A 130370-nucleotide genomic window follows, 5' to 3' on the forward strand; every position below is an offset into this window, starting at 1 on the left:
GCCTGGCACAAAGTAGAGAATCTGTAGGGCTCTAGCAGTTTTGTGAAATAGTGGTAATGCTGGTGTAAACAATGTGCTGGCAGATGATGCTGTTTTAGCCATCTCATGCTCACCTGCTCTGAGCAAGGCTAGGTAACAGGGTGTCTAAAAACATCAGCAAGTGGTGAGAGCCTTGCCTGCATTAGTATCCCAACTGTTGCTGCTCCTGTGGACGTGGACTGATGGCAGCAATGGTGGGAATGTTGGGGGTGTAGGGGGAGGTGAGCATAGACAAAGCTGAAAGACCATTCTATGGGTCTTGGACAGGTCTGAGCTCTGAGATGACAGTTTCCTTTTGCGTAATAACTTCAAACTCTGAGTGTGAAAGAGATTGTGATTCAAACCCCCCTCCCCTTTTTTTTTAGCTAGAACTTTTAACTCCCTTTCCTTTGTTCCTTAATCCTAATCTCCTTTCTGCAGGACTCAGCATTCAAAAAGAACGTTGTCTCTAAATTTTGCCTGTTAAAAGCAAACAATCATCTCCAACTTCTTCTATTTAAATACTTTCTAAATGTAGGAGCTATTTTCTGCCCTTCAGGGCTTGCACACTGCTCCTATTGACTTCAGTAGAAGCCATGTTTTGCATCTGAGGCCAATATTTGGCCCAGTGCCTAATTCTTTCATCCCAGGGTGTACTTATGGTATGTGCTGGAGTGAGGACAAGTCTGCGGGAGAGGGGGAGCACAGAGAGGAGGGGTAGATGGGGTAAGGTGTTTGTGTGTGGGGGTGGGTGGCTGCCTATGCAGAGCTGAAGAGATGGTGTATGCACTGCCCCCCCACACCCTCACCCCTCATAGACGCAGGCAGATAAATTGCAGCTGGTGGGCCTACTGGATAATTACTGCTTAATGTCACATCTTTTGAAGGTTATGTTTAACAATGTGGGCTCTCTTGAAAATGTGGGCCTCAAAGTGGGCATATGATTAATACTCAGAAATGTCTAGTGCCTAGGCTTTACTGGGACTATTTTGTCCCTTTACTATAAATTAAGATCCTGTTGTGGGAGTGGGGAAAGTACTGGATGGAATGAGTCAAGAGGATTTTTCAAGCTCCCATCAGAATTCTGTGAATGTATTTTTGGACATTTCCTGACCACCTTAATTCCCCTCAACTCCATGTTTCCTAAACCAGGAAGTCTGTTCTCCATTCTGAATTAAAGAGAGACTGCTCAGATTTTTTTTTTTTTTTCCTTATGAGATGAAAGAAAATTCATAAGAATGTGAGTACCTAAGCAAACAACCTCCTTCCTGTAGCTCCACTTCTTTAAATAAATTAAAAAAGAGCCTCACCATAAAACAAAATAAAGGCTATTGATCATGAAACTTACCTTTCTACCATCACCAAAATTTAAAAAAAAATTGGTATAGGATTTGTCAAACTGCAACAGACCATTGGCTCATCAAGATCAGAGTCCTATCTCTAGCAGTGGTCACTCTCTGATGGTTCATAGGAGAAAACTAATCTGAGCTGCTCAGAAAGCAGATGACCCAATGCAAAATATTAACTATGGGAAAGGAGGAGATGGTGTTGGTTATAAAGAATTCCACAGGCGATCATCCTTCCCTTGAAGCATGACATTTGATTACTCTCGTTCTGTGCAACTTTAGCAGTAGACCGAGGCACAAAGTAGGATCTAGTTCTAAGTTGAGAATTTGGGTGTCATCTCTACTTATGCGCAGCTACAAAGATTTATGATCAACTTACATTTTCAGTCCTTAAACTCCTACTTTAGTGTTTTGGAGAGATTGACACAGTCCTTCACTGTGCTTTAAAAGCCTGAGTTCTGAATTTCTTTGTAGTGAGGTTGGCCCACCACACTAAGAAAGTGGCGTCTACTACATGCCAATTGGAAGCTTCCAAGGGAGGTTGTAGGAGCCATATCATTGGACGGATCTGTTTTTTTTAAATTATTTATTTAGGAGGTTTTAATAAGTTTACAAATCCTTGCCATGTAGATGTCAGAAACAAAACAATCATTACAGTCATCCACTTTTTCTATTTAACAGGGTGTTGCAGAGTGACCATCATTACAACACCTATGTCTTTTCTAGTGATTTTATTAAATAGATTGAAATCTCTATGTACCCATTTAACAGACCAGGTATGTCTATCAAATGTTGATGTCCAAAAATTTGGACAGGTGTGTTAGCTTTTTTGCAGGTGAATGTACTTGGATTAGCGAATAAAAGGTAACCAAATATCTATCTGTCCTCTGTTTTGCTGGGTACATAATTGATGTGCTAACTTTTCCATACCCGCAACCTCCCATATTTTTTGCACCATTCCTCAATGGTTGGACTATTTTTCTTTTTCAATGAGAGGCTCCCAATAGCTACTAGCAGATTAAGAGATCAAATCTTCATTTCTTTTTGAGTGACCACTTCCACTAGGTATCCCCAAGAGGATTACCAAAGGATCATTTGGTAATAAATATCCAACCATTTGTGATATTTGGTTATGGAGTGCATCCCAATACTCTCTGACTAGACATGGTCACCGTATATGCATAAAATCTCCTGTTTCACCACAATTACTCAACATTTATTTATTTATATATATATATATATATTATATACACACACACACACACACACGCATATATACAGAGAGAGTTTGAAGCTGACCTGTGTTAGGTACCACTGAAGCAGTATCTTAAAGAAATTTTCTTTTATGGTGCTATACACTGAGGTTGCTGGTCCTCTTTTCCAGCTCAAACTCACTCCTCTGGGTTAATTTGTATATCCACATACATTTTCCAGCATGTAATTTTTTTGTTAGGAAAGTTGTCTGCAAAAATTGATATAAATTATATTTTTTTTTCCTGAATGACCAGACACCATTGTTTCTCTTAAAGTTAGCTTTCTGTATAAAACAGGTCTTCTAGAAAGTTGAGTAGCATAATGCCTAACTTGAAAGCACTAGTATCAGGGGAGAGTGGGCCTGTTAGTTTTGATCTCAAAATAAATAGAAATGTTTCTTTACTAAATAGCTGACCAATTGTGTGTATTCCATGGCTCTCCCAATCTTGGAAGCTCTCTGGTCTGCAATTTGGGTTAAGCTCTGGCTTATTTGCAATGAATGTCACTGATGAGGTAAAAGAACTGATCTTATCTCTAGATCTTTCTCAAACCCATAGAGCAGCCTTTGCTAAAGAATATGTGTAAATTTCTGGAGGACATGATTTTGTTTTTGTTTTTTTTTTTTTTTAAATTCATGGTTGCCTAGCAATGTTTACACTGTCAGTTTTCTTATCCAATTAAGACCCAGTGGTTGCCTGGGTTAGACCCACCAAACCACTATTGCTTTGGAGCTAGCTGGCTTGATAGTACCATAGAATATTTAGAACAGCTAGCTCATCCACTTTGTTTAATGGGTCTGTACAAAGTATCTGCTCTCATTCTTGGTCCTCCTCACTCCCACCCTCCCCATATAAATTCTAACAACATCTTCTGTATTCCTGCTAGGGATTATCTGGGATGATCACAGACAAATTTGAAACCAGAAAGATACCCCTGGCAGAATATTCATTTTGACTTTGTCTATTCTTCCCTTTTTGGTGGTTTTTAAGAACAGGTTGGAAAACATTGGTCAGGGACGGTCTAGGTTTATTTGGTCCTGTGTCAGCACTGGGAGCTGGACAAATTATCCTCTCCATGTTCCTTTCAGCGCTACATTTCTATAGTTCTGTGTCCATGTCAGGCTGTCAGTTTTAGGGAGTGAGTATGGGGGAAAAATATTATACACAATTCAGATCTTAAACTGGGTTTCAAATACAGTTCAGAGTGTTGAAGCCAGCATTTTGGCTTGGGCCATTTTGAAAACTTTGGATTTTTGGATGCTGATGGCTTTTTTGAGAGAGAGAGAGAGAGAGAGAGAGAGAGAGAGGTTTCCCCCTTGCACAAATTTGCATCTATTTAGAACTGCTATTTTTTTTAACTTCATTTAGATAAAAGCCAGTTTCATGTACAAATGTGAAGAAGGAAAAAAGCAAAAAGAAAAGAATGGTAGAGGCTCCTTTCATAAAACACAATAAGAGAGAGGTAAATGGAGGATTTCACGCACCTTCATAGATTAATTTTGCCTCCCATTGTCTCATTCTGTCAGCCCCCTACTCCACAGTCAATTTAGACAGAAGAATTTATCTTATGTGATGTCTTATCAAATAATGAGTACTTTGTGGAGTTTCTTTCATCACAACTTGGAATGTTTTTCTCTTTGTCTTCTGCTGCCTTCTCCTAAAAAAAATAATAAACAAACATCTGTCACCAGGTGGGTGGTAAAATTGCATTAGCTATCTGTTATTGTTTGCAGAAGACATGCATTAGCAATTTTCTTCTGAGCAACTTTTACTAGCTAATTCTGCACAATACCCTCTAGCTTTGCTTTCATTTATATTGTTCTCAGTCATCCCTGAAGAAGTTATGTTGGGGCATTTTTGTTTCTCATTTAGTGGGCTGCTTAGAACTGGTGAGTATAAGGAAAGATCAGATGTCTTATGAGAATGGTAACAGCCCTTGGATACTTTTTCCCTTTAGCAATTTGATCCTACTCATATGCTCTTTGTATGTATATGGCCTTAATCATAATAATGCTTGAGAGCATCACAATTGTTCATGGATTATATTTTCTTCACAGCACTTCTGTGAGATAGGGAAGTGTTATCCCCATTTTACAGATGGGGAAACTGAGGCACTGATTAGATTAAGTGCCATCCCCAAAAGAGAACAGGAAGTCTGTGGCTGAGCTGGTAACTGAATACAGATCACGTGAGTCTCAATCCCTCTACTACACGAGGGGTGGGCAAACTTTTTGGCACAAAGGCCACATCTGGGTGGGGAAATTGTATGCAGGGCCATGAATGTGGGGCAGGAGGTTGAGATGCACAGGGGTGCAGAGTGCGGGAGGGGGCTCAGGGCAGGGGGTTGGGGTGCAAGGAGGGGGCTCAGGGCAGGGGAGTGGGGTGCAGGGAGGGGTACAGGGTGTGGCAGGGGACTCAGGGAAGAGGGTTGGGTGCAGGGTGCAGCAGGGGCTCCGGGCAGGGGGTTGGGGTGCAGGAGGGCTTCGGGGTATGTGCTCCAGCGCTGCACTGCTTACCTTGAGCGGCTCCGGGGTGGCAGCAGTGCACAGTGGGGCTAAGGCTGGCTCCCTGCCTGCCCTGGCCCCGCGCTGCTCCTGGAAGGAGCCAGCACCATGTCGCCTGCAGGTACTTCCCCCGAAGCTTTCATTGGCCGCAGTGCCCCATTCCCGCCAATGAGTGCTGCAGGGGGCGGTGCCTGCGGGTGAGGGGAGCACACGGTGCCATCTGCCCTCCCCCTCACCCAGGGACATGGTGCCGGCCGCTTCTGGGAGCAGCACGGGGCCAGGGCAGGCAGGGAGCTTGCCTTAGCCCAGCTGCGCCGCAGAGCTGGCAATCCCGTGGGCTCCTTCCTTCAGAATGAGGGTCTATCTTAAATCCAGGCCAAGTCAGTATGGAACTGATGCATAATTTTTAATGAGGAATGGGTGAATTAACAATAGATTGTGAGATGTTTGCGAAGCCCTTCACATTTGGGGGGTGGGGAGGAATGGGCATTTACTGGAGTTTGAGAACCTTAGGTGCATACATTAATTATATTGTAATTACTACTTATCACAATAGGATTTTGTCCTAAGTACTTTACATTAACTACAGTTACAGTAACTAATTAGATTGCTGTTACAATGTCTCTGAAAAATAACTTCACTCTGTTTATACATGCAGTGTACAAAACAGGTACTTATATCACACAATTCTATTACTGGGATGTTACCAATGTTACATACTTACTTAGGTCAGTCACATGCATTCTTTAGAAGCTACACTGCATTCACAATCAGAATCCTAGAAATATAGGGGCTGGAAGGGATCTCGAGAGGTCGAGTCCAGCCCCTGCACTGAGGTAGGACCAAGTAAACCTAGACCATCCCTACAGGTGTTTGTCCAACCTGTTCTTGAAAACGTCCAATGAGGGGGATTCCACAAACTCTCTTTGAAGCCTCCCATCGTATGCAGTAGACGCCACTTTCCTAGTGCAGTGGGCCAACTCCCTTTCAAAGAAATTCAGAACACTGTGCTTTAAAGGCCCGAAGGACTGTGTTGATTCCAAAAAAGGACTAAGGCAGGGGTTTGAGGACTGCAAATGTAAGATGATCATTAATCTTTGTAGCTGTGCATAAGTAGAGGTGATGCCCAAGCTCAAACTTTAAGAACTAGATCCAGTTTGTGCCTCTGTCTACTGCTAAGTTGCATAGAACAAGAGTGTGTCACACTTCGGAGGGAAGATGATTGCCTGTGGAATTTTTTATAACCCATACCATCACTTCCTTTCCCATGTTTTGCAGTGAGTCAGCTGCTCTAGGAAAAGCTGAGATTAGTTTTCTCCTGTGAACAATCAGAAAGTGACCACTGCTCAAGTCTTTTTGTCTTTTTTTCTCTTTGTATTAATCATTTTTACCATGTGAAGTTTCATTTATGACCTCTAGAGGTCCCCTCCATGCGAATGATTCTATGGACTTTGCTCCCATTTATTCAAGCGGAAGGAAATAATTTTAACGACATTCCTGTGGGCCAGTTTGTGCCCTTGTTCCTCACTAGTGTGCTAGAAAGTGGTGAAGTGCTGCAGAGCCCGAGAGGATGAGCTCCCATATCCTGGGACCAAGACGGCTACAACAGTGCAAGGAAAATACAGGCAAAGCTCCCAAGGAAATGCTGGAGACAACTTGCTGCAGTTTATTATTTGTATTAACGTAGCACCTAGGAGCCCTAGTCACAGAGCAGGAGCCCATTGTACTAAGAGCTGTACAAACACAGAAAAAAAGGACAGTTTCTGCCCCCAAAGAGCTCACAATTTAAATAGAAGACAAAAGTCAATAGATAGATACAGAAAGACAGAGGGAGAAGGACAAGAGACAGAACTGTACAAAGGGGACCAGAATCTGGACCAGAATCTGGCTCCCTAAAGTATGCTCAGCCCCAGATGTAGGCAATGGAAGATTCTGTTTTTAATGAGGATTTTCAGTGGCAATGTAAACTAGGAGAACATAGCTTGATTTCTCTGCACATGTGTCCAGAACCTTGAGATAAACAAACAAAATCCTTATTTTGCAAAAGCACAATAAGGCTGGACAATGAGAAACCATCTGCAGGCTTTGTAAAATACCATCCTGCTGTACCTTGGTTACTCATCCATCACCCGCTGTTTGTTCTGAGCCCACATTTAGTATTAAATCAACTGTCCTTTTAATAGTCAAGGGATGTGAGTGGGACTGAGATGTAATGAAGTAGTGCTTGTAATAAATGTTAAAACAGCAGAGCACAATAGTTTTAGCTGTAGAGTTACGCAAAATATTTACACCCACACAAAACATGCTAGAGCCTTACATAGATGGCATATGCTTATGTTACAGTCCATATGACAAAAATCATCATCACAGCTGGCACCAAATGGTACCACTGTTGATAATATCAACAGAGAGATTAAGGTCTGATACGCAAGTGGGGAATAAACTACCCCCTCATTCCTGGAGTCAGTGTTGAGTCATGTTGGTGGAGCAGTCTGGGAAGCTGGGACAATAACTGCCAATGGCTTATCTCTTCAGTAGCTAAGGAGAGGACCTTCACTAGCATTAAATCCATGTATACTTTTTAAAATGATGAAAGAAAAACAGTGTTCAACAGTTTTTGATGCCTTCATTATTTTCCTTTCATTAACTCTTGAAAACCAGTATGAACAAGCAGGCATTGTTTCAACAGATTAGTGAAACAATGTATAACCAATCAAACTTACAGTTCATTAGTCAATTAAGTTGCCTGCTAGAAATCTTTTTGTCTCTTTAATGCAGCCGTCTAGTAAGGTATCATTACACAGCATTGTTGCATCAAGCCTTTGGCCGAGACAGATTGGCAGATGGCCGTTCTACCACAGTTCCTCAAGGTGAAATTTGTGGGTCACGTGGATTGATGTGCCACACAACCTCAGCAAGCTTGGCAGCATCTGACCCTAACAGTTGCGCTAATCAGCCTTAGCAGTTAACACTGTTTACCAATGGTAGGAATATCACTTGGCTGGTGTAACTTTTATTGATGCATTGCATGAATATAGCAACAATATAGTTACCACCATTTTTATTGCTTTACCACCTATTTCTAAATGTGTGATTTGCTTTTGAAATGTGCTCTCTTTTTCTTCCTGGGACCCTATTTTGGCTTTCTGTTTAAGATGCTGATATATGTTGGACTATGAAACCTAGGGAGGGTTTTTTACTTGTTTTATTATTTTAATGTCCCCTGAAGTGTTTTAATCAGTTGAAAACAACCTGGATAGGCCACAGTAAATAATCTAAAAATACTTAGCAGCTCTTCACGTTTTGAGAAAAGATGGTCTGTGCATGGTCTCAGTGCCTTTATCCACATCCAAATTGTAAATGTCTGGAAATATTTTTTCATAGAATCATTATGCCTGTTCCCAGTTGTAGCTGAGGGATGGTCAGGAAGGTATATAGTAGCTTGAAGGGAAATCACTAATGGAAAAAATCGGACTTGGCCATAGTAGGCCATCACCCACTGCCAATAGCGGATTGTTCCCTCAAATGTATTACTTTGTCTAATCCAGCTTTGAATTACAAATGTAATGAGGCTTCCATCACATCCTTTCTTTGTTAAAGTGTATTCAGTTAGTAAAAAACTGTAGCATCCCTTGTGATGGAGAAAAGACAGGATTCAGATGTAGAAAACATATAGGTAACTTCTTTATTCAAAAACATTGACCACACACAGGAACGTATTGCTCCCTGGATCTCAAGCCTTCAGGGTCAGGAACACCACTACACTGGGGCAGAAATCCTGGCCCTATTGAAGTCAATGAAAAATTTCCATTGACTTCAGTGGGGATAGAATTTCACCTAGGATCTGTCTAAATCCATATTAAGCAATCATTGAATGGGTTACTGACTATACTACACAAGTTCCTCATTTAGATGTCAGAACTGTGTTAGTTGCCGTTCTGTTCAAGTGGATGAGATTCCTGCTAATAATTAACTTAAGACGATATTCCAATACTAAACAAGCCGTGATGTACCCAATGTCTCATATGAGCAATTTGCATGGAGAGATAAGTAACGATGCTCAATCTGTCTTGGGAAAGGGGCATACAAAATAAACATATTGCATAAATATTTTCTTCCTTATGCTCCTAAAAACTCTTCTGACATTTTGCAGGACTATTTACATTTAGCTTCCGAGGTCATGATGTCAGCTGAATTATTCTGAGAATGAAAGTGGATCACCACCAGCAGTGATTTTTGAAAGGTAATATTGAATTGGCTCTAATTCTTTTCTTTCACTTATTCTGTAACTCATGATCTGTTCAGTGTTTATGTAATAGTGACAGGTACTACATGAGAAGATAAAGCAAATAGATAGATTTTTATGGTCACAATTTTCAAAGCTGTGTGTTTAAAGTTAGGCTTCTAAATCCCATATTTAGGCATCTAAACAAATGTGGCCTGTTTTTCAAAGCTGTTGATCATTCTGTGATAGATATAACAATATCCTGTAATATCCTGGACAAACATTATGGAATTAAATTAAACCTACTGAATTATGTTTAAGTATTCTGGGAGTGCATTGTATTGAAAATGTAAGATTTTCAACCAGGAATAGTTGGTGGCTGCACGCTTGAGGCCACCAAAAATTTTGTTGTGTGAACCCCTGGAAGGGGACTGTCTGTAACTCCATGGTAAGACTGGTATAGTGATCCAGGAGTTCACATTTGTTACTGGCTTGATGAAATCTAATTATAGAACATCACCAGCTTGGGGTGTCTGCCCTCCTTCTGACATCTGACCTGTGGCAGGCACTCACCCTTGTGAGCCACTCCAGCCAGCATGGAACTCAGCACTTCCTATTGGCTTCACTAGGAGTTGTTTACTCAGCATTTCTGACAATCAGGCCCTCTCCATTTCAGAGCCTAAATATGTATCTCCAGTGCTAACTTTGGGCCTGCAGGATTGAAAAATTAGGATAGAAGTTATGTTGAATATCTTTTAATTTTGTTTGTTCCATGGCAAATTTTCTCCTTCTTAATTAATCTATTTCAAAATAAACATATTGAAAGTGACTGTCTACTGTTGAAGATGACAGTTATCCTTTAATAATGGCCAAATTATTTTTGGGGAAAGGAGATTAAATACTCAAAAAGGTTTCAAATATGATAAAATTCATAAAGAAAATAAACAGAGACCTCAGAACTTGATCCAAAGGCCTTTGAATGACTTCTGTTGATTTCAGATAATCATTTAGATCATCCTTTAGTTTAGAGGTTACATTTCAGCAGTCCATCCCTATTCAGCAAAGCAGGTAAGTACAGGATTAACTTAAAGCACATTCTTATGTTCCTTTGACTGTCATATAAAGTCATGTTTAAGCTAGGGTTACCATATTTTGAGTGTCCAAAAAGAGGACACTCCACGGAGACCTGTCCCCGTCCCCAGCCCCACCCATGCCCCGCCCCAACTCCACCCCTTCCCCAAAGTCCCCGCCCCAACTCCGCCCCCTCCTCTGCTTCCTGCGAACATTTGATTCGCGGGAAGCCTGAAGCAGGCAGCAGGTAAGCTGGGGGTGCGGGGGAGGAGGCGCGGCCCAGTCTGGCCCCCCCAACCGAGCGGCTCCCTCCGGCGGCTGGCCCCGGCCCCAGCGTCTCCAGCCTGGCTCGGCTCCTGGGGTGCCAGCCCCCGGCCAAGCACCCCCGGCCAAGCGCCCCTGGCCCAGCACCGCTGGCCCCCGGCCCACCCCCAGCCCCGCACCCCTGGGCCAGCCTCCCCGGCCAGCACCCCCGGCCCAGCACTGCCAGCCCCGGCCTGGTCCCCGGCCCAGCACCCAGCGGCGCCGGCCCCTCCCTATTTTCCCGGACATGTTGGGTTTTTTGGGATTTCCCCCTGGACGGGGATTTGAGGCCCAAAAAGCCAGACATGTCCGGGAAAATCCGGATGTATGGTAACCCTAGTTTAAGCACGTGTTTAAGTGCTTTGCTAAATAGGGATGGCTGTCAGCATGTGCTTAAATGTTTTGCTGAACTGGGACCTTACTACCAATCTCATGATATTTTATTTTACTTTAAAATTAGTACCAGGAGGCAGGCTTAGTGAGTGGAAATACCTCTTTCCTCACAAGACATTTGGGTTTGCAGAATATTCTCTCAAGGCATGCAGGCCAGGGCAAACCTTTTATTGCAGACAAAGAAATAAAATGGTGCACTCCCACAGGAAGAGATGAAGATCAGCTTGTGATGCTCACAGGGCTGTCCACCTCAGTAACTGTTCCTGTCTAGGCTTGGCCAGATAAAAAAGGCACAGAAAGCACTTGCAGCTCATTAAAAGTTTCCTGCCAGCAGTCAGATAGAAGATAGAAAGCCCCCTTTGTTCAAATAGAAGTGAAGAAGGGCCAGCAGCCCCTGAGGAGATAATTGGAAAAAAGGCAAACTCACACAGTATTAGGGCAGTAGCATTTCAGTCACTTTATTGTGATCACCATTTGTAGATAAGGAATGATGTAACATTTGAAGTCACAACGCTGAAAAATCCTCAGTGGTATATAAACAAAATACAAACATTTTGCTGACCAAAATAAATAAATAAATAGTAAGGAATGTCTTGCAGGTGGCTGTGACATAGTACAATAGGGAAGACAGGCACAACAGTATTGCATTGGAGTTGCAACTGCCTTTTTCTCACTAACATCAGACATCAACTGGAAAATCATGTTTTAAAAGAAAAATTATGTATATATACCTATATAGGCCTATGTTTTCTAAAGTGATGAGTGATTTTCTATGTCTCAATTTCAGTGTGCACAACTTGAGACACCTTATAGGGGCCTGAATTTCAGAAAGTACAGAGCACCCGTCCTCTGAAAAGTGGGTCTCTTTCGATATCTCAAGTTTGGTGATGCACAATTCAAGGCACCCAAAAATCACTACTCACTTTTGAAAATGCTGGGCACCATTCTTAGAACAGATTTTGTGCTCTTAACAATCCTGCTCCCCAAAGTCTCCACACCAGGGCACCATTTGGTTTAGTTTGAACTTTAATAGGGATGGTAATTTTTTGACACTGCTCAAAGTGATTGGATCCCTTTTGCTGGCCAAGCTGACTTGTTGCCTTTTCCCAAACCGAAGTCCAAAAGGGTTAAAATTAAACTTGCTCCTGGTGAATCGCAGTCTGCAGGAGATCTGACTCTCAATCTCGCTCTGCTGGATGAAGTAGCAGAGGCTGGATTGCTCTGCAGAATTGGGGCTATCGGCATCTTGGCTCGCCTGATAGGAGTTCCTCTTGGCTTGTATGTCACTGACTGGATATTCAGCATCTAGGGCAAAACACACACCACCATCACCACTGAGGAAATCCAAAATACCTTGAAAGAGTGTGCAAAACTCAAGGTCTTCCACATGCACACACCTTGCAAGCACCTCCCTTAGGAATCTCATGCAGTAGGTTTAGCCTGCTGGAAACTCCAATAGACTGTCAGAATTCTTCAGCTGATTTCTTCTGATCTCTCTTGATTTCTACTGGTCACTATTGGTTTCTACTGGAGGACTATTAACCCCAATAATAACAGATACTGACTTTCTATTGTGTCGGGGGGTGCTCGACCCCCAGCTCTGCCCTAGGTCCCACCCCCACTCCACCCCTTCCCGAAAACCTCACCCCACCTCTTCCCACCCCCACTTGACCCCCTCCCCTGAGCACGCCATGTCCTCGCTCCTTCCCCCCACCCTCCCAAAGCCTCCTGCATGCCGGGAAACAGCTGATCACGACAGGTAGGAGGCATGGGGAGGGAGAGAGAGGAGCTGATCGGTGGGGCCTGCCAGCAGGCAGAAGGCACTGGGGGGAAGGGGAGGTGTTAATAGTGGGGCTGCCGGAGGGTGCTCAGCACCCACCATTTTTTCCCCATGGGTGCTCCAGCCCCAGAGCATCCATGGAGCCGGCGCCTATGCCAATAATCCGGTAGAACTGTTTCTCTGTTCCAAAACCCAGTTGCCACTGGAACAAATAGGAACTAATTTTTAAAAAAATCACCTGGAATTTCCAGAATCATTGATTAAAATATTGGGTAAAATCCTGGTTCTATTGAAGTCAGAGGCAAAATTCCCATTGACTTCGGGGGGAGGAGGGGGAGGCAAAATTTTACTCATTGTGACTAGTTATTAGTTATTAATTCATGTAAAATTTTCCAGGAAGGGTTAAGACTTGGCAACAACAAATTAGGAATCAGATCCTGATGAAAAGTTGTTAATATTCTGCTACGACGTACAACAGAGAGCAGTAATTATTGATCTTTTACAAAATAGTTCCAAGGGAATTTTATTATAACAAAACAAAGAATGGAAATTGTTTTGCTATTATATGAATGTATAATCATAAAGAATATGAAAGGTACGATTGTTTACTTTTTCTAATTTATTAAAAGAAAAGAGTAGCCAAAGGACTGTGTTTTATCTTTCTGCTTAAATGTATTATTAACATAGTGATATCAGCACAGTCATTCATAAACTGAGATTTAAAATGTACATAACACAACAAAAATATCACACACTACCCACAAAAATACAGGGCCTTTGTTTAGTGCTCCTGTGTAGTCATGTGTACCTGTGCAAAGTGTGTGTGTGTACGACACCGGCATTCGTATTTGTTGAGTATTTTATAGCAACTTTATACAGCCACACATGATTCCACAAGATTCATTGCAGTGGAGAATCAGGCCAATGGGATTAACATTCTGCCCAAAACACAGTTAAATTCAAAACACAATAGCAAATACCAGGAGAAAGTAGGTATAAAGAATCGTGCAAACTAATCCTTTGTGTCTTTACTTCCTACGGTGTTATCAGGCAAGATCACATTCATAAACTTTCTTTTACACATCAGTTTATTAAAAGGTATAGGTTAAATATATGGGTCGTTGCATGGGGTAATTCTCCATTCCCATTAATCTTCCGGCATAATTTGCTCCTGTGCAAAGTGGATGTAAAATGCTAGCCTATTGTAATGGTAATATTTTACACCCATTTTACACTTATTGGGCCTAATCGTTGGGTTTGGCTGTGCTGTGATTGGTACAGAACCCAAGAGGAAGGCAAATGTGGCTGTACACCACCTATACACACATCCCGTGATCTTGGGACCAATGAAAAGTAGGTCTGTCCCCACTGCATCTTAGAACAGCTCCCTGGGCTTCCCTAACTTGCACCCAAATGCAATGAGACCAAGTAGGGTGACCAAATGTCCTGATTTTATAGGGACAGTCCCGATATTTGGGGCTTTTTCTTATATAGGCGCCTATTACCCCCCACCTCTTGTCCCAATTTTTCACACTTTCTATCTGGTCACTCTAGACCAGGGGTCGGTAACCTTTCAGAAGGGGTGTGCCGAGTCTTCATTTATTCACTCTAATTTAAGGTTTCGCGTGCCAGTAATACATTTTAATGTTTTTAGAAGGTCTCTTTCTAGAAGTCTATAATATATAACTAAACTATTGTTGTATGTAAAGTAAATAAGGTTTTTAAAATGTTTAAGAAGCTTCATTTAAAATTAAATTAAAATGCAGAGCCCCCCCGGACCGGTGGCCAGGACCCGGGCAGTGTGAGTGCCACTGAAAATCAGCTCGTGTGCCACCTTCGGCACGTGTGCCATAGGTTGCCTACCCCTGCTCTAGACCAAAGGGACAATCTAGCAGTCAGGAGTTGCTGAAATGCCCTCTCCTTCATGTCCCCTGACATGGTCCTTACACCGGTTCTTGCCACTGGATGTTTCCCCTATGTAAGGGGATTCCTCCACTGGTCACTTAGCTAGCCGAGCTTTTAGTCTGCTTTGCACAGCTGGAGTAGCAGAAAAAGCAGATTTAAGAGATCATTATAGGCTACCCTGCACAGGTAAATGAAGACCATAAGGTGAAAGCTAGTGGGAATCGGACTCTATGGCTTGACTAGGACATTAAGGAATGGGATCCGTTGCAAAACACACGGGTCATCAACGTTCCTATGAGTTGATGTGATTTCTTTTGATGCATGGATTCCCTTTAATTTTTACAGCCTGTATTGGGAAGACTGTTCTTCAGCCAATTTTTTTTCACACTTTTCCCCCCAGAAATAATCATTATTTTGAGCAAGGCTCTTTGTTATTTATTCGTTCTTTGGGTTCAGCCTAAAATGTAATGATGATTTCAATGTTTAAAATTAGTGTTTTATATATAGTGCCAGTACTTGGTATACATTAGAGCAGCCCTTAGCTTACATCCACCTGTCAATGGCCTCAGGGACCTGTTCCAGCTGCCAGAAATGGTCAGAAGATACCCTCCCATCCAAAGTCCCTTCTTCCTGGACACATCTGGGGGTGTCTCTAAACCATTAGGGATTCACCTCTTCCTGGAGGAATCCTCCACTAGCCAGTTTAAGCCAGTAATGTGCCAGCCTTGCACCATACTCTCTGTGTCAGTAGATATAGTGGGGTCATGGTTCTAGCCCACAGTATCTCCAATAAATATGAGGATGGTCTTTGCAATATGTGATACTTTACCTACAGAAGCAGCAGGGATGATAGCTAGCTGAATAAATGAAACAGAAAAAACATACCTGAAAAATCAACCAGCTGAGTGGATGCTAGGTCCCCATAAACAGGTTTTCCAAAAGTCCTATTTTGGTAAATGATCACCATGACTAATGAAAAGAGGAAAAGCCTAGTCATATCACAGCTAGGGAGAGAGAGAGAGAGAAATGGATAGTAAGTACAAAACTCTGTGTTCCCGATTTCCTCAGAACCATCCTTGCCCTTACCAACCACTAGAAGCTTGATCCAAAGCTCACTGATATCAATGGGAGCCATTCCATCAACTTCAGTGGACTATGGGATCAGGTCCTATATTGGGAATCCATTCAAAACAGCCAGTGCCTAGTTCTCCCTGAACAGAAGGGCTCTGTGTGTATTTCTTTAAGTCTTATTGGGGAAAACTCATCTATCATAATTCAAATGTCTTGCAATCGTGTCTCAAAAACACATAACACTTTGGCAGAAAGTCAGTGGGACTTAGGCTCCTAATAAGCACATACGTCACCTTTATAAAATAGGTTTTAGGCTCCTAAATCACATATGCATGTTTGAAAGTTTTATTTTAATGTTAACCATTTTTGGATTAAACAACAACACCAACAACAAAACTATTGGCTCAAAAGTTTGAAAATAGATTCTAAGATAGAGAAAAATTATTTTATCTCCTTCTCTCTGTCTCTAATACAAGCAATTTTGCAACAGCTTTCCTCTGAAAGGATTAATAATATCACAACTGACATCTCATTTCATTTGCATGGCTGAAAAATAAAATGCCTGAAACAAACAACTCCACAGCAGGACTGTTAATTTTAAACCTGGAAACTTGCTTTTCATTTAAAAAAAATTAATCTTGCCTTTGTTCATTTTCTCGCCACAATTATTTAATGTTTCTAGAGCATTACAGTAGATGTGTACCTAAAAATGTGCAGGGATAATAGTAAAGCAGCAGAAACTCTTTGGCGGAAAAAAACCCACATGCAGATTAAAGAAACACTTTTAAAAGTTAAAAGGCTGCCGAGGGGGGAAACAGAAGTTAGGAGAGAGGAAAAGAAGAGGAAAAAAAAGAAAAGGGAATAAAAATAAATAAATGGATGTCTACAGTCTGCAGCACTCTGTGCAATTATAGCATTATAATCCTACCTTTTAATAGTTAGAAACTATAATCACCACCACCAATATTTCAGCAGTAACTCACATCCACAATTTAAGTAACGAGTCCTTTTACATGAATTGGGCAAATGTACTATATACATACAAATAAAATTCAAGAATTACTCTTGTCTCTGAGGTTCCTTCAGTTGCTTCTTAAGGATAGTTCTAGTTTTGGCACTCCACACACCACAAGTACTAACAGCTCACCTTAGTTAAAGATCCTGCCTTTGCTGCTTGTTTTCTCTCTTCCTCCCTGTGTTTCTCCGTGTGAAGAAGATGCTACTCCCCTATATGAAGAGCACCTAATTAACTAATTCTGTTGTGATTCTGTTTTTGTGCCCTTCATGAAGTTTTCATGAATCATGGTTTAATAACAGGAATAAAGCATCCTTTGGCGGCAACAAAACAATACAACATCTGGAGAACGTATGTTAATGTCAATAGTGCCGCCTACTGCTCTAATTTTCACAGTGCAATGCTCTCTCTGTGTGTATATCTATAATTGCTACAAAACATCATAATTCCCTGCTACAAAGTTTGACTCAGAATATGTATGAGCATTTTAAACACCCCTGTTTATTTTGTTTTCCAAGGGCTTACATGTGATAGTGAAATTGTTTACCTTTACAGCAAACTAACAAAACCCATGCATTATTGCTAGTTACACACCCCATACTTCTATAAAGTTTTTCTTCCCTAACACACATTTACCCACCTTCAATGGTGAAGTGGATTTCTCTGGGATCAATTTTGCCCAACAAAAATAGGACTCAAAGCAGTACTACAGTTTCCCCATCTGTGAAATGAGAATAATGACTATGACCCACTCTTGGAATGGTGAGAGCCTGAATTCATTAATGTCCATAAGAAACATTGAGCTATTCAGATGGAGGACAGAAGGTCTTCAAGGAAGGCCTAGTATAAAGACACAGGCAGGCAAAATTCCCACTGACTTAAATGAGAGTTTTGCTGAGCAGACAGTGCAAAATATTGTCCATATTTTGAAAACTCTGAAGACAAACCAAAAGAGTAACCTAAAGATATGTTCACACAGCAACTTGACACCTGCCATGCCAGCCAACTCAGGTTCACAGGGCTCGGGCTGGAGCCAGGTCTCTAAGACCCTGCAAGATGGGAAGTCTACACAGCAGTGAAACAGCCCTACAGCCTGAGCTCCACAAGCCTAAGTTGGCTGGCACAGACCAGCTGCAGGTTTTGTGTAGACATTGCATTTTAGAGCACACAGACATCTTCAGTGCACATGGGATATGATTCCTCTTCAAAGACCTTGTAAGCATGAACAAATTATCATTCACCATCCAGGTAAGTCGTGTTATTCCCATGTTGCAGGTGGGAAACTGAGGCAACAAGGTTCAGTTCACAAAAGAAGCTCAGAGGCTGGACTATAGCTCTGCATATGTCTACCCTGCATTGTGAGCCCGTGCTTGAGACCGGGCTCAAAGTTAACCCCTCTGCGTCTACAATGCAATTGTGCTAACCCAGGGTCCTGCAGGACTAGAGGGTCCAATCTCGAGTCAAGCTGGGACCTAGAGTCTGAGCCTTATTGCTTTGCAGTGTAGCTGCAGTCCTGCTTGATTCAGGTCCCAGGAGTCATCTGGAAGTATCCCACAATTCCATGGGACAACTTCCTTACGCCTCTCTGTGCCAACTATCTGCAATCCACTCTATTGCTCTATTGAAAACAGAAGGCCTCTTCCCCCCACCTTTGCAAACAGCAGCAGTTCAGGTCAGCATGAACCCATTCTGTTCTGCTCACCAATCTGCAAGCAGGGGCGCCGGAATGTGGGGGTCAGGAGGCGGAGAGAAGCGAGTGCGGGGCGGGATCTTGGGTGAAGGGGCGGCATGGGGGCAGGTCATGGTTTGCGCGCTGGTAGCCCCCCCACTTTTAGGGAGCTTCTGCGGCTCCTGTCTGCAAGCATGCTATCAGAGAAGCCCCTTGAGTTTGCAATGGAGAGCGAACCAATCAAGCCTTTTGCTAAGGAGCTGCTTCCCAGTAATGCACAAGGCTAGCAGTAAAGTTTCCCCATGGTGCACCACGTTCCTAGGGCTAGAGCAGCCACATTTCAGGGAGAGGGGCATTCGGGACTCGGAGATATGGTTATTTTGACTTGGGTATGTGCACTGCACTGTGAAAGCCAGAGCCTAGGTTCAAGCATGGGTCAAAAAATGCTTAAACAAGGTTTAAAACACAATCTAGACACTCAAACCCATGGTTTCCTATCACAGGTCAGCTGACTCGAGTAGGCTTACATTGTGGTGTAGGCATATGCTCTGTGGCTTTTAGTTCTGTGCTCATATACCTAGTAAATATTTCCTTCTGAAGTATAATTTATAAACTATGATCCTTTTTGTTGTTATTTGGATTGGTTTATTAATTGATAATTTTGATATTTTTATTATTTATTTGTAATGCCTATTTTTTAAACATGGGTTTTTTTGCTCAATTTCTTTTAGTTATGTTGGGCCTAGTTTAGTGCAAGGATAGAGCTGTGTATATTGGGCATCACGCCAACTGCACTATGGAGATCAGACACTATGCAGAACACTTAGTCCTAGCTTTCGACAAATGTATGGAATGAAGCCCCCTACCACTGGTAATGATGAACTTTCCAACTAGAGAAAGTTTATTTAATAATTGGTTGCTAGACTTGTATTTTCTCAAGAAGTCTTATAACTTGTAGTAATAACAATATTCCTAGAACAGAGAAAAAATAGTTGGGGATGAAAAATTCGGGGAGGGTATCAATTTTCAGTGCATTGTGTATTGCAGTTTGGAACATGGCTATAAATAATGTTATCAGTTTAATTTAAATCAATCAGCCTGATTTTCCTCTGACTTACACCCATTTTACACTTGTATAACTCTGCTGGGCCAGCTAAAATCAATGGAACTGTGTCAATTTATACCAGTTGAGAATCAGGCCTATTGACTTCACTTAAGTCACTCCTTATGTATGGATGAATTCTATGTGAGATTATGAACTCTCTGCAAGTATCTTTACCAACCTGCATATTGAAGATACGGCCTTGTAGCTTCTTTATTTTCCTTTTACCACCATGTTGGACTGAAATTCCAAGTTGCAATGATACAGAGCTGATAAAAATGCCTGGTCATTAAACGGGGATGGTCTTCTATTCAAACACAGTCCTCCTAGACAATAGACCGGCTCCTACACGGTAGAACTGGTTGTCAGAATCTGGCAACAAAGTCACCTGGCAGGGGTCTGGGATCATCTGAGGAGGCTGATCCCAGACCGAGAGACTGGAAGATTATAAAAAGGGCAGGAGATCATTTGTTTGGAGTCTTTGGCCTTTTTCACCAGCTCAAGCAGAGGGAAGCTGCTACAGGAGCCTGACAAGGCAGGGAGAACCCTGCCTACCTGAACTCAGACAATCCACGGAGGACTCCCAAGGGAAAGGTGAACTCAAATGAGGGGGGAATTTTGTTCAGGATCTTTGTTTTCTCTATATGATATATATACCCTGTATGTATTTCTCATGCTTCAGTAAAAACCAATGGTATTTTATAATTCTGTGCAATGTAATTCTGTGTGTGATATGTGCTATACCTACCCTGTGCACTTTGAAGTGTTACGCTGTGAACCCAGAATACCCATATGTCTGCAGTTCTGGGAGAGGGTGTGTTTGAGCTAAAATGGAGGCTGAGGGGGATCAGCACTGATATCATGGACTAGGCAGCAGGAATGAAAGGTTTCAGCTCTCAGGAGAAGGTATTAGATAGAGGATACGCACCTCAAGAGTGTGTCTTTAGTCCCCAAGACAGAAGAAGTGGCTGAACTGGTTCAGACTCTGGACACTGAATACATATGGGCTCCGGCATTGGATCCTCTCACAGCAATCTGGTAAGGGGCTAAGAAGGGGCTGGAACTATGGGAGATGAATCAGGTCTCACATCCCTAGGGCTCAATCCTGCAACCCTTGCACACACATTACAAGTACTAAATACTGAAATACGAATGATGATGCTGTAATTGAAGAGTAGCTTTTATGTTTTAACTAGTCTCAATGGAAGTAGAATAAATACATAGTGTACAATGGTCTTTCGTTACAGTTTAACAGGAACCCAAATCTATAATGAAAAATGCATAACTGTTTTAAAAACTGGGCATGTTCTATAATGGACAACAGATGCTGAAGAGGTCAAAGGTTCAATAAGCCTTTTATAAAATATTTCTTTTGTTTTAAGTTTGCAGATTTTGATCAACATATTTTATTACAGGCTGTTGACAAAAAAAAAAAATATTAAAGCCAATACAATTTAATATGCAGGGCACGAGTCTCAAAGAGCCAATGTCTTCAAGAGTTTCAGCTTCTCCGTTTAAAGCGCAAATCAGAGTCCTTGCACCTCCACTACCAGATTTGAGCCTGCAATTGAATGAGAGGTGCAAATTGTGCCTACAATTCCTTTTTAGCCTGAGCAAATTTTGTGCATGCAAATTGCACGTGCAAACAAGGGGAGATATCCTGGCCCATTGAACTTGGTGGGAGTTTTGCCAGCAACTTCAGCGGAGCCAGGATTTCACCAAGAAACTGGTCCATATAAACAGATGAATTACATATACCTTATTGTTCCAACAAGGCCTATTTCATAATAAATGTAGCTAAAGCTTTTATTGCACAGTCTCGTCCATATTCATCATTACTGTCAGGATAAGTTAAGAGTTTAGCTACAGATCCTCTTTTATCATATATATGCAATGGTTGGGGCTTGAGTTTTGTTGTTGTTGTTTGCTTTTGTCTTTTTTCTTCCCTTGTCATTTGTATAAATGTCTGTTACACAATGAGAAAGAGACAGACGCCTGTGCAGTTCAAAAAAGACTGGTTAAAAAGCAACCCACTACACAAACCCACAGAGGAGAGAGTTAAAAATAATCTACAGGCTGCTATTATAAAGCTTTAAAGCAACATATCCAATTTCCCCAAAGTAATTTCATGCAAAGCAATTTTTACCTGCTTTGTGAAAGTCTCTGTTGGATATGCATCCGAAGAAGTGGGCTGTAGTCCACGAAAGCTTATGCTCTAGTAAATTTGTTAGTCTCTAAGGTGCCACAAGTACTCCTGTTCTTCTTTCTGTTGGTTGTGCATTTCACTGTGGGCTTTGGAGGAATAGCTCAGTGGTTTGAGCATTGGCCTGCTAAACCCAGGCTTGTGAGTTCAATCCTTGAGGGGGCCACTTAGGGATCTGGGGCAAAATCAGTACTTGGTCCTGCTAGTGAAGGCAGGGGGCTGGACTCAATGACCTTTCAGGGTCCCTTCCAGTTCTAGGAGATAGGGTATCTCCATATATTAAAGTGCTCTTGACTCCTGTGTGATTTGACAGAGATGGACATGTATCTTTTTGGCTGATAACAGTATCTCTTGCCTACCAGGAACATTCAGCATTCAGAAAGATAGTGGTGGAAAGTCAGTTGGCTGTATCCAATGTACAGAACCAGCCTCTTATTTGGGTATTGTTTTCTTTTTTAAATTTTCCACACCATTGAAACTGTGGGGTGTCTCATTTTCTTTTTCCCTAGATATTTGAGAACAGAAAGCAAATCTGGGAATACACTGTGTAAACAAATCCTCAAAAAAAGGAAGAGACACAGATTAAATAAAATATACATAGTTTATGAGCTAATAATAACAATTAAAGTTTGCTCTTATATAGCACTTCTCAAAGCTTTTTCAAAGATGGGTGAATGTTATTTCCAGTTTACAAAAGAAGAAGCTGAGGTACAGAGTGGCTACATGATTTGCCCAAGCTCACGTAAGAGGAGTGCTCCCATGTTTGTGATTTGATCTAATGATAAAGCCCCAGTCCCTGGAGTCAGGGGATTCCATCATAACTCAGCTTTAAAAAACAAACAAGGTTCTAGCCTTTATTGTTGAGGAGGAAAACTGGAAAATGTGAACCCTATAGGACTGAAAATGAAAAAGCAATTAAAAGAGTCCCAAAATTATCTCCTGATTTTTGAATGTTTGGGGTTAGCAAGGCTTCAGTAAGTCAGTAGCACATATCTGGTATTACTTTTGACTGTCTGATTGTTGTATGCAGTGTAGTTGTAGCTGTGTTGGTCCCAGGATATTAAAGAGACAAAATGGATGAGGTGATACCTTTTATTGGACCAACTTCTGTTGGTGAGAGAGACGAGATTTCGAGTCTGTACACAGAGCTCTTCTGAAGCTTCTCTCTCTCTGACCAACAAAAGTTGGTCCAATAAAAGATATTACCTCACCCAGCTTGTCTGTCTGTCATCATTTTGGGAAATTATTGATCTAGGATTGGAGACTTGAATTCCTTCAGGCAAAGGACCCAAAGGTGCCAAATTCCCAATGACTTTCCATGTGATTAGGGTTCTGTGACGGGTTGGATCACAGAAACCCCCTTGGGAGCTGCCACCCAATGTACCAAGACTACCCTTGTTCCCGTTTTCCCTGCCAGCTTAGGACTCCAGCACCCTGTCTTGCTGAGCCAAACACTCCCGTCTGGCTCCAACACAGACCCAGAGTCTGAATCACTTTTCCCAAAGCTTCAAGTTTACCTGAAAACAGCTCCCAGAAGCATGCTTGTCTTTAGCACTCAGATGCCCAACTCCCAATGGGGTCTAAACCCAGATAAATCGTTTTACCCTGCATAAAGCTTATGCAGAGTAAACTCATAAATTGTTCGCCCTCTATAACACTGATAGAGAGATATGCACTGTTGTTTGCTCCCCCAGGTATTAATACATACTCTGAGTAAATTACTAAACGAAAAGTGATTTTATTAAATACAGAAAATAGGATTTAAGTGGTTCCAAATAGTAACAGACAGAACAAAGTAAGTCACCAAGCAAAATAAAATAAAATGCACAAATCTATGCCTAATCAAACTGAATACAGATAATCTCACCCTTAGAGATGCTTCAGTAAGTTTTTTCTCAGACTGGACACCTTCCAGGCCTGGGCACAATTCTTTCCCCTGGTATAGCTCTTGTTGCAGCTCAGGTGATAGCTAGGGGATTCTTCATGATGGCTCCTCTCCCCCTTTGTTCTCTTTCACCCCTTTATATATCTTTTGCATAAGGCGGGAACCCTTTGTCCCTCTGGGTTTCCATCCCCCCTCACTGGAAAAGCACCAGGTTAAAGATGGATTCCAGTTCAGGTGACATGATCACATGTCACTACAAGACATCATTACTCACTTGCCAGCACACACATATACAGGAAGACTCACAGGTAAATACAGCCATCTGCAGACAATGGGAGTCATCAAGATTCCAAACCATCATTAATGGTCCACACTTTACACAATTACAATAGGCCCTCAGAGTTACATTTTATATTTCTAGTTTTAGATACAAGAGTGGTACATTTATACAATTGGATGATCACACTCAGTAGATTATAAGCTTTGTAATGATACCTTACAAGAGACTTTTTGCATGAAGCATATCCCAGTTACGTTATAGTCACTTTTTATCATGTTTTTATAAAACCATATAGACTGCATAAAGTCACAGGTTCCAAATTGCCTTAATAGTTATTCACTTTAATAATGAGAGAGAACAAATGTAAGCTCTTTGGTTCAAAGATCATCTTTGTGTGTGTGTGTGTATTGTGCCTGGCACTATGGACCCTGAGCCTAGATTAGAGCTAACACAATACAAATAATAAATCACAATATTTATTCTTATGAGACCAATGCCAGTTCTTTGACTGGGATCATGCCACTAAGTATGTTAGGATCTGTGGATGATACATCAAATGTGCTGGCTTGATCTGCGAGTGCTCTCTTAGTTAAAAAGGAAAGGTGCCTTCTGAGTAGGCCCTCCAGATTCCTCACTATAAAGCTATTTCTTGATTTACTGGCTTGCTTACCTAGTAATTTAAAGAGGTGTGTGGCGGCCTCTACTGGTAGATATGGAGAATAAAAACAAAGGGCGTATGTCTCCACTGCTTTGCACTTTTCATAGGCATTTACACCATGCACAGCTGGTGTAAGGTGTTTCCATTCTGATTCAGTAGTGATCTATACCCTCTATAGAGGGGTGAATGACAATACAAGGTGCAAGGCAATGGAGAAGGAGGCCCAAAGAATTTCTTTGTTAAGAAAAGACAAGCACCCAACCAGCACCTATGTCTGTGCTCTGTGAGCTGTGCAGAGTTTCTTGCTAGTTCTCTCGTGAAGACTATTCCTTGAAATATTTGCTGACTGTATGTTGTACAGTATATATATATACATTGGCCGGGATATTATGGACAAAATATGCAATAATCATCCCTTGTACAGTGTTAAATGATTGGCTGTGTTACATATTCTGATCAGTGTTGCTAATTTTATGGTAAGTCTCAGGATTGCTGGTGGTTTTTAAAATCCCCAGCTCCTGGAGGCATGTGATTACACGAGAATCTCAGCTGTTTCTGCTCTCAGAGCTTTGGAGAAAAGTGACCTGAGTATACCCCAAAGGTTCAGAAGGCAAATAAAAAGATCTCAAATTTTTTTTATTCTTTTTAAAAATCTCATTATTTTTAAGCCAAGACTTTCTGCGAGCTGACTCATGAAATTTGAACTCTTGGGGTTGGCAATCCTGTGATATAGTGAGAAACCAGCACTAGATTTAAAGTTACTCTCCGGCATAACTGCACTGGCACAAAGAAGCTGTAAGGTTCCACACCCCTCAGATGAATAGTATTAGCACAGGAGACCCATGTGCCCCATAAATCTGTCAGCCATGTGCTGCATCCACAACAGATGACAGCATGGGGGGCTTTCTTTGGTGGGACATAGTTATGTCAGAGGTGGGCAAAAGAAGGGGAGAAGTGGACATGAACATGGTGCTGGTGACTCTATACCCCCTGCAATGGCCGTTAGGAGTCATTACACCAAAGGCACAAATTAGGGCTTTCATGGCCTGGAATGGGGATTGAACTAGCCTCTGGCAGCACCTGAATAGGGGAGTATAAACTGCTTCTTGGCCATCCCTGCACTGGTTTGTGCTTGAGTGTAGATCTGCTCCCAGAGCACACATTTTTGACACTGTACCTTGAGGTCCTACCTTTATTCCATAGAACTATTCCCTGAATTTTAAAAACGCATATGCCCATGCAATTGTGCATGTGCCTTAAGGTATTTGCTATGTTATAAATTAGAGGTGGAAAATATATATATATTCTGCTCTCACTTTTACCATTGCCACAGTTGGGTAATCCTCTTGTCTTCAAAGGAGTTGCTCTGGATTTGCACCAGTTTAAGTGAGATCAGCCAGGCCCACAAGGTTATCATGCTGTCCATCCCCTTGTCAGTGCAGGATTATTTCCTACACTACTAATTCTAGAGATGTGCCTGAGCTAACCCTCAGATCTGAACAGCCCTGAACTTTGGGCTTGGGACAGGTCACAATCTAAAATCAGATTAAGATTCAAATTTTTGCCTCTTCCCCCATCTCTATAATAAACCGGTTCATGGGCCTGATTCACTACTGCATTACGCCATTTTGCACTGATGTGCCTCTGTTGATGGTACAGACTGGAGAAACGCAGTGGTGAATGACAGATCTGGACTCCCCCAAACTTTGGGGAATTTGATATTGAGATCCGGATCCACACTTTGCAGCCTAGTCCCAGGTCTAGTATTTTCCAGTACCTTTTCCATTCTAGTTTCAAAAGCCTCAGGCAAAGAGCTACTCTCTTCTTCCTTTTGAGAGATTAACACACTTTAGTAGATATCAATTTTCAGCCTAAATTTCCTTTTGCTCAGTTTCATCCCATTACTACTAGTTATATACTCATGAACTACAAAGACATTTTCTTGATTGCCTTGTACTGAAGGCTGACAGAAGAGCTCCTTATTAATTGTGCCAAGTCTTTGAGCCCCATGAGGTTAATTTTGGTTTTATTTAATTTTTTAAATAAGATTCTAGCCCTTTTCCTTACAGAGATAGCCTTGAAAATGGGATTTGATATAAACCAATGGCTAGGGTGGAAAGGAACAAGGAGCTTGTTTCTACAGCAGATGAAGTCTTTGCTGAGTTTCAGCCCTGAGGCTGGTGGCGTTGCATGTGTATATCCACCCTTGCTGCAGCAGCTACTACAAAGGGAACTCCTCTCCTGTTATCCCCCAACAGAGCCTCTAGGAGCACATGGGGTATGCGCTATACAGTACCATATCCCCACACCTCACCAGGGGAGGAGGGACCAAGTCGCTTCTGCTTTGAGCGCAAGTATGGCAGCTGCTGCAATCCGTCTCTCTTCCTAATAGTGCCTGCCTGCCTACCCAGGCCACAGTATGAAGAGCTGCTGTTAGGTTGGAGTAGGGTTACCATATTTCAGCAAGCAAAAAAGAGGACGGGAGGAGCCCCGCCCTAGCCCCGCCCCTGCCCCTCCCACTTCCCACTTCCCGCCCCCCCAGAACCCCCAACCCTCCCCCCGTTCCTTGTCCCCTGACTGCCCCCTCCTGGGACCCCTGCCCCTAACTGCCCCCCAGGACTCCACCCCCTATTTAAGCCTCCCTGCCTCTTGTCCCCTGACTGCCCCAACCCTTATCCACACCCCCACCCCCAGACAGACCCCTGGGACTCCCACGCCCCATCCAACCACTCCCCACCCCCTGACAGCCCCCCCCCAGAACTCCCAACCCATCTAAACCCCTCTGCTCCCTGTCCCCTGACTGCTCCGATCCCTCTCCCCACTCCTGCTCCCTGACAGCTCCCCCCCAGAACTCCCAACCACCCACCCCCCCGCTCCTTGTCCCCTGACTGCCCCCTCCTGGGACCCCTGCTCCTAACTGCCCTCCAGAACCCCACCCCCTACCTAAGCCTCCCTGTTCCTTATCCCCTAACTGCCCCTTCCTAAGACCCCCCCCCAACTGCCCCCCAGGACCCTACCCTCTACCTGTACCCTGACTGCCCAAAACTTTCTCCACTCCCCCCAAACCCCCCCCCTGAACTCCCGACCCCCCCCCGTTTCTTGACTGCCCCCTCCAGAACCTCCCTGCCCCTTCTCCTGCCCCCTGGCCCCCTTACCCTGCTGCTCAGAACAGGGTGTTGGGCTCTGTGCGAGCCGGACATGTGGCTGCGCTCCCCAGCACAACACACAACCCGGTCCCTGGCCCTGCACAGTGCTGCTGGAGCGGGGCACTGGGCTGCCGGGGAGGAGCTGCCGGCTCAGAATGCAGGGAGGGAAGGAGGAAGGGGGGGAGGAGCTCCTCTACAGCTGCTCCGGAGTCCAGCCCGTGACTTTCCTGCAGCCCTCCCAGCCGCTCGCTCTGCTCTGCCGGGGGAGGGGGGAAATCCCAGACATTTTGAGTGATTTACAAATTCCCCCCAGACGCTATTTTTAGCACAAAAAGGAGGACATGTCCGGGTAAATCCGGACGAATGGTAACCCTAGGTTGGAGCCCAGAGGCCAGTTCCTCATCACCGCCACCACAGAGGAGAAAGCTGCTCTCCTCCAACCCTCCTTACCAGGTAGGGAGACCTACTCCCATTCACACCCACCCACTGAGTCTAGGGAGAGCCACTCCCCCATCTTGAGTCCTCAACCAACCTCTCTGCACACACCAGCCAGTTAGGTAGTTGCTGGTCCAGCCAGTCCCACACACCAACCAGAGGAGACTTGCCCACTTCCAAAACCAAGGGAAACCCATTCCCCAACTGACTACCCAGTGCACCACCAGGGGGACTACCTTCCACCTGACCAGTCGGCCCTCAGTCAGATGCCACAGGATGACCAGTGAGTTAGAATCCCTAGTGGTGCAAGTAGAATTCATTTCTTACCAGTACGGTGCACTCATGGGAGGGACACAAAGGTGGGGGCATGTGACCTCCCCACATGACCTCTCCACCCTGCCCCCAGCCTGGGTCCCTACGCTCTCTCTGTCCCCTCCCCATGATTCATCCCATGTTACCGGGAGGTGGGTGGGTGGGGCTCTGTCCTCCTCCCGCTGCGCTGAAGACTTCTGAACCACAGGGCTTTCCAGAACCGCAGCGGTGAAAGGAGCAGAACGTGGGGCCGCTGAGTGACTCCATGCCGGCAGCTCCTCCAGAGATGCTGTACCACCCCCAGCCCTGTCCCCAGTCCTTCCATGCAGCTGCATCTCCTGAGTCCCATCTGGGGTCTGGAGGACAGGGCAGGGGGGCAGGCCTGAGGGCGGTACCGTTGCGCCAGAGGATCTGCTGGCATGGGGCTGCTGGGCGGCTCCACGTTCTGCTCCTCCTGTGTCTTTCCGGTACAGCATACTGGCCATAAATAAGTACCATACCATACCGCCCTACTTGTACCACTAGGGATGACCCGCCTGCCACACATCTGCCAGTAGTAGAGGATGTTCAGCTGGAACCACTGCTGCTGCTGTAGGGAATAGCTGCCAGGGAGTGAAGGCGGCTAGAGGAGAGGGGGAGGGGGAAGCACAGGGAGGTGGACTGGGAGGTGTTAAATCAGAGGTTAGGGGTCAGATTGTAGAATTGATGGATTTTTTTGCTAGCGAGTCTCCAGGGATCAATTTTGGGGGGGAGGTATGCAATGGGGAATGGATATTTTATCCAGGAAATAATACTTATATCACCAACTCAGGCAGAATGTTTTTAAGGGAGTTTCCTTGTATCCTTAGCCTCACTGACTGCAATGGGACTGCATGGCATGAGTAAGGGAGGCAAATTGTCTCCTTTCGTTTTTGTTTTCTGAGGTCACTTTTAAAGGAATCTAATGCTACTACAGATTGTCAATGTCTTTCTGGTATGGAAGGATCTGGAACTTTGCTGTGTGGTCTCATCACTGTCACACACACATAGGGACTGACACCTGCAGGGTCTGTACTGCAGTGTGTATCCAGCCCATAATCAGACTGGGGTTTTGCCTCCATTACAAACTGATAACTGGTTTGCTCTCCAGTATTCCTCCAGGTGGAATAATACATATATTATAAATATGGTAAATATTAATATTTTACACTTCTTATAACACCTTTCACCTGAGGATCTCAAAGGACTTAACAGATATTAATGAATTAAGGCTCACAACATCCTTGCAGGCTAGGTATTATCCCAATTTTACAACTGAAGAAACTGAGGCCCAAAGAGGTTAAGTGACTTACCCAAGATCGCAGTGATTACAGAGTAGTGAATAGAACCCAGAGGTCCTGACTCCCAGTCTGCTGTTCTAACCATGAGAACATGCTCCTTCCTTTCTCAGATTCAGGCTCATTTCATTATGTCACACCTGTATCTTTAACCATTCTACATCCCTAGGATATTTTTTTAAAATCTGTGATCACTAGAGCTTGTCACAAAACAGAAAAAACATGTGAATTTTCATGATTATTCCTCCTCCTTTTTAATTGAACTATAACATTTTGATGACAACTTTCATCATCATTTTGCACTTTTAAAGACGTTGACCAGTAGTTCCATAGCTTGCTGAGAAATGGGGAAAAATTGGACGTTCTTTTTTTTATTGAGACTTTGACTAGCTTTTGTCCCTACACACCTGGGGACAAATTGTTAAATAAACAATAAGCACTAATAATAACACCTGGTTTATTTAAATAATCACAGTTGTAATAATATTATTATTTTAATGTAATTTGTACTTAAATACTTGCAAATATTCCAAAATACTGGACAAACATTCTGAAGTTAGTCTCACTATCTCCCTTGAGATGTATTATTTGATGCCCCTATATTGCAGATAGGGAAACTGAGTTAGAAATGACTTATTCAGAGACACAAAGACACAAAGTGAATCATTGGAGAGGGTGGAATAGATCCCTGAAACTTGACTTAGAGACGAGTCCTAGTTTTTTTAAACTACTAGACCATACTATTTAATATATCTGTGAATTTAATGCAGGTTTTATTTAGTTCTTCTTCCAGATCATTACTATAGAACTTACATAAAACCACGCCAGAAGGAAGCCAGAAAAAGAGACGCATGAGTGCTAAGAAAACTGGAGTGAAACTCCAGTGGAGGAATTAGGGCCCTGATTCAGGAAATCACCTGTATTCAGGAAAACACTCAAGCATGTCGTTAAAGTTAAGTATGTGTTTAAGTGCTTTACTGAAGCAGGCTTAGGGGTCTGATCCAAAGCCAGTTCATTAACCTCATTGGAGTTTGGGTCGGACCCTAGCAGAGCCAGAGAGAAGCCTGTGTGTGGGGCTAGGGGGAACTAGGGCTAGCAAAGCAACAGAAGAAGGAGGTGGATTTGGTAAACTTAATTAAATCTCCTGGAACTTTTGTTAGAGGTGATGACAAATATTTAAATTTGAAAGCCCTGAAACCAAATCCATGAAAGTGCCTAGATATCATGTTGGTTAGGTGCATGATAGAGATCAGTGAGTGTAACATGAAGGGGTGGGTCTTGATGGGAGCCATAAGGGGCAGGGCTCAACTCAGGTGGCAAATTTATAGGTCTTCCCTAGGGGACGTGCTGATGAGTTTCACTTATTCCTGAGTCTGGTGGATATTGAAAGCTGTGGCTGAGAAACCTGATGCTGCTCTTTGCCTTCCTCTGAGAAAGAGGCCTGCCCCCAGAACAGCCAAGACCTGCTTGGATCAGCTTTGAATTCCTATCTCTGCCAACAGCTGCCTGGCAAGTCCATGGGATTTCACTGAGCCAGTTTAATACTTGTAGGCAGACAGTTTAAACCCATTAGCTCCCAGCTAGTGGAGTAAATTTGCTCTGCCAACCCCAGCTCTCAGGCAGATTTTGCCAATCAAAACCAAAGAGAGAAACAAAAATAACTATAAATTTAATAAAGATTGCAGCCTGCACTGTAAGAGCTAAACGCTGAAGCAAAATGCCTCTGGTTAGATCACTGTCTGTGACCTCTCTTAATGGGCTTCCTCAGTGGGAGGATGAAGACCTGCCAGTGGAGGATTTATTGCTCTTTGAAGTCGCTTGGGAAGTTACCAATAAAGGTCTGTACAGCACTTTACATGTTAATTTGATTGTTTTTGGGGTTGGTTGTGTGTGTGTGTGTGTGTGTGTGTGTGTGTGTGTAGGGACTGGATGCAAATGTTATTAAGTGGGAACTGTGGAAATGAATGCTTCATAAATGCAGCTAGATGTTTTATTCAGAAGGAGAGCTTAGGAAATTGTATCAAAAGAAGTGTGTCACTCTGTACATGTGTGAGCATGAAAGCATATGTGATTGTATATGTGCTATGTCTGTGTGTGCTTATTCAGAATGCATGTGAGTAACCCATGTATGTGTATTTGTCCATGTACAGACTTTTGGGCACCAATCACAAAAATATGGGTGAGCGTGTAAGTGTTGCGCATATGTGTGCGTAGATATATGGCCGTTCCTCTCTTTGTATTGCTATGATGTATATGTACGTGAGACTTTTATTTTTTTAACTGATGCAAAATCTTTGGGAATGCAAAGCATGAAAATAAGCATTTGTAAGACAGTACATTCAAGTGCAGTGATTTTCTTCGGCCTTCCCTTGCAGAAAGCCATAATTTACACCAGTTGAGAATGACATAGCTCTGCTGAAGTCAGGAGTAGAACCGAGAAGTCAGTGGGGCTGCATCAGTTTACACCAGTTAAAAATCTAGCCAAATATTTACAAGCATGCCTAAAGGCAGCCATTGCGTGAGAGCTTTCACGGTTGGTGCATGTGATCATATTTGAACTCTGCACATTGCTCTAGCTAATATGACCTCTCTGCCAGAGTAACTTCAGATTTAAAGTGCTAATAGAGCTGTCCTACTTCAACAAAGCAGCTTGAGTTCAGCAAAGGGGGAAAGGTAGTAATGTTGCAGCATAAATGAGTTACTACGAGTCAATGATTGACATTGTGTATCTTGCTGCCTGTGGGGATAAATAAAGAGAAGATTAGTTGAGGAATAGATTGTAATCTGTAACATCTGAACCCTAAAGGACAAATGTAAGTGAGAGGAACAGATAGCCTTAGGGTTAACATTCTACCTGGAGTATTTTGCAAGTAAAGTGCTTATTTTTACCAATGTGCATGGCAAGCAATTGACAGGTAGATGGCAGCAGAAATCTGGCTAAATCAAAGGGTTCAATATAATGTATAATTTAAATCCACAGTGTAAATTCTTTCTGTGCATTTACAAAGCACATAATAGGCCATACTCTCATTGATTTAGCTTTGCTGACTTCAGTGAAGCTACACAGATTTACCCTACTAATCCAGTCCAATTAAATTATTTGGAACTCAACAAGTTTGAACAGAATGTCCTAATAGTTTCACCAAGTAATGACCTTATACTTTGTCAACCTGAATCTTAGAACTGATTGAATTATCCATAGCAAATGATTCTTTACCTTACATCAGAGCCTTCTTACAAATTGTCCCTTAACCCATCCTGGTTTGAAGTACTTGATCTAATTATTATATATTTGATATATTAATATATATTTGAGCAAATGTTTTTTGCAAACTCTTTGTAGCTTGTGCTCCTTCAAGTAGCGAATATTTTGCCTGTGTGTTTGGGCCATCTAAGTCATGTGCTTTGATACTGTTTCCTGATAGGGTGACCTCACTTTTATAAACAGCAGTAGTTCCTGGAGAAATCTCTGTTGCTGTAGGTCTTTCTGATCCTCCCCCCTTCATAGTTCTTCTCCTTGCTACTGCTCATGCTGAGAGATAGCTCACTTGTATTTATTTGAAATCATTCAGTAGTCTTTCATCTTCTCCATTTAACACCCTCGTTCCCAGACCAGTAAAGATATTACATGTAGGGTGGCAGAGTGAGCATTTCTAGCATTCTAATGTCCAAATTTGCACAAATCAAAACTCTTCCATAAATATTGATGTAAACAAGAACTAGTCACCCAAATGTAAGCACAATATATACTAGTGTCCTTTGAAGTCGTATCATGAATAATTTAAAATGAATGATACATTTTGTTCACTAAGCTGGATGGGTAACTTGTAATGCATGAGCTTCCTTGCTTTTTTATTATGCTTGTTTGTTTAGGGGAAAATCACTCCCTTTTGCAGAAGGTTCCTGGCCTGGAAAGCAGTAGAACTGCACATGTCTATTGCTGAAGTGAAACAAGAGGGGCAGGCCATGGAAGTCATGCACCTTACATGCTGCAAAGCAGTGCTCCACATTGGCTCTCTCCTCTGTAGCACGGAGGGAGGGTTTTGGTGCCAGCTAGGGAAAGGACAGAGCATTATGTAGAGTGGCCACAAACTACATGGATCTATTGTCTAAAGCCTCAATAGATTCATAGAAATGTAGGACTGGAAGGGACCTTGATAGATCTCCTAGTTCAGTTCCTTGCACTGAGGCAGTACTAAGTATTATCTTCTAGAGACCATCCATGACAGGTGTTTGTTTACTGATTTTAAAAACCTGCAAATGAAGGAGATTCTGCAACCTCCCTAGCTAATTTGTTCCAATGCTTAGCTACCCTTACAGTTAGCAAGTTTTTCCCAAGGTCTCTAACCTAAATCTCCCTTTCTGTTTTTAAGCCCATTACTTCTTATCCTGTACTTAGTGGTTAAGGAGAACAAATTATCACCCACCTCTTTGTAACAACCTGTACATACTTGAAGACTATCATGTCCCCCCTCAGACTTCTCTCTTCTCCAGACTAAACAACCCCAGTTTTTTTCAATCTTTCCTCATAAGTCTTGTTGTCTAGACCTTTCATCATTCATGTTGGTTGTTGCTGTCCTCTGACTTTTGCCAATATGTCCACATCTTTCTTGAAGTATGGTGCCTGGAACTGGACACAGTACTCTAGTTGAGGCCTTACCAGTGCTGAGCAGAGTGAAAGAATTACTTGCTTACAACACTCCTGTTAATATAATCCAGAATGATTGCTTATTTTGCAACAGTATCACATTATTGACTCATATTTAGTTTTGATCAACAATAACCCCTGGCCAGATCCTCTTCTGCAGTACTCCTCCCTAGGCAGTCATTTTCCCATTTTATATTTGTGCAATTGGACATTCCTTCCTAAGTGTCCTACTCTGCATTTATCCTTATTCAGTTTCATCTTATTTGTTTCAGACCATTTCTCCAGTTTGTCATGACCAATTTTAATTCTAATCGTGTCCTCCAAAGAGCTTGCAACCCCTCCCAGCTTGGTATTGTACACAAACTTTATAAGTCTACTCTCTAAGCCATTATCCAAATCATTTATGAAATTATTGAATAGAACCAGACCCAGGACAGATCCCTCTGGGACCTCACTTGATACGCTCTCCCAGCTTGACTGTAAACCATTCATAACTACTCTCTTAGGAACCTTTTCCAACCATTTGTGCGCCCACCTTATAGTACACATGTGGAAATGTGTAATAGATAGATGTTATAGGCCACTAATAAAGACTGCAGCAGCATCCGTGGAGAGGCTGCACAATTCCTCATCGTCCTTGCCCCATCCCTTTAAACCTCCTTGTATGTCCTCAGCAAAAGTCAATTTGCTCAAGCTGCTCAGGGAGGATGAGAATTTGTCTCTTACAGACTAATTTTGTTACTTGCCATAGTCATTAGCCTAGATTAGTGAGGTTTCCATTGCTTTGATGAGGAAGTTTTTAATCACTTTATGAAGTTGATAACTATACTTATTGAGATGTTTGATTAATATTTATATTAGCATCTCTTTGCATATTGTCTGTATTATTCGATCCATTTTATAAACAAAGAAAGATATAAAGTGGTACAATGCTCAAAAAAAACCAGAACAAAATAAAAAACCAACCACCTCTAGGCAGGTGACCAGTTCTTATCACTACCTAAATATAAACCCATTAGTATTCAGGCCCATTACAGGGCCCATTACAGTGCTTCTGGAACATTGTTCCTTTAATCTTAAAAAGCAAAGTTGCCTGGAGAAGAGCTCATTCCCCATTCCACACACCAGCTTCAGTCTCTACCTCCATTTCTCTGTGTACCATTTCTTCCCATCTCTCTGGCTCCTTCCTTTCCACCAGCTGTTCCTCTGTAGCTCTTTCTTCCCTCTCACCTTCAGGGATGGGGGTGGTATTAGTTTTTTGGGGTGAGGGACTCAAGTGAATGAGTGGTGGGTACATTGTGTGCGTGTAATTGATGTATCTATTTATTTAGGTATGCATGAGCCCCACCACTATAGTATCTGAGTAACTCCTAGGAGTTTAAAAATAGAATGGGAAGAGCACAACACGGAGAAAGATGAGAAGGAGAATTTAGACTGGAAGGATGAAAACTAAAACTGGTTTTAAAAAAAATTCAGCAAAATTTGTTTGACAAAAATGCCTTTTCAATTAAATAAACACTTTCTCATAAAAAATCTGTTTTCATCCTTTTCGTCCTTTTAAAAAAAAATTCTAAACAAAATATTTCAAAATTTTTGTTTTAGTGGGAAAAATCTCTCTCTCTCTCTGTTAGGGAAATAAGTGAGAGAGAGGGTTTTTTCTTTTCTTTTCTTATTTCACTTATTTATTTTCTCTTATTACTCTATTTAGAAAAGGCGGGAATTTAAAAAAAAACAAAACAGCAAAAACAAAAGTGAGAGGTTGTTTATTTTTACCCCACTGAAATTAAATTTCAAAATTTGTGGTCAAAACTGAATACTTTTGAAGGGAACAATTTAATTTTTGTTTCTTGGATCTTTTTCTTGGCATGTTTTTTGACCTGCTCTGAAGCACACATAGAAACAGACAGATGATACACTAGTTGTTTAGAAAGAAGGAAAGAAAACAAATGAAGGAACAGAAAAAAGGAGGAGAAGGGAGAGTAAAATAAGGAAAAAAGTAAGTTCCAGCAAACCCCCCATTATTATTTGGTGAAGGTTAATATCAAAACACAGAGATGTATCGCATCAATAAACTGGTGAATTTGCCCCTAAGTTGCCAGTGTCAGTGGGAGGACTGCTAGACTAATATCAATTTGCATAACAAAATGTTTTCAGTGGAATGGTGGGACATTGATTTTAGTGTACGCTAAGCATAAATCTGAACTTTGTACATCAGTCTACACATGCTGTCAACAGAGAGTAACTTTAGGGCTAAAGTATGTGGCCTCCTAAACTAGAGATTGCCCCAAACCACAAAGTTCAGATCGAGTTCTGAATAACACTAAGCTTCAGTGGATGTCAGAATCCAAAACCAGACATGTATCCAAAATTTGCAGTTAACCTGCTATCTCTATAATGAGCCAGACCAAAACTGTCAGATCTAAACACCTTAGAATTTGGGGGAATTTGAGATTGAGATCCAAAATTTGTGTCCATCTTTCATTTCATTGTTTTTATAAAGCTGGCATCTGAAAATAGGTTTTCAGATGTTGCTGCCAGAAGCATGTATAAACTGCTCAAGAAAATCATGGGGTGTTTTGTTACATTTCATTTGATTGGGAAGGAGTTTTAATTGATACCCTAAAACTCCATATTAGGAAAGAATCAGCAGGCTTATTGGAATTCTGAAACTAATTAAAGACTGACGTTTTCCAACCATTTTCACTTTGGACCAGATTCTGCAGTCAATAGAGTGAGTAATGGACTGCTTATTTACACAGTAGTTTCAGTGAATTCAAAGTAGCTAACAGTGCCTTCTGAAAGAAACTTTGTATGACGTCTCTTCAGGGTATGAACTGGAATTTCCATGTATAATAAATTACTCCAGCCACTGGTCAACTCTTCCCCTCCTGTCTTTTTCTTTGAGGCATGTCCAGCATGTCCACGTGCATATAATTGCATGTACCAACTTCCTATGCCCAGGGGCAGCAGGTTTGTAGAAATTTTGGTGGTGTCCAGAACGCCCAGAGCCCACCCCCCATACTCCACCCCACACCTGCCTAAGGCTCTGGGAGGGAGTTTGGGTGCAGGCTCTGGGAGGGAGTTTGGGAGCAGGAGGGGGTGTGGGAAAGGGGGGTTGCCGGCTCTGGGAGGGAATTGGGGTGGGTGCGGTGTTTACCTCGGATTCCTAGGCAGGGCGGGCTGGGGTGCCTCCATGTGCTGCTACCCCCAGGCACTGCCCCCGCAGCTTCCTATTGGCTTCAGGGGTGCTTGGGGCAGGACAGGGGCTGCAGGGAGGGGCTGGCAGCCACGTGGAGTGAGCAGGCAGGAAGCCGCTCAGCTCTGCTGCACTGCCATGATGAGTGGGGGCCCCGGGCTGTTTTAAATGGCCCGGGGGATGCGGGGGGGAGGGCACCCGGGGGCAAAAGGTGGGGCCGAGGGAGAAACCAGTGCTGAAGCCGGGCCCATTGTGCCCTGGGCACCAGGAATATTCCTGGTGCCCAGGCACCACGGGCCCATAGAACTCGTCGCCCATGCCCAGCTCTCTTACACATGTATGCAGAGACATCCGTGCCTCACGAGTCACATGTTCACATGGTAACAGAGGGACAACTGAAATGTCTGGGGCCAGATAATGCACAGGTTTCATGGCAAGTTCTTTCTGCAGATTTTACTGCGTTCTTCAAAATCAAAACCTTATTTTTTTTTTAAAGTTCTCAATCCTTATTGTAATGAAGGTAGTAAAACAATGCATTGCAATTGTACTTGCCCTACTGTCAGATAGACTGACATGATGTAGCATAGTACAGAATGAGGCGTGCACTGTGATCAGCCCTCTTCTTTCCCCCTTGTTCATCTTAGTCACCGACACCTTCCCAGTCTTTCACGTGCTAACAAGATCAAAGCCAGTTTTATCATCTTAGGAATGACGCGCACTGACCTGGTAACCGTGATGCATACTTTGGCGACGTTGCGTCGGGATTACTACAACAAACTCTGTACTGGGCTCCGTAAGGAGCTGATCTATCACCTGCAGCTGGTGCAGAATGCATCCGCAGAAATGTGATTGGAGTTGGCAGCAAGAGGATGTAACCCACCCTCAGCTCCATTCCCTAACTGGCTGCTTCCTGTTGTGTTTCTTGAGTTTAAGGAAAGGTTTTCAAAGATAGAAATGGCAGCACCTTTCAGTGTGCATTGGGTGCATCAATGCCATTCCTACCTTTTGAAAATGTCTCCCTGTAGCCCTTTAAGTGGCTGCTTCCCAAAGTATAATGCTGATCCCAAGACTGGGTCCTTTGCCACAGAGAAGAAACAGGACTCAGGTGTAGGAAACAGAAAACAGCTTCTTTGCTGAGGCTGCTGGATAATCGGGGCCCAGTCTTGCACCACTAAAGTCAATGGCAGTTGGGTCACTCCTTGAGACCTAGTCTACACCCAGGTTTTGCACTAGTGTAACTATTTTGGTTACGCGTACAATCTTTTTAATGAAATAGTGTTATACCAGTACAACTCCTAGAATAGAGCCAGGTATACTGGTATAAAGGTGCCTTCATCATCATCATGTTCCCATTACACCTCTGGCATTTAGGGCAGCAATGAAGCTGCTCCACTCCTGTCTGTTTCTGATAAGTCTTTCGGTTGTTCCCCAACTGTGCCCCTGGTTTTTCAGCTCAGCTTCCACAGCTCTTCGTAATGTTGTTTTCGGGCGGCCTCATTTTCACTTGCCTTTGGGTGTGCATCTTATTGCTACTCTGGGGATGGCAAGAGGATGGCAACACCCTCATGGTGTCCATCATCCCATCCAGAATACAGCAAAGTTTCTCCCGAGGCTGCTGTTAATCTTCTTGATCTGGTCCATCTGCTCTCACTGATACCCAGGATGTGTAAGCTGGAGCGTCTCATCTCTGCTGTGACCTGAGCTAGCTTCCCTGTTTCATACATTGTCTGTTCATTCCAAAAAACAAGTTTGGTTTTTGTCTTCATGCCCGTGGCTTCCTTTCAGCTTTCACAACTGGCAGTCATACAGGTCATTGACTCCTGAAGGCCATCTCACACAGTAATGGTCGATTTCACCATCGCTGTTTCTGTAACATATTTTGTTTTTTACTGGACAGAGTTGTTAGCCCTGTGCCTAACCCCAACCTGGAGGACCAGGGTGTCTGTTTTGTCTGGCCCCTCCCCCACAGACCAATCCAGTATGGTTGAACCTACCAGGAACAAAAAGCCCCTGCCAACACAGATTCTGGGGATCGTTAGAGCACGCAAGGCACGGACACCAGAGGTCCGATAAAGGTGCCTTAGATCAGTATAACTTACCCTTATTCCTGTAAGGGAATGGGAGTATCAACAAAAGTACTTTTATAACTGAATCTACAGTTGGGATTTGTACTGCTTTAACTATATCAGTATAGTTTGAGATGCAACTCCTGTGTTTAGACAAATTACTTAGATACAGTACTCTCTCTCTCTCAGCTTGCAGACTGAGGAACCCAGCCTATGCTGCACAGTGTCACCACCACACAGGATCTGCCTAAATCCTGATCCAAATTAAACAATCATCATATCGACTGCTGACTACAGGCCAGCTTCTTAGGTTTCTGGTCCTAATGACTTGTAAGGGAAGAACTGGGGCTGGCTATATCTTTATTTCTGCAACTTCACCATCTGAGCTATAGATTTGCTACCGACATTTTTAAACATGAGCAAAGACTCTTCTTTTGTTGCATTATGATCAATTTTAATAATTGTTCATATTTATTTTATGAAATTTTAGCTGCATTGTTTTTATTGTAAGACCTAAATGCTATGGCTGTTAAGCACCATAACATGTTATTGTTTTAGTTATGACTCTATGGATCTTCAGTCTTTCAGATGTTTCTTTGTTTGCACTCCTCACAAGGTGGGCTATTTTTAAAGAACAGGATTTTAATGTAGGGGCTAACTTTTAAGTGTGCACATAAATCTTATAAATGCAAACTAGATAATTGTATCTATACTTTTTCATACATTCATAGATTCCCAGGCTAGAACAGACCACCGTGACCATCTAGTCTGAACTCCAGTATAACACAGGCCACAGAACTTCCCCAAAATAATTCCTAGAACAGAACTTGTAGAAAAACATCCAATGCGGATTTAACATTTGCAAGTGATAGAGAAACACTGTACCCTTGGTAAACTGTTGCAGTTGTTAATTACCTTCACTGATAAAAATGTATAGCTTATTTCCAGTCTGAAAGTTTCCAATTATTGATTTGCAGGCCCAGAGGCCTGTTCATATGTTCATCAGCTGTACATGCATTCTATAGGGGCATAATTAAAAAAAGGTAAAATTCCACAGTACTGAAGGGAAATCAGATTTGGCAAAAGGTTTGCGGCAGATGTCAGCTGATCCATTTTAATTAATCATGGACCTAATCCTCCAAAGTGCTGAGCAACCTCAGCTCCCATTGGCTTCCTGGTAAATGAAGGGTCAGATTTGTAAAATACCTTTAAAAATTTGGCCCTTAATATTTAGAAAGAATCACAGCATTGGGCCCTTATAAAACATCTATAGCCTTAGCAAATAATTCATGACACAGTCGGGGCATTACAATACAGTTCTAGTAGCTCATTTGGCTTCTGCATTTGGGTCAGTTCAAATCATATAGTGGCTATTAGGTTAATTTTGTTGCAATTAGTTAAACCTCTCTGATCTTCAGCGCCCTCGTATATGTTAAATATGGTAAATATGGTTCCTGGGTATGCCCCTTGGGCTTTATTCACTGTTGACTTATTTCAATTTAATTCAGTGAAGCTAAGCCAGTGTAAAAGTGGACTGATGCAGTAGTGAATCGGGTCTCTGGCATGTAGTTTATACCTAGACTTTGATTTATCTGTTCTTCCTCCTTCCTTTCCTTTTGTTGCATCTAAACACTATGCTTCTGTTCATCTTGGTCCATGGTATGGTGGAATTCCCTCCCATAAAAGATCTGCAGTCCTGTCTCTCAGTCCTTTCATTTTAATGATCTGTTAACTTTGTTATTTACTTGCTAATGTGGTATTGTGTGTTGTTTGTGTATATAATGTGTAACATATCATTGAAAGGTGTTGTAGACATTGAGATCAGTGGAAGATGTTATAGAAATTAAAACATTAAGGGCTCTTTATGTTAGTGATGGAATACAGTGCCTTTTTCTTTAAAGACATTATTTCAAATTCAGCTCAGGTCAGTAGCAGCTGAAAGTCATTACTGCCTGATGCTTTCTAGTGGCTTGTGTGTAATAAATTGGGGTTTGTCTGTCCAATTCTCAATGTTCAGGCATCCTCATCACAAGGAATTAGCTTTAAAAATGACAACTGCCAAAGCAAAAAGTTTAGATATACCCTATAGCCAACCACTAGATTAGGCATAGAAAATATAGGAATGGCCCTGAGCCATAGTGTTTGAATCCCCCCCAATCTGAACTTTCCAGGGATGTGCAGATCCAAAATTTTTGTTGTGTGCTTTATAGATAGGGGACAGCCAGACATAAGGATGAGAATAACACAATGCACTGATTCCACATAAGTGGGCATGACATTAAAAAAACAGAATAGAATAGTAAGCAGTTGGTGTGTAACAGATAATAACAGTTGAGGGTGGAAAGTATACTGTGTCCATATAGAAGAACTTTGGGGAGGTCACATATAATGACCCAATTGATATTTAGCCAAGATATTTAGCTAACTCTCCCACTCTTAGGCAAAGTGCTATGGGATTAACATTTAATTATCACATGAGGTCTGGATATGAGAACATCCCATTTTTAAATACAGGGGATGAAATTGTGGGCCTACTGAAGTTAATGGCAAACCCCCCATTTACTTCACTACTAGGGCCAGGATTTCACCCAGAATTGTGAATACGAAAAGTAATTAAACTGGAGGTGGACCTGACCCATACCGCCAGGTAGGTTTGACCCTGGATCTGAATTTTGAACCTTATACCCATCTCAATATGATACTCTCTTATGATTTTCTTTTACAGTTGGTGGCATCTACACTGTGATCCAGACAAAAGCCAAAATTACAACTGACGAATGGGGTGAAAATTATTTTCTGATCGGTCCCTACTTTGAGCACAACGTGAAGACTCAGGTAGAGGTGTGCGAGCCTCCGAACCCAGCAATTAAAAAGGCAGTGGACACATTGAAAGGCCAGGGGTGTCAGGTAAATGAGATCTGCCACTGCTCCCTATGGCAACTAAGCTGACGCTGAGGAGATTACAATTTTGGTTAATGCTCTTGCCGTTCCACTTGACGCTGTAGTCCTGGTCAATGTCCCAATAGGAAAGGCTCAAAACCATTAACTTAGCGTTAGAGTAGCAAAGTCAATTCATTAAAGGTTATTTTTGAGAGAGAACCAGTTTATCCAATTATATGTTTTAAGAGTTATTTATCTGCAAGTCTACTTAATTGGATTAATGACTTACTTTGCCAGTCCCTAAATACAGTGAGATTTCAGTAGACATAATTTGACCTTAGGTTGACTGAACTGTTGTGTAATTCTCTTTTATTGCATTTGGCCTTCTCTTGCTGCTGAATAAACTCTGAAAGGGAATAGCATTTCACCATACTGTGGTTTCACTATGGCAGGTTTGAAAGCTAGACATAGCAGAACCACAGTGGTATTAAAAAAAGTTATCTGCTGACAAAGAACCTGCTTTCTAAGGCCAATTTAGCTCTGGAAATAGTGTGAGGTCCCCTCATTTTAGCATGGTGCTTATCGTAGGTGTTGCATTCATTGTTATTCCCGAAAAAAGAGGGTTTTTTTGTGATCAGTGCACAAAGCTGGGACCTGGTGGATCTGGGTTCCATTCCCAGTTTGGACAAACATGTCCTGCATGATCTCAGTCATATCTTGTAGTAGCTCTGTGTCTCAGTTTCCTCAGCTGTAAAATGGAGACAGTAATGCTTCACTTCCTTCACACAGGTGGTGTAGATTCTTTTCCTTCCAGTGAATCAGCAGCAGAATTGTTTACTAAATTCCAAACAGTTACACCTGTGCAAACCCATTGATAACAAGGGAATTACACAAGGATAGGAGAGGGTCTAATGTGGCCTATAGAATCTTTATTACTGGTGCTGATGCCCAAGAGAGAAAGTTTGCCTCTCAGATTCCAGGTGGAATATGCAGGGCTATCAGTTGAGGGAAAATAATCTCTTGATTTGTAAACTGTGCAATCCTGACCTGGAAACCATCAAGAGTCAGTAGACGTGGAGTCCCTTGATGCCACTTTTTGCAAAGCCTATTTTTCAGAGTGGAACCAGGCTATAACACATTGATATTTGTAAGGGATTTGGTAATCCTCAGATAGTAGTACAGAGTGATGTTCCTAATTTAGCGGCTGCTTCTGGTTTTAGTGTAACTTTTCATAAAGTTTAATTATTTACCAAGGTTTATAAATATAAACCTACTACTGATTACAAAGACCTGTCTCTGCCATCTAGCAAACTCTCTTTTGAATGGACAATAACTACAGACTTTTAGGCCAGATTCACTTCTATGCTCTAGACAGGGGCGGCGAGTTATATGGGCCCGTAGTGCCCGGGCTCCAGCAATATTCAGGGCCCGGGGGCTCGGTTCCACCAATGTTTGGGGCTGGGTCTGTCCCCTGACCCCCACTTGCTGCCCCCGCACACCTCTCCCTGGCCTCAGAGCGTCCAGGCCTCAAGCCAGTGGCTGTCCCATGTGGCTCCCAGCATCAACTGCCGCCGCAGGGTCCTAGTGCCCCCCAACCACTAGTGTCAGGGCAGGCTGATCCTGACCCTGTCCTTCCGCCTTGGACTTCCCTATTCTGGCAGGACCCTCCACCAGCACAGGGGGCCCCCCCCACCTGCAGTCACCGCTCCTGCCCCATGGTGGGCAAAGGGCAGCTCCATCCCCCACCCCCAATGAGGCTACAGTGAGGGGCAGCAGCAGGGGAGGAGGCGTACATGTGATGGCAGCCCCTCCCGGCACCACCACAGGGGAGATGAGGGGGCTTCCTGGATCTGAGGGGCCCTAGGAGCACGTGCAGTGACAGTGGTGCGAGGTGAGTGAGCTGCCAAATGTGGGCCTTAGAGTTAATGAGGATCGGGCTTTCAGGCCTGCTCTATACAATTTTTGTACTGGTATAACTGTTTCAGCTAGAGGGGTGATATTTTTACGGAAACAATTATACTGGTACAGCCCCTAAGATGGACACAGTTATACCAGTATAAAGATGCCTTAGGGCTGGTCTACGCTATGATTTTAGGTCGAATTTAGCAGCGTTACCTCAATTTAAGCCTGGACCCGTCCACATGACGAAAGCTCTTTTTTTTTTTTTACTTAAAGGGCTCTTTAAATCGATTTCTTTAATCCAGCTCTGATGAGGGGATTAGCGCTGAAACCGGCCTTTCCGGGTCAGATTTCGGATAGTAGGGACGCAATTTGACGGTATTGGCCTCCAGGAGCTATCCCAGAGTGCTCCATTGTGACCGCTCTGGACAGCACTCTCAACTCGGATACACTGGCCAGGTAGACAGGAAAAGACCCTGTCTTTTTGAATTTCCTGTTTGCCCAGCGTGGTGGAGAGCCCAGGTGAACATGCAGAGCTCATCAGTACAGGTAACCATGATGGAGTCCCAGGATCGCAAAAGAGCTCCAGCATGGACCGAACGGGAGGTACGGGATCTGCTCGCCATATGGGGAGACGAATCAGTGCTAGCTGAACTCTGTTGCCAAAACATTAGAAAAAGTCTCAAAGGGCATGAAGGACAGAGGCCATAAGAGGGACACAAAGCAATGCCGTGTGAAAATTAAGGAGCTAAGGCAAGCCTACCACAAAACCAGAGAGGCAAACGGAAGGTCCGGGGCAGAGCCACAGGCATGCCGCTTCTATGCTGAGCAGCATGCCATGCTAGGAGGTGAAGCCACCACTACCCCAACCCTGTGCTTTGACTCCGTCAATGGAGAATCATGAAACACGGAAGCAGGTTTTGGGGACGAGGAAGATAGCTCACAGCAAGGAAGTGGAGAAACCAGTTTCCCCAACAGTCAGGATACATTTTTCACCCTTGACCTGGAACCAGTAACCTCCGAATCCGCCCAAGGCATGCTCCCAGACCCTGAGGGCACACAAGGCACCTCTGGTGAGTGTACCTTTGTAAATATTACACACGGTTTAAAAGCAAGCGTGTTTAATGATTAATTTGCCCTGGCATTCATGGCCAGTACAGCTACTGGAAAAGTCTGTTAATGTGTAGGGGATGCAGCAGAAATCCTCCAGGGACATCTCCAGAAAGCTCTCCTTGGTGTACTCCCAAAGCCTTTGCAAAAGGTTTCTGGGGAGGGCTGCCTTATTCCATCCTCCATGGTAGGACACTTTACCACGCCAGGCCAGTAGCACATAGTCTGAAATCATTGCATAACAAAGCATGGCAGCGTATGGTCCCGGTGTTTGCTGGTATGCAGACAACATCCATTTCTTATCTCTCTTTGTTATCCTCAGGAGAGTGATATCATTCACGGTCACCTGGTTGAAATAGGGTGATTTTATTAAGGGGACGTTCAGAGGTGCCCGTTCCTGCTCTGCTGAACAGAAATGTTCCCCGCTGTTAGTGATCATCCCAGAGAATTGGAGGGGGTGGGGGGAGGGAAGGGGGGTTAGTTGGGTTTGTGCTGCATGTTAACCCGGAAACCGCAGCCCCTCCTTTTAAATTGCAAACCCATTTTAAATGGCCAACCCAACGGCCACTTGGTATGGGAAATGAGGGCGCTGCTGTTTGAAACCATTCCCACACGTTATGAAGGTTAAAAAAGCCAAAAGACTGTGGCTTACCATGGCTGCCTGCAAGCCGAATTCTGTTGCCTGACACTGCGTGAGTGATCTCTCACACCAAACCAGCAGGCCCTCAATATAAGAGGAAACATGCGACCTTGTAACGAAAGCACATGTGCTGTGTAATGTGAACAGCAAGATTTAATGTGAAAGAGTGTACCCATTGTTCTCTAAAATGTCTTTTTAACTACCACCTCTCCCTTCTCCTCCACCAGCTGCAAATGTTTCTCCTTCACAGAGGCTAGTGAAGATTAGAAGGTGAAGAAGGCACACTCGGGATGACATGTTCTCGGAGCTCCAGATGTCCTCCCACGCTGACAGAGCACAGCAGAATGCGTGGAGGCAGACCATGTCAGAGTGCAGAAAAGCACAATATGAACTCGAGGAGAGGTGGCGGGCTGAATCGCGGGCTGAAGAGAGAAAGTGGCTGAAGAGGATAGGTGGCGTCAGTTTGATGACAGAAGGCAAGAGTCGATGCTCCGGTTGCTGGAGCATCAAACTGATATGCTCCAGCGTATGGTTGAGCTGCAGGAAAGGCAGCAGGAACACAGACCACCATTACAACCCCTGTGTAACCAACAGCCCTCCTCCTCAAGTTCCATTGCCTCCTCACCCAGACGCCCAAGAACGCGGTGGGGGGGCCTCCGGCCACCCAGCCACTCCACCCCAGAGGATTGCCCAAGCAACAGAAGGCTGGCCTTCAATAAGTTTTAAAGTGCAGTGTGTCCTTGTCCTTATCTCCTCCCCTACCCCACCCGGCGCTTCCCTCCTCCTCCACCCCTCCCGGGCTACCTTGGCAGTTATCCCCCTTGGCAGTTATTTGTGTGATGAATTAATAAAGAATGCATGAATATGAAGTAACAATGACTTTATTGCCTCTGCAAGCAGTGATCGAAGGGGGGAGGGGAGGGTGGTTAGCTTACAGGGAAGTAGAGTGAACCGGGGGTGGGGGGTTCATCAAGGAGAAACAAAAGAACTTTCACACTGTAGCCTGGCCAGTCATGAAACTGGTTTTCGAAGCTTCTCTGATGCGCACCGCGCCCTGCTGTGCTCTTCTAACCACCCTCGTGTCTGGCTGCGTGTAATCAGCGGTCGGGTGATTTGCCTCAACCTCCCACCCCGCCATAAATGTCTCCCCCTTACTCTCACAGATATTGTGGAGTGCACAGCAAGCAGTAATAACAATGGGAATATTGGTTTCGCTGAGATCTATCCAAGTCAGTAAACTGCGCCAGAGTGCTTTTAAACGTCCAAATGCACATTCTACCACCATTCTGCACTTGCTCAGCCTATAGTTGAACAGGTCCTGACTACTGTCTAGGCTGCCTGTGTATGGCTTCATGAGCCATGGCATTAAGGGGTAGGCTGGGTCCCCAAGGATAACGATAGGCATTTCAACATCCCCAACGGTTATTTTCTGGTCTGGGAAGAAAGTCCCTTTCTGCAGCTTTTGAAACAGACCAGAGTTCCTGAAGACGCGAGCATCATGTACCATTCCCGGCCATCCCACGTTGATGTTAGTGAAATGTCCCTTGTGATCCACCAGTGCTTGCAGCAGCATTGAAAAGTACCCCTTGCGGTTTATGTACTCGCTGGCTTAGTGCTCCGGTGCCAAGATAGGGATATGGGTTCCGTCTATCGCCCCACCACAGTTAGGGAATCCCATTGCAGCAAAGCCATCCACTATGACCTGCACGTTTCCCAGAGTCACTACCCTTGATACCAGCAGCTCTTTGATTGCGTTGGCTACTTGGATCACGGTAGATTTACCCACTCCAAATTGATTCCCAACTGAGTGGTAGCTGTCTGGCGTTGCAAGCTTCCACAGGGCTATCACCACTCGCTTCTCAACTGTGAGGGCTGCTCTCATCTTGGTATTCTGGCACTTCAGGGCAGGGGAAAGCAACTCACAAAGTTCCATGAAAGTGCCCTTATGCATGCAAAAGTTTCACAACCACTAGGAATCGTCCCACCCTGCAACATGATGCGGTCCCACCAGTCTGTGCTTGTTTCCCTGGCCCAGAATCAGCGTTCCACAGCATGAACCTGTCCCATTAACACCATGATTTGCACATTGCTGGGGCCTGTACTTTGTGAGAGGTCTATGTCCATGTCTGTTTCCTCATCACTCTCATCGCCATGCTGCCGTCGCCTCCTTGCCTGGTTTTGCCTTGGCAGGTTCTGGTCCTGTGTATACTCCAGGATAATGCGTGTGGTGTTTTAAAGTGCTCATAATTGCCGCAGTGATCTGAGCGGGCTCCATGATCCCAGTGCTATGGCGTCTGGGCTGAAAAAAGGCGCAAAACGATTGTCTGCTGTTGCTTCATGGCAGGGAGGGAGGGAGGGTGGGGCTTGATGACATATACCCAGAATCACCCGCGACACTGTTTTTGCCCTATCAGGCATTGGGATCTCACCCCAGAATTCCAATGGGTGGCAGAGACTGCGGGAACTGTGGGATAGCTACCACAGTGCAACACTCCGGAAGTTGACGCTAGCCTCAGTACTGTGGACGCAGTCCGCCGACTTAATGCACTTAGAGCATTTTGTGTGGGGACACACATAATCGACCTTATAAAAATGATTTCTAAACAACTGCCTTCTATAAATTCGACCTAATTTCGTAGTGTAGACATACCCTTAGGCAGGTATATCTTATTCCCCTTCCTGTACAGGAATAGCTATGCTGGTATAATGCATCTTTATATCAATATAACTGCATGCACACTTAGTGAGTGTTGTAAGCCTTAGCTATCACACTGTAATTTAAGCAGTACAACTTGATTGTGTAGAGGAGGCCTTAGAGTAAATGAGAATCAGGTTCTAAGGCTCCCATGGTCCAGATTTTCAAGCAAGCCTCCTAAATTGGGCATAGATATATTGCACCTCAAATGCCCATTAGGTTATGTGTAAAAAGTAGGCAGTTACGGTTCCCAGGGTCCAATCCTGTAAAGTACCAAGCGTCTACGCCTCTCATTTAAGTAGGTAAACGTGATCATCACTAGCGTTGGTTGAAAGTTCTGTCACTTTGAACTACCAATGACAAATATCATTTTGATAGAAAAAGTGATTTTTCACATCTCTTTTCCCATTTTTCAACCAACTATAGAGTGGCTTAAAATCTTTCAATTTTCAGTAAAAATATCAGGAAAATAAATCTTGAAAAATTGTTCTTGGATTTTTTCCCCTGCTTTTGGACTAGATTTCCTCCACACATTGCCAGGAGAAACCCCAAATATCCATTTTGTGCACACAAGAATACCCACGTCATTCCCAAATGCTTCTGCTCATGAAATTCAGGTTTCTATGCAAAATTTGCTGGCTCAGTTTAGGCCACTCCTTGAGAAATTGGCCTTTTCTGCTAACACCTCTGCCTCTAATTAACAGGTATTTTTTGGAAGATGGCTGATAGAAGGCAGCCCATACGTTATGCTCTTTGACATAGGATCAGCAGCCTGGAATCTGGACAGATGGAAAGGAGAATTCTGGGATGCATGCAACATAGGAATCCCTTTTAATGACAGAGAAGCCAACGATGCACTGATCTTTGGATCATTGACTGCCTGGTTCTTTAAAGAGGTACAGTTTTAAAGTCTAGAACAACAGTGGCTTCAAACCTGGATCTGACATAGATCCAAATCAAATTTGGAATCTCAGTAACTCCTCTATTATATATTGTACTGAAACCACAGACCTGAAACTTTCCCCTCCAATGGTAAGAAATTTCACTCCTGGTCTGGAGCCAAATTCATGGCTGTAGCTTATCTCTGATTTCAAAGTGTTCTGTTGGTCAGTTCAACTGCATTCTTTCCACGGAAAGCCATGTCTGGCATGTGGTGTTACTTTAATGTCATTTCTACCCTATGTTTCTTCTTGGGTGTCTGAGTTCTTACTGACACCACTTTGTGGTAGTGATCTCGCTCTCTCCCTACCAATGAGCAGCAACCAGGTGATCACTCTCAAACGGTCCTTGCCTCCACATAGAAAGCCAAGGGCAATTTACTTCCCAAAGTTGCCAGATTCTATCTTCCCTCAAACAATTAACACTGAGTCACTTATGGTTTTCTTAAACTGGGGTCTAATAGCAAAAGAGAAAATATAAAGAACAATGAAAGATTGTGTTTCTCAGAGTGCCCTGGGTGAGCGTGCCACTGGGGGGCATGGTGCAGCATGTACTTCTCTTCACAGCCAACCAACTCTACCGACTGGTCAGGGCTGTGGTCAAGTAGAATGCTATAGGATTTTTTTTCATTCAGAAGTAAGCAGACACTTGGGGGCTGCTGAGAAGGGGGTGATAAGCAGGAGGCAGTGCACTTCACATGTGTCCTTTCACATTGTTTTCAGCTCACCAGCCAGTTTGATGACAAGCCCAACTTGATTGCTCACTTTCATGAATGGCAGGCAGGTGCTGGGCTAATCCTCTCTCGATTTAGGAAACTTCCTGTTGCCACAGTCTTTACTACCCATGCCACACTGCTCGGGAGGTACCTGTGTGCAGCAAGTATAGATTTCTACAACAAACTTGACCAGGTAAGAGTCTGTTGTCCTGTTTTCTCCCCATGGCATTTCAAGCTAACTTTTCAGTGACGCTAAAATGTCTCATTAAACCATGCGGCTCCTGGCTTTGGTGCCTGTTAACTTTACCAATGCACAGTTATTCCCTCTTGAATATTCTCATGGGGTGGGCCGACATAGAAATGCTTTGCCACAATTTCAAAGCATAATAAATTGTATTAGTTACATCCTTAGGTATGTAGGGTCTGATTCCAAACGCAGTGAAATCGGGAGTCTTTCCATTGACGTCAGTTGGATCAGGCCTATCTGGAGGAAAACTGGAAACCCTCAAACTCCTGGGCTAATCAACAGCCCAATTCAATCCACTGACTGATAAATAAATGGCAATAACAATATATTGCACTGCTATAGCACTTGCCATCTGAAGCTCTTAGCCTTATTATTAACAATTTGAGGATATTTTCAAAGGCACAAAGGTCAGTTAGGTACCCACCTCCCACTGAAAGTCAATGCCTTTGAAAATCTCCCCCTTTAGGTGCCGATGAGGCACCGAAGACAGAGATGTAGAGCAAGTTGGTTGAGAGGCCCTGTGGCCAGTTGAGTAGGTAGTGGCTACAGCACCCACGTAGCTGGGGCTAGGCTTAGAGCTGATGCTTAAGCTGCTGTTTTACAGCACTTTTTACCAGGGTAAGGATGTAGAAAAAATGGTCTATTACAGTAATCTCTGTGTAGTTAACATACAACTGGGTTCCTATTATGAGGCTCATTTTGCCTTCCTCCAACCTGCCCCCGCTCCCTTGTAAGTCGAACAGAAATCCATACTCTCTCAAATTTTTAGGGTTAAGTCTTATTGGCAGCTAGAATTTTTTCTCAGTTTTTTGACTAATTTGTGTTTGAAATTAAAAGACCTATTTAAAATATCTTTCTTGAAATTTTGGTAGAGTGTCGGTTTTTATTTTATGTTCCACTCTGTCAACTTCATGATATCACATTACAGCACAAAATGGAAAACATAAATAGAATTTTATTACGGTCCTCGGATATATTTGCTGTTTAGCAACCGCAGGTACAGGGTGGGATCTGTGTTTTACAAATGCAGATACAGAGAGAAATGGATTTTGAGATTGGTTTATGCATCACGGATTCATCCTTTTATGAATCATGCCAAAGCACTTTTAAAAATCCCACCCTAAAAGACTACTTCGCTGTGGTAGCTCAGAATTTAGTATCCTGCAAAATAGTGGCTGTTCTGTAGGAGCATCTTTACTACTTCTTAGAGTTAAACATGAATTAAAAAGTGCAGTGATATCCTCATACATGTCAGTTCACTTGTCATATTGCTGTAAAATAAGCCAGCTGCTAGATAGCATGCTAAAAATGAATGAAGTGTCCTGGTCTATGGTCTGTACTTCCTTGATACAGAGAATTGAAGAGAATTGTACATCTTTAACCATAATCTTTCTTGCAAAAATTAAATTTAAAATTGAGCTCATCTGCTGTATGAGTCTGTAAAAGGACAACAGTAAAATGCAAACCTTTTTTTTAATTCCCTACCTTTCCTGTGTTCTCAAATCAAAGCCATGCTCTCTACCGCACAGAGAATTTCTGAGTAGCAACATAAATATATATATCAATACAAAAATATTTATCTTCTGAAATCCCATTCATTGCTATGGTGATAGTTAAAAACAGACATATTTCTCTCTCTGAGAATACCTTTTATGTATTAATATCACCTCTGAAGTTTTATTATTAATCTCTGCAAATATACTTTAATGATGGAGGCTAATGGAATTCCACAGCTCATTCCTTCAGGCAGGTTGACATTTAAAGGGTACTGATGCAGGAAATTGTGTGAGGCTATTACACGACTGTTTCACAGACACTTACGGTGCATTAAAGCTCTTCCTGACAAGCCGTAACATTTACTAAGAGATCAGCTGTCTTAATGAGGGCGTCTTTGGCTGTAAAAAGGTCAGCCTGGCCCAAAAGCCAGATGAGAAACATAAGGGGCTGATCTAGCACTCACTCATTAAATGATACAGATAGGCAGGTCTTTAGAGGATATTCTTGCTGTTGTCTTTTAGTAGTAGACTATTAAGGTCAAACAAGTGATTTGTCCAGTGATAAAGACTCTCCAGGGCTTTCTAGTGTTTAACCTTTGGATGAGACAATATACCTTTTAAAGGGCATGTCACTTTTTTCCCCTTTCCAGAGTACAGCGCATAGTTTTCCTGTTTCAGGCCAATTGGATTTTTTTTAAATGGAATTTAAGCTCTCACTTTTGATCAGTGTTTCTTGGAAGGAACATACTTTGCTTAAAGCTGAAGGAAAATATCTGAGACAGGTGGGAAAGAACCAATGGGTGTATGTTCTACCATAGATGATAACTATTTTATAATGCAGAAGTGAAGCAGCAGTCTAGCAGTGCCTGGGAACAAGCAGGCATGCTCAGCTCCTGCAGAAGCAGAGGGAGTCTCATGTTACCTGTCCTAGCACTCAATGTAGAAAAACAAGGATTGGCTTTAATGAGCTCCAAAGAGAGCCCTGCCTAGCCCTAATCAGGAGGTACTGTCAAAGTTCCGTGAGGAAGGAGGGCTAAATGATGAGATAGGATCAGGTTTCAAAAGACACGGGATAGGGCAAGGCTACACTCTGATTCCTATTTAAGTATACAAAGAAACAGATTGCAAAGCATTTCTTTCTTTCTGATGTACTTCTTGCAGGAGAAAATGCCTCATATCCATATTCTTAACAAGGTACAACAAATGAATACAAACATAAAGGATACAAATGCATAGCCTGATGTAAGCCCACTGACGTCAACAGATGTATACCAGAGATTAATTTGGCCCAAGTTCCCTACATTTGGGAATAAACCTTAACATCAGGAATTTTATAAAGCAACATGTAATCCCAAGTGTAAAGTTACTGACATTTTCCCCATCGTTGCAAGCAGAGGGGAGCTAGAACTGTGAGGGCCTTCCACCTTGTGCACGATGCTCCCCGGCCGAGCCAAAACCTTTTGATTCAGAAATCTGATTGCAAGTTTGTGCTGCTTGAAACAAAACAGCCACTGAAGAGACTGTAACAGACCCGGGACCAATTCTCCAGTGTAGGACCAGCCTACCACAACTACATCACCCTTAGAGTATGGGGTATGGTCAAGGAAAACAGAGCTTAGATGGCATTCCTTTGCTCTCCAGCGATCCCTGGTTGCTAGAATGACCCCAGAAGACCATTGGCCAGTCCTGATGATGTGGCCCTAAAGTTCCAGATTCTGGTCTCAGGTCCACTAGTGTAAATGTAATTCCACTGAATTTGGCAAAGTCACTCTGGATTTACAACAGTGTGACTGAGAGAATCTGCCTGTATCAGTGTAGATTAGACTCATATATTTTTATTAAATTAGATGCTTTTATAGTTTCAGTTCTCATTTGCTTTTGCGGACAATCAAAAAAGAAAAATCTAACTTAATCATTCTGTTTGTTTTGGATCCTGTATTATTCAGGAGAACTTTCTAGAAGTGTAAACAGCTATTTCATTCTCTGTTTTCTGCAGACAGGTGTCTTGTATAGAACTCACCATTTCCCCAATGAGATAAAGAACAAGGGTTGCTCATCACACCCACACTATGGCTGAACTTGTAATTCATCTCAGAATGCAAAGCCATGAATGGGCCAAACTCATCTCTGGTGTAACTGGCCCTATTGCCCCCCTAGCTTGCAGTTGGGTTACATGGCTCAGGGGATTGGTAATTGGATAATAAGCCTTTCACTTCTAGGTCACTAGTTCAAATCTGGTCCAGGTCAGTACAGACTTAAAGCCCATTACCATCTAACAGCTGTTAATGTCAGAGTGAAACAAAATGTACACTTTCTTTGCTTGCATTCAAGATTATGATGTTTGAATAACACCCCTATTGAGGGGGAAACAACAAGAAAACAAAGAAAAATTAATGGGATGTCATTAGTGCAGTATAATGTTCCTGTGTGGCTTTTTTGTCGGCATCTCTGCTTGGGGGAATGAAGTGGTCAGGGACCCATAATAAGAGCTTGATTTTTTTTTTTTTCGTCTGTTCAAATCCAGCCAAGGTCAGTAATCACCAAAGGTTATGTTCTGATGGCTGTTCGGTGACTTGAGTAGGGTATTCTCCGTCTGGCTTCCACAAGATAACTGTCCATGGCACTAGCTGGCATCCTTTTTAACAGTTGCAGCAGAGAAGCCAGTGATTCTCAGTGCGAGAGGCTAATAGGCTAGCTAGCATCTTTCAAGCCAGAGGGTGAAGACCTCCTCCTTGAGACCTTGCTGTATAGCTCAGAGATCAAGTGGTGGAGGCCCCCTGGGTGAGCTGGACATTGGTCCCGCTGTCTCCAGAATTGGAGATCTCCTGAACTATGGTCAGAGAGACTGGCTGGACCCTGTGGGTATTACCCAGCACATGATGTTGCCTACCCCTGTGCCTCCCACTGAGTGCTCCAGGAGGTGAAAGCTGTCCTGCCCTCTGCCTCTCTCTTGTACATGAGTGGCTGCTGCAGGAAGGTGCACGCCGCCTTCCTATGGTCTCTCTCCCATTTGAGGGGCGGGGCTTTTTGTTCTGGTGGACTCTGCCCACCCTTCCAGGAATTCACATAGGCTGGCACCTTTTGTAATTTCACTGAAATATATTGGCGGCTTCAGTGTAATTCCTGGGGGACAGAGCTCCACATCAGAACTAACAGTTTCAGCACATAAGCCAATGAACAGAAGGGTCAAACTTCTTTCTCATAATAGCAGTAGTCCTTTCAAAGTGGGTTTGTGGAGCACTGGCTAGACACAATGGGCAAGTCCGTTGGCAAAAGTCTCTGGTGCTAGCAACTAAGTCTCTCACAAGTACTAAAAATTCACCTTAAGATTTTATAGTTTAAAAATACTGCACATGGAAAAACTATGGTCTGACTGACTTTCCGTGGTTTTGCACCTTATGTAGTTATTTACATGGGTGCCAAGTTGGTGTAAAACATGAGTATTCTGATCTGGTAGCTTTTTTACCCTTAGCCTGCACAGTTTTATAAATGATTCTACAAGATGCAAAGTAGTGCAGAGATGGGCATAATGACTAAATTAATGCACTGTAAAGTCTCAGTTGAAACTACCTGCTTGTGGCATTTTTGTTGGCACCTTAGCAGGTCCAGTTCTCATTTCTTTTTACGGCAGTGCTGCTCCCACAGTCATTGAGCTCATCATTATGCAAAGTTGATCCGCTTTATTAGAAGAGCAGCTAATGCAAATCTGACTTAAGCCAGGATGTGTAGTTTTTATTCTTATTTAGTGCGGCTAAGCTACAGAAGAAGGAAAATTCTACTATTTGCCATTTACATAAGAGAACAATAAATAAGGAGTTAAATTTTGGGTTTTAAATTTATAACTAGTTCCTCTTAATCTTTATTCAATAGCATGCCAGAGCTGCTGTGTTCTTTTCCCCTGAGTTGGAAATGAAGAAGGTTCTGCTCCATAGGGACAAGGGTCTAGTAATTAGAGCAATGGATTGGGGATCAGGACTCCTGGGTTTCATTCCCAGTTCTGTCACTGACTATTCCCAGCTGTTCCACAGACCTACTCTGTGACCTTAGGCAAGTCACTTTCACAGATTTTAAGGCCAGAAGGGACGCTTATGATCATTTAGTGTGATCTTCCGCGTAACAGGGTCTGGAGAACCTCTCCCAATAATTCCTGCATCCAGCCCATAACTTCTATTTGAGCAACAACACATCTTTTACAAAGGGACCCAGGCCTGATTTAAAGACTGCAAATGATGGAGACTCCATCACATCACATCCATAGATAAGTTGTACCAATGGTTAATCGTTCTCACTGTTAAAAATGTTCACCTTATTTCTAGTATGAATTTGTCTAGCTTCAGTGTCCAACCATTGGATCTCATTCTGACTTTTTCTGCTGTCTAGTATCGGGAATCTCATACCTATTAGGCCCTCGTACATTGTGAAGAGTCACTCCTTAACCTCCTCTTACATAAACTAATTAGATTGAGCTTCTTTAGTCTCTTATGCTTTCCAGACCTCAAATTGTTCTTGTTGCTCTTTTCCAAACCCTTTGCAATTTGTCAACATCCATTTTGAAGTGTGGACAGCAGAACTGGACACAGTATTCCAGTAATGGTCTCTCTGATGCTGCAAACAGAGGTGATGCCACCTCCCTACTCCTTCTTGATATTCCCTTGTTCACACATCCAGGGGTCATGTTAATGGTCTTAGTTACAAGCAAAAGTCACACAAAGTATTGTAACAGCCACACAGCCTTGTACTTGCAGCTGTTGTGGCAGACATTGCAGATTCAGAATCATAGAGGTAGTGGCCAGAAGGGACCTGTAAACCATTTAGTCTGATCTCCTGTATATCAGAGGCCACTAACACAACCAAACACCCACAACCAAACCCAACAACTGAAATGATTCAGTTCTACTTACATGGTCCCCATCATCATGTTATCTGAGCAGCTCACAAACCATGACTAGTGTTTAATAATGATTGATAATCCATTTAGCCTCACAATACCCACATGAAGTAGGAAAATACTTCTATCCCCATTTTACAGTTGGGAAAACAGAGGCACTAAAAGACTAACTTACTACAAGTCACTCAGGATCTCTTTGGCAGGGCTTGGTATTGAGCACAGATGTCCTGAGTTCCAGCTCAGTACTTTAGCAACAAGAGTAACTTTTCTTTTCCACTTAAGTGGAATGTGCGTTTACACCCAGCGTATCAAATGATGGATTGGAAGCCATAATAGTGATGTGGGGGCACAGCCATTCACACTGCAATTGACCAGTGCTGAAAAATTCTGATACACATTTCAAACCCTCATCCTCAGACTGGGGATGTCCAGATTAAGGGTTTTGTTTTACACCTATCTCTTCTTCACACAAATCACATTCACGTGTAAAAAGACTCAAAATACCCAAGTTCACTTTTTCAAATGATACACTTGTTAACTTGGCATCATACTGAGTGCATGATGTTTTTACATAGCTCACAATTTCCCTAAGGATTCAAGGTGACTTAGGGAGCATGAGCTTTTTTGCTATACTTTTGTACAGTGAATACATGACAAACACTCTCAGTTGGGAATGCCATTTTCACTGAACCCCCTCATTGCAGAAAGAATGATGTTGCTAAAACAGAAGTTAGGTTAGAGTATCTGGATGAGAGTTTTGTCTCAGCCCATTGTAGAGTTAGGGTCCAGCTGTGAAGTTTGATTCTGGATCTCAGTCCAAACTTCCCTACAGTTTGGGAATGTTTGGATTGGGGGATTTTTGTTTGGCATACTATAGAGATAGAAGTTGGTCATAATGTGTAGATTTAACTCAAGACTTCCCCAGACTTCAGGGATGGTCACCTCTGGAGTTTGAGACTTTCAATAGCCATGAAGTAGGAGTAAAAAACAGAAGTATGTTCAGATGAAATGAAAAAAATGATCTCTGAGAAGAGATGAGGTTATGAATTTGCCATAATCAAGGTGTTTTTTTTTTTTTTAATATAGTCACTTTATCAATAATGTCTGGTGTGAACTAGAGCTGGTTGAAAGTTTTCTGACAAATATTTGTCATTGAAAAACATGTCAATTTTGATGACAGTTTTTGATTTTCTGAAGTGACATTTCAAAGCAGAACATTTTATTTCTAGATATATATTCAAATGAAAATGTTTTTTCATTTCAAAATGTGAATTTGAAACAAAACATTTCGTTTCAAAATGTTGACTCCCACCAAGACATTTAATTTCAAATTGAAACTTTGAGTTTAAATAGCCTTTTAATGTCATTTGATGTGCAAATGTCCATTTGAAACAAAATCATTAGTTTTGAATCTGTTTTTTCCAACCAGTTCTACTTGCAACCTTCATCGGACAGTATATTTAGCATTCCAAGGTTTATCTATTTTTTTTTTTTAAACTCTGTTATTGCTGTGACTGGAGATATGTGAAAGTTGGAGGTTTCAGTCTGCAAAGGGTGCAGAGTTGAACGTTTTTGAGCTTCATGCTGGGTTAGGAACTCTGATGAATCTGAAAACTCCAAATGGAACTCAGCTGAAACCACTGACTTGATTGTAAACTACGAAGCCATGAATAAAACTAGAAATCCATCACAGGACTCCATGCAGAGAGAAGAAGTTAGTTCAAAATTTGCTCCAGGATTGCATGAAACTAAGTCCCTGGGTGTTTTTCACAACATTATGTATTTGTAACCCTTCCCTCTTTTTCTTTTGAAATTGAAATAGATTTTAAGGGCAAAAAATTTCCTCTCTAGTCCCCTCGTTCTAACTCTAATGTTCTGTTTGGTTTATTACTAGTCAGCTCAATGAGATCTCTACATGTGCAGAACGAGCTGACTAGTAATAAACCAAACAGAACATTAGAGTTAGAACGAGGGGATTAGAGAGGAAAATTTTTGTCCTTAAAATCCGTGTGAAGAAGAAACCTAAAGCAGTCTTGGGTCTTGTCTACACTGGCAAGTTTCTGCACAGAAAAGCCGTTTTTTGCGTTGTAACTCCCGAGGTGTACATACTGCCAAGCCACTTAGTGTGCAGAAACTTCGCAGTTGCAGCGCTATAAAAAAACCACCCCAACGAGAGGCATACAGCTTTCTGCGCTGGGGATACAGTGCTGCGGTGCCAGTGTTGACATCCTGGTCGATTACAGTGCTGCAGTTGGCCTCCGGGAGGTGTCCCACAATGCCTGTTCTCGCCGCTCTGGTCATCGGTTTGAACTCTACTGCCCTCAGGTGCCCAACCGTCATCTCTACCCCTTAAATTCCTTGGGAATTTTGAAAGTCCCCTTCCTGTTTGCAGTGGTCTCAGTGCATCTTTCCAGGTGACTATGCCTGCTCCACGCACCAGGCGATCCCCTGCTTGAAGCAATGCGGAGCTGCTGGAGCTCATCAGCATTTGGGGAGAGGAGATTGTCCAGTCCCAGCTGCGCTCCAGCCATAGGAATTATGAGACCTATGGACAAATTTCACGATGCATGACAGAAAGGGGCCATGACCGGGACATAATGCAGTGCAGGGTCAAAGTGAAGGCACTGAGGAATGCCTACCACAAGGTGCAGGAGGCAAACCACCACTCCAGTGCTGCGCCCACGAGCCGCCAGTTCTACAAAGAGCTGGACGCAATACTCTGTGGTGACCCCACCTCCACTGCGAAGGCCACTGTGGATACTTTGGTGGCTCACGTGCCAGTCGAGAGTGGACCGAGCGAGGAGGAGGAAATCAAATAGTAAGTGGCAGGCCTGCCCCTGTGCTAGCATTCACATTGGCAGATATGCAGTAGAACAAAGTCATCCCACAGTTTCCAAGTAGACACTTCAATCTGCACTCTCTATCCTGTTGTGTTGTCTCATCACTTAAGTACCAGTTAACCTGGCCTTCAACTCATCTAAGACTATTATTTTCTGAAGTCATCATTCAAGCCTGCTAAGAGGTAGACAATGAGATTTCTCTCTCCACCTTGTAAGTAAGGTCAAAAGCCAGGACCCAACACTTCTGTAAGTAGCAGAAGCTGCAGCAGAAAGAACCACAGAAAGAGGATGAACTGTGGGAGGAGGAACAATGTGATTAAAAATGATGAGATCCGCTTCCTCCCCACTAATAGAACCATGTTGATGCTGCTCAAGAACTTGGTCTAGAAGTCATGCAAGAGCATCCAGAAACAAAACCTTTCTCATTTTCAGAAGCTGAAGAATTTGATAGTAGTGAGGAAGGGGGAAATCAATATTCAAGCATTGCATAAAGAAACAAAAATGAACAAGAATGACAAATAATATTCTGGATAGGGTTTTTATGGAATTTGAGTATTCGGGCTCTGTTGTCATTGGAGTCAGGAGGAAGTTTTTAACTAGACCTGGTCAAAATTTCCCAAATTTGGAGTTTTTAATTAACATTTTTAGCAATTCAATTTTTGATGGGGAGGGGGGGGAACCAAAACACTTTAAATAAAATATTTGGGGCTTTGCACCAGCTCTATAGTTGTTGAAATTTTTTGATGATCAAAAAATATCAATGATTTTTCTTAAAGTAAAAACATCTTTGAAAAGTTCCTGCACACTTTTCTCATGTTTTTCCCAACCAACTCTAGATTTACCATTCTCTTCAGTGGGGGCAGAGTAGAAAATCCCACCCTTAATATCAGATTTTTTTTTCAGAAGTGCCGTTGACCCAGAGTTCCTTCTGAAGTCACTGGGAGCTACCAGTGCTCAGGACCTTTCAAATCAGGCCATTAATGCCTGTAAGAAAAAGTTCATTGCAGATTCTTCAAGAAACACTGTGTGGTAATTGACACCTGCATATATGAGGCTGGAACTGAGACCACTGATAAAGACAAAAAGGCCCATATCATGGCATTCTGAAAGATGAAGATTGGTTGGGTGGTTAAGTTACTGGATTGGGACTCAGGAGATCTGGCTTCAGTTACTAATCCATTCTGTCAAAACATTGACACCCATATATGTCATCAGCAGGTTTGGAACTTTTTGATCCATGACAAAGATCTCTGCTACTTGAGCTAACAGAATAACTGATAGAGGATGACAACCTACTATTGCTATGTGGAGCAGCCACTAGAGGGGGATGGGAGACACACTTTGATAATGGGTTTTACAGATATTTGCTAACAGCAGAGGGATGTTGAAACTCTGGAATCTTGGATTCCATTCCAAGAGCCTTTTGCCCCTGTCCTTTCTAGCCTTAGCCTGTCCCAGTCCAATCTTCCCCCTTCCCCCATCCCCAACCTCCTTCCAATTCCTTGACTAGTTTGATTCCCCCATGTGCATTGGATGTCTTGTTAAGGCACTCACAAGGTAGAATGTGCTAACTGTCAGCCCTAGCAATAATGGAGTCATGAGAATTCTGCATAAGTGAGATTCTTAATGTCATTGTAACAGCCTTCAGCACTTAATAAACTACATGTAAAAGCAGTATATGCCATGTCCTTGCCATCAACCTTGAGAGGGTTACCTTGGTATTCCCAGCAGTGAAAGATAATTTAGGACTAATAGGATTGTAATTTAACTGTAAACCATATAATCATTGACACCTAATTAGAGTTAAGCTTTTTTAGACTACATTGTACAGATTTGGCTTTTGTCGTGGAAATTAGTGGTGACTGTTTGAACTCTTAAGCATTGGCTCTATAGTGATCCGAGTTTCCTCCTGTGCAGATCATACTGCTAATTGAGCCAACGTCACCCACTTCTATTTTCTAGTTCTCACAGCAGCCCTTATAACTGCAGTAGCAATTTTAGGGACAAGAGAAATAACCTATATTTATTGTATAGTGTCTCTCATCCCAGTGGAGCCTAAAAGAGCTTTTGCAGATGATGCTGATATGTAAGCTATCCACAGGAGTTGCAACATTCACCACTGAAATGCTGCCACCTCTGGCTGGAAATCCTCAGGTGTTTAACAATACACAGCAAAACGATGAAATTGTTCAGGACAGAAAGTAAAGACAGGACAGACCTGATTGCAACTGCAGTTGGGAATTTAGGTGCAAAGAACATAATTAATAGAGATGGGGAGAAGCTGAATAATTTGTATCTGGTTTTAGAGTCCTAGAGTTCAAGGCCAGAAGGCACAAAAAGATCATTTAGTCTGACCGTCTGTATATCACAGCCCACCGACACCACCCAGCACTGGCGCACACAGTCCAACAGAAATGAGGACAAAGTAAATGTGCCACAGGCAGAGCATAGGAGGGACTTGGGTGCACCTGTCTCGAGGTTCCCGCAATGGCAGGGAAATGATTCAGTGAGAGAGACCCAGATAATCCTGGCACTCTCACATTACGGAGGAAGGTGAACAACCCCCAAGGTCATTGCCAAAAGGACCTGGGGAAAATTCCTTCCCAAACCTACCTATGGTGATCAGTTAGACCCAGAGCACGTGGGTAAGAACCTGAGAGAGAGAAAATGCTCAGGGCTACATTAGAGCCCTGACCCACCCTGCCCAATATCCCAACTCCAGCTGTGGCCATTTCTGAGGCTTCAGAGGAAGGAGATAATAAAACCTCCCAGAATACATTGGAGAAAAAGATCCCTTCCTGACCCCTGTTGGTGCCTGGCTGAAACCCTGAAACATAAGTTTTAGGAACATAAGCTATAAACTGGAAGTGAACCCTAGAACTATTGAGCCCTGCCCGCCCCCCCATCATCACAAGCAACCCCATCATACAATTGCACTCATAAATTTGTCCAGCTCTTTCTTAAAATCAGTTAAGTTGTTTGTCACCACAACTCCTAGTGAGAGGCTGTTACTGGACTGGGACCAGTTTATATCCATTTGTTCTTGTGCCAGCATTGTCCTTTAGCTTAACTAGCTCTTTGCCCTGCATGGTATTTATCCCTCCCCTCCCCGCAATGTATGTATAGAGAGCATTTATACCCCCTCTCAGCCTTCTTTTTGTGAAAATAAACAAGCCATGCTCTTCCAGTCACCTCATAAGATAGGCCTTCCATTCCCTTTATCATCCTAGTAGCTCTCCTCTGCACCCATTCCAGTTTAAATTAATCTTTCTTGAACATGCATGACCAGAATTGTACACAGTATTCCAAAAGAGGTCTTACCAGTGCCTTGTACAATGGCACTAATATTTCTCTATCTCTACTGGAAATGCTCGTCTAATACATCCTAGAATTGCCCTTTTCCCAGCCACATCACCTGGTGGGTCATAGTTCTTCTGTGATAGACCCACACACCCAGGTTTCTCTTTTCCTGTGTCACTTCCAACTGCTGAGCCCTCACCTTGAAGCAGAAATTCTTGTTGTTAGACCCCCAAGTGCATGACCTTGAACTTTGGACTATTGAATTTCATCCCATTTCCGTCATTCCAGTCTTCAAGGTCATCCAGCTCTGCCTGTATAATATTCAGATCCTCCTCTGTATTGATTGCCTTCCAATTTAGTATCATGAGCAGATTTCATTAGCGTGCTCTTACTTTGTGTGCCAAGGTCATTAATAAAAATGTTAATCCGAACAAGGTTGCTCCCAAGACCGATCCTTGATGAACTCGACTAGTAACCTCTCTCCAGTCCGATAATTCACCTTTTAGCATAACCCATTTCCTTCTCCCCTTTAGCCAATGCCTTATTCACCTTACAATGCTTATACTGCTCCACTCCTCATCTTCTCTAATTTAACTAATAATTTCCCATGTGGCACCATGTCAGATGCTTTATTGAAGTCTAAATATATCCGATCTACTGCACTTCCCTTATTTAAAAAAAGTTATTTTCACAAAGAAGGAAAATAGATCAGTCTGGCATGAGCTACCATTGGTAAACCCATGTTGCATTATATGCCCTTTACCATGTACCTCTAGGAATTTAATTATTCTTTCCTTCACAATTTGCTCTAAAATATTGCATACTACTGAGGTCAAACTAATGAGTCTGTAATTTCCTGGGTCATGCTTTTCTCTTTTTTAAATATAGGCACGACATTAGATATTCTCCAGTCATATGGTACAACCCCCAAATAGGTAGTTTTATTAAAAATTCTTGCTACTGGACTGGCAATCGCATGTGCCAGTTCTTTCAGTATTCTGGGATGGAAGTTATCTGGTCCCCCTCCAATTTGAGCCCATTAAGCTCTTTACATTTTTCTTCCAACTCAAATGTGATAATTTCCATTTCTAGACACTCATTTCCATCAGCCGTACAGCCGTCAAGCCCATGTTCCATGTTATCATTGTTATTGAAAATGGAGGCAAAGTATTCATTTAGTTTTGGGGCCATTCCTAGATTTTCTGTAATCTCCTTCTCAGCTACGCCGCCTGGTGGTCCAACCTCATCCTCCTTTATTCTCTTTTTATTTATATAACTCAAAAAACATTTATTATTTATTTTGATTTCTTGGCAAGGTCTAATTCAGCTTGACTTCTAGCAATTCTGATTTTATTCCTACATTTTCTAATCTCCATGATGTAGCTTGCTTTGCTGATCAAACTCCTTTCCATTCTGTATCAGTTCTCTGCTTACTCCTAATAATGTTTCCGAGGTGAATATGCATCCAGCTAGGTCTGGAGCCTTTCTCTACAAGTTTTTTCCCCTTTCTTGGGATGCAAATTTCAGATAATTTTTGTATAGCTGATTCGAAGAAATTCCAAGCCTCCTCCACATTTAAATCCTTGAGCTCTTCAGTCCAGCTGATTTCTTTAACTAATTCCCTTAATTTCCCTGCCCTTTTGAAATTTAAAAACCATAGTTGATGACCTGGTTTTGATTATCCTTCCATTTAATTTAAACTGACTCAACTCATGATCACTTGATCCAAGGTTATTTCTTACAACCTGCTCTTCTATGATGTCCTCACTACTTACTAACGCCAAGTCTAAAATGGTATCACCTCTTGTTGGTTCAGTGATGATTTGATGAAGAAAACTGTCAGCTATCACAGCCAAGAATAACTGGGTCTTACCACAATTAGTAGCATTTCTTCTCCAATCTATATCCGGGAAGTTAGTCTCCCATTATAACACAGTTCCCAAAAGTATTCATCTCTATTAATTTTAATGAAATCAGAATTCATATCCGAGTCAGATCTGGGGTCTATAGCAGCAGAGTCCTAACGCTGTCCCAATAGAACTTCTCTTACAATCCTTTCCCAAAGTGTGTTTGATTCAAACAGATTCTGTTTTGTCCCTACTATCACTTCCTATTTCTTTACAGTTTTGTTGCTGTACAGTGCTACCCCCACCACCTTTACCTTTATTCCTGTCTCTACTAAACAGCACATACCCTTCAATACATGTATACTTCCCCCAAAGCTTAGGGATGTTCAGACCTTAGTTAAGTCCAGAATAGAGGTAGGGCCAGCTACAAAGTTTGAATCTGAATTGGACATATTTCAGAGCTTGGGGTGTTTGCATCTGGGATTTTGATTTGGGCCCATCTCTAGAAATTACCTGAGTTGGAACTGAATTGAATGAGAAGATTATATCTTTCAAGTGACAGTAAATAATAATGGTGGAACTGGTGTGACAGCATTTAAAAGTACCAGAAAATGTCAGTTTCAGGTGCCTCAAAGAACAAAATGAGAGAAGAGGAACTTTACTTTTTCATCTAATGCAGGGGTCGGCAACCTTTCAGAAGTCTTCATTTATTCACTGTGTATTACTGGCACGCAAAACCTTAAATCATTTTAATGTTTTTAGAAGGTCTCTTTCTATAAGTCTATAATATGTAACTAAACTATTATTGCATGTAAAGTAAATAAGGTTTTAAAAATGTTTAAGAAGCTTCATTTAAAATTAAATTAAAATGCAGAGCCCTTCCAGACTGGTGGCCAGGACCCGGGCAGTGTGAGTGCCACTGAAAATCAGCTCACGTGCCGCCTTTGGCATGCGTGCCATAGGTTGCCTACCCCTGATCTAATGTATGGTCAATTGTTTGAAGTAGCATATCACACAGGTGTATTGTTTTTGTTGTTCAACAGTTTGACATAGACAAAGAAGCAGGAGAGAGAGAGATTTACCATCGGTACTGTATGGAACGGGCGTCTGTACATTGTGCCCATGTTTTCACCACGGTTTCTCAGATAACAGCCATAGAAGCAGAACACATGCTTAAGAGAAAAGCCGGTAAGACTTGAACCTGCCTTCCTGTACTAACTTCTCACTGTGGTTAAATTGCCCTTGATATGATGAGACGTGGACAGAGAGAGAGAGAGAGAGGCATACGCAGCAGCCTTGTTACACTTAGGAAAACAGCCGTAGCTGACAATAGGTGTCAACTGAACTGGTGCTGAGCACATTTTAACAGCATATGTAACCAAAGACCAATTTAAATTCAGCACCATTTGAGTCACTGTGGTTAGCATTTGTGGGAATCCTAGTTTATCACCAGGATTGTTAATTTTATTTCAGCAGGTTTATCTAAGCCCCAAGAGTTTTGTCTATATTAGTGCTCCCACACATGTTCAGCTGAACTAGTGAAAGCATCAGTGGGAATTTTGTAATACATTTACTCACTGTTACACAATGCACAGTCAACCTATGGAACTCTTTGCCAGAGGATGTTGTGAAGGCCAAGACTATACCAGGATTAAAAAAAGAACTAGATAAATTCATGGATGATAGGTCCATCAATGGCTATTAGCCAGGATGGATAGGGATGGTGTCCCTAGGCTCTGTTCGCTAGAAGATGGGAATGGGCAACAGGGGATGGATCACTTGATGATTACCTGTTCTGTTCATTCCCTCGGGGCACCTGGGATTGGCCACTGTCCGAAGGCAGGATACTGGGCTAGATGGATCTCTGGTCTGACCCAGTATGGCCATTCTTATGTTCTTGTGTTCACTATTGACACACACAGCCTCTGAGCTTCTTTGCTTTGATGGGTTGAAGCCCAGCCACATAACGTTACATCAGCACTTAGATACTAGTGATTGACCCGTGAGCAACATAGGTGGATAGATACATTGATATAAGAAAGGGGTGTTAAATGTAATTTTCTTTCCTATGGTAATACTTTTTCTTTTATTAAAATAAGGAAGGAGTGAATAGGCAAAACCAAAGTGTGATTCTAGGCAGTTCATTTGATTGCATGTCCTGGTGCTTAGAGGATGAGCAAGCCGATACTTCTATCCAGATGTGTCCTGCAAGTACTGACAGAATACTTTGTGAGCACAAGCCACGCTGCTCCAAATATGGGCATGCATCTTTAGAAAAACACTGCAAAAATGTTTTGGAAACTATTTAGCAAATGATTTTCCAATATGAATTACTTGGCCATTTTCAAACATAAATATACTAAAATTGCTTTGGACTACATTACAGAATAGCTATCTCAAAAAATTCACTCTTTGTTTACTTTTTACAATTTTACTTTAATTGAGTGCTCGTGGAAGGTTTTGGATTGACAGCCCTGAAAATTGAAATCCTGTCAGGCCGTAAAATAGGTCTGGCTCAGGGAGTGGCACTCTGATTACCACCATAATACCCTCTCGCCTTAATGCCTCAACCCTAAACTGTACAGATTACGCCTATGGGTAAGAGAGAAGTACACAGTCCGTTGCCTGTCCAGTTCTTTGCCTCAATACTGAGACTTGCAACAAGGGCACTATCAATTTTAAATGTAAGGCCAGGATTTTCAAAATGAGTGTTCTGTGGCTGTCTAATTTCTGGGGCCCCTTAAGGAGCCTGATTTCCAGAAAGATCAGAGCACCTGCCCTCTGAAAATCAGATTTCTTTAAAATGTCTCCTGTTGAGCACCAAAAAAAGGAGGCATCCCAAAATAATGATCGCTCTTGAAAATCCAGGCCTACACTTTTTGAGTTACAGGAGCTCAAAAAAACTGTGTTGGTCTGATTCCAATACTACTTTGTGGCTCAAGCCTGCAAACCCTGTGCAAATAGAGTTTGCACTGAAAAGCCAGGGAGAATTCCATGCGGAGTGGCCTTGCAGGAGTGGGACTCTTATTTTTAGTCCTTCAACTTTGATTTGGTTTCTTCTATGTTTTTAAAGCTGTTGAGATTCATCGAGTTTCATGCTGAAGTGAAACTGGTGAAATTAGATGAAATTAAATAGCTGTTTGTAACAAGGCTTGTAACTAGGGGTTTGTAACTAAGGGCTAACCTAGGCCCTTAATTATAAATGGACACAGGTGGGTCCTGCTATAAATGGGATTTGATGTGAACTGGCATATGTACTTTAGTAGTCTTTGAATCTTAGGATGTAAGCAAGTACGTTTGAATCTGTTTCAGCCTCCCATTAATGTTACAAACTGCTGGCTTGTGATCAGTAAAGTTGTGAAATTCACATAGACAATGGTTGCTCAAAAAGGTCAATAATCCTTCAGTAGATCATTAAGCTTGAAACCTACCCAGGGACATTATTGCTAAAACGATCTGTGAAGTGAGCCAGCTTTTTTATCCACGCCAGAAAATCAAATTAAAAAAAAAAAAAGGGAATAATTGGCATCCACAAACTGAGCACCAAGAGTACAGCAATCTCTGTTTGCTGCTGAGTTTATCGATAAGGCAACTCCGTAACAAACTCTCTAGTTATAAGCAATTACAGAATCATAAAACTGTATGGTTGTAAGGGACCTTGAGAAATCATCAAGTCCAGCCACCTGTGCTAAAGCAGGACCAAGTAAACCCAGATCATCTCTGACAGGTGTTTGTTCAACCTGTTCTTAAAAACCTCCAATGACAGGGATTCCACAACCTTCCTTGGAGGCCTGTTCCAGAGCTTAACTACTCCTATAGTTAGAAAGTTTTTCCTTAATATCTAACCTAAATCTCCCTTGCAGCAGATTAAGTCCATTACTTCTTATCCTGTTCTCAGTGGACATGTAGAACAATTGATCACCATCCTTTTTATAACTTCTCTTAACATATTTTAATACTGTTAGCAGGTCCCCCCTCAGTCATCTTTTCTCAAGACTAAACATGCCCAGTTATTTTAACCTCTCCTCATAGGTTAGATTTTTCTAAACCTTTTATCATTTTTGTAGCTCTCCTCTGGACTCTTCCCAATTTATGAACATCTTTCCTAACTTGTGGCACCCAGAACTGGACATAGAACTCCAGCTGAGGCCTCCCCAGTGCCAAGTAGAGTGGGACAGTTACCTCCCATGTCTTACAGACAACACTCTTGTTAGTACACCCCAGAATGATATTAGCCTTGTTCACAACTGCATCACATTGGTGAATCATATTCAGTTTGTAATCCACTATCACCCCCAGATCATTTTCAGTAGTACTACTACCTAGCCAGTTATACCACATTTTGTAGTTGAGCATTTGATTTTTTTTTTTTGTAAGTGATGTACTTTACGCTTGTCTTTATTGAATTTCATCTTGTTGAATTCAGACCAATTCTTTAATTTATCAAGGTCATTTTTGAATTCTAATCCAGTGCACCAGAATGCTTGTAATCCCTCCCAGGTTGATGTCATCTGCTAATTTTATAATTATCTATAATTACTCCATTGTCCAAGTCATTAATGAAAATATTGAATAGTAGCAGGCCCTGAGTGACCCCTCTAGATACATCTTCTCATTTTGACAGCGCACCATTGATAACTACTCTTTCAACCAGCTGTGGACTCACTTTATGGTAATTTAATCTAGACCGCACTTCCCTAGTTTGTTTATAAAAATGTCATGTGGGAGTGTGTCAAAAGCCTTACCAAAATCAGGATATATCGTCTACTGCTTCTCCCCTATCCGCTAGACCAGTAGCCCTGTCAAAAGAAGGAAATTAGCTTGGTTTGGCATAATTTGTTCTTGTCAAATTCATGCTGGCTATTCCATATAACCAGTGATGAGCTCCCCAAATCCTAAGAACCGGTTCCCTATCGGATCCTCGGCGGCACTTCGGCGGCAGGGGAGTCTTCACTCACTCCGGGTTTTCGGCAGCATTTTGGCAGCAGGTCCTTCACCCGGAGCGAGTGAAGGACGTGTCGTCAAAGACCCGGTAGGGAACCGTGTGGTGAGTACAAGCCTCACGTGCCTGTCTCTCTCCCCCCCCCCCCCCCCACATCCGACCCCAACCCCGACTGCCCCCCTCAGAACCCGCAATCCATCAACCCCCCCCTCCTTGTCCCCTGACCACCCCCTCCCAAGACCCCCCACCCTAACTGCCCCCCAGAACCCCACCTTCTACCCAACTTGCCCCACTCCCTGTCCCCTGACTGCCCCAACCCCATCCTCCACCACCACCCTGACAGACCCCCAGGACTCCCATGCCTACCCAACCCCCCCCGACCGCGCCCCTGAACCTCCGCCCCCTCCAACCACTCCCTACCCCTTATCCAACCCTCCTCCCAGCCCCGGCCCAGCTCCCTTATCATGCTGCTGTGTAAGGATGCCGCACAGCCACTGGAGCTTGCAGCTCCACCCCTTTACTCAGAGGTGAAAGTAAGCCGGTACGGTCCCGGTGTGCCGTACCGGGGTGGCCCGGCTTCCCCAGGGGGCAATTTAAAGGGCCTGGGGCTAAAATTGCCACCAGAGCCCCACTGCTGAAGCCCTGGGGTAGCGGCAGCGGGGCTCAGGGGGCTATTTAAAAAGTCTGGGGCTCCCTCTGCTTCTACCGCCCCGGCCCTTTAAATAGACGCTGGAGCCCTGGGGTAGCGGGGGGGGGAGGCTCCAGTTGCCTCTGCCGCCCCGGTCCTTTAAATAGCTGCACGAGCCTCGCTGCTTCCCCAGGGCTCCAGCGGCTATTTAAAGGGCTGGGGCGGTAGAAGCCGGGGAACCTCGGGCCCTTTAAATAGCCTCTGGAGCTCTGGGGTAGCGGGGGGCTCCAGGGGCTATTTAAAGGGTTGGGACTCCAGCTGCCTCTGCTGCCCCAGTCCTTTAAATAGCCTCTGGAGCCCCGCCTCTTCCTCCAGGGCTCCGGTGGCTCTGCAAGCAGGGGAGGGGCTGGGGGAGCCTCCCCAGCTGGGAGCTCTGGCAGGCCGGACAGGACAGTCCCTCAGGCTGGATGTGGCCCATGGACCGGAGTTTGGGACCGGTTCTACACCGGCTTCTAAATTTAGCAACCGGTTCTTGTGAACCGGCTCCAGCTCACTACTGCTTATAACCCTATTATCCTGTAGGTGCTTACAAACTGATTTTTTAATAATTTGTCCCAGTATCTTTCCAGGTATCGAAGTTGGGCTAACTGGTCTATAATTGGCAATTTTGTTTCCCTTTTTTAAGAATAGGTACTGTATGTGCCCTTCTCCAGTCCTCTGGGACCTCACTCATCTTCTATGAGTTCTCAAAGATAATTGCTAACAGATCCAAGATTCCTTCAGCTAGTTACTTAAGCATCCTAGCATGAATTTCAGCAGGCCTTGCTGACGTGAATTCGTCGAACTTATCTAAATATTCTTTAACCTGTTCCCCATTTTTGCTTGTGTTCCTTCCCCCTCATTGTTAATATTCATTGTATTAAGTATCTGGTCACCATTAACCTTCTTAGTGAAGACTGAAGCAAAACAGGCATTAAACACCTCACCTTTCTTGATGTCATCAGTTTTTAGCTCTCCTTCCCGGCTAAGCAGAGGAACTATGCTTTACTTCATCTTTCTCTTGCTTTTAATGTATTTAAAGAACCTCTTCTTATTGGCTTTTATGTCTCTTGCTAGGTAGGTGTGGTAATCATGGCAATTTCTACTATCCCCAGTAATATTAAAGTTGCCTCATAATTTTCATTATACATTTCATTAATTATTTTTTGTGGGGTGGGTATGGAAAGTGACCTAAGTAGTTCAGTAGATAAGAGGTAAATGTATGTAAAACATTGGCACTGGCACCAAGAATGGCCTAGAATTGGCAGCAGGGGGTGCTAGATTGAGATGCATTGACTGTCCTCTTAGGAGTTTACACAATGCCTGCTTGTATTAGGTGGGTTCCTACTAATAATATCAGTTTCTCTTTTGAGAGCTCTAAATTAAATCAACAATTCACAATAAACCAAATTTTCCAGAACCTTGAACCTCAAATGTAAACATTCCCTCAAAAATTTCAGTCACAGAGAAGAAGTTGTTCCAACTCTGATCTACAAATTTGCATTCTCATTAGCTGAAAATTACTGTTATGAGTCTTTTGCTCTTATCATAGTCTATAATTTTATTAGACTGTCTCTTCATGGATATTAGAGAAGGATCTGAATCAAAAGTCTGGATCCATACTGCAAGGAAATGTAGATGTCAGTCTAGATCAAGATCTAAAGTTGATGTCTTGACAGTAGCTCCGAATCGTTCAACCAAAATCACAGATCCAGAGTCTGGAAAAAATATTGCTCAGTCGCTGAACTTTGTGACTCATGGACATCTCTAAGTAATATCATATTTTGTGATTGTTATTTATATACGTGCCAGTTTCCTTCCTGTATATGTAGAAATCTAATAACTCTTAATCTGATCTATTTTTACCCAACTTTGAAAATAGTTAAATAATGAAAGGAAATGTCCATTCATTCATGCAATGAAAAACAACAGCCACAAAAACCCTAATTCATTGAATGAATCTACCTTCCAATCCAAGGGCACATTTCTTAACATACTTTCAAAATAATTGGTTCAGCCATTATTAAATGTTTAGCAAAAAAAGTTGTAGCCTTTTATTCTATTTAATGTTAATTATACTTCAGTGGGTTCAGCTCTGGTGGATACACACTCAAGTTCAACAGAGTTATCTGTTTGTTCTATATCTAGATCCCATAGGAACACATGAAACCATAGGCAAATAATACATACAATTACAAGAGCATCTATCTTTTGGTAATTTTATTAAAATTACCAACAAAGTTATAAACGTCACGGCATATACAATTCCTAAAGATAAGTACCATGTACCAGTTATACCTACAGACATACTCACATCCTCCTGGATGGTGTTAGAGTCTGTTGGCCCTCTTGTGGATTGATCATCAATACGGGAGTGGTTCCTGCCGGAGTTTCCCTTAGGAAGCTCAATTTTCCTGCTCTGGGCACCCTTTTTTATACTGTGCTTCTGACTATACCTACATTCTGCGCATATACATGAAAGTGGCAACCCTCTCTTTCTTATTGGTCTGTGTCCCCTAGAAACACAAGGGACCCCAAATTCTATAGGCTGCATAGGTTCTCATTAACATTGACGTACCACCTTTATCTTGCAGTTAAGGCACATATTGGAGACAATATTTATTTGTTGTTACAGCATTTTATAATTTAAATGTAATCTTCCCAGCTATGCTTTTGCAATATTACCAGTTGGTACCTCTTTTCCCATAATCTTTCAGGTTATATTTCAGTCATTGACTTATGCCATCATAAGGCCTAAAATAGCTAAAGTCTTGCAGGCTGCAGCAAGACTTGCGTTTCAGCTTCTCTCACTTATGTCTATTACATAAGTTCTTCTAAATACTGATCAATCTTATACTTTTATAATCCTACAAATCAGCTCTAATCAACATACAATGAATATATGTAATATAACACATTGATTAATCATAACATCACACAATAAATGGATAATAAACTAAAATCATTGGCTACAAAGTAGAAGCTGGATTCTCCAGTCCATTAAGGCAGCACAGAGTGGATGTAAATTGGTCAGAAATAACCCGTTGAGAATTCCCCTTTTTATTTATTTGAAAGCTCCGCTGGCATAGAACTGGTGGAGATGGCACAGCTGTATTCAACACCAGCTACTTCCACCCCCAGCACTAGAGATGTGTCAGAGGAAGTAGAGGGCAGGTTGGGAGTAGGATTTGGAGGTGAGGTGGAGCCAGAACTGTGTTGAGAATCTAGATCTAGACATTTACCAAATAAAGGTACCCAGTGCTGGATTAACTCTCCTGTGGGCCAGGAGCTATTAGATTTTGTGGGACCACTGTATACAAATCTTTTTCCTGGAAGAGAGTTTGGTGCAGGGGATTGGGCTGCAGGAAGGGATGCAGGGTCTGGGAGGAAGTTTGGGTGCAGGAGGGGGATTCTGATCTGGGGCAGGAGGTTGGGGTGAAGGAGGATGTGTGAGGTGCAGGCTCCGGCCGGGAGGTGCTTACCACAGGTGGCTACTTGCCGGCGGCGCAGCAGGGCTCAAGCAGACTGCCTGCATGCCGTGGGCCCACGCTGCTCCTGGAAGTGGCTGGCTGCTAGAATATCTCTGTGGCCCATGTGGGGAGAGGGACAGCGTGTCTCCGTACGCTGCCCACAAACACTGCCCCTGGCCAATGGGAGGTGCGGGGACAGTACTGGGGGAGGGGAGAGCATGCAGAGGGACTTTTAGCGGCCCGGAATTGGAGATCGCTGTCTGTGATTTATTTTTTGGGGCCCCCTTGAGCCGGGGCCCTGGGATGCAGCCCCTAATGCCCCTGCCTTAATCCAGCCCTGAAGGTACCGTACTAAATGAAGGTCTTCAGTTTGAAACTTGAAATTTATTGGGTGGTCCGTTCATTATGGGATCAACTCATTTGCATTTTATGACTACTAACGAGGACTGTAGGGTACTGCTATTCAACCTACAGAATCTCCAAGCACCTTACAAATTGTACATAGAATAGACAGGGATCACTTACCCACCATAGAATATCAGGCACCTCTGGAGTGGAACATGACATTAATTCTGAAGAAAATCATTTTCAATGGTCAAGATATTTATCTTGAAAATGCCAGGCAAGCGCCATGAACCGAACACAGTGGTACTTTAGTCAATTTTTAAAATCTGTATTGGCGCAAAAAAACCATAGCTGTTCCGAAGAAGGCACTGGGGTCTCCTGAGTAAATAAGAGACTTTTTACATTCTATTGGATGTGCCTTTACATGTTATGGAGCAATAAATATACATTTTGGGGGGGAAATTAAATATCAAACAGCTTTCCTGGAGACCTAATGGCTGTGATGTTCAAGTTCCATATTGGGGATAGGGTTTCTGTTAAAGAATCTGTGGTTTCCACATTATTATTGATGGGAGTTTGCCATGTGTACTGAAAGCAGAATAGACCCAGTTTTATTTGTGTGAGCCAATAATCTAGCATGATTTTATGGGCTGATGTGCTTCTGGAGGTGGGGGTCTTTTAGATGAGACATTAAACAGAGGACCTGACATATGATCACTAGGGATCCCATGACACTTCTCATGAGAATAAAGGGTATTAACACCAGTGCCGGAGGGGTTATCTGGTAATTACCTCTTGTATCTCTACAAACTCCCTATAGTTAAGATATGATAGGCCAGATACTCAACTAGAATAAATTGGCATAATTCTATTAAAGTCAATAGTGCTACACTGAATTACACCACCTGAGGTCCTGACGCCAGGGCCGGATTTAGGGGCAGGCGACCCAGGCAACCGCTTGGGGTGCCGGGCTTGGGGGCATCAGGCTTGGGGGGCTGTTTTTATTGTTAGCGACAAAAGGTAAAATAGAATGTTTGAAGTAACATGTTTCAGGCATTCCGTATGTGGATTGTTTTTCACTGACCTCCTCGAATGTTCTGGAACTTTGTAGAATCTCGTGGAACCTTCAAGTCTTTCTGAGAGCTATATTTTTTTCAAACCTCCTAGAATGTTATCAGCCATGCCCTCGCAGGTATATAAGGGGCGGAGCATCGCCAGACAGTCAACACGATATAAGAATGAACTGAAGTAAAGTGAGAGTCCAGCTGCAATATTGTGAACCTTATTTTATTGTGTAATTGTGACGATGTACTTGTATTTTAAGATTTGAAGAGTGTAAATAGCGACTAATAAAGGACACATTTAATGACACCAGAGGTATTGATCGAATCTTTATGTACACAACAATATAAAGAAATACTGTTACTTTTTTGCCATGCTTAACACATAATGTTTGATGACTTTCTAAAACTGCGGAACATAGACTTTTGCTCTCCCTAATGCTGTCTGTTTTCCCCACAGAAAAAAAAGATGCCCTCGAAGAAGCCTTCAGGAGCTCAGTATAGGAAGTGAAAAGTTCAATTCCAATCTAGTTTGCAGCAAGGGGCAAATTTGATGGGAAGTTATCTGAAATAGAACAACATAGACCAGGCTTTGGCAGTAGCAATTGTCCCAGCTTAGAAGAAATTGAGGAGCGGAGTGTAAATGATGGCGGTCTTATTACTAAGGAATTAGCAGATTTACTTGAAGACAAGGAATGGAAATATGAGGAAAGTGATGGAGAATCGTCCAGTTTTCCTGGCGGTCTAAAATTGAGTGATAAAGAAGAATGTGGCTTACATGAAAATGAGAGAAACAATAAAGAAGAATCAGCCTCATATGGTGACAGAAACAGCAGTGAGAAAAATTGCACACCACAAATCGATACATCAGCTCCTGCTTTATGGCCCGCAATCCTAAACTCCGCTGATATTGATCGTACAATTCTGAATGGGACAGGCAAAATTGAGGATATGACATTTCCAGTAAATGAACAGAAGCAACATTTCTCAAAGTCACACTGTGAAAGAGTGCTCGAGAATGGTGAGAAACTGAACAGGCATTGGCTAGTTTACTTGAAATCAACTGACAGTGTTCTGCTTTTGTTGCAGAATATTTGACAGGAATGCCAAATTGTTGCTTGTGCTTTCCGGGTTACAATTATTGGCATAATTTAGCTGATGCTCTGAAGCAGCATGAAAAATCACCCAGTCATTTTGCAGCTTCAGTCCTAATGGATGGAGGTTGAGTCCAGGATCAAGCAGGGAATAAATGCATAGATGCAGAAAATCAGCACATTATTAATGTAGAAACCCAGCATTGGAGGAATGTGCTCGAGTGTCTGATCTCAATTATCCTCTTTCTTGCAAAGAATAATTTGGCTTTCTGGGGCTTTTTGGATAAGTTGTTCACTGAACAGAAGGGTAATTTCCTCAATTTGGTAGAGCCCCATGAGAAATATGACGATGTCATGTGTGAGCGCCTACATTGAGTAGTTTGTAAAGAAGCTATTGACCATTACTGCAGCAAACGAATTCAAAACAAATTGATTGACCGTATGAAAAGGAAGGTTGGTTGAAAACATATTGATGCGGCTCGTCAAAGCAAAGTACTATGCTGTAATAATGGACTGCATTAATAAAGGATGTCATTTACAGTAAGATTTGTTGATGACAAAGATGGCTGCATCCCAGTAAAGGAACATTTAATCTGTTTCCGGTCTGTGGATGACTCTACTGGAAAAGCCTAACAGAACTGTTTATGAACGTTTTGAATAAGAATAATATAAAGCTTTAGGACTGCCGCAACCAAGGCTATGACCATGGCGCAAACATGAAGAGAAGAAACAGTCTTGTCCAGGCAAGGATCCTTGCGCTGAATCCAAGAGCTTTCTTCGTGTCCAGTGGCTGCCATTCTCTCAATCTGATTGTGTCAGATGCAGCATCATCATCTTTAAATTCAGTATCTCTCTTTTGGAGAACTGTAAAGGATATACATCCTGTTTTCAGCGTCAATGATCAAGTAGAAGATTCTCACCGACAATGTTACAAATCTGACTGCGAAGCTGCTAAGTGACACGTGCTGGGAGAGCTGCACTGACAGCATAACATCAGTGAGGTACTAAGTAACTGAGGTTTACGACGCACTGATGGAACTGGCGCAGTTGAGTAAAGCCAAGGCTGGAATCTGACACGAGCCGCAAAGCCCGGCAAACCAGATCACTGACCTAAAATTTCTGGTCTCAGTTGTGGTTTGGCATGATATCCTGTTCTAAGTACATGTAAGCAAGGCAATACAAACTCATTTGATGGACATCACGATCACTACTACTTTGATGAGAAGCTGCCTTGATTTCATTGTGACCTACCAAGACAATGGATTTGAAGATGCCATCACTGCTGCCAAAGAAATGGTGGAAAACTTAGGAGTTGAGCCTGTCTTCAAGAAAACTTGTATTCATTGGAAGAGGAGACAGTTTGGTTACAAGGGCAGAGATGAAGTAACTGGAAGCTTGGAAGAAAAATTCAAAAGGGAGGTTTTTTCTCGCTTGTTGACACTGCTCAAGTGTCCATCAAAGAAAAGTTGGGATAAATGAAGAACGACAAAAAGACCTGGGTTTTTTTGTATGACCTTAGTAAGCTGCCCGCGGACAGGAAAACACTCTTCAACAATTGTACAGACCTTCACGGGACGCTGACACATGGGGAATATTCAGACGTCACTGATAAAAACCTCCTGTCAAATTGGACAACATCCATCACATTTGGCCACGTGGAAAGCACTCTCCACTCCCAAGTTTTCCAATTCATTCATGATGCAGAGCCGAAGGACACTTTTCCTAATTAAATAGCTTTGAGGATTCTGCTCACCCTGCCGGTCACAGTCACGACTCGGAAGCGCAGCTTTTCAAAGCTCAGGCTCATTAGAAGATACCTTCGATCAACGATGGCCGACAAGAGACCAACACCATTTGCTATTTTATCACTCAAAATGCCATTGGCCAGTCTTTTGGATCTCGCTGATGCTGTGCTTCAGTTCACGAGTGCAAAGGCGAGAAAAGTGAACTTTTGAACTACAGGATTAGGGTTAACATTCTAAGGCTGTCACCTACTGTAACACTATTTAATACTGGTCCACCCAATGCTGGTGCACAGTTCAGTTTCTTGATGTTAGTACATTTCAGGTTTTCTTAAAATTAAAAAGTTTCTATGAGCTTAGAAGAAACTTATTTTTTATTTGCTTATATATGGCATGAATAAATACAGATTTACAGATTCTAGCATGCAAATGTATCATCTTATCTGATAGGGATAAATCATGCATGCAAATTGTGCATCAAAGTCGTGAAATGGGCTACAAATGCAATAAAAGTAAGGTATTCAAAAATTTAACCCTGGAGGGGTGGGGGTGTGTGCACCGAAGACGCTCCTCGCTTGGGTGCCATTTGGTCTAGGGCCGGCCCTGACTGGCTCCCTCTTCACTTCACTTCCTGTTCTAAACTGCTATCTGTGCTCCGAGGGCTGAATCCAGTTCTCATTGAACTGAATCCAGTTCTCATTGAAGTAAATAGAATTCTTCAACAGTGGAGATTGCATTTCAGTGGTAACTGGAGTGAACTGTATATACCTATAATCCTCTATTTGTAAAATACTTTGAGATCCTCAGTTCGGGGGGCGGGGGAGGGGAAGGCACGGGGGACTACAGAAGTGCAAACTACAATTGCATAGCTTTTTTTCAGGAGAAACCTAAAATACTTTGAGGAGCAGTACATTTTTTTTAAAATACATGTTCAATTCTGTGTATTCCAGAGACCCCTTATTAGGATGGGGGCCTATCATGCTATGCAATGAACAAACATCTAATAAAAGGAGTTCCCAGTCCTGAAGAGCTTACAGTCCATAGAGACAAACCAGACAAAGAGTGCAGGGAAAGGGGATGTAACATACCAACAGAGGGCTAAATTCTAGCATTCAGCAACAGCCCTGGTTGGGCAGGCTACCTCCTGGAACTCCCCACCTGTAACACTGAGGGGATACTAATATTCCAGCATCAAATCATCCACACTGAGAGCCTGTTAAGGTACAGTTCTGCAGGTAAAACATGATTCAAAGCAATTTTGATGCTACAGATAGTAGGGTGGTTCCTCTAGTGGCCCTATGGACAAAAGGCCCCTCGTTACACAGGTATAAAGCTGGCGTAACTCTACTGAACATTGTGGAGTTATGTTGGAATTACACCAGTGTAACTAAGATCAGAATTTGGTCTATAGTCTTCTGCTGCTTTTATAGAGCTAAACTGATGAAAAGTTGTAGCGCTAGAGAAGGCCATTTGCCCATCATGAGCAATAAGACTAAGTACATCTTTACATATTGACAACTAAAGATATTTTGGTTCTTTCCTTAAAGCTTTCTCAAACTCTGAAGATGTCTATCTCTGCCTTTTCTTTGCTTCTTCCAGATGTTGTTACTCCAAATGGCTTGAACATTAAGAAATTTTCAGCAATGCATGAGTTTCAGAATTTGCATGCCATGTACAAGGCTAGGATCCAAGAGTTCGTTCGAGGCCATTTCTATGGGTATGCTTTTACTTTTCAAAATTAGCATCTGGTTGTACAGACCTTTTACAGCAGGACCTAGAGTAGGCAGACTGTAAAGAGCACTTTATATCTGAGGTGGAATGTTACCTAGTGATTCCAGTGACTGACTGAGTGGGAGCTAGGATCCGAAGCCTAGATTTCATTCCTGTCTCCACTTAGCCCCTTATAGGATCAGGCAGAAGGTGATGGGTATGCTACTTGCCCAAAAGGGAGCTCAATGGCCACTTTAATGTGAAGTACTGTAGGTAATCCTTAACTTTTTGATGCTTGTGGGTCAGTAAGGCAGCTGCTGTATGTCAGTGACCTTCACTGATTAGAGAATTGCTCTCTGCTTTGTTTGATCACCGATTGAACCTTTTTGTGTTTGTTTGCCTGGTTTCAGCCATCTTGACTTCAACCTTGCAAGGACCTTGTTTTTCTTCATCGCTGGGAGATACGAATATTCAAACAAAGGAGCTGATTTGTTTCTAGAGGCCTTATCCAGATTAAACTTCCTGCTGCGGGTAAGAAAGCATTTGGAAATGCAGATAGCAGATATCTTATACACACACTTAATTCTATCAAGATGAAATTAACCCAGGTGTGTAGGTCACATACAAAAATCTCACCATGCTTTTGTTTACTATAATGTCTTTGGTCCCATAGCAATGTGATGGCTTTCTTGCTTAGCTTCATAGACTTTCCTGTCAATTGGGGTGCCCAACCAAAGGGTGCCACTGCCTGCATCCTGCTGAGCTCCTTCCCACCATGTTTATCCCGGGAATTTGGAGTTCTGTGCATTAAGGACCAATTTCTCAGGACTACCATTTCTGTGCTTGGGACAGGAAGGGGCAAAGGTAGCTTCAAATAATTTGGGGCAGTCAGAGTTCTGCTTGGCTCAGTATAATGTCAGATCAGCCTCAGGGCTGCTGTAAATTAAACGCTACTTCCCATGGCCTTGGGACTCAAGGAACAGCAATAGTACAGTGTGCTCTGGCTGTATCTCTTTGCTATCTTGACCTGCCCTCAGTATGTCTCCTACACCAGTGAATGGGAGCAAGGCCTGCATAGATCCTTTATGCCATCACTGACTAGTTGAGGAGGCACCCTGCCCAGGGGATATTCTCAGGAGGGTTTTAAGGACCCTCTACACTGTCAGAGTGGCATGAAGTGACCTTAATGTAGCAGAGACTGGGGCCCTAGGAGTTTTTTTTTATAGTAATTGGTGCAGACGCTCTATCGCTATTTTTGAAGTAGGGCTTAGCTTCAAGTATCTGATTCAGAGTCTATTGGGCAAGGGCACATAGAAATCAAATGTATTATTTTGCTCTTGGCAGACAGTAGTGTGGCTGCAGATTAGTTTAAACGTGCACGTGCACGCAAACACACACTCTTAATTCTATCAGTGTGACATTCACCCAAGTGTGTAGATCACATGCCAGAATCTCCACACTATGAAATCCCTTTGCATATTCACCCAGCTACAGCAGGAAAATGTGGTCCCCATTGCCAGCTCAAGCAGAAATTTCCACATCTCTGGGACTCTACAATCTAGATACTAAAGAAACTTCCAGAATAACAATAAACCCTAGATACAGCAGACTGGCGAAAACAGGAGACCCAATTGACTTTTAAATTGATTCCTTTTGTGAGACAGAAGGACAGACTGACAAACATCTCTGTCACCCAACAGTGACTTCATGAGGGTGTAGAGCTACGGTTTGTGCCTATTGTAGAGTGCTCCTGCCTGCTTCACTCCATCCCCTGCAGCTTCTGTGTCCCTGCAGTGCTGCCCTGTGTTCTGTATACAGTGTATTTAGTAACAGTTCAGTGATTAGCCCTTAGTATCCACCAGATGTTCATTTTTGTTCCTTTGAACCATAGAGAAATATTGGAAGGCATGCTTGCTATCTTACTCCACTGCAGTGTTGCCAACTCTCAGAACTTTATCATAAGTCTCATGATATTTGGTGTTTTTCTTAAAGCCTGAGCTTCTAGAGTCATGGGATCCCAGAAGAATCTTTTCCACTACAGTTGCTCCACTGCCATCATCCATTAACATATGATGGGGAGGGTTTCCTGTGATAGCTGGGGCTGACTCAGTGACCCAGGAAGTCCCTTCCAGTCCTATCTTCCTATGCCATTGAAATCAGTGGACTGAAAGGAAGTACTTGATCTGTTCACCAACACAACAGGTCACCTTATACTGGTGGTTAAATGTGATATAACATTAGCCATGTTTTAGCAGCATTCACCCAGCTAAGGTTTATTAATGCTGTTTACAGCTAATGTCTTGCATAACTAAGAGGAGAAAGAATTGCTTAAGTGATGCATTGCACCGTTCTATTATTGTATCTAATTATGACGACATTAACAAAAAGTGTTGCTGACAAGAATCATGGAGAACGTCCGGTCTGCAATTATTGCTGAGGGTAATCCAATTGGGAGGAGCAAGCTATCTGTGCTGTTTGTGAATCTAGGAATGCTTCCCTTCAGATGCTTCTAAAATGGATGTCCAGTAGTGTGTCTGAGCTCTACATATATGTGGCATCTGATTAAAATATTTGTAAATATTTTACAGAACCATTTTGGTGATGGTTTGAAAGCTTGGTTGAAATGTTGAAGATAATAAAATATACATTGGGACAGATCCTTGCTAACAGCTAAGGTCATGGCACAAAGGGTCCTTGTATCTGCCCTAAAGAGGGTTGATGAGGCATTTCCCCCCCGCATGGGAGAAACCACATCTGGCATAAAGCTGGCTTGTTTTATACCACCTGCCAGCCCCAATGCCTCTGGTACACAGATAGATAGGAAGGATGCTGGGGGTCAGAGGAAAAAAGTCGGTAGTGCAGTGCCCCAGCAATTTTCAGTCTTTTGGGACCACTCCAGCTGCTGTAACCTAGCTCTTCTCTTAAATGGCTACTGGATTGTGATAGTGGAACAGACCCTCCTCAGCTACACCAAGAGAAAGCACTCTGGCCCATTCTAGTGGCAAGGGATGTACATCTGTCGACTGTCTTCAAGATACAGAAGCAAACTTCCCTGATGATAGAGATGCTGCATCCCAGGTTTTGGTTCATGTCCTTTAGAAATAATATGTATTAGAATACATCTTTCAAAAATTTTTAGAGGGTGCCAGTAACTCCATAAAGGGAGCTGTCAGATACATTAGGCTCATAATGTAGTTGTGCTGCAAATTAAAATTTAAAAAATGGGTTTCTATTCTATGTAAATATTTCCCTGGAGCTTTGCATATTCCCCCGCCCCCCCAGCCAAAAAACAAACAAGCAAAAACATCATTGTGCTAAGGCAGGAGAGAGAACCAGCAAGAAAAACCAACTGTAAACAAAGGCCCAGATTTTCCATGGCAGTTTCTGCTGGCTGCAACAAGTGCTGGGAGACCTGTAGGAGAAAATTATGCTAGTTGAATGCCTGCTAGGGATACACCCTGAGCTGATTGAAATGCAATGTACAAAGAAATGGGACACATGATAAAAACTGCATTTGATTTTTAAACAATTCTTTCAGTTTAAATCATCTTAGCTGTTATCACAGTAATTTAATATTATGGTTTTAAATACTGTGTGTGGTTTTTATCTTTGCAGTTTGGCTTTATATCTACATCTTTTGAAATCCTCGTTGAAGAGTAAAAATAACAGTGTAGATATTCAGTAATGTATTTGACTTTCCTGGTAACCCCTTTTTAGCTCCAGTCCTGCAATGAGCAATGTTTGAGTACACTCTTTTACTTACATGGAGCCCCCCTGAAGGCAGGGTCCACCCCGACAGACCTCATTGCAGGACCAGGGCCTTCTTGAACAACTAGTTAAAATGCAGATGGGTTCTGCTGACCATCTACTATGGCTAATTCCCAGTGTGGACAAGGTTTCTGTATTGTCTGGAATCTCTGTTTAGTTTTTGCATAACGATTTCTTGTTAACATTGCAAGTTTTCCCTCCATCTTTCCTCTGTTTAGGTTCACAGAAGTGATGTTACAGTCGTAGTGTTCTTCATCATGCCAGCAAAGACGAACAATTTCAATGTGGAAACACTGAAAGGCCAAGCAGTACGAAAGCAACTATGGTAATCACCATTCTCATTACTGCTCTTGAATGGTGAATTGAAGGGATAAGTGAATGGCTTTGGTGGAGAATAAGACTCATTACTTTCCCTCTTGCTAAATACAAGATAGTAAGTAACCTGAGTCCATTTGTGGGGAAAAGGGAGATAAGGATAATAAATTAGGGCAGGTATTTCCCCTTCCTTTTTCTAGTTTATTAACAAGGAACCGGATTCTCAGTAGCTTTGCCCTTGTCACCATTTATACCCCATGTAAAGTGAATGTTAAACACTAGCATTACAATCGGAAGGTTCGCATTTTGCACTCACTTGACATGGGTGTGACAACACAAGGTTTTGACAGTGGAGAATCAAGCTCTGGGTCTTCTGTCTGATCCTGATACTCACTTTGGACCACATCCTGCCTTTGATCTCCAGCAACACTCATAATGCTAACTGCATGAGTGAAATGAACACAATACATAGATCTTGGGTAGTGTACCCTTCAGAGTATAAGGCAAGCTTTCTTCATCAAGACTTTGCTAGTATAACTGTCACTGGGGGGGAAAGGAGTTAATTACTCCCATTCTTTTATTATGAAATATGGAGCATGAATTGGCCACTCATGCAAGATGATGCTATAGTAGATGATGATATTTATTTCTCAAGAGCCTGCACAAAGCTATGGCCACTACCCCAAATTTCAAACACACAATTAGAAGTCTAATATTTTTTTAAAAAAGTTAAGTTCCTCTGTTTTCCCAATTAATAAACTCTCCTCTCAAACAACTAAAGCCACTCTACCATGTATTTGGTAGGGCATCCCACTAAAATTAGCCTTCAACCTCCAGCCATTCCATCTAATAACCCCTTAATTTCTCCTTTATTCCAGGTGAGAAAAGATAGGCTTTACTATGTAGTTTTATGCAGACAAGTCCTCTAAACTTATAGGGCAAAATTCATCAGTGAAACCAGTGGAATCATATAGAGATTGAACTGGGCTTAAAGAATGCAAAACCTGTTTCACTGAACACATTCATAGACTAGTTGTTATTTGATAAGGGAAATAAACAATTAAAAGTGGATTCCTCACAAGTGGCTAAACCGACTAACCTTACCTGCACATTTGAGAAAGCTGGTCTTAGGGTTAAGGGACAAAGAGCCATAAAACCTGGGTTCTGTTCTTGTTTCTGAGTCATTGGACATTTAACCTCTCTGACTCAATTTTCCCATTTGTAAAATGGTGATGATACTCCCCACCTTTCTAAAATACTCTGATATCTATGAGTGAAAGGCACTATATCAGAAATGGGTTCTAGTATTGTTATTAAATGCCTCAAAGGGGTGTTTGATGGCTCAGTTGATTAATATTAGTAAATTATTTTGAGATCCTTGAATGGTTCATACTCGAAGTACACAATAGTAATAGAAGTAGTATCCTTGGGATTAGGGTTACCATACGTCCGGATTTTCCCGGACATGTCCGGCTTTTGGGGGTTCAAATCCCCGTCCGGGGGGAAATCCCCAAAAGCCAGGCATGTCCGGGAAAATCGGGAGGGAGGGATGGAGGGCTCGGCCGGGGCCTCTTTGGCTGGGGCCGGTGCGGAGCCGGGCCGGGGTCGCGGGGCCGGGGGCATGGTGCCGGGCCGGGCGCGGTGCCGGGCGGGGAGCCGGGGGCGCGGTGCCGGGCCGGGGTAGCGGGGGGTGCGCCGGGCCGCGGGGCCGGGCAGGGAGCCGGTCCGGGGTAGTGGGGGGGGGGGGGTGCGCCGGGCGGTGGGGAGCCGGTCCGGGGGTGCGCCGGGCCGCGGGGCTGGGCGGGGAGCCGGTCCGGGGTAGCGGGGGGGTGCGCCGGGCCGCGGAGCCGAGCGGGGAGCCGGGGGTGCGCGGGGTAGCGGGGGGGGTGCGCTGGGCCGCGGGCCGGTCCGGGGTGGCGTGCGCTGGGCCGCGGGCCGGTCCGGGGTAGCGGGGGGGGTGCGCTGGGCCGCGGGGTTGCGGGGCCGGGCCGCCGGGGGGTGCGCTGGGCCGCGGGGCCGGGAGCCGGTCCGCAATAGCGGGGGGGGGGGGGTGCGCTGGGCCGCCGGGGGCCGGCAGTGCTGGGCGGGCCGGGGGTGGTCGGCCGGGGCCGGCACCCCAGGGCCCGAGCTGACCCAGGCTGGAGCCGCCGGGGGGCCAGCCTGGGCCGCGCCTCCTCCCCCCCCCCACTCCCCCTTACCTGCTTCAGGCTTCCCGCGAATTAAATGTTCGCGGGAAGCAGGGGAGGGGGCGGAGACTTTGGGGAGGGGGCGGAGTTGGGGCGGGGGCGGGGCTGGGGGCGGGGCCGGGGCCCCGTGGAGTGTCCTCCATTTGGAGGCACAAAATATGGTAACCCTACTTGGGATCACATAACTGATCTAGTAGTTGCCATGTACAGGGATGGCGAGTTGTATGGGCCCAGCAAATTCAGGGCCCGGGGGTCTGCTCCACCAATGTTTGGGGCCAGGTCTCTCCCCTGGCCCCATCTACTACCCCCGTGTGTCTCCCTCGAGCATCCCTGCCTGCCCTGGGCAGTGGGCGGCTGCTCTCTGCAGCTCCACGCTGCGCTCCATCACCAGCCACTGCTGCAGCCAGCTACAAGGGAGTGGTGCCGGGGGGGAGAGGGCTGGGGGGAGGAGTCCTCTTTGGCCCCCTGCCCCAGCCCTGGGGCAGCCTGCCTGCTGCACCCCAAACTCCTCATCCCCAGCCCAGTCCCATGTCCTGCACCCCCTCCCACATCCCAACCCTCTGTCCCAGCCCAGAGCCAGCACCCACACCCAAACTCCCTCGCACACTCTCTCTTGCACCTCAACCCTGTGTCCCAGGCCAGAGCCCATACCCAGCATCCAAACTCCCTCTCAGAGCCCACACCCAGCACCCTAAACCCCCTCCTGCACCCCAACCCCCTGCCCCAGCTCAGAGCCTGCACCCAGCACCCAAACTCCGTCCCAGAGTCAGCACCCCTCTGGCACCCAAACTCCCTCCCAGAGCCTTAGGTGCTGGGGCGGGAGGGGGACACACACACCACTTGGACCTGTTCTGGGCCCCACCAAAAATTATATAAACCTGCCACCCCTGGCCATATATGAAAGAGAGAAATCAGATCAGATTTGTTCCTCTGCCACAGTTTTCACATAGGAATACCTTTATCAAGGGCATCCAAGACACATTCTCTCCAGTCATCCCTCTAAAAACAGTTGCCTCAACGACACCATGCTTTATTCAGTGGAAGGCTATTCCCTCTTACAAGAATACATGAAATTTACTGGGAGTTGTACCTGTAGTTTTTCGCAAGAACTGCTTGTCCAAAGCATCAGTCCTGTGACTAGAAACACTCTATAGGAGTGAAATCCTGGCCCCCTTGAAGTCCATGTGAGTTTGGTGATTGACTTCAGTGAGGCTAGGATTTCTCTCAAGGTCAGATGTAGGACACTTTGTGCACCATGAGAAGCAGCCAGGTTTACAATAAGCATCTTGACCTCTCTTGTGTTTCTCAGAAAAAATAAAAAGGGAAGTTTTAAATAAAGAGAAACATACAAAGGGAAAACAGTGGGGCTTCGCTGGGGTGAACGGAAGAGCCTGTTGTAGCTACAGTATGTAGTCAATGATTTTCCAGTGCAACTCAGGATAAATTGATCCCATCTACCTCAGCTCAGCAAGTGAAAGCCATATAGGGTGCATTGTACCTGCACTGCTCGCAGGTACTCGAGCTGTGAACAGCCTTTGAGCAACCATATGCAGTACTGTGGTAATCATCATCTTAAGCTGCTGGATAAAAGGACCTGCCATCAGCATTACCTTGTAACACTAGCTGATATCATGGATGCCATGGAGATTAAATGCCAAAAGAGGTTGGCAGTAATCAGGGGATAGAAGTTGGCTGAGCTGGGAGATAAAGCCCCATCTTCCTGTGTTGTGAACTAAGTAGCCTATCCTATTTGAATAAGTTTCAGAGGCAGCTTGTGGCATGAATCCAAGTGGAGCCTTATTTAGCTTTCCTCACGCAGTTCCCTTTGTTTTCTCCCAGTTCACCTCAAATATTCATTAGAAATGGCCACAGGCTGCAAAATTCAGATCAGAATCCAGCGTTCTGCAATATTCAGTGGGGTTCAGCTCATTTTACAGATGGAGTAAATAACAGACTTCACATCTAGACTCTTCCAAACATTACAAGCACAATCAGACTTGGCTCTGCCCACTGGTAGGGTGGAAGCAAAAGAAACTCCATAGTCAAGGATGCATTGAGAGTCAAACTTAAATCACAATTAAAACCTCTCTCTTTCACACACTGATTTAATTCAGTCTCCAAATTTAGCACAATAACTCTGCAGGAAGCCATTGAATTTTCCATGCAATTTTTTTTTTTATTTACTAACTTTTGTAAAAGAAAAACTGCTCAAAGCACCCCTTTTGCAATGTTTCCTGCCAGACTTACTCTTTTGCTTTCCTCTAGCTAAGGGAACACATTCTCAATGACTCCAAACGTCTCACACTCGCATGCATTCTCAGAACAGTTCAGGGCTGGGACACTTTTGAAAGAGGGTCAGAGAGGTGGGGGTCACACATTGAGTTGACTCAGGAGCAGAGCTGCCACTTCTGGTTAACCCTGTGTGGCTTGCTGGAAGGTCACCCCAGTTTGATGGACCAGAGGTGAGCAGACTAACAGGGACTCTTACTGGGGAGGATCAAGACCTTCCAGGGAATGGGGGCTGGGGCCTGGATGAGGGGTAGAATGGACATGAAGGGACAAAATATGTGGAGAAGGTATAGATGTTGGCATGGGGGCTGGAGAGCAGTGCTGGTCAGTGGAGTTCTCTGCTGAACCTCTGACCCCTGCTGTTTAGATGGGCACAGATTCCCTTCCTACACCCTTGTTCCTAATGCCCCTGCAGCCTCCCTGGCTTGATGCCCTCCCCACTCTTCCACGTACACCCCATAGCCCCATTCCACATTTACATGTTTAATAGTGTTCATTCTTGAGAAGATTTAATTTATACACGTGAAAAATAAACATTCGTAACAATGAGTGATAGTAAAAATGAATGAAATAAGAAAAAATATCATTTCAACTCCCACCATAAACATCATGATGACCAGGAACACCAGGCTGTAACTTCATAGAGTCATAGAGCTTAAGGCCAGAAGGGCCCACCAGATCCTCTAGTCTGACCTCCTGTATAGCACAGCCCACCAACACCACCCAGCACCCGCACACTAAAGCCAACAACCAGACTTCAGCTCTGTGTTCTAAAGATGGTATAATTCTGAATGGTCACAAACATGTATATATTTACTGCACTGCAGAGAAACATACCTCGCAGCAAGCATGGGCAGTCTGACACCAAGTCTGTCTGTACTTGAGGATATTTGTACTGATGTAGCTACACAGATGCAAATCCTCATTGCAGACACCAGGGCCGGCTCTAGGTTTTTTTGCCACCCCAAGCAAAAAAAATTTTGGCTGCCCCCCCGTCCCAGCCCTGGGCTCCTCGCCACACCCCCTTGCTGCCCCAGCCCTGGGCTCTTCTCCACCACCCACACCCCCCTGCCTCCCCAGCCCTGGGCTCTCACCCCCTGACCCGCACCCCCCTGCCGCCCCAGCCCTGGGCTCTCACCCCCCCCAACCACACACCCCTGCCGCCTCAGCTCTGTGTTCCCCCCACACACACCTCCTGCTGCCCCAGCCCTGGGCTCTCTCCCCCCCCCCCCACCTGCACCCTCCTGCCGCAGCCCTGGGTCACTGGTAACTCGCTCCCAGGGCAGGTCATTCAGCAGGAATTTTGGATGTGCACAGAACACAGACAGGATTGGTTCCCATATAGTTACAGAACTGCAGTAAAGTGGAACAATTTTCAGCTTGTGTGATTGGAGGATATCTGGATGCATATTATAAGACTGTCCTACATAAATGAGGAAAAGTTGAGGTGCCTTTATTATTCTTTTGTTCCACTCTTTCTTTCTATGGGAATTTGCCAATGCAATATCACGGTCTTCCTTTTAAACAAATGAACAAAAAAGGCAATGGCTGTTGAAAATAGCAATTCCAGTCCTAATAACCACTGGGAAGCATTTCTTGCTCAATTTTATCCTACTTTTTCTACAGCAAGTTACAGTGGATCAGTATATTTGATTTGGGAGAAATGAAGTAACAGATGCCCAAACTGAGCTTGAGCACTCCTGAATTTTGAGGTGTTCAAATCTGGAAGGCAGGTGCTGGGGGGGGGAGGGGCGGGGGACCTGTGGCTCCGCAGGGGAGCACGGCAGCATGTATGCAGTAGCGTGTCTGGTGCTGCGCGAAGCTAGACACGCTGGTCTGAGTGGTACGGTAAGGGGGCTGGAGGGTTGGAGGAGGGGTAGTGGGTTCCAGGGGGTGGGGCAGTCAAGGGACAGGGAGCAAGGGGGGTTGAATGGGGCAGAGGTTCAGGGGGGCAATCAGGGGACAGGCAGCAGTTGGATAGGCATGGGAGTCCCAGGGGTTTGTTGGGGACAGGTAGGGGGTGGGGTCTTAGGGGGGAAGTTGGGGGAGGTCTCAGGAGGGGGCAGTTTGGGACAGGGACCATTGGGGCTTAGATAGGGGGTGGGATCCTGGGGGGCAGTTGGGGCAGGGGTCCCAGGAGCGGGTGATCAGGGGACAGGGAGCAAGAGGATTGTATGGATTGGGGTTTCTGTGGGGGGCAGTCGGAGGGAGTGGATTGTGGCAGGGTGGGGCTACCCTCCCTCCCCGTGGAGTGTCCTATTTTTTGAATGTTAAAATATGGTATCCCTACTCACAGTGCAGCTCTCCATTCACTGCAGCATGAGGTCTCAGCTACCTCACTCCCTCCCCCTTTCCTGGTGGTAGTGGCCAAGGGAATGCTGGGAAATGTAGTTCTTTCCCTGCTCCAGGGCTGGCTCTATAGGCAGGGAGCTAACCAAGGGTACGGCTATACTTACTTCCTGGTCCGGATGTAAGCGATCGATCTTCTGGGATCGATTTATCGCGTCTTGTCTAGATCCCGGATCGATCCCGGAAGTGCTCGCCGTCGACGCCGGTACTCCAGCTCGGCGAGAGGAGTACGCGGCATCGACGGGGGAGCCTGTCTGCCGCGTCTGGACCCGCGGTAAGTTCGGACTAAGGTACTTCGAATTCAGCTACGTTATTAACGTAGCTGAATTTGCGTACCTTAGTCCGAAGTGGGGGGTTAGTGTGGACCAGGCCCAAGGAACTACGGCTCCCTAGGCTCCCCGTTGGTTCTCAGCTCCCAGGCTGGATCCCTGCTGCCCCTGCAAACGGGCTGCCCCAAGCACGTGCTTGCTTTGCTGGTGCCTAGAGCTGCCCCTGGCAGACACATTACATCGCTGTAATACAAGGTTTGCATCAATACAGCTTCCCCTGGTTTAAAACTGGTGCAGCACATCCATGTTGGTTAAGAGAAGGTTAAGGGGTGACATGATTACAGTCTATAAGAAGCTACATGGGGAACAAATATTTAATAATGGACTCTTCAGTCTAGCAAAGAAAGATATAACACAATCCAATGGCTGGGAGTTAAACTAGACAAATTCAGACTGGAAATAAGGTGTACATTTTTTTAATGGTGAGAGTAATTAACCATTGGAACTATTTACCCACAGTCACGGTGTATTCTCCATCGCTGACCATTTTAAAATCAAGAGTGGATGTGTTTCTAAAAGATCTGCTCTAGGAATTAGTTTGGGGAAGTTCTGTGGCTTGTGCTATACAGCAGGTCAGACTAGATGATCTCAGTGGTCCCTTCTGGCCATGGAATCTATGAATCTATATATTGGAGATTTGCACTGGTGTAGCCAACCCAGTATAAATATCACCAGGAGAGGCAAGTGCTAACTTGTACACACCAATACAAAGCACAAACAGAACTACGCACAGTGTAATTGGTTAAAACTACCCTAACTCTATATTAATAGCACACAAAAACTGCATTTACTGCCAGTTAAGATTGTGGCAGGGTATGTCCCATCCACCTATAATTTAAAATCAGGAAAATAAGTTAAGGAGAAAGACTTGTGTATTCCTTTCCACCTTCATACTGCCTACCACACTGTCAGTAACACAATCCAGTGCTCCTTTTTCATACTGCAACCTCAGCACACTTGCTTTTTAACACACAACTTTAAGTGACCTTAGATGCTTTTATATCAATAGATAAGCACTAGAGCTCAGTAAATCATTGATTTTTCAGTTTGGAGAATTAAACAAACAAAATCTGTATTAAAAAGAGTCTAACCTAAACTGATATTTTTTTGTTTTGTTTTAAATTTGTTTGGGGTCATTTTGGGGTGTTTTTCACCTTTGTTAAAAAAAAATTAATTTCCCTAAACAAAATGACGTTTCGAAACAAAACGTTAAAACATTTAATTCTGAAATGGCTGACCAGTTTTGACTTTTTTTTTTAAATCCAATTTTGTTTTGAGCTGAATCTATTTGCTGAATTCAATCCGAATTCAATCCAAATTCATGAATAGTTTGTGACCCAAAAATGAATTTTTCAGCTAATTTCCCATTTGCCAAAAAATAAATTTGCCCAGCTGTAATCAGCACATCTGTCTGTCACACATTCCGTGTGTTTGGGGAATTATTTTGCCTTAAAGCTTCTGAGGTAACTGTTAAGGTTTTGCAGTTAGCTACCACTACACCATAAGTAGCAGAGCACACAAACATCTAGGGGGAAATTTCCAAAGGCAGAAAAGGGCAGCTATGCATCCAACTCCCGTGAACCCCTTTGAAAAGCTTGCTCAGAACCATTAAAGATAGAAGGGGTTTTGAGGTAATGGCTGGTTGTTCAGAGTGAAAATATGTAGATGGTGGAAGAGAGGTGGTTGGGGCTGACAAGGGGAGTTGTTTAGTGGGGATCCGAAGAGGTGTGAATGACTTACTTTCTTATTGCCTTGCTTTTTATGATTTGTGTTGGTGGGATATAGAGTCTAACCACTGTAACCCCGTAGGCAACCAACCGTTGGCAGCCGGAATCCAATTTTTCCAAAGTTCAGGGTGCTCCAATAACATTTTTTGCCTGAGGCCCATCGCTAATGCTCAAAAAGCAAAAAGGCAGGAAAAGTCCCATAGAAGTATTTTATGACTTTACACTACATTTGCTGGTTTTTGAGTGCAGTGCTTTTAGCTGTACTTTATGTTCTGTGAAATGCCATCTAGTGGCTGGATATGCTAACTGCAAGTTGTACTTAGAGGCGCTTTTTACTGGTGTGCAAAAAGGCTACAACAAAATGTTAAACGACGTAAACATTGTCTGGTGCAGATTTTATTATGAGTTTGCAACTTGGCCTAGGTTTGCCAAGAAGTTATCTGGTTTTCAAACCAATTTATCAGGAGGAACAGCTTGCAGCTTATCTACAGTTTGTCCTATCCCTTGTTTTTGAAGGCTCTTGCAGGTGGGAATTTTAAAATAAACCTATTCCCCCCCTCTCTCTCTCTTTTCCCCCCTAGGTTAGGTTAAATTTGAAACCTCTCAACCTTGAAAAGTGTCCCATTTCACTGCTTTTTCCACCCAAGACATTGCAGTGCTGTTTTTCTATTTTGGAGACATTAGCGAGGTCTATTTGTCAGAGTAAGGGATTGGGAAGCAAGCACTCCCAATTTCTAGTCCTGGTTTTACCACTGACTTCATTTTTGGCCTTGGGAAAATCTCTGTGGGTCATCTCCTCAGCAGTGCTGAAATCACAGTCAGTATGGCTGGAATTGGCCGTAGCTCCCTTTCTGCCTCCCCTGATCCTGGGTCCCCCTGCATAAGTTAGGGCATCAGCAGAAACACTGTGTGTTCTGGTCCTGCCCCTGACATGTCCCATTTTTCATATTTATTTACTAGGGACACCGCACAATGTGTGAAAGAAAAATTTGGAAAGAAACTCTACGATGCACTACTGAAGTGAGTATGTAGGTCACTTTGTGTTTATATTGCAGAGGAGCCCACTGTATCTGTGTTGTTTATAGATGTGTATTATGGATGTAAGAAAAGAATTGGGGAGAGGTAGGAACAAACGGTGTAATTAGGGATTTAGAAAATCCATGTTCAAGTTCCTGCTTCACAATAGACTTCCTGTGTGAGCTTGGGTAAGTAACTTAGGGTAACATTTTCAAAGGTGACTTAAGCATTTAAGAGCCTAAGGTCTGGTCTATACTACCCGCCTGAATCGGCGGGTAGAAATCGACCTCTCCGGGATCGATTTATCGCGTCCCGTCGGGACGCAACAATCGATCCCCAAATCGGCGCTCTAACTCCACCAGCGGAGGTGGTAGTAAGCGCCGCCGACAAAAAGCGGCAGAAGTCGATTTTGCCGCCGTCCTCACAACGGGGTAAGTCGGCTGCAATACGTCGAATTCAGCTACGCTATTCACGTAGCTGAATTTGCGTATCTTAAATCAACTCCCCGCTGTAGTGTAGATGTACCCTCTGTCTCATTGAGAATGAATGGGATGCAGGCTTCTAAGTCACTTAGGTGCTTATGAAAATGTTATCCTTTGTCTGTCAGTCCCGGTTCCCCATCTAAAAAATGGGGATAGTAGTATTTCCCTACCTCACTGTGGTGTTGTGAGGATAAATACATTAAGGATAGTGGGGTATTATGGTGATGGGGCCATATAAGTAGCTTAGGTAGATAAAATACAGTGGAACTCTGATATACTGAAACTTTGCTTATCGTAAAAAGGAAGAAAATTTCTGCACTCCTTTATCAGGTCATACTCTCATTGATTTCAAAGGGATCTTAGCCTGAGTTGGAAGATCTATATGATCCCAAATGCAAAAGATTGGGTTGGAAAAAAACAACAAAAATGAAATGTCTATGAAAAATAGACACAATTTTTTTTACACTTTTTGTCTTGTTTGGTTTCACCTATAGAGCTGATTGGAAATTTTTAAAAATGAAAATTAAATTTTGACAAAAAAATAGAAATAAAAGTTCATGACAGGTTTTGTAACTTGTTTTCTTTTTCAAATATTCCAAATACATCAAAGGGGGAATTGCAGCAAAGCTGTGGGGGGAGAAAGAGAACAGGATAGTCATGTGGATACAATATAGAGAAAACAGGAAAAAAACTCTATAAGGGCCTGATTCAAAGCTGATTGAAGAGGCTGGAAAGATGCCTGTTGACTTCAGTGAATTTTGGATCAGCTCTATTTGAGTTTCTTCATCTTCTCTGTGTAACTTTAATGCAAACTCTTAATCATAATGTCCAAAAAGCCCAATAACAAGCCATTTGGTGATATATTCTGTCTGTATTGCCTTTGCAGGGGAGAAATTCCAGATTTGAACAAGATCCTTGACCGGGATGATGTAACCATTATGAAAAGAGCCATCTTTTCAACTCAGGTCAGAGAGAATAGTCAGTACTTACACAGTTATTGGATGGAAAAGATAAACACGGTCATGTATAAGGATCATGTATAGTGAACAGGGATATGTCTGAATTGGAGAATCATTTTCTATCATGTACGTTTCTCCTAAAGTCAACTTTTTAAACGCAGTCTGTGTGTTTTTTCCATTGTCTCTTTGTTTCTTTTTAAGAATTAGTATCAAACTATCCTAACTACTTTTGGTAGCGCAAGAGCACTCCCACCACCTGATTTCTTTCCCTGAACTCCTTGGTCCTCTCCTTTAATAGTAAATTCAAATTCTTCACAATTCCTCGTCCTACTACATCTCAGTCCTTGTTTTATTTCCCATCCCTTCTTGATTCCTGGACTCTTCCATTTTTAACTGTGGGGATAATTAACCATTAAACACCTTACCTTGGGATGTGGGTGATTCTCCATCACTTAAATTCGTTAAATCAAAATGGGTGTCTTTGTAAAAGATACTGTCTATTACAAGCAGAATTTATTGGGCTAGATTCAAGAATGATTAGGTAAAATTCTATGGCACTGTGTTATGCACTAGGTTGGACTAAATTATCACAATGTTCCTTTCTGGCTTTAAAATTGAAGGGTGAAACCCTAGTCCTAATGAAGTCAATGGCAAAACTCCCATTGACTTCAACGGAGCCAGGATTTCACCTTAAGATTCTATGTTAATGGATTCTTTGCCAGCCATTTTTCATGCCTTGATCAATGTTTGCCTTTATTCTGATGTAGCGACAGTCTCTGCCTCCAGTGACCACCCACAACATGATCGATGATTCCAATGACCCGATCCTCAATACCATTCGGCGCATCGGACTCTTCAATAACCGCACAGACAGAGTTAAGGTACAATCTCTCTTTGTGAATTTTTTCTCTTTTTTTTTCCTAACGGAATTTCATTAAACTACCTCAGCCTAATTAGTCTGAGTTGGAGAAAGTGTGGTTATTCTTACTAGAGATATGCGGAATAAAATACCCAACACCTCTTCGAATAGCAACAGCCAGTCACTTTTCACAGACACCATCACCCGCTTATTACCCACAGAATTTCAAGTTAGGCATTTAATGTTAGGGGTGGCATAGCTGTTGTTAAAACATTCTAGACACAATTTTTAAAATCCTGGCCCCATTGAAGTCAATGGCTAAACTTCCATTGACTTCTTTGAGGCTGGAATTTCATCTGATGGGCCTGCAGCCCAGTAAAGCGTTATATGTTGTTTACCCAAATCTAATAACAGAGCCATATTATAAAGAGAGGAAAATAGCAGCTTCCAACCCTTGCAATGAACATGAACCCCATATATTTGTGGTAGGCAAGCCCAGTAAAGGTTGAGCCCGTACTCCACAGCCTCTTTCTGCCCACACTTCTGGGCAGGGTTCCCAAAGTGGGTGATGTGGCTTACATCGTCACCTTTAGTGTTATGTGGCTCAGAGAGGGATTGCGTCTCCTCGTGAGATCTCCTTTGGGGCAGCGTACCTAGGTACCACACCCCACTGTAGGCTGTGGCTAAATGCCATACCATAACTCAGAGGTGGCCAACTTACTGGCCCTCCAAGCCGCATACGACAATCTTCAGAAGTTCGAGAGCCAGGGCAAACCTGCTGGGGGCTGGGGCTCAGGGCTTCAGCCCTGCGGGAGGCACCTGATGGGGCTCGGGGCCCTCCTGGCTGGGTAGAAGCCCCTACCCCACCACGGCGCTGCGAGGTAGAGGTCCCAAGCTTCTGCCCCTCCCCTCCAGCCTGATAGGTGGAGAATTGGGGGGAGGTGTGGGGGCCTCCGCAAGCTGCACTTTAACGGTAAAAGAGCCACATGTGGTTCGTGAGCCACAGTTTGGCCTCCCCTGCCCTAACCCATAATGTTCAATTCTGTTGTTTTCCTTATTAAAAAGAGGGGATGATGTCACCAATGAACCATCTGAAGAATAGTTTTAGATGTCAACACTATTTCCACAATAGGTTTATATGAAGAGATTATAAAAGAAAAGGTACCATGTATGTAGAGGGGTGAACATAAGAATGGCTATACTGGGTCAGACCAAAGGTCCATCTAGCCCAGTATCCTGTCTTCTGACAGTGGCCAATGCCAGGTGCCCCAGAGGGAATGAACAGAACAGGTAATCAATCACCAAGTGATCCATCCCCTGTTGCCCATTCCCAGCTTCTGGCAAACAGAGGCTAGGGACACTATCCCTGTCCATCCTGGCTAATAGCCATTGGTGGACCTATCCTCCATGAACTTATCTAGTTCTTTTTTGAACCCTGTTATAGTCTTGGCCTTCACAATATCCTCTGACAAGGAGTTCCACAGGTTGACTGTGCGTTGTGTAAAGAAATACTTCCTTTTGTTTCTTTTAAACCTGCTGATTATTAATTTCATTTGGTGATTCCTAGTTCTTGTGTTTTGAGAAGGAGTAAATAACACTTCCTTATCTACTTTCTCCACACCAGTCATGATTTTATAGATCTCTATCATATCCCCCCTTAGTCGTCTCTTTTCCAAGCTGAAAAGTCCCAGTCTTATTAATCTCTTCTCATACGGAAGCCATTCCGTACCTCTAATGATTTTTGTTGCCCTTTTCTGAACCTTTTCCAATTCCGGTATATCTTTTTTGAGATGGGGCGACCACATCTGCATGCAGTATTCAAGATGTGGGCATACCATGGATTTATATAGAGGCAACATGATATTTTCTGTCTTATTATTAAGGCTACATTTATGTCATAGAGATCATGGAAGTCACGGAATCTGTGACTTCCAGAGACCTCTGTGACATTCTCTGCTTCAGCCCCAGGGACTGCTGGACTCCAGCTGGCTGCCAGCAGGGCCCTGGCAGGGTTCCAGCAACAGGCGACAGCAGCGACAGGTGACAGGGAGGCCCCTGCAAGATTCCAGTGACAGACTCCTGAAGGGCCCTCCTCAGGGTTACATCCTCGCACAGGGTGGGGGTGGAGGAAAGGGAAACCCTTCAGGCGAGTAGCTGGAAGTGTCCCGTTTTCTCTTTGGGAAATATGGTCACCCTGCAGCTCCCTGCTGCGGTGTGCAGAGGGGGACCTCTGCAGCTTCCAGCTGCCCTCGGTAGAGGAGGAACCGCACAGCTCCCAGCCACCACAGTGGCGGGGGGAAACCATGGAGCTGCAGCAGCAAAAGCCACAGACAGGTCACGGCTTCCGTGAATTTTATTGCCTGTGACCTGTCCATGAATTTTACTAAAAATAGCCATGACAAAATCTTAGCCTTACTTATTATCTACCCCTTTCTTAATGATTCCCAACATTCTGTTCACATTTTTGACTGCCGCTGCACATTGAGTGGATGTTTTTAGAGACCCCATCATTTTATATGTATAGTTGGGATTATGTTTTCCAATGTGCGTTACTTTGCACTTATCAACATTGAATTTCATCTGCCATTTTGTTGCCCAGTCACCCAGTTTTGAGAGATCCTTTTTGCGGTCTGCCTGGAACTTAATTATCTTGAGCAATTTTGTATCATCTGCAAATTTTGCCACCTCACTGTTTACCCCTTTTTCTAGATCATTTATGAATATATTGAATAGGAATGGTCCCAGTACAGACCCCTGGGGAACACCACTATTTACCTCTCTCCATCCTGGAAACTGACCATTTATTCCTACTCTTTGTTTCCTATCTTTTAACCAGTTACCAATCCATGAGAGGACCTTCCCTCTTATTCCATGACAGCTTACTTTGCTTAAGAGCCTTTGGTGAGGGACCTTGTCAAAGGCTTTCTGAAAATCTAAATACTCTATATCCACTGGATCCCCCTTGTTCACATGCTTGTTGACCCCCTCAAAGAATTCTAGTAGACTGGTGAGGCATGATTTCCCTTTACAAAAACCATGTTGACTCTTCCCCAACAAATTATGTTCATCTATGTGTCTGACAATTTTGTTCTTCACTATAGTTTTAACCAGTTTGCCTGATACTGAAGTCAGGCTTACCAGTTTCTAATTGCCAGGATCACCTCTGGAGCCCTTTTTAACAATTGGCATCACATTAGCTATCCTCCAGTCATTTCGTACAGAAGCTGATTTAAATGATAGGTTACACACTATAGTTAGTAGTTCTGCAATTTCACATTTGAGTTTCTTCAGAAGTCTTGGGTAAATAACATCTGGTCCTGGTGACTTATTACTATTTAGTTTATCAATTTGTTCCAAAATCTCCTCTAGCGGGGGGAAACAAATTAAGGTACCAAAAATTATGAATGTTATCAAACTGGGCTATGTACAAATAGAATTAGGGAGGGACACAGAAGGCAATGTCCAGATTCCTAGGCTTAGGCTAGAGATGAAGGCACTTGATCTCTTATATAATTAAAAATATTGATTCTATTTTTCTTTCGGCTCTAATGTAAGTTTTGAATATCCAGGTGATATTACACCCAGAGTTCCTGTCTTCAACAAGTCCATTATTACCCATGGACTATGAAGATTTTGTCAGAGGCTGCCATTTGGGGGTGTTTCCCTCATACTATGAGCCTTGGGGTTACACTCCAGGTAAGCAATCTTTAGGCTGACTGTTGTCAGAAGTTTAATATGCATTTTACCACTCGGGGCATTTAAAAAGATGGAGTAGTTTGCCATTCAGTTTCTACTGTAATGATGTAAGAATGCTTTTGACTCTGTTTCCTCTCCGTTACAAAGCTTCTGCTGATGGCAAAGTTCTTAGACCAGATTTTTAGCTGGTGTAAATTGGCATTGCTCCATTGACAGAAAACCACCCAGCGTTGTCCCTGCTTTCAACCCTGACTTTTCCACAATCACATGTAACCTTTCTGTCTGCTGTAGCATCAGAAGACTAATCCATTTTGTGTGCAGTAACATCAAGCATCTGCCCTTAAAAAAAGAGATTTGGAGGAATGTATATATTGCAATAATGAGGCAAGAAAATAGACGCAATCCAAAATGTCCTCAGCTGGTGTAATTTGACATAACTGCATTGATTTCAATGGTGTGATGCACATTTACACTATCTGGTACTAATATTTTCACAGTCTGCTGGATATTTCTGTTGGTATTTACTATGAACATTTAGGATACATCTACACTACCCGCCGGATAGACGGATAGTGATCGATCTATCGGGGATCAATTTATCGCGTCTAGTGTAGATGCGATAAATCAATCCACGATCGCTCTGCCGTCGACTCCGGAACTCCACCACGGCGAGAGGCGGAAGCGGAGTCGATGGGGGAGCGGCGGCTATTGATCCCGCACCGCGAGGATGCAAAGTAAGTGATCCTAAGTTGATCTGAGATACGTCGACTTCAGCTACGCTATTCTCATAGCTGAAGTTGCGTATCTTAGATCGATCCCACCCCCACCCCCCAGTGTAGACCAGGCGTTAGGAGTAGCGATAGACACCAAGGACTCAGTACATGGACTGGATATTAGTGGAGCTCACAAAGGCCAATCTTCATGACAGCCTGGCATATGATCAAGAGTTTTGGAAGAAGGCTATAAAAATTGCCAACCATGAACAGCGAAGTGGCAAAAATGAAGACGACAACTTACAAGTAGTAATAGATAAACCTCATAGGATTAGGGTGAGATATTTAAAGGTGCAGTGGCAGTCAGGTTTTCAACCTAGGAATTAGGGCCTAGATGCTCTAAGATATTTTGGTGCCTAACTCCTATCGTGCCCAAATGTCTTTTTGAGGATCTAGGACTAAGTGCCTAACTTCCATTTGTGCCTTTGAAAATATCTCTCTTAGTTATGATAAGCATCTGAAAGTTTTGGGTGCTTATCTGAAGCATATCTGTAGTTAGCCAGTGAATCTGAGTAGAAATCTCACAAAATCAAGCTTTCTCAGACAATGTTTAAAACTTCCTGTCTCCTGTTCCAACTGGGTCACAGTTATCTGGCTGTATTTCAGCACTTTAGCTTCTTGTCCCAGCCCAAACCAGGATATGGGGGTGGGGAAATTGTGAGAGCTGGGGAAGATTTTGATGTTAGACTTTAGAATAGCTTAACACAGAAAAGTTTGGCTGGCACTCAGATTGAGGGAGTGGTTTTGCTCATCCTAATGGGTTACCCATATGAATCTCCTAAGAATAAAAATAGACCCCTCTTGATGATTTTTTAGTTTCAGCCTAATCCTAAATTCTATATCTGGTATTAGTCCTATTGTCATATAGGTTTTTTAATGGCATTTTAAGGGTTAAAGAGCTAATATCTGATTTAAACTGTATGCTGCTTTGTATGGGGAACATGCCTTCCTTTATGGAAGAACCTGTTGGTGCTCAGTAAATAATAATAATAATAGTTATAAAAGGAGAGCACGATTTGGTATCATATTTATGATTTATAGCACAATTTGCTCTGCATCTACTGTATAACTGGAAAAATAATTAGATAGACTGGCTTTGAAAGCAATCATATTTTTATGATTTTTCTCCCTGTGGCCTAAGATACAGAACCCAGTTTACAAATGTGGGAGATTAATTACGAGGCCCAAGTCCTGCATTTGGGCAGTTAGATTTGCAAATATGTACATGAAATGAGCATGTGCACACAGCAGGTGCCCATTTCAAAGCCAAAGGAAGGGTCTGGACATTGGATTTAGGCTCCCACATGTGAACACTGGGCTCACAGAGGATATTAATTAGAGTTAGCTGGAAAACAGAAATAAGTGCTTGCAAAAAAAAAGGGGGGGGGACAAATTTCCATTTCTCATCAAAATGTCACTTTCTTTGAACTTTTCTGATTGAATGGCAGTGCAGGGGAGAGGGAGGGAAGAAAGAACACACAGCAAAAATCATGATGGTTTTTCATTGAAACCTTCTGACCAGCTCTGGCACTGAAAGGGCTTTACATCATTCTATTTTCTGTTTCTATCCACTCAAGATGAAACCGAGCCAAGCACATTGACATGAAATCTCTTTTTATGTCTCTTTCGGTAGCTGAGTGCACTGTGATGGGCATTCCCAGTGTGACCACAAACCTCTCTGGATTTGGCTGTTTCATGCAGGAGCATGTAGCTGACCCAGCTGCTTATGGTGAGCTTGTTAACAGTGCTTTAAAACTCATCAGATTTCGGAACCCAACTAACCAGCTGTTTCGTGACTGCGCATATTGCACTTTCTCTCCTTGCTGAAGAAAAATTATTGATGGACGAACCCCAAAGTTCAGCTATTGGATTTGGATTGAAAGTTTAGGTGTTTATCCAAAACCTGTTCTTCTCCCTCCTGTCTCTTTTTGGTCTTCCCCAAATCTCCAATCCCAGCTAGCTCATTAGCCCTTCTTCCATCTCAACTAACTTCTTCCTTCAATCCCTTCCAATTGGACTATCTATTAGACTTTCTAAGGGAGTGGTGGAAATCTGCCTCTGCTTTAAGAATTCATGATGGCTTTCCTGGGATAGCAGCAACAGTTTGTGGAGTCCATGAAAGAGAGAGGATAACTTGACTAAACCAAACTGAGATTCTTATTTACAATAAGGCCTCTTTAAAGCACTTTTATGATGTAATGGGGCCTTATTATAAATGAGAATCAAGGCCCACGTCCTTGAAACCAATCGGAGATAGGTGCCTAAATACCTTAAGATCTGGGCCTTGGCCCCGAATCTTCAAAAAAGTTGGTGTTTAGAGTGAGGTTGAAAAAGAACAAAATGTTGGCACATCATAAAGATATTGCATTACAGAATTTGATGTGCATGAACAAAGGCCTATTTACAAATCCTTATAACTCTCACAGATCACAACCAGTTTTCACCAAACTTCCAAAAAGTACATGAATATCTATGTCTTTACTGCAAAATTAGGTATTTACGTGGAGATAGCTGTCTGGCTGTAAAATCCTAGTGGCGACAAAGCACTATAGTTTTTACCCCTTGTTGTGAGTCACGTTCAACCACAGATGGGGAATAAAGTGTTGACCTTGACTAGCAACACTGAGGTAATAATTAGCTGTGCCTTGTCTCCACTAGGATTTTACATTGAGATAGTTAACTCAAGTTAGCTGTCTCAATATAAAAACACACCACCTTTTGCAGAGAAGACATAGCCTGTGTCTCTTGTCTGCCAAATTTCACACCACCACCTCACATCACTGAGCCACCACAGGTATTCAAGAAAGGTAGCAATTTTTTTTATAATGGAAAAGTGAATTTTTTTTTTTACCACACAAAAGCACTTGGACCATTTTTGCACAGACTTTAAAACAATAAAAGCCTTCCTGAGCGGAGAACAGATCTACCAAATTTCAGCCTGAAAGGTAAAAAATCAAAAGCATTTCTCACCAGCTGCTGAAATGCCTTGTTAGAATAGAAACACTTGTCATTCCTTGCTCCACCTATTATAAAACAAGTCCATACTTGTTATATTTAAAAGATTACGTGTAAAGAAAGATAGAAATGAAATTTAAAAGGTCAAAAGCTCGCTTCCATACCTGTTCATCTGCAACTTTGTTTGTGTCCTCAGGTATTTACATAGTTGACAGGAGGTACCGCTCTCCCGATGAGTCATGTAACCAGCTGACTCAGTTCTTGTATGGATTTTGCCAGCAGTCACGGCGTCAGAGGATCATCCAGAGAAATCGAACTGAGAGGCTCTCAGACCTACTGGACTGGAGATATTTAGGCAGGGTATGTGACTGTGTTTAGTGAGTATATAACAAGCCGTTGGCCCAAACACACATCCACCACAATGGTTATTGGGGATATAATCTGTCATCATTAACACCAAGGCCCCAATTCAGGGAAGTCTCCCTATTAACTTACTCAAGTACCCACTTATTTCCAAGCTGAGGAATCACCTTGATCTGCTTGTTTCAAACAGGAGCCAAACACAATGTGGTCCTTATGCTCGCAAGCACAAAGACTGCACAAGGCTAGTGCCACTGGCAGCACTAGCCTCTCCAAACTGGACAGTGGAGAGTAGACATTATACCATCTTCAGGGATGGTGCAGCAGCATCCCTAGACCTTGGGAGGCATTGGGTGGGAGTCTCAAAAGCACCCAAGTGATTTCGGAGCAAAAGTGTAAATGACTTTCAATTAGATTTGTGGTCCCAAGTCACCTAGGCATTTTTGAAAATCCCACCTATTCTGCCTAAAATACCATTGGGATTCTGCACCATCCCCAAACCAGGACTGTGCTGTGAAGGCCAAATAACACCCTTAGCCTAGTACAGAGAATGATGCAATATCACACATTAACCAGAGGGAGGTAGATCAGTATTCTAAAGTCCACAGGTGAAGAGATGAGTAAAATGTACCACTGCTTTAATTACTATGTTCCTTATCCTGCTTTGGGATTCATTTGGGAGGACCTTATGTCCATGTGGATCCTATTACAGGATCACAGCCTGTCACAGTAAACTGTCATTTCGGTGTGGGCCCTCGGAATGTGCAAACCTCATGCAGTTTGAACTTTTGCAAAACCACCAGACTGGTTTTCTGAATTTGCAAAAGCATGTCAATGTCATAAATCTATTCTCCTTACGGTGCCTTCATTTTGAAGGATGAGTCAGTTTTAACATGTCTACTGTATGTACTGTGTATTACTGTATTACATTCGTAAGCAGAAATAAATAAATAAATAAATATTTCCGCTCAAGAAAAAGAAACCTGTGCTATATTTTTAGGGATAAAAGAATCACCCCATCCCCACCAGAAAACTAGACTAGCTGAAGTGGGTGAAGTCCGTTCTCTTACACTTTTGTGAGATTAAGGAGTATCTTCGCTGCAGCCAAAGAAACAGTTTCTGCCCAGTTACTCCAGTATAAATCTCTCAGGATTTGATCATAACTTCAGTGCAATGTGTCCACAGTTTCACAAGGGCCATCCCAACTGGGTTAGCCTCAGTTAAAGATCCATTCAGTCTTTCTTCAGCATCTTCTTTGAGAAGACAATAGTGTTACTTTCCCTCTCGCTGCCTAAATGTGCCCAAGTCTTCATTGGGTTTTTGCACATGTAGACCTCTGTTTTCTATTGCAGTACTACATGCATGCCAGACACCTGGCTCTGAGCAGAACTTTCCCAGATAAATTTGAGTTGGAACCAAATGCTCCACCAAAGGTATGTCTATCGTTATAGGTGATTTTTGTCTGCATTTCAACTACTGTCTTGAGAGAGAAAAAGAGAGGACTGGCCTGCTAAACCCAGGGTTGTGAGTTCAATCCTTGAGGGGGCCATTTAGGGAACTGGGGTAAAAATCTGTCTGGGGTTTGGTCCTGCTTTGAGCAGGGGGTTGGACTAGATGACCTCCTGAGGTCCCTTCCAACCCTGATATTCTATGATTCTATGAACCTATGAGCATAAAGAACTTAATATACTTTATTACAGTCAAGTTTTACCAAATTCTGATAGAGTGTATGGCTGCCCAATAGAAAACCCCATGAACTAGAATACGGGGCCAGATCCTCAGCTGGTGTACACTAACTTTGATGGAACTATGCCAGTTTAGGCCAGCTGAGGATCTGGCCTGCTGGGTAGAAACTGGCGATTTCTATTTTTGCTCCCCATAAAACCCATAGGAAGGTTGCTCTGCAGGCCTTCTGCAACAGGAGCTTTGAAGGGGCGAAAAGGATCTAGGGGCACGGAGGCAGGGTCTGCAAATTGTTGCACATACACTCCCTGATCCAGCCTCTCTACATATTCTCATGCAAATTATTTGTATCTCTGTCAGGAATAATCTGAAAAACATGAGGGGAAGGCTGAGGATGGAGCAAAGCCACACATTCAATCTACTTTTGTAGCATATTGCATATATATGGCCCCCCATTTGGGGTGGCATTATGCTCAGTTTTAAATTTAGGACCCAGTTATTTAAAACCTCATCTGCCAATTCATTTTTTTAAAATAACAGCTAGAGATGGGGGCCCAAACCAAAACCCTTGATCTGGATTTGGACCTGGATCTGCGCTGGCAATTGTGAACACTCGAAAATTTAGGAAAGTTCAGACTGAGGTTTGATTTCAGCTCATACGCACCTAGATTCAGGAATATTCAGGTTAGGGAGTTTGATTCTATCCCTTATAGAGATATTTGAGGGGGATTTTTCAAGCTGTTGCACTGATGTAAATCCAGTAACTCCACTAACCAGTTTACTTAATGTAAATGGAAAATTTATCCTGGAAGTTTTGAGAATCTTGAAGTTGATGGGAGTTGGTTACGGTTAGGGGTAGGGTTAGTGTTGGCACCTAACAACAGATGGGCTTGGACCACGTATTTTGATTTTGGACCCAAAATTTAGATTTCAGTCCATCTCTATTAATAATGAAGATTTATGAAACACGGGGGAATTTTAAAGGGAAAGATGGAAGTAGTCATTTGTGAAACCAGTTAGCTCATCAAAAATTAGATTATTGATCTACTTCATTGTTTTGTATTTTTCTACATTTTATAGCTGCTGCAGGGGGAGTTAAATTCAGTGTTTTGAAATGAATGTGCATATTAGGGTGCTGGGTTAATATTATGTTAGAACTCCTTCCAGGCTATTAAGACATAAAGAGCATGACAGAAGGCTTTGGAAACCTAGCTTTGCAATAAGATCTTAGAGCTGACTTATGATATGGCCTTGGTGTTATAATAATTTAGCCACGTATGCAAAACCAGCCTTGAACTCCTCCAAAGATACGGGGAGTTGAAGGTTGCACCACATCTTATTCAAAAGGTAGTTTTCTTTAGATTGTCAATAAGGTCTTGAATGTCAGATTATAATAGTAGATCTTAAAGCCTTACATTATACTTAAAGCTGAGGTGGATATTCTGCATACAATCCTTATTTTTAACTACTAAAAATACTCCTCTTAGGGTGAAACTTTTCACACCAAGGGTTAACTTTTCAAAAAGCTGGGCTCTGCTTTGTGGGGTGCAAATAGTGTTATGTGAGCAGCTAAGTACCTTAGGGGGCCTGAAAGTACCTGCATGAACCAAACTGCACTTGCAGTGAAATACAGGCACAACTGCAAGTGTGAAAACAGAGGCCTGACAAAGGCTTCGCTTTTTGAATGGTCTTTAATCCGTTTGAAATTGAATTTTGTTTTTTGTAGGTTTTGACGAACTGTGTGTAGATTTGGGGGAGTTTTGACCATTCTGAGTTACCAGATGGAAAATGAGCAGAACCCTTAATTTATAGATGCTTCTTTTGTTTTCCCACTTCACTCCATTTTAAAACCGGCAGCTCTGTGTTGCCATGAAGAATATGGACTTTTCCTGTTAAAATTTTATTTAAAAGTCACAGATGCTTGGGCTAGATCATGCCTGCCAGGCATGGCCCAGAGACAAAACAGATTGCACTGCTGCAAAGGGAAAGCCCCAGGATGCCTCCACCAGCTACTTGTCGAGCAAAGGGAGCACACCCGCTGCTATACTCCTTATGGGCTGCAGCTTACTCCCCCTGCTGCATCACTATGGTTCTGCAGGCCAGGGCTGAGAGTGATAGGTTGTACATGGTCCCCAGAGGGGAAGGAAAAGGACAGCCCCTGCACTCTTCAGAATTCTGCCTGGCCCTTATGTAGGCTACACAGCAGAGGGGGAACACCTCCATCCCACTTAGTTTTCATAAGGTTCCTCCATGTAAGTTACATCAGCTTTGACTCCCTATAACACGGGCAGTAAATAGACCTAAGGGAGTCTAAGTTTGGTGTATGGGGCAGATGTAGCCTTCATTACCTTATACACAGGGACCTACCACACTCACAGCCATGAAAAACGCATCAAGGGACCATGAAATCTGGTCTCCTCCTGTGAAATCTGGTCTTTTGTGTGCTTTTTCCCTATATTATACAGATTTCATGGGGGAGACCAGCATTTCTCAAATTGGGGGTTCTGACCCAAAAGGGAGTTGCGAGGGGTGGTCACAAGATTATTTTGGGGGGGGGGGGGTATTGCCACCCTTACTTCTGCACTGCCTTCAGAGCTGGGCGGGAAGAGAGAAGTGGCTGTTGGCCGGGTGCCCAGCACTGAAGGAGTGCCCCGCCAGAGCAGCACAAAAGTAAGGGTGACAAGACGATACCATGCCAGGCCACCCTTACTTCTACGCTGCTGCCTTCAGAGCTGAGTGGCGGGAGAGTGGCAGCTGCTGACTGAGGGCCCAGCTCTTCAGGCAGCAGCGCAGAAGTAAGGGTGGCAATACCATACCATGCCATCCTTACTTCTGTGCTGCTGCTAGCAGTGGCTCTCCAGCTGCCCAGCTCTGAAGGCAGCACCGCTGCCAGCAGCAGCACAGAAGTAAGGGTAGTAGTATCCCCTACAATAACCTTGCGACCCCCCCCCCCCACACACACACACACACAACTCCTTTTTTGGGTCAGGACATCTGCAATTACAACACCATGAAATTTCAGATTTAAATAGCTGAAATCATGAACTTTATTATTTTTAAAATCCTATGACCGTGAAATTAACCAAAATGGACCATGAATTTGGTAGGGCCCTACTTATACATCATCTTTGCCTTGGCCCTCTGGATATATCGACCTATCGTCACTCTGTGTAACTAAACAAGCTGCACTGGCATAATGTTTATTTCTTGCTTATGTCTCTGGCAGACGGAAGGTTTCAGGTACCCCAGGCCTTCATCAGTACCACCATCGCCTTCTGTCTCTCAGCATTCCAGCCCTCATCATAGCGAGGATGAAGATGAGGATGAAAGATACGACGAGGATGAAGAGGCCGAAAGAGACAGACAAAACATAAAGTCACCTTTGTCCCTTGGAGCACTGCCACAAAGAAAGAAAAAGCAGCATGGAGAATATAGGAACTGAATTCCTTTGCTGTCACCGCAACATGGTCTTTATCTGCTAAAGAGCATCCAAGTGTAGGCTAGTCAATCTCTGTGTTAAGGGCAGTGCAGTGTGGTTAGGGAATCTTAAACAAACATTACTTGGGTTAAACTGTTTGAAAACCTAATTATATTTTACCTTACAAGTAAATGGTAATTCTCCTCTCTGCCTTGGAGGTAGAAGAAGAGATTTTTCAAAGCTTATTTAACCTAGAGAATGTGATAAACTCCGTGTGATAGCTCCAGCTAGATTGCGCATACTGTAGATCATATTTTTGTCTGTATAATTATTTGAACTTAGTTGTAATCCATGAAGAAAGGTCCATTATAGTCATTCCAAATGAATACCTACTCCCATCCCTTCCTCTCCCCTTGCAAAGAGACACCACCTTTGAGCCCCGAACTGGAACATTTTGAAGAAATTGTTACCAGGGAAAACCTTGGCAGAGTTAAAAAAAAAAAAAAAAATGTTGAAAAGAAAATGGTTTGTTTTTTTCTTCTGCTGTTTCTCTTATTCTAAATCTACATCATTTTAAGAATTTTTTTAAAGCGCACAGAAATGTCTTGGTGCTGTTTATGGAAAAATATCTGGTGTTACTCCATGAGTATTTGCATTTTTAGGTGAAGTCATCTTATAGAGTTGTCTGAAGCCACAAAAAACAGCAGACCACTTTTTTCTGGTTTCTTTTGTATGCTCCATTTTATTGCATTTTTACTCTCTCCGCTGAAGTTTGTTGATGAAGTTTGGGGGGAAAATTCATGTGATTTGGCTCAAGCAAGCTATAAAATTCCTGAAAATGCTTGCTTCTGTGAATAAATCCACGTCACATTGTGATAGGATAACATTGTCTCAAAAATCTAAATTTAAAAGGTGATGACCTTAGCTCTATCTGTTAATGGGAAATTTCCAGGACAAGATGACCTCCTATAGAACTGCCTAAGTTAGCAGAGCTTATTAGTTAGCTGTGGTACCACCAGAGACAACTGAGGTCAGGGTGCTTTTGTGCTGGACATTGTACAGTCACATAATGAGAGACAGTCCTTGCCTGGAAGAGCTCACAATCTAAATAGACAAACTATAAGAGGGGAAACAAAGGCACAGAGTGGTGCAATGACTCACTCAAGATCACCACACAGCAGATCATCATCAGAAGGAGGAACAGAACCCAGGTCTCCAGAGTCCTAGTCCAGAGCTCTATTCAGTAGACAAGACTGCCCCTTCTTATTGTAATGCAGAGAAAACAAATGGGCCCAGACCTTGTACTCTCAGTACCAAATATGTGAGATTGCCCTTTAAAATATCTGACCAAATCCCTCAAATGAAAGGTGCAACACCAAAAAAAATAACAGAGGAGTGAACTTGAAATAATGAGTAGTGCTTTCCTGTAAGGTACAATTCTATGTCAAAGTCTGCCCTGACTTACCCTGTTCCCATAGAACCCTATTGAGTTCAGCATGCAAGCCAAGGCAGCATTGTCTGTGGAGTTCTCTTCAGTTTCTGTGATCTAGTATATCTGAGGTAAATGAATTACAGTAATAAGTTGTGAGAGTAAAATTTTCAAAAGTGCCTAAGTCCCATTTTCAAAAGAGAATTAGGCCCAGATCCTACTTAGGCATTAAATCAATGGGAACTAAGTGCTTAAATACCTTTAGGTCTCAGGCACTTAGGAGCAAATTACAATGAAACTTGGGCTCCTAAATGCCGAAGGACCAGATTCTTAAATGTATTTAGGTGTTTAAAGATGGAGCGAGGCCCTCAGTGGGATTTTTAAAAGCACACAGGCCGCATTGGGAGTTACTTCTGAAGTTACTTGTTAAAATGGAATGTATGGTTCCTAAGTCACATAGGCATTTTATTTTACACCTAGAAGAAAACACCAGGTTTGTATGACACAAAGATAAATGTGTATATCAAATCAGTCACTGCCCTGTGAAATGATGATGAAGAAAAGAAAAATAACTAAAACAACCAATAAGTTGACATTTTTCATGAGAACTTATGTTGCAAAATTATGAAAGCCAAATATATTATAAGTACCCATATTATTCAGAACATTTTCTGAATGGGGGGGGAGTTGGGCGAGAATAGCTGGATTTCATCACAAAGCTGTTCATAATGAATATTCTTCCCTGCTCTAGTAATTTCTTTTTAATCACTTAAACTGCCCATACAACTTCAATAGGATATAATAGATCACGCTCTCAGATGGTCCCAAATGGGCAATGTGCTGTTCACTTAATGGAGCTACCTTCTAGAGCTGAGCCGGAAACATGTTTCCCATCTTACGAGAATTTTTAAGATTTTTTAAAAGTTTTTTCACACTGACCTAGCATGAAAAGTCAAAATCCGGACAACATTTTCTAACCAAAACATTGAAAGATGTCATATTGGGTCAACTGATAATTTTACAGCATTTCATTTTGATGTTGACCTTTTTATTTTACATTTTTTTATTATAAATTAACTTAAATTTCTAAACAAAAGTGTCGTTGTGACCTGAAAATGGAACTTTCATTTTGAAAATGTTGAAAAGGGACATTTTGAAACTTTTTTTCCAAAATCTTTTCTAAACAGGAAATTTGTCAAACTGTTTTGGTTTTGACAAATGGGCATTTTCTAGCAAATAAATGTTAAGTCAAAAATGTACTGACCAGCTCTACTACATTAAAACAACTTAGCTCATTCTTTCTGGATATGTCCCACAGAATTGCAAGGAGCAACATACATGATCCAATGTGCAGATTCCCACAAGGTTAAATCCTATACCCGTTTTCAGCCATGTCCCCAGTATATAAGACCACTGAGGAAAATAGCGGGCTGGCTTATGCTCAAATGCCAAAAATATCCCAATGACACCCAGCTCTTTGTTTCAATCTCATCAAACTCACACACTGCAGTCAACTGACCAGCTTCCTACACAATTGGATGAAAAGCCGCTGGTTCAAGCTTCACCCAGACGAGAGTGAGATGATGCTGGTAGAAAGGGAAAAAACCCTTTGATGATCTGGCAGAGATTCCTCTATCTAGGACACTGTCCTCTGTTTGTCAAAGTCACACATGGTCTCTTGACTCCCTTCTATAACTAGATGCCCCAAGAGCAGCAACATACTTTCTAGATGGAACTAGCATGAATACTATGTCCTTTCCTACAGTAGCCAGAGTGATCTATGCCGCACACTTCTAGGCTTACTCATTTTAACTCTGCCCTGAATGTTAGAGCTGGTTTTCAAGAGTATGATGTATTTGAAATATCACCAAACATTTTTGCCTTTTGATCATGGGAAGGTAGCAAGGACTCAAAATAAGTGTTCACCTAAGATACCAGCTCACAAAAGGCCAACCCCCAACTGATTTCATATCATTATTGAGTCATTTATTGGCATCTGACAAACTTGGCAGTAGTTAGCTGTCATACTGAAAACACGAAGGCTCCAAGAACAGCTCATTTCCAAGTAAGGTAGACCTTTTATTTATTTTCATGACATTTGTAAGGAATTGTCCACACTAGTGGGCATGGACCTACAGTAAAACATAAAGAACTCCATTAATCTTGAATATAGCTAATGTTTTGCTGTAGCTCTGAAATGTTCAGGCACATGAAGGTTAGGATAATCTAACAGATCAGTAGATACATAACCCCTTTACTTTTCTTCAGGGTACAGTACAACCCCAGTTTGTGCCAAACAATAATTTAGAAACACCTGAGGCATTCAGATTAGACTTCCTGCAAAGTCCTTTGAAGTAAATAAAAAGATTCCCATTGACTTCATTTGGGCTATAGCTGAACTCATACGTGGGATTCTGAATGAATGGCTGAATGAATGAAGTGATCTAGCACACCCTGCCCCTGGGTGATTTAACTCTGTTTCAAAAACCAGGATTTGTTCCTGGTCCATCTAATCATTTCCCCCCAAACTGATTAAAAATGTAACTAATTACCAGAAGTATCTATCAACACATCAAAAAAATTAATTCCTCCATTATTTCAGCTGTGTTGTTTTCAGGCAAGTGGGAAACAACATTGCATTGATTGCAAATTAGTGGCATTAATCAGTGTTGACATGAGACAGATCACAGGCAAATGGTTTTGAGAAAAAAAAAAAAAGAAACATCGTTGCAGGGACACACGTATCCTGTGACTATTCTTTAATTACAGAACTCCAGAAGACTTTCTGGTAATTACCATATAACTACATAGCAATGTGAAACATGTCCATATCAGTGTGGAATAGCAATTAGCCAATTCAAGTGTAATTCCCATATTGCAGCTCAGAAAGCAAATAAGTACATAAATCAATTGCATAAAAATGTGTAATTACATATATTTATGTGTAATTTTCTTATTGCCATGTGTGGCTAGATTCACTGCTGGCACAACACAATGAACTTCAACTGATGACAGTGGTGAATTTATCCCATGACCGTTAGGAAGGCTCCCAATTCTGGTAAGAATTACACAGGTGCATATCTTTATACACTATGAGTAGTTTGATGGAATTACTCACAGTACATAAAAGATAAGCATATATTTTAATTTTGCAGGATTAAGGCCTAGATAGGTAGCCTGTTGATTGTTTGATACAGTATGAAATATCTCCAGCAGAAATCACCTGCTTTGCTGCCCCATATACTAAATGCATTCTAATATTTCATTGATTTAACTGGAACATCAATAGACTGCAGGTGGATTTCAGGACCAGCAATGTGGTGGTTACAGAGTCAACTGCTGTCATAGCTTAAAAAGTGTTTGCACGCAGAGTTGGCTGGAATATGGTGAAAGTTTTTCCATGAGAAGATTTTGGAAAAATTATCAAAAACAATTCAATGTTGATGTTTGGATCCTGTAAGCTAAGATGTTCCAGTGGTTTTTAAATTTTGGGTGGCATGCAATGTGGTTTAAGATAGGAAATCAAATTTAAAATAGTTTCCGTAGCTGAACAATAACCTTTAATCAGTTTGCATTCAAAATGCAAAAATGAGTCCAAGCTTTATTCCTTCAGAACACAAGTGGAGTCAGATGAATCAGAATGTTTTGCTTACATAGACCATGGGTTCAAGGGAGATGAATAGGCATGTTGATACAACTTGAAATCTTTCACCAGTTTAATAGATTGTCTGTTAAGTATCCAGGGTGATCATTGGTTTCTTCTTCAGCTGAAAGACAATAAAGACAAGATATGAGGAGAGTAATGAGCTGCATGAAAAGAAAAGTCTTAAAACACAGGCAGTTCAGCGGCTAAAGTGATAGAGAAACCTGAGACATAACCCTATTATATGTAACTACCTGGGAAAAGCAGGGGGTTTTGTGATGTATGTAGTGATGATTATGTTTTCTGTGTTACTGGACTTTTAAATACATGAAGTTTGCCTGCTTGCTAGAAGCCAGGGCTATATATTATGTCAGGATGGAGGATCTTAAAGACAATGAAAGAGACAACATTTCTAGGAAGGAGACAGCAGTGTATTTGTTCTTTCATTGGGCATTCTTTTTAATCAAAAATAAAAATCATCTAGGTTGAAACTGTATGCCTTATTCTATGGACTCTGACTCTGTCATCCCCCAGCACAGTAGAAGAGCATGTTTTTCTGTATGGTGTTTTCATAAAAGCTGTAACCAGGCTCTTCACACTAGAGTTAAATGATAAATCAGAAGAGTAAGTTTGGGGGTATAGAGGAGGGGGAAATGCATGTTTTCTGTTGAGATTTGGGTCATTTAGCAGTGGAGGGGAAGGCTCTCACACCAATAGTAGATTGAAAAATGAAAATAAAAAAGCTGCATAAAATTCTGAAATTTCTAAGTATTTCCATTTCACAGGTTTCAGAATCTGACCCATTTTTCATTTTCTTGAAATTCTTTCCTCAAAGTTGTTTTGTTAAATTTTTTTGCTTATCTAAATGAAAACAAAAGTCTGTAAAGTTTATGATACAAATGGCAATGAAAAAATTATAGTGAAAAAGTCAATTGGTTGTTTGTGTGGGAAGATTTTTGTGTGTGAAAAACTTAGCTCTGATAGCAAGATTATGAAGGACAAGAAGAAGAATGAGCTAGATGAAAAGGGAGAGCATGAAGAGGAATAGAAAGAAACCAGGGGCCAGACCCGCAACTTGTAAAATGTCAGAACTAAAGCAGGGGTTCTCAAACTGGGGGTTGGGACTCCTCAGGGGGTTGCGAGGTCATTACATGGGGGGTTGCAAGCTGTCAACCTCCACCCCAAACCCCGCTTTGCCTCCAGCATTTATAATGGTGTTAAATATATTAAAAAGGGTGTTTAATTTATTGGCGTGGGGGTCGCACTCAGAGGCTTGCGATGTGAAAGGGGTCACCAGTAAAAAAGTTTGAGACCCACTGAGCTAAAGATCTGGCCCAGGGTCTGTACAGTGGAGTAGTGTAAGCTCATGGAAGATTTAAGATCAAGTAACTTTGAACTGGCTCTTTAAACGAAGGGGAAGCTTAGGGGGATGAGAGGTTAAATGGTTACATAAGCACTGTATCTTGACAGCTACATTTCTGTAACAATCTTTTGTGACACTAGAGCCATGTTCAAGTACGTTGACCACCACAATTAAATCCATGTTGGGTGACATTCACCTTTGTGCAAAGGGCCAACAGAAAACTTACACACCACTTAAGTACCACTTTTTATTTTGAGGGCTTAAATGATTCATAGGTTTTGTACTTGCCCTGTACAAAGGAGTGAATTGGACTATAAGAGTCTTACCTTCCTTTCTGATTTCTTTGCAAAGAAGGAAAGTGCTTAGGGCTCAATTCTATAGGGGACGGAGCGCTCTGGCCTTAGACTAGCACAACACGTATGTATGCGCTTATCTTTAAGGAAGTCCTGTTGACCTGTTTAGGCTTTTGGCGGTTTAATTAAGGACATTCTTAAGCACTTTGCTGGATTACAAGCAAAGCGCTGAGCATCTTGGAGGAGCAAGCCCTTAATAAAGATAAGGAACTGGTGAGTTGTGACAATTAACATTTCCAGCCACACATGCTTAATCAGGTCTGTCGTATCTCCTATTTTCTGGTTACAAGGCTGACACTGGTTGCTTTTTCCTTGTGAGCAATAACGAACTAGAAAAATACAGCTAACTTTCTTTTACAGGGCTTGAACTTTATGTGGTTTCCCTCTGTCATTATTAACACACAAGGCCAAATTCACTAGGTTAAGCAGGTCCACCTTCAGCCTGCACACTGTGTACAAGGTACTATGTTTAATATTAAGAGCTTTCACTCGGTTCTGCCATTTTTTGCTTAGGCAAAACCCTCGTTGAATTTTTAAGTTGATGGGAGTTTTGCCTGAGGCAGAATGGAAGAACTGAACACTTTTCTTAATATTAAGCACAGCATATTGGGAGTTTTGCCAGAAAAGGACAGAACTGGGCCCAGTATAAGTGAATACATATAGTGTGAGATTCTGTGCTGGGCTTGTTTGTACTATGTAAAGAAGGTGTGTTCTTAACTCATGTTAGCTAACCCGAGGCAAAATTCTAGCGAAGACAAGACAGTTTGTAGTGTTCAAATGAGTTAGCAGGTTGAGCTAGAGGCTATGGGAGAGTATAAAGTTTACCTTGACTTGCTAACACGTGTTAGTTAAGAACACACCTTTTTTTCATAGTGAAGACAAGGCCTCAGAGGCAGAGCATAGAATTCACTGCCCATGAGAGGCTAAGGGGACTTTAAGCCACCTTGGTGCCTTCCCAATCCCAGGCTGTTCCTGGGACTGTCAAAACCCCCAGCATAATTTACACAGCTCTGGGTGCCTGTCTAAGTTACCATAGGGCTTCCTATGGACCACAGTGCTGCTTGGTATCATCACAGCTCTGCGTGCTGCAGCCCCACCTCCTGCCCCAGCCTTGCCCTCAAAATACCCCCTGCGCCAGGGCTAGGGTGGGTCCTTGGGAGGCAGCCTTAGAGCTGTCATCCACAGTGCCTGTGGTGTGGCTTTTAGGGCTTTTTTACATCAGTCCAACCCTTTTACCCGCTGTAAAGGAGCCAGAGCCGGGGGTACAGATCTCACCCATGAACTGTATTCTGCAGAAACAGGAGCCCAAAAGAGGAGTTTGCTATTGCAAAGTCAAGTCACTATAAACTAGAGCCCAAACAAACAAGTGTCAAGATAACAAGAAGTGAGTCCAGAATTATGGTGGCTAAATTAACCAACGGAAATGAGAAAAGCAAACAGCAAAGCAGGATAAGCCAACATTTATCCTTCCATCAGTTCTCAGCTATAGGTCCCAATCTCTCTTACTGTAACTTCTAATACAATATACTCGGGGACATAGTTTGTGCTTGCAATCAACCAAATGAGATCTTCTCAGATTTATTTTAAAGCATAATAAATAGAGTATTCATAAACCTCTTAGAAGCTCAGAGAGTAAAATAAATGATGCATTTACCTTCTTGTGCTTTCCGTAAGGAGTTAAGAAATAGGTCTGCAGCCTCCGACAGAGCTATAGGGTTTGTATTTTGGCTGCGTGTTTCTGGAGAGACAAAGCCAACACACTTTCTCAGAGCTAAACCTATACCAATGAAGGACAATTAGCCAATGTGTGTCTGCAAAGTTGCCGCATTTCACATTCTGCCCTTGCTTTTTTTTTAATCTTTACAACTTGAGAACAAAAGGGACACTTTTATATATTTCTGTAGGCTAGTTCAGTCACTTTCTATACAATTCTCTGCCCGAAAATAGCCCATTAAATCACTAAGAGAAAACAACCTCATAATCTACTTAAAGAGAAGGAAACAAATGTAATTCTTCCTAAAGCCCCCTTACAGAGTGAAAGGTACATTCTCTTTTTGCATACATTCATTATCTATTGTAAGGTTCAGTTTGCACCATAAATATAGTCTAAATGAATGTTTTCTCTACTGTCATAGTTTGACATGTTACAGTAATCAAGAACATAGCTTTATTTTATTTTATTTTTTGCCAACAGAGATAGAAAGTTAAGGGGACTGCTTGTTCTCTCGCTTATACAAAGTAAATCAGGAATAATTTCATATAAGATGATGCATTTAAACTGGCATTAGTGAGAGAAGACTCAGGCTTTTAGTCTTTCCAATGAGATTTTTGAAATAATTGAACTATTCAACTCTTAATATTCACTGCTCCTTTGAATTTGATTCTAACAAAACAAAACATTAAAAAGTAGCTTCTTTCAGTTTAATTTTTTCCATTGAATTATCTCTTCCTCCCATGAGAGAATGTTTTGTTTACTGTTAAACTGATGCTTTCTGCATTTCTTATGCACCTGCTGTTCACATCCACCTGATCAGTTATGATGCACATCATTTTTGGGAAGTGAGTGAGGGTTATGGAGACGGAATAATATAATAGTGTTTCCCTTTTAAAAAAACACATTTCCAGATGAGCTTACCTAGCTGCAATCTGTCATAGAGGTCCTTCCTCTGGCTCTCATCTGAGATGAATCGACGTCCCTCTAATAAATCAATGGGAAGGGGGTGAAAACAAAACACCATACCCATGTGAACCATAACTAGAGATCCCTAAAATAGTAATTTCAAACTGTTTTACAATAATGTTTACACAACCATACAAACATTCTAGTGATATATATCTCCAGCTGCCTGAGATCCGTTGATTTCAGCGCAATCTAAATCATAGAACAGAATGTTTTATCTGAGCTACATTCTGTTCCAAAGGGCTGATGATTTTCAGCCTTTTCCATTGTTTTATTAACTTATTTATTAGGAGTTGCAGGTGAAATTTACCAGCTTCTTCCTTCACATGCCTTTGCTGCTCTACATCCCTGACACACTATAAATCAACTGCTTTTAAAGGAACATTGTCATTTTAAAAAAAAGAAAATATGTGATACTGCAAACAAATTACTTTGAATGTGTCAGTAATAGTAATAAACAGATTAGTAAAATTACAACACATTATTAAAAATAACAGTTTGTTTTTATACCAGGGGCCAAATTCTCTGCTGGCATAAATGGAGGCAGCTTTCTTGACTTTGGTGAATTTTCTCCCATTTGCATGAGCAAATATTTTGGCCCTTAATTTATTTTTTAAAATTATTCATGCTGTGTGCTTTTTGCATTTCTATGAGTGTACTGTAGACTATGAAATCAATTTTTTTTTTTTTTTTTGGTCTGTAAGAAGGTTTACTGTTAGGTTCTCATTGTATTGTTTGGGTGGCAAACACAATCCAAAATGTTTATTTTGTTTAAAAAAAAAAAAAAAAGTTTCCACTGAATTGTTTAAAATAATGGTAAAATTTCCCTTGGATCTTAGTTTTTTTCTTTAAACCACGAAATTTCAATTTGGATCCAAATTTATTATTAACGACTATCCCTTTAATGCTGGACTAACAAAACTAGATTTACACAACGCACTACCAAGAAATAGGTAACACTGCCATTCCATCCTCCATAGCAGATGTCTCTTGTAGTGTGAATTTCCAGCACAAGCCAAAAGGTTTGCATTAGAAAATTCTGCTACCCTGTTGTTTGTGGAGATGCTTTAATAAAGCACAGAAGAGAAAAAGGAATAATTAAATATATCAAATATATGTTAAGTCTTTTAAAAATCAGTTTCAGGGGGGAAAGTCATTTTTCCCAGCAGATTTAACAACCAACCCGTAATTACATTCCCTTTGGAAACATTTAAGCATTTTTTGTTCCAAAATTACAATTGTTTTTCTTCACAAAAAACAATAGCAATGTTTTTAAGGTAAGACGGCACAGTCAACACATCCCTATGATCCTCTGAGCTTCCATCTCCACTCCCCTGCCCTGCTATTTAACACCGCTCAGTTTTCTGCTTGTGTTGAACAAAGCATATAAAGGATAATCCATTGGTAGAGAAGTTACATTCTTTAAAGCTGAAATAGCTTGGGACTTACGTGCACCCTTTAAATAGAGCATAGCCTGAGGAGTCCAGTTTCTTCTTTGGAAGTGACCCTTCACACCAAAGGAGAGAAAAGTGACCTGTTACCACAGCCCTGTCACTAACAACAAGCCCCACCACTTTGCCAACAACCACCTGTGAGAGTTATTAATGCATGTACATTCATTCAGAGAAAGCACTTTACCTGAGGAGCACTCCAGGAGTAAGAGATGAAAGAAGCTGCAAGGAACAGGGCCATGGCAGAAGCTGTCAATCTACGCAATCCCTGCACAGGACAAGCAACCACAAACACATGAGAAATTGCATCTTCTCTGTTCAGGCATCCTCTCTGCTCAGCTTCATCTTCTGATGTTACTCCAGACCCCTTTGGCTTCTAAAGCCCCTCTCTTCTACTGATTATATCATCTCAGCCAAGCCACATCAAATTTAAGGAGAGGTTGGATATTAATATCAAACCATGTGAAGTTCACATATGGATGTAAATTACCATTGACATGAGAACTTTGTGTGCTTTCTTTTACAAATATGCAAGCTCCTCAGACACTGTGGTGATGGACATAGTCTATAAACCCAGAGAGAGAGAGAGATTAGATAATATATATCACCAGTTTTTACTAAACCCTGGATGATAATGAGATGATAGGCAAATATTTCTATATTCCAATATAGGGGACTTGGCATTTCAAAAACAGTAAGGCAGATCACTGCTTTCTTGGTAAGTAAAGGTTGTTAAACTTGGTGTGAGATTTACATCAACCAGGATCTTGACTGATCATACAAATGTTATTATAAACACATATTAAAATCTTGGGTTTTGCACACTGACCCAGCACTTGCAAATGAATATATAAACACAACACTTGCAAATGAACAAATAAACACAAATCCTATGTAAAGCAAGCTGAATCTCTAGTTTGTATACACAAAGCAAGCCTTGTTTTTCATGCATTGATGCATGTGACAAGTAAGTGATAGCATACAGCTATTATGATTCACAGATGTTTATTTGATCCTGTCTGTTTTAGAAGTCATTGTGCTATTAATAGTTTAATCTCTTTGGTTTACAGTACACTGAAAATCATTATAACATTTGTACTTGTTTTCCAACTTTAAAAAAAAAAAAACCTTACAAACCACCCCCTGTTGTTCCTAAAATAATACACACAACTAAAACTGTAGGAGAAACTACTATTTATCAAAATGTTTCCAAGTATCAAAAGCTTCTGACTTACCTTCATACTTAGTTCCCCTGTAAATCAGTAGTCTTGGATAGGATGAGCTAGGATTGTGTGTTAAAAGAGATTCGATCTGGTTGCAAGTTGGGGTTCCCTTTTTAAGTCTTCTGAGTGAAAATCCCCACCCCCTTTACAGCAGAGTGGAGGAGTCTAAAGGGACCTCTTGTCAGCCCTGGCGATGGAGAAGTAGAAGGTCTGATGCCTCCGCAGGGGGACTTGCAGGGAGTCAGGGAAATGATTGAAGGGCAGACCCCACAGACATGGAAATTCACCCCATTAGCCAGGCGACTTTCTCAATACATCAATATCACCGCCAAAACGTCTCCCACAAGCTTCCCAGTAAAACCTCACTGTCATGAAGAAGGATCAATAACCGCAGCCAGCAGCAAATATTAATAAGGCTAACGAGCTCTTGCTTTGGGTAACCTATCTATGCTGTATCAGGTTGGCATTGATTGCGGCGACTAAAAAGTGACCCTGCCGAAAATTAGCAAATTATTCTCAAGAGTCACAATCTGCCAAGGCGTGAGAAAAGAGAGACTGAAAAAAGGCAGCATGTCCAATGGAGCCAGTTTTAATGCTGGCTAACATAATAGGAATAAGTCTCTTGTTCTTTTTTTCTGTCTCACTCTTGCCTATGGTTTTGTTACAGGCAAGCAAAATCAAAAGGATAGACTTTTTAAACCATTAAGCCTTACTACCTTTGCAGTCTTGACAGTCACAACTCCATGGAGGGGTTGGAGTAAAAGCCCAGTTCATGGAATAGACTTTCCTTGAGCAGTTAGAGCAACAGAACAACCCAGACAACCATGAAAGAACGGGAATCTGAAGAATTAGGTGTCAAACCCTGATATTAAGGGTCCTTTTATAAATGATTAATAGAACTTACAAGCACATTAAATACATGACAGGTGTGTGTTACACGTTACTATTAGTGGTATTACAATATTATTCATTTAGCCCACAAAAGCTTATCCCCAAATAAATTTGTTAGTCTCTAAGGTGCCACAAGGACTCCTCGTTGTTTTTACTAATACAGACTAATACGGCTACCGCTCTGAAACCTATAAGGACACTAGTAGATGTAATAGAATGATATAAGGCATGGTTATAAGCATCTTATTGGCCTTTTGGATTCTAAAGCAATCTATAATATTTGAGTAAACATTTGTCAAAAGATCTATTCATCATTTATCAACCCTGTATAAACAATGTATAAATATACCCTTTATATAAAGAGTGACTACATCAGATACTGGCCACTCTCAGTGACAAGATACTATACTAGATGGACCACTGGTTTGATCTAGTCTGGCAATTCCTGTCCCTCTAGGGAAGGGAGTAAATATTCATACTTTCTCATCCCAGCTTCAACACCAACTGCCTGCATGGCAAGTGTCTTCACTTTGGGGCCTACATTTCCTCATCTGTAAAATGGGAGCAATACTTCCCCAACAGGGGTCTCGTGAAGGGAACGGCCAGAGAGCCAACTGAGCAGGTGAGCAATAGAAGAGGCAAGAATAATAGTAAAAATAGTGCTGTTCTCATGGATAGGGTTGTTCCTGTGCATATTTATTCGGTGACTGGGCCTGCAGCCAAAGCAGAAAGAGTTTTCCTCGCTTATGATAAATGTGTGCTCATGTGGAGACATGGGTAGGCAATGTGCAGATGGGTTTTGTTAAGGTCCATACCTTTGCTTACTTTTGGGCTTCTTTGGCTGTGGTTGCCCTCTTCAAGGGCTAGCTATGCCAGTACTATGCCAGTACTATGACATATGTTGGGCAAGGTTGGGTAACAATGGTACAGAGTTGGGGTCCTAGTTGCGTTGTGGGTGCAAGAAATAAGGGGGCAGCTTAGGTTATGTCCTCACACAACCACGGTGATAGTGGTGGAACTGCATCGGCAGTCTATGTATCTGCCTCCTTTAAAAAGGATAAGTCACGATGCACCCTTACCTGGCAGAAGGGATTCTACTTGCATCTTCTACAAGTCGAAGTTTCCAGTCTTTGTCAACAGCTTCTTGTCCATGACAGAACAGGGACATTCTTCTGGATGTTCAAGCCCTGACCTTAAAGAGGGGCTTTCTGGGTTGCATATCATTTAACAATCACACACACAGGTAGTAGCCATTCACTTTTGCGGCGTAAAAGTGGCTCGGTGCAGTCTTTGCTTCCCTTTATACTGCAGAGACAAAACTAAAATTCTGCACTGATCAGTAGAAAATTAAACCCATGTCTACAGTATTTCACCTGTGGATACAGACAGCCAAACTGTGAAGATTTTCTAAAACGGATGTAGGAACAATGAAGATTGTTGGTATAAAAAGCTGAGCCTGATTCTCCCCTCACTCACACTGGTATAATCTGGAGTAACTCACACCAGTGTAAAACTGGCGTACAAAGGGAGACAAGCTGAATGTTTATTGTTGTTGTTGCTGTAGCGTCATCAAAATATATTACTACTTAGCAGTTTTAGTCTCAAAGTACTTAACTAACACTGAATCTTTAAACTTCACAAAACCGCTGTGATGTAAGGAATATTATAATCCTCACTTTACAAATGAGCAAGTGAGGCACAGTGAGACTTAGGGTAAAATTTTCATAAGTGCCTAAGTGATGTAGGCGCCTAGGTACCATTCACTTTCAATGGGTCGTACAATCCTAGTTATTAGGGCTTTTGAAAATTTTATCTCAAATGACTTGCCTACGGTCATACAAGAAGTCTGTGCGCAGAACTGGGAATTGACCCCAGGACTCCTAAATCCTAGTTTAGTGCTTTAACCTAAAGACCATCCTTCCTCTCTTTATAGCATCTTTCATGCCATGATGCTTTACATAGTATATATTTATACTGGCCACAGAAATGCAGCCACCTCTGCAGTGATATATGGCATATGTTTAACAGCATACAGCAACACTAAATAATATTTTAGGATGGGAAACATACAACAATATGCATGCACTCTGGGTGCTTACATACATAACTTAGGCACATACAGATGTGTGTGCGCACATACATGCACATATCTTTGAAAAATAAAATATTCTATAATTGGGTTATGGATCATAACACTTTAAAATGATACGTGTCTTTTCTTTTTGTTTTGACAGCCCAGGTTGATGAGTTCCTCATCAAATGCTTGACATCAATCCTGCCATTTCTTAGCAGATTCACATCAATGCGTAAGTGGCTTTGGCAAGTAATCAATACTCTAAGTGGTGGAGAGAAGCACCCTGTGGCAGCAAGACCCCCTCATTAGAAGAAGCATAACAGATGCTTATTCTGAAAGATGTTCTAAAGGTCATTGACCTGCCTACTATGACATTGTAAATGATGAAACCCAAGACTCTGTGACTGAGCTTGAGTTCTGAGATACTTGGAGGAACACATCTGTGAGGGATTGTTAGCCACAGGCTTCTGAGCCATGTGGCCAAATTCAGGGCATATGTCATCTATTGCTGTGATCACTATCTATCGTGCTGACCAGTATTGTCCCATTGTGTCCTTGTGCTCCCTGGTCTGTTTGTAAACAGTCTCAGAGGCCATCTTTTTCGTCTGTGTTTATACAGTGACTAGCACAATGGAGTCCTGGTCCATGACTGGGGCTCCCAGGTGCTAGAGTTATACAAATAAATAATAATCTTCACTCTATACCATATATTCCGTATACATGCGGTGTTGCCAACTCTCACGATTTTAGCATTAGTCTCATGAAATTTTTGAGTGTTTTTTAAAAGCCCCAGCTCTTGTGTCATGTTATAATGGGAGAATCTCAGCTTTCATTCTTTTAAAATAAGTTCGTTTCTAGCCCTCGTGCCTGGAGAGAAAAGCTTGAAAATTTGCAGCGCGCCCCCCTGTTTCAGAAACTCAGAGCCTAAGAAAAGCACCCAAAAATGTGTCATTTTTAAAAAAAATCTCATGATTTTTGAGTAAATCTCATATTTCTGGAGGCCTGACTTGTGATTTTTTTGACTGTTTGAAGTACGAGTGCCTGATTCCAAGTCCAGTGCTTTAGCTACAAGACAACCCTTCCCTTTGTCCAGCGGGTTGCTGAAAGGGGCTGGAGGTACATGCTGGAGGTACAAGTACAGCGTAAGCAGCAGCACTGCAAGCTTCAGAAAAGCCAGTATGCAACTTGGTATTGCTTATGTAAAGGCCTGACATACGAGAGCAGGGAGGTAATAGTCCCTTTGTTTAGGGCGCCAGTGTGGAATATTGTGATATGCCTAGGGTACAATAATTCCTTTTAGTAAAGGGAAAATTTAAGCCAAACATCAGGAAAATCTCTCTGCAAGAAGTAGAATGCTACAAAAAGTTAGTTTCAAGAAGTTGCAAGTTGGAAAAGGGCAGCTGACCACCAAATCCTAAGAAATATATAAGTGCTTCTGTGGTATTCGTTGCCTCAGAATAAACTCTTTAAAGCACGAATGATAAAGGATTGCACGTAACATCACAGAACACCCACTAGAGAAGATATGCTTCTGCAATGACAGAAGCACCTAAGGCCAAGGAGTCATTTGACCTTTGCTTCCACCCCCGTGAACCTGGCAGAAAAGATTTTTGTCTTTGTCAAGAAACTACCTGGATGGATACTGACCATGCTAAATGTTACTCACGCAGCCAGCCCTTCTTGGCTGAGTAGTCCATTTGTCACATAGTCTCACCCATGGAGCCAGACAAGAAATGCTGTCAAATGGCTTGATGCTGACATTTGATTGCAAACAGTGGATTAAACTGGGACTGAGGCAAATGGCACAGACGTCTCGATTTCACTGAAGGGCTGAGGGATAATGGGACAGTTGGGTACTGTTATTGTATCTTGAAAAGGCTAACCAAAGTTCTTGTCGAACAATATCAATTCAGAGAGGTCCACAAAACATTCAGCCATGGGTACAATTTAGCTTTTCTGATAAACACATTTTAGACTCATTTTTGTTAAAGAAGGCAAGAATATGGATGTTGGGTAAGTGATTTAAGAGCCTAAGTACATTTTCAAAAGTGACCCAGGCATTTATGCCCAGATATGGTAGCTAGGTAGCTAAATAAATACCTTTGGGGATCTGGGCCTTAGTAGCCTAAGTTCCATTGACTTTCAATGAGACTTACACTCTTAAATGCCTACGTTGCTTTTGAAAATAGAACTTAGACACTTTTGAAAATTATTAACACTTTCTCTTGTCTACAGTAAATGAAGAACATAGTCTATTTTAAAACATGTATTTGTCTCCCATCATGCAGGTTACAGGACTTCTACCAAAATAGAAGCTTTTTAAAAAGCTTTTTGTACCTTCCAAGTGGTAACTGTGGTATTAAAAATTTGCTATTTGAAACAGAAGTGGGGTGCTGTTAAGGTTGGTTGTGTTCTTGAGGTAGAAGCCATATGTCTTGTTTAGTCTGATGATAGTCTACCCCTAAGAAATGTACTGGCCAACCAGATGTATAGATAAATAAAACTTATTTTAATGCCTAGTCATTTTGTTCCCCAAGTGTTTTCCCTTTCTTCCTTCAGAAGGAAACAAACAAAATAGTTCAACTAGTCCTAAAACAGTTCCACTAGTCCTCCCACAGTGCCTGGTAAAATCTTCCAGAGTGCCTTAATTCTGGGATCTGAGCTGGTATTTGTGGGAGAGGTAGCCAGCAACTGAGATGGTTATCTAAGTGATAGTGTGGCTTCAGGGCAAAACTCAAACCAAATAGGTAAGGTGACGGTGGGCATACTGAGCCATTTTGCTTAAACTGTTCCTGTACAAATAGTTTAGCTCTCTACTAGCGACAAGCCTACAGAGACTTTCCCAGTGTACATTAAGGAAATATCCCCCCAAATTCTAATCAGTTTTTAAATCAATTGGAGCTACAGTATAAATGAGATCCTTGTGCTCCTGTAATCAGTTCCTGGTGTACCTAATGGCTCCAACTGGTTAGCTGAATTAGTTTTAAACCTAGTTAAAGTGTAGACAGCGGGCCTTAATGGAACAATACTGCTTCTAATAAAGGACCTGACCCAAAACCCATTGAAGTCTTTGCAGTGGAACCGATAGAAAGACTCTTAACTGTAAGAGAATTTGGGATCAGGCCCTGTTGCAGGAGAGTGGGCAGGGATCATGAGCTGATTGGTAAAATAGTGCTTCTTTGACTGATGCATTGACAGTCACTGTCCAAACTGCCCCTTGGTGAATAAGCAAGACAAGTGTTGCACTGTGAGGAATTTCAGTAAAATATTTCCAAAGCTGTGATAGGTCAGGGAAGGTGTGTCAGACATCCCACGGGACAACAATGTAATTAAAGCACTCAGGGATTCCTTCTTTCTGCAATGTTTCCTCGTAGCACAGCTTTTCTACTCAGGCTTTTTGACCCACTTTCCAGGATTTGCCTCATTACAAATATGAGATATTGGCTAAGCATGAAACTACCATTTCCCATCAATCCCCTCCCCTCTGAGGTTTGATCTTCCAGGGGGACATGCAGGTACAGCCCCTTTCCCTGGCCAGTAGGGGTAGAAGGCAGACATTTTTTGAGGAGCAAAGAGTCCTGTGGCACCTTATAGACTAACAGACGTATAGGAGCATGAGCTTTCGTGGGTGAATACCCACTTCTTCGGATGCATATGATTCAGATTTTTTGAGGAAAAACTCTGACCTAAGAAGTAAGCTCACTCTAGGGAAACGGTGGCCACGTGGAAACTGGAAGCAGCAGGGAAGCTGAATGGTGGGAAGACTGCTGGGGAACAGTGTACAGAGCAGGCTGCAGCAGAAGGTGGAGAACCACGTGTGATAAGGTTGTGACTGGTGGATATTGTAGCTGGGTCAGGTCTGTGAAGAACCTGTAAAGAAGCAGCAGAGACCGAGCAGGGAGCCCCTGCATGGGGGCCTCAGTGAGACACCCCACTACTGATCCCAGCTTCAACACCTACTGGCTGCTATTTGGCTCTAGCAGAGACTGGACCAAAGAGGTATCCAGGTACTAGGCCAGAGGGACCCTAAAACTCTAGTGGATTGCTTACCCCCCAGAGCCCAGCTAGGAACGGCTGTTATAATTCCTTAAATTGCAACTGGTTAAGCCGCTGTACCTTCCCCTTTCTGCCAGGCCTAGTAAAATACCCCGTCATTTAGCTACATGTCAGTCATTATTGGAACCCACCAGGCCTCGTGCCGATAGGGCCTAACATCAGAAGGGCCGTCCGTGCTTGCCTCCAAGTTGCAGTACACTTGACGCACTGCTCGTACCTTCGAGGTTTGGTGTATTGTAGCAGCTGTAACGACAACACTGGTCACATCCCAATTGGTGAATTTGACTGGAAAGGTTAGGGCGCAGATGCCAGAGGACTACTTGGTGGGTCGAAATAAGCAATTCTGATAACAAAAGCATTCCACTGAGCCCTGAGAGGGGAAATAGACAGGGTAGTGCTGTCAGAGGTCTAACTTCATGCTTTAAGCCTATTCTGGGGGTGGCCATGGCCACAGACCAACCATTTTGAACGAGCTGTTGTAATAAATGTTGGAATAAATGGCAGGGCCCGGGAAGTGTTTGAAGGACTGACACATGGTACCCATCCAAGGGCAATATGTAGGGTTACCACTTTTGAAATGCAAAAAACCCCAGCAACCACCCCCCGCACAAGGCAAGCCCACCACAACCGCAACCCCCAACCTCAAGGCAACTCCACAACACCCCCCCTTCAACAGCCACTTATAGTATCTAGAGAAATAACACATAGAGGTAAGATTGATAATACCACATCTCCTCACTCACACATGACTCAAACCCTCTCTCACACACAGGCACGGTGTGCTTGCATGTTGGTGGGCAGACAGTGGCTGTATTTTCAACAGTTTTGATCAGTTATCGCTAAAACTGTGGAAGTGGGAATACTGCAGCATCTTTAGCTGGATGCAGAAACTTATAACATTAGCTATCCCAGTATATTGTGATAATAATTTCTAGACCCATATAAAAAAAAACAGGCAGATTAAATTATTTTTCTGGTAACTGGCAAATCCATAAAAAAAAAAAAAAAAACAGCCAGGTCAGTCAAATACCAGCCAGGTGGTATCCCTTGTTATATGCCTCTTTCAAGCATGCCCTCCAATCTCTAGAGTGAACCACAGACCCTGAGTCGAACAAGCAGCCTTCAACAACCAGAGACAATAAAAAGAGGAATCTGTCAGTGATTTTGGGTGTACCCTCAAATGCCTGGCCACTAAGGGCATATCTAGATTGAAATAAAAAACCTGTGGCACCGAGTCTCAGAGCAGAAATCAAATTACTTGGGCTCACAGGGCTAGGGCTATGGGCCTAATAGCAGTGTAGACATTTGGGTTTGCAGTGGAGCCCAGGCTTTGAGACCCACTCCTTCATGGGATCTCAGAGCCCTGTCTCCAGCCTGAGCCTGAACGTCTACAGGGCTACTTCATAGTCCCGTAGACCCCATGAGCCTGAATCAGCTGACCTGGGCCAGCCGTGGCCCTACTGTGGGTCTTTTATTGCAGGCATACCATACGACATTCCTGGATTATGAAGAGTGAATGAGGGTGGAGCTGGGTCAGGCATTTTCCTTCAGAATGAGTTTCCGATGGAAGATGCAGTTTCTACAAAATCAAAATTTTACACAGGAAAATTTCAATTTTGCCAAAGAATTTTGATTTTCCATCAGGTAAACTGAAATGAAATATTCATTTTGGGTGAGTTCAACCCAAATCAGACTATTTAGTTGTGATGAACTGA

The 130370-nt window shown here is 42.8% G+C and overlaps 2 protein-coding genes across 2 annotated transcripts; one reads left to right on the forward strand and one right to left on the reverse strand.

Moving 5' to 3' along the window:
* Positions 1-31247: 31247 nt before the first annotated feature.
* GYS2 (glycogen synthase 2) lies at positions 31248-110719 on the forward strand. Its single transcript, XM_054036875.1, has 16 exons — positions 31248-31728; positions 42526-42707; positions 49729-49920; positions 50686-50871; positions 66340-66484; positions 80217-80334; positions 80738-80858; positions 84314-84420; positions 94251-94310; positions 95676-95754; positions 96516-96629; positions 100177-100303; positions 102710-102805; positions 104228-104391; positions 105744-105824; positions 109301-110719. The coding sequence occupies exons 1-16, from the start codon at positions 31608-31610 to the stop codon at positions 109514-109516; spliced, it is 2109 nt and encodes a 702-aa protein (XP_053892850.1). The 5' UTR covers positions 31248-31607; the 3' UTR covers positions 109517-110719.
* A 1432-nt stretch (positions 110720-112151) lies between these two features.
* On the reverse strand, positions 112152-121652 carry SPX (spexin hormone). The gene is made up of 6 exons (XM_054016756.1): positions 121647-121652; positions 120599-120679; positions 120410-120467; positions 118916-118978; positions 117935-118018; positions 112152-114688 (listed from the first exon to the last, which is right to left on the reverse strand). Exons 1-6 carry the CDS (start codon positions 121650-121652, stop codon positions 114630-114632), a joined length of 351 nt encoding a protein of 116 aa, XP_053872731.1. The 3' UTR covers positions 112152-114629.
* Between the last annotated feature and the right edge of the window lie 8718 nt (positions 121653-130370).

Source organism: Malaclemys terrapin, chromosome 1 (assembly GCF_027887155.1).
Source record: "Malaclemys terrapin pileata isolate rMalTer1 chromosome 1, rMalTer1.hap1, whole genome shotgun sequence".
NCBI classification, from domain to species: Eukaryota; Metazoa; Chordata; order Testudines; family Emydidae; genus Malaclemys; species Malaclemys terrapin.

Coding starts and splice junctions, on each gene's coding strand:
- GYS2 (XM_054036875.1), top strand. CDS start 31,608: ATGCCTCTGGTTAGATCACTGTCTGTGACCTCTCTTAATGGGCTTCCT. Junction 49,921..50,685: donor CTGCCTGGTTCTTTAAAGAG/GTACAGTTTTAA, acceptor CATTGTTTTCAG/CTCACCAGCCAGTTTGATGA. Junction 102,806..104,227: donor AGCTGACCCAGCTGCTTATG/GTGAGCTTGTTA, acceptor TTGTGTCCTCAG/GTATTTACATAGTTGACAGG.
- SPX (XM_054016756.1), bottom strand. Junction 118,019..118,915: donor CTATGACAGATTGCAGCTAG/GTAAGCTCATCT, acceptor TTGTCTCTCCAG/AAACACGCAGCCAAAATACA. Junction 114,689..117,934: donor CTTACGGAAAGCACAAGAAG/GTAAATGCATCA, acceptor ATTGTCTTTCAG/CTGAAGAAGAAACCAATGAT.